Here is a 144,179-nt window from a genome sequence, read left to right on the forward strand (position 1 = left end):
GGAATTTTGTGGTTGATAAGTTCAATGGAGCGAGACTGTTCTTTTTGAGTGAAAGTTCGACACATGCTGAACTTGTTGCAATGGCTCAAGAAGATTATAACATGGATATGAACACCGAGTTTGGGAGTTAGCCTACTCATTACCAGAAGCAATGATCCAACGGATGGCTCCAGACACCCTCCTATTCATGTTACAAGTGATAGACAAGTTCGGAACTTGCTCGAGATAACTAAAACGCATGAAGTACGTCTTTGTGTATCAAGCCTTAGCAAGATGAGAACGGTTCCAAAGGAAGGGGATGAAGATGATGATGATATGGCTGAAGATGATGAAGGGGATGAAGCTGATAAAGGGGATGAAGAAGATGATGATATGGCTGAAGATGAAAATCATGATGGGGAGGAGGATGATGGGGAGGAGGATGGTGCGGTGGAGGATGTTGATATCCCTGTTGTTGCTGAAGCGGTTGATGATGTTGAGGGTTACAATGAGTATGGAAAGGTTAAAGATGAGGATGAGGAATAAAATGACGATATAGGTTTTGAAGATTTCAAAGGGACATATGGTAGTGAAGGAGGAAGATCGAATGCTAGCAAGATCAATGTCAACCAGAGTTTTGCTAGTAGGGATGCACTGGTTTCAGAGATGCGGTAGACAGCGGTGAGGCGTAAGTTCTCCTTCAGAATATACAAGTCAACGGAAACTCTCCTTGTGGCAACATGTCGTGTTAATGGTTGAGGCGTAAGTTCTCCTTCAGAATATACAAGCCAATTTTACGTACTTGATTCCTAAACCACACAGAGACCGTGGTCCCCTCCCCCCCTAGTCAGAATATGCATGTATCTATTAGTTCTAGCTTGTCTGATATGGTACAGTACAACACAAGGTGATGAAATATTACGGGATGGATGGTAGAGAAATACGCCAAGCTCTGGTTTCTGATCCCGAACCTGATCACTTCCTACTGTTTTCAGTGAGAAATTTCCCTCTCTCAGTTGACCACCTAATCCATCCAGATCGCCGTTGCTTTAGTGGTGATGGCTGCCGAGACGACATCTCCATGTCTGTCAGATTCTTTGAATAGATGACTTGTTTCAGCGTTAGATGTGATCAGATGAATTTGGCCAACAACATCCTGACCGGTCACCCCTAAAAGACTCGAGATTGGTCCCAGTTTTATTTTATGTGAAACTCAATAAGGCAGCTTTCCTGGAACCTCCTATTCTAGTGCTTTTGAACGATATTATTGCAAGGTAGCCAGCTTCTCTATTTTGTTTCAAATATTGTTTATGATCTTTTAGGCTTTGTCTTTCACAGTTAGGCACCCTTGATTTATTAACTATCCATAGAATTTCTACAAGAACGTGGTTCTAGTTAGAGTGTTGAGTCATCATAAATGGCCATCTTTTGAAGATCAAAGAATCCATAGTCAGTTAAGAAGAATCGTGCAAGGTAAAAGAACTCTTTCACAGCATATTTCACAACAAAGTTTATCGTCGCCAAAACTCGAATGTAACCTTTTTCTTTTAGTGTACTGGGTAAGCAACATTTCCTGTTCCCGTGATTGCGGAATCTGACCAAAAACTTATAGAACCGCAATGGGAAAGGTGAAGAGAAAGATTTCACATTTCAGACTATTCTGAATCGCTCGGTGAAGACTCTGCGGGAGTTCCCCTGAATCTGTTACAGATTTTGGAGAGCATGGGACTGATCGGAGAGGAAAGGGTTATCGATCCTATCCCTACTACTCATTCTAAAAAGGTTAAAAGGGACAAATCGTTCAAAAAGAAGAAGAAATTGGCTTCTAAAGCTGTTGATGCTGAGAAGGAGAAAGAGTTGTTTTCGGCTCCCAAGATCGAAAATTTGGTCCCTGATAAGTGGAAACCAACAGCGCCAGTCTTGAAATGGTCGAACAGAGGTGAGCTTCAAGGTTTTCAACACACCCAAATGCAAAGGAAGGAATTTCAGGTGAAATGCATTTGACATTAAAAACTAGCATTACGTGGAAGAGATGGAAGCTGAATAGCAATAGATCAGGACACCAATTTTAGGTTGGTAATTATGGCGGAAGATATATGGTGGTCGAACCAACCTTAACAAAAGTTGGACATATGAGAGATTCGAGAACCTTTGGACAGAAAGGGAAGGCAAGAGGTTGCGGAAGGTGTTGAGCGACAGGGCCAAGAGGTGAGGCAGCTATGAAAGAGTTATGTTGTGGCGCCTTAGAAATGGGGATTGGGAGATTATTTGATATTTTTTCCGATACCAAAGGAGGAGATCTGGTAATGAGAGGAGCTGATGTGAGGGACAGAAGGAGGAGAGGTTTGAGTTCTCTAGTACGGCGGGCAAAGGCAAGCAACAACGAAATACAAGGAGCAGCGAAGAGAGATGGCAAGGCAATATGAAAAAAACAGTAAAACATGTGATAGCTGACGAGTGACTATGGGAAAAGGAAAGTACCATCGAAAAGGCAAGAGGTAAGACATCAAAAGACAACAAGAGACAACAAAATGTGGAGGAAGACTGCTTCGCAGAAGCTTTCTTCACGGCCTGAGACCGGTGAAAATCATGAACCAGGATCAGGTGAGAAGTGGATAGTATATGAGGAAGCAAGGTGACACAATGTGTTTGAATGGAGGCGAAGAAAATAGGAGAAGAAGCTATGCTATATGCCGGCTTGAAAAGCATTGTTGGAAAAATATGAGGGGTAATACATCGAATTACCATATAGTTTAAGGGGAATTTGCCAAAACTAACCTACAACTTGATTTTAACCCCAAATATATACTCAAACTTGAATCAAATGCAAAACTAACTTAAAAGCCTTGTGAAATTACTGCCCAACCCCTTGTAACCAAACAAAAAAATAGAAGTCATTTTTACGAATATAGCCCCAGTAAGTCATCTGAGATGTTGGAAGTCGTCTGGACGACTTATTTGTAAGTCGTCTGGTACCTGTTTATCTTAAAAATAATTTATAAATTTTGTAAAAAATATTTTGATGAGTGAAAATTAAAAATCATGTAATTATAAACAGTTTTAAATGATATAAATTAAGATATGATAAAATTGATTTGTTTTCAAGATAGATGAGTGGAAGTAGTGAATCATGATATTCTTTGGTTTAGGGGTTTGGCAAACATATGTTGTAGTATTGTATGTATTTTTAAGGTTAGATTTTGGAAAGCTGAAATGTTTTTTCAAAAATTAATTTTCACCTATATATGTTTATTTCTGTGTATAGTAAACACTTTTCAAGTTTGATTTGATTTTATGAAGTGTTTAATTAGATAATTAAGTTTAGGGGTTATGTTTAGGGTGTGGACGACTTATATTTCAGTCGTCTAGTGAATAATTTTACCCAGGCGACTTATATTTCAGTCGTCCACATCGTACCGAACCTTTAATTTTACCAATGTACGTTTTAACCTAACCGGATCATTTACCGGACATACAAAAACTATTTTTTTTTCACTTTTTCACAACTTTACGAAACCCTAGTGTCGTTTCTCTCCAAAGGCGATTTCGAAGGCGATAAGACGAAAACCCTATCGTGATCGTGTTCCGTCGTTCTCTTCGCCGGTAATCTCTCCGATTACGACGAATCTCGTTTCTCCTTCATGCCGTAGAGTATTTCCGTAGTTTAAACTGACCATCCGCTTCGTTTTTTTCAGATCTGAAATCTCGTTTGCCAAAATCCGCCGCCGGTATGTTATTTCTCATGTCTTAAGGCGTTTACCCTAAAAATTGTAGTCTTGATTCTTCTTTTCCCTTCGATTTGCAGATCTGTAACCACTTGGGACCACATCTTCTCCGACCATATCTTCTCCGACAATATCTTCTCCGACTGTAAGTCATTCGTCTTTTTTTTAAAAGATGGTTTTTCTATTTATTCAGATATTCATGCTCAACAAGATTTTGAGATCTGACGATTGTTGTAGTCTTTTACTGAAAGACTACTCGGACGACTTCCAAGAAGTCTTCTACGATGTCTTACTCTCTGGACAACTTACATGTAAGTCATCCAGAGTGTAAGACTTCGTAGAAGACTTCCTGGAATGGAACCAAGTAGTCTTCTCACTTCCTGGAAGTCGTCTGAGTAGTCTTCTATAGTATTTAGAATAGTGCGCTGCCTATGTGTTTGAGATGGTTGTTTGTGATTGTTTGCAGGCCTTAAAATGGATTTACCAGAACTCCCGCCGAGGATGTTTACAGTAGGAGAAGAGCCCGCTGCAATCAGGAGCATTTCGTATCATTCTGATGACACGAAGTTGTTTAAAGCTCTATGTGATTGTCTCACAGCTGACGAATATGATGATCTGAAGGTGTCAAAGTTGGGAGTGTTCATCAAGTTCAAGGAGCTTGGCTTTGGTTGGACTTCAAGGCTGGTACATTTTATTCTCTGTTTCCAGATGGACATCAAGAAGAAGTTTGAGCTCTGGAGTCTTGTCGTTTCACAACCTGTGAGGTTTTCACTGATAGAGTTTGAACACCTCACTGGTCTGAACTGCGATTACATCAAGGACCTGGAAAATCCAAGGTGTGAGGTTACGAAGGAGGTGGCTGCTTTTTGGGAGAAGATGGGTGTTGATCTCGATACAGGGCCAAGTATTGAACAGATAACATAAGCATTTTACAGATGCGATGATTGGTCTCGGGATGATCGCAAGCGACTGGGATACCTTGCCCTCTACGCATGATACATTGAATGGAAAAAGTTCTCAATCGCTACACGGGCTAGTCTTGCAAGGCTAGTGATGGATTTAGAAAAATTTGAGAATTATCCATGGGGGAGAGTGGCGTTTAAGGTGCTGATGGATTCTCTGAAGGCAAAAGACTTGACGCAAACAGGTTACACTGTTGATGGGTTTATACATGTTATCCAGGGGTGGGCGTACTATGCTATGCCAGAATGGGGTGCTAATTATGGGTCTCCCGTACCAGACAGAACGTCTCCACTGTTGCTGGCTTACAAGGGTGGCCAAGGACGACGCAGATGTTTTAAGTCGGCTATCAACAGACAAGTACTTAATTTCACTCCCTAAGACTTCTCAGACGACTTAAATTTAAGTCGTCTGGAAAGTCTTCTGACAAAAAGACTTCTCAGACGACTTAACTTTAAGTCGTATGAGTGGTATTTTTGTTGGAAGACTTTCCAGACGACTTAACAAAAATACCACTCAGACGACTTAACTAAGTTTATATCTTTTATTTACTGCAGATTAACGTGAACAACTTTGTTCAAAAGGACCTTGATGAAATGTTTCCAGAATGGGACAGAGACGTAGAGGACCCTGCCGCGGATAACATAATTAAAGTCATGTTTAATAATCCTGGATGGAAGTGGACCATGGACTGCTGGACAGTCACCGGTACTCACAAGGTTGTGAAGATGGAAGTGAGTCCAGTGAAGAATGAAGTGAGTTCAGTGAAGACGGAAGCGACTACAGTGAAGTCAGAGAGTGTTGTGAAGGAAGAAAGTAGCAGACCTCGGAAGAAAGCTCGTAAAGGGTCTTATGTTTCTGCTGAGGCACCTGCAGCGGGTAGTGATGGCTTTGGGATGACGAAAGAGCAGATTGAAAGGGCCTTCAAGGACATATCTGATGCCATTAGTGATGGCTTTGGGACGTGCCTTAAGGAGATCAAGTTGCTGGGGGATAGGATGGGAGCTGTGGAGAAGATGATCACCAAAAAAGGGAGTTCATCTGATGATCTTCAACTTACAACCACTTCAAATCCACCAAAACCTGTGCACGAACCCGGTGTTAGTACCAAAACCTCTCCCAAAATTGCAGAGAAGAGAGTCACTTGGCAAAGTGTTAGGAAGAGTCAGAACTGATGTGCTTTGTTTCTTGTGTGCTTTGATGAACAATTGTATGCTTTGATTCTGAACATGTGTGCTTTGTTTCTAGTGTGCTTGGATCTTTGTTGTATGGATTTTGTTTCATGTGTGAATTTGATCTTTGGTTAATAGTTTATAAATACATTGTGAACTCGAAATTGCAGAGTGAAAGTGTGAATGGGGCGAAAGCATGACAGAATGAAGCCAAAGAACATAGTGTTACTACAGAACTGAGTTCCTCAACAGAGCTCTGTCTTGTGAAACCTGCAGACGACTTACCGAGTGATGAACCTAGCGTTCTTATATTGGACAAACAAGTATCCACTGCTTCAGATTTACTCTTGGAGGAAGCTAGAAGGTAGACAAAGAAGGAGACTGCTATGGTGAATCTCCGTGAAAAAAGTGAGCGAGAAAGGAAACTTGCTCCCACACAGCAAACTCCTTTTAAGGGAAACATCACTGCCAAACAGATCATTCCAAACAAAAAGGTTGGCCGAGGCTATGATCCTTTTGCACCCTATGACAAGAAGAAGTCGAAGGAGCTCACTGAATGGCTGGAACAAGATCCGTAAGTTGCTGGAATGTCCTATAAAACAGTTCTTGAAAAAAAATGATTGATTATTTACATTTTGTGTTTGCAGTTCTTATAAACTGCCTCTAAACAAAAACCACGTAGATGTCCAAGTCTGTTTTATCATGTCCTCCGAACCTCCTTAGAATGGCTGACCGGCCATGTTAGTCATATGTTATTTTCTTACTCTTATACGTAAGTCGTCTGGTAGTTCTTCTGACTTGTATTGTTTTATATGCAGCAAATGGATGCTTTTATTAATTTACTGAGGCAACGGTACCAAGACCATCCACAACATTTCAGGAGCGAGAGAATGTGCTTTCTTGATCATATATTTTCTCGGCAGTGGAGGGCCTCCTACCCTAATTTTAAGAGCGACAAGGGAGATGCCAACGGTTTAGGAAGAAGACTCCTAAGTGGGGTGTGGAATTATCATGCAGGCGAGATACCTTATTTTTGCCAATCTAAGAAGGTTTGGGGGGTGGATGTGGATGATATCTATCCACCTGTGAACTTCAAGAACCAGCATTGGTTTGCTATATGGATATCGATCCCTAGGAGGCACGTAGTCGTCTGGGACAGTATCATCAAACATATTAGCCCTGAAGAACTCGATGAGGTAATGGAGCCTTTTGTCACAATGGTCCCTTATCTGCTTGTTGAGTGTGCTATCTCTGTCGAACAAAAGGTTCAATACACATTGGAGCCATACACATATGAGAGACAAACCGTTGGAGTACCTCAGTGCCGAGCTGGTGATTGTGGCCCCTTCACTCTGAAGTACATTGAATGTCATGCTCTTGGGATGGAATTTCCGAAAGCGTTTTGTACTAGAAACGGGAAGACCATCAGGGAGAAGATGGCGTTGGATATATTTCAAGAGCTTCCTATGTGCCATGAATGGGAAACCAAGACAATGATGAGAACCTGGGAACATATGAGTAGATATTGGATGTGTTCTTTGTATTTGAACTTGAACTTGATGCTTTTGTGTACTGTTGTATGGTAGATTAGGCTACGTTAACAGGGTCAAGATAGGATGATGTTTTTTGTAACCTATCCTCATGCCAAACTGTAACCTATCCTCATACCAAACTAGAATTCCGTAGGAAATTAGTTTGGTAGTGCAGTAACCTTTCGGATAATGTAATGTTTGACTTGTCTTTTTAAATTGCATTGTCGTTGGACGACTAACCAGAAGGTCTTCTGGACGATTTACCACCACTTTCAACAAAAAGACTTCTCAGACGACTTAACTTTAAGTCGTCTGAGTGGTCTTTTTGTTGGAAGACTTCTCAGACGACTTAAAGTTAAGTCGTATGAGTGGTATTTTGTTGGAAGACTTCTCAGACGACTTAAAGTTAAGTCGTCTGGAAAGTCTTCCAACAAAAAGACTTCTCAGATGACTTAACTTTAAGGTCGTCTACAGAGAAGTTCATAAAACATAGAGTCTACAGAGAAGTTCATAAAACATAGAGTCTACAGAGAAGTTCATAAACATAGAGTCTACAGAGAAGTTCATAAACATAGAGTCTACAGATAGATAGATAGATTCGAAGACATGAGAGAATTCTAGTTAAGTCGGTGGACGACTAACCAGAAGGTCTTCTGGACGACTTACTTGAAGGTCTTCCACGTCAATTCTTACATTGTGGACGCTTATGGCCAGTTTCTTTGCAGACTGAGCACCTATAAACCATGTGTTGCTTCCGGAGTGTGCGTCCTCTCATCCTGGATAGCTCCAACCAAGATTGCCATCTTGATTTCTTCTGTCTCCCCGGACCACGCTTTACTTCCGGAGGAAAGCATGTGTGTGCCTCAACTTGTTGTCCAACACAAGGATATATATTCTCTGAGTATCTTGCAAGCAAAGTATCCTTTGAGTAGACCGGCCATACAAGTGTGGAGATATGCAAACCAGCTGCTGTTCCAGCTGCTATAGCATGAGAGCAAGGTATTTTCTCGACTTGATAGACACCACAATCACACTTTTGAAGTTCCAGATCAACATTACAGTCCCTATTGCCACCTTTCACAAAGAACTTCCATCCATCAATTTGTTGGACTCTCAGAGTATACGCGATCTCCTCTCGAACAGCAAGCAAGTGTTCAACACCCCGACTATGTTGAGTTGTAAGACTCAAAGCATCTCCTCTCCTTTTCCAATACCACCTTCCTAGCTTCTCCCTTATGAACTCCGGCAGGAACTGAATAGGAAATCCTCTTGCTCGCTTCAGTGCGGAATTAATTGATTCAGCGATATTGCTCGTTTTTAAGTTGTACTTGTCTCCCTGACAATGAACCCTTGACCATAGGCTCACATCGACATCCTCCAGATACTCAGCAAGATCCGGATTTGCACTCCGTATCTCATCCATGTACCGATCAAAATCGTAAAGTGTATGAGCATAAGCAGCACCTTTCACCAAGTACAAAAGATGCTTCCCTTTATACTTTTTGACAATATTCTCTTGAAGGTGATAATAACATATTCCTCGGGTTGCCCAAGGAAACACCTTTTCACACGCTTTTATAATGGAGGAGTGCCTGTCGGAGACTATCACCAGAGGATACGCATCAGATACACAACTCGCCAATTTTGTGAAAAATCATTCCCAAGATTCATCATTTTCACCATCTACAATCCCAAAAGTCAATGGAAATATCTGAAAATTACCGTCTTGTGCGGCTGCAACCAACATAGTACCCTCATACTTCCCACTTAGGTGAGTCCCATCCACCACAATGACCCTTCTCTGATACTTAAAACCTCTGATAGAAGCCCCAGAAGAGAGAAATAGATACTTAAATCTATTCAGAGAATCAAGTTCTATAGCAGTGATAGAATCCAGATTTGCTGCCTTGATTTGCTCCAAATATGAAGGCAGTCGCTCATACCCATCTTCCGCTGAACCTCTCACCATTTCTTGCGCATATAACAATGCTCTGTATGAAGTGGTGTAATCAAGTGTCATGACAAACATGTTTTTCATTGCATCTTTGATATGCTGCGGATTCAACCCATCAATGATTCCAACATGATCTATGAAAAGTCGACCAATGTACTTTGGAGTACAGTGTTTCCGCTGAGCGATTCTATCTGTTATGGAACATGTATGAGTTTCCACATACTTGGTTACCCAAAACGTTTTAGTTCCATGTTTCGCACTTGCTCTGACCTTCCATTGACAACCACTAACACGACAATTTGCCACAAAGAGAGTTTTCGTTGACTTGTATATTCTGAAGGAGAACCTACGCCTCACCGCTGTCAACCGCAACTCTGAAAGCAGTGCATCACTACTAGCAAAACTCTGGTTGACATAGATTCTGTCTGCAGATTATCCTTTTCCTTCACAACCATATGCCCCTTTATAATCTTCAAAACAGATTTCATCATCTTCTTCCTCATCCTCGTCTTTAACCTTTCTATACTCACTATAATCCTCAGCATCAGCGGCAACAGGGATGTCAGCATCCTCCTCCCCATCATGATCCTCAGCTTCATCCCCCTCCCCAGCTTCATCCCCCACATCAGCTTCATCCCTTTCCTCTGAAACCGTTCTCATCTTGCTAAAGCTTGATACACAAAGACGTACTTCATGCGTTTTAGTTATCTCGAGCAAGTTCTGAACTTGTCTATCACTTGTAACATGAATAGGAGGAAGGTCTGGAGCCATCTGTTGTAATGAGTAAGTTAACTCCACAGAATCTGTGTTCATGTCCAGGTTATCATCTTCTTAAGCCATTGCAACAAGATCAGCATGTGTCGAACCTTCACTCAAAAATAACATTCTCGCTCCTTTGAAATAATCAACCACAAAATTCCAACATCCATCTTTCAACAACCATTCTCCATACACAGCATGTAACTGACGCATCATCTGAAAAAGTCAAAATAAAACACATTAGCAAACATAGAACAAAGAAGACGAAAGTTTATTAAAGATCGACGCGGACGACTTCAATCTAAGTCTTCCAGACGACTAAAATATAAGTTGTCTGGTCAACGCAGAGGCTATTTTTGCAATTGACTTTGAAATCTGTTATCGGAGACGACTGAAAAATAAGTCGTCTACTTTTGTTTGGTTAAAAGAAAACCTCCAAAAAATCTAGACGACTTACATTTCAGTCGTCATAGGTTAGTTTTTCATTTGACTGGATTATTTCAGAAGTTTGACTTTCCTGGACGACTTACATTTCAGTCGTCTGGTGAAAAATTGAAATATCAATATTTTATTTAAACTCGACGACTTACAATTAAGTCGTCATAGGTTATTTTTGCAATTGAAAAATAAAACTTCAATATTTAATTATATATAGACGACTTACAATTCAGTCGTCCGTCCGACGACTTACAAGTAAGTCGTTCAGGATTTACGAGGTTTGACCAGAATCTCGGAATAAAATTCTAGACGACTTACATGTAAGTCGTCGGACGGACGACTGAATTGTAAGTCGTCTATATATAATTAAATATTGAAGTTTTATTTTTCAATTGCAAAACTAACCTATGACGACTTAATTGTAAGTCGTCGAGTTTAAATAAAATATTGATATTTCAATTTTTCACCAGACGACCGAAATGTAAGTCGTCCAGAAAAGTCAAACTTCTGAAATAATCCAGTCAAATGCAAAACTAACCTATGACGACTGAAATGTAAGTCGTCTAGGTTCTTTGGAGATTTTTTTGTAACCAAACAAAAGCAGACGACTTATATTTCAGCCGTTTCAGAAAACAGATTTCAAAGTCAATTGCAAAAATAACCTCTGCATTGACCAGACGACTTCCAGGTAAGTCGTCTACATCCAGACGACTTCCCAGGGAAGTCGTCTGGACGAACATATCTGAAAAAAAAAACTCAATTTCATACCTTAAATTGGTGAGATAACTCCCTTAGCACACATAAGGCTTCTCCAAGGACACAGAATCTCAAACGAAAGTGACCCACCCAAAATCGTTAGCTTTTATGACTCTATGAACCATAAAAAATGTAGAATCAAAATCTTGGGTTTTTTTAGCTGAATATGGAGAGAAAGTGGGAGACATGTTGTGTTTAGTTCATGAGAATGGAGAAAGAAGAAGGCTAAATCGATTTTGGGAGCATTAAGAGCTTCAAATTGGTTGTTCATGGTGGTTGGGGTATTGATGACAATGGCAATCTTGTAATTACTTGAAGATGATGAGGGTGAGAGAGTAAAAATGTCATTTTCGAAAAAAAAAGAAAAAAAAAATTTGATGTCATTTTCGTGAATTATATGAACTTGTGGTGTGAATAGGGCAAAACTAATTTCCAAAAAAAATGGAGGTTAGTTTTGTGTTTGACTTTGAGTTCTAGGTCAATTTTACAAAAACCCCATAGTTTAATCCGGATAATTAATATATTACCCAAATTATCAGAAAAAAAATAACTGAAACATAACCAACCTAAACATATTTTTTGTATTTTGTATTAGTTGGTTTCTAATTATGTTATCAGAATTGAATCAAATTAGGGATCATCAAACCAATTCAAATATATTTTTTTTTAAACAAATGGGTTCTAAATACCCTTACATAAACTACTCGATACATAAAATTAACAAACATCAAACTGAACAAAGTAGCCATTTACCTTACAAAATGCTTAGATTTTGAGACTACTAGCAATCATGAAAGGGGGAGGAAGGGGGGGGGGAAAGATGTTGAGTGATTGTGGAATACTGGAATTTTCTATTTTTGGACATGATGTCTTGGATAGGGAAAAGATCGGTCGCGCAAATGATGTTCGAGGTAGACTAGACCTAGCTTTATGGAACGAAGATTGGCATGAAGAATTGCTTCATTCAACAGTTCAGCATTTATGCAAGTGGTGACCGAATTATCGCCATGTGCTGGCTAATATTCTTGTCAAGCCAATTAGAGCCAAGAAAAAAAAAATTAAATTGATATAGATGGTTGGATAGCGGCGAGATTAGACAGGTGATACTCGAGGGATGAAACTGTCCAGATTTTCCGATGATGCAAATATTATGGCACATATCTTGTGTTTCCATAGAGAATTGAGCCAATGGAGACGAAAAATTATATAAACTCGGAAAAACACGTGGAGGAGCATAAAGAGAAGATTGAAGGCATGTATGCAAATGATGATTCACAACAGAGGATTTAGTGGCTGTTTACATGAATTATCTGAAGCTCTTAAGGTGGAAGAAATATTTTGGAAGCAAAATAGTAGAGTGCTTTGGCTACGAGAAAGAAACATAAAGTCAAAGTTTTTCCATGTAATTACTTAACAAAGACGGGCACGAAACACACTTGATGGATGATTCACGTAATATGTTGAGACAAAAGAGGGATTGGTAGCCATTGCAACTAGTTATTTCATAAATAGTTTTGATTACTGAGATCTAAAAGAGATTGATGAAGCATTAGAAAAATTTTCCTCAACTATCACAACTACGATTAACGAGGATCTTACATCCCCGGTTACCGAATGGGAAGTCAAAATTGCTCTGTTTGCGATGCATCTTGAAAAGGCCGATGGACCAGCTGGGATGACATCTCTTTTTTTTTGTCAGAAGTTATGGTATATTTAACTCGTAGAATTTTTTCTGATGGTATGCCTCTAGGAATCTCTGGTACATGGTCAACAATTTCCTTTTTGAGGTTATCATGGTTCAAGGGTTGAATGATACAAAAATTTGTCTCATCTCAAAGAAAGACAAGTCTACTTACATGGCATAATTTCGTCGAATCAACTTGTGAAATGTTAGTTACAAGATTGTATCCTAAGTCTTATGTCAAATATAAAGGAAAGTATTACGTGATCGTATATCAAAAATCCATTCATCCTTTTTTGCTAGAAGATCAATCACATACAATATATTGATTACACATGATATGTTTTATGCACTTAGATCAAATCAATGAGGAAGAAACAAGAAAATGACCATCAGACATAAGTAAAGCTAATTATGAAAGGAATGGATCAAAGCTGTTATGCAGAAGATGAGTTTTTTTGGCAACCTAGATTGACTGGATATGTGATGCATATATATGTTAAATGTAAGGTTCTTTTAAATGGTCAGCCCAGAGGTGATATTGTCCGTAAGAGGGGAATACGTCAAGGAGATATGTTGTCTCCTTTCATCTTTAATATATGCATGGAAGCACTTGGTGGTCTTCTTAATCATGAAAATCAAATGTTTATACCAACTTGGACTACCTACGAAGACACGATATTGAAGATTTAGAATTAAGCAGAGATCCTTATCCATAGATAATCTGGCATCTCTTGAAAGCTTGAAGTGATAAACGATTTAGTGTAATCAGCAGGGATCCCTTAGAGTTGTCTAGACATGCCTAGGTTGATGTCAAGCCTTATTTGAAGTGAATGCAACATCCATTGCGGAAATACAATCAAAACATCATCCAATAGCTACTCAAGCTGTAAGCTTTTAGTGCATATGTATGGTGGATGAGTTATGGACTCAAAAAGCAAAGTACGATGGTTGTGATTGGGTTTAAAAGACTCATTGGAAAACACTCAGCTTTTGGGCACAAATAATCAAAGGAGGCGAGTGTCTTCTCTACATATGGAGCTGGAAGCATTTTTATGGGCAATGGAAAATATCTTATAAATATTCAATATGTTAGTACATTGAAACGAATTGTAAAAATTTGATATTGATGATTGAAGAACCAATGGCATGGCTAAACTTCTCAACTAAACTGAATGAATTAGCAATTCTAAAAAAATGGTTTCAAGATTTCACGATTGATTACCTTGTTCTGGGACAATATAATTCAGCATATTCATTAGCTAAGACCCAAGATATTTTTATAGAAATATATAGTTTATTAATTATTCTATTTTGGTATGGGTTTATAGATTACATCTACTTTGACTAATGGAATAGTCATTTCATGTGAAAAAAATATAATGTAGATGCTTTTCGCTAAAGCCCCATCACCAATTGATTTTTTTCCAATGTCTCATGTGAACTAAAACTCAAAAAAGTATTAAAAAGAATATACCAGTGGGTCTCTGTAGTCACAATTATTTTCCTTTACACGCCTAAAGGTGGGAAAGTCGAAAACCAAAGATGCAGATTCCCTGGTCAACATTTGCTTGCTAAACTAAACATGTTAAAATCAATCAAGTTTTTTTTCTTTTTAAATATTTTCATTATTATCATTTTACTTTGATTAACTTATATTAATATCATTCCACTTTATTCTAACTAGATCTCGATCCACGCAACCGTGCAGATTTTTATTTTCATTTATTTTTATATAAACATTTTGTTTTCAATTATAAATTGGTATATATTATAATATATATGTGTATATCAATTTTTAAAACATAATAAGTTTACGGTATATTTTTTCCATTGAATAGATTGTTTCAAACTTTCACATGTATTTGTATATTCTTCTATATATATATTTTCATATTATTATTTCATTATTCAAATCGTAACTATATATATAAAGATTAGTAAAATATTGTTTTATTGTCATATTCAAAGATATTGTAACATTTCACAAATTTAGAAAGTTTTTAAAAAAATAAACTTTTAGCTTCATAGATTTATATTATCGAGTAAATAATTAAACATTTAGTTTTTGCTTAATTTTTAAAATAAACTATATAGTTTAAACTTTATTTTCATTGGTTTAAGGTAGTAAAGATTAATCATTGTTAGATAATATGATTTTTGTTATTTAAAAAAAATCTTTATAATTTTAAAAGTTAACATCGACAAATATTTAAATAATTAACATATGGAGGTATAGTATTACAACATTAAATTATGGTATAATATTACAACATTAAATTATATCTATTTAATTTATACTATCTATAAATTCAATGAATCAACTATTGTTTAAATCCAATTATTGATAGCCCAATAAAAATTTCTGGTAGGCCCAAAATTTAAATGATAAGATTAGAGATTAAATGTAACATGACTTTCTAGAAGTAGATGCATTAGGTCTATTTTTAAAAAAATCACACATGAATCTAAGTTGTGATTTCTGTTTTAATATATCAAAGAAATATCTAATTAAATATGAAAAAAATTATTAGCGTGTGAAAAGAGCAAAATGACATAGTGTACAAAGTTGAACTTGCAATCATGGAAAAAAACAAAAAAAATATATTGCAAATCTAAACGTTTGAATATGGGGCTTGTTGCAAGATTGACTTAAAACTCAAAGTTAAACCTAAAACTAACCCATGCTTTTTTTTTGGATTTTTCTTTTATCATATTCAGTCCACAAGTTCATATAATTCACGAAAATGCCATCAAATTTTTTTTTTTTCCGAAAATGACATTTTTACTCGCTCACCCTCATCATCTTCAAGTAATTACAAGATTGTCATTTTCATCAATACCCCAACCACCATGAACAACCAATTTGAAGCTCTTAATGCACATAAAATCGATTTACACTCTCTCTTTCTCACTTGTTATGAACTAAAAACAACATCTCTTTCACTTTGCCTCCATATTCATCCAAAAAACTCAAGCTTTTGATTCAAAATTTTTTTATGTTTAATAGAGCCATTCAAGCATACTATTCTTGCTGGGTTAGTTTCGTTTGAGATTCTGGGTGGTAGGAGAAGACTCTGTGTGCTAAGGAAGTCATCTCACTAGTTTAAGGTATGAAATTGGAATTTTTTCCAGATCTGTTCGTGTAGAAGACTTACCCGTAAGTAGTCTGGTTGTAGAAGACTTACGGGTAAGTCTTCTGGTCAAACGGTCGTCATCTTTGTTTGTTAAAAAAAAAATCTAGAGAATACCCTAAGTCGTCTAGGATAAATGAGTTAGTTTTGCATTTGACCGAATTGTGTCAGATATTTGACTTTTCCTGGACGACTTACCAGTAAGTCGTCTCCGGGGAAACAAAATTTCAATATTTTATTAAAGCTGGACGACTTATCTGTAAGTCGTCTCAGGTTACTTTTGCAATTGGAAAATAAAACTTAAATATTTAACTTTTCCCAGACGACTTACGCGGAAGTCGTCAAGTAAGACGACTTACTTGAAAGTCGTCCAGGATAAGCAAAGTCGTCCAGATTTATTTCCTAGATTCTGGTCAAACCTTGCTTATCTCGGACGACTTTCTCGTACGTCGTCTACCTGGACGACTTTCAAGTAAGTCGTCTGGGTAAAGTTAAATATTTAAGTTTCATTTTCGAATTGCAAACTAACCTGAGAAGACTTACAAATAAGTCGTCTAGCTTTAATAAAATATTAAAATTTTTGTTTTCCCGGAGACGACTTACTAGTAAGTCGTCCAGGAAAAGTCAAATATCTGACACAATTCGGTCAAATGCAAAACTAATCCGTTTAACACAAGTCGTCCAGGAAAAGTCAAATATCTGAAAAGTAAGTCGTCTAGTGTTTTTTTTTAACAAACAAAGCTGGACGACTTACTTGTAAGTCGTCCTATTTAAAATTCAATTGCAAAAATGACATGTTTGGATGACTTACTGGTAAGTCTTCCAGACAAGTTACTGGTATGTCGTCTGCGTCAATGTTTAGTAAACTTTCATTTTCTCTCTGTTTACTAATGTGTTTTATTTTGAAATTTTGTCGATGATGCGTCAGTTACAAGCAGTGTATGGAGAATGGTTGTTGAAAGATTGCCGTTGGGATTTTGTGGTTGATAATGTCAAAGGAGCGAGAATCATTTTTTGGGGGAAGGTTCGACACATGCTGAACTTCTTGCAATGGCTCAAGATGATTATAACTTGGACATGAGCACAGAATCTGTGGAGATAACCTATTCATTACCAGCAGAAATGATGCAGGCTCCAGACACCCCTCCTATTCATGTTACAAGTGATAGACAAGTTCGAAACTTGCTCGAGATAACCAAAACGCATGGAGTACGGCTTTGTGTATCAAGCCGTAGCAAGGTGGAAACGGTTTCAGAGTTAAGGGAAGAAGATGATGAAGCTGATGAAGCTGATAAATGTTTTGAAGATGAAGATGATGATTTGGAGGATGATGGGGAGGAGGATGATGGGGAGGAGGACGATGGGGAGGAGGATGCTGGAATCTCTATTGTTGCTGAAGCGGACGAGAATGGTGAGGATTACAGTGTTTATGGAAAGGTTGAAGATGAGGATGTGGAAGATGATGATATGTGTTTTGAAGATATCAAAAAGATTGAAGGAGGAAGATCGAATGGTAACAGTATCTATGTCAACCAGAGTTTTGTTAGCAAGGATGCACTGCTTTCAGAGCTGCGGTTGACAGCAGTGAGGTTTAGGTTCTCCTTCAGAATATACAAGTCAACGAAAATTCTCCGTGTGACAACATGTCCGGTTAGTGGTTGTCAATGGAAGGTCAGAGCGAGTGTGAAACATGGGACAAACACGTTTTGGGTAACAAAGTATGTGGAAAAACATACATGCTCAGTGGGAGACCGACTCGCTCAGCGGAGACACTGTACTCCGAAGTATGTTGGTAGGCTTTTCATTGATCGTGTTGGAATCATTGATGGGTTGAATCCGCCGCATATCACTGATGCAATGAAGAACATGTTTGGTATGACGCTTGATTACACCACTTCATACAGAGCACTTTTATATGCACAAACATTGGTGAGAGGATCAGCAGAAGATAGGTATTCGCGTCTGCCATCATATCTCGAGCAAATCTCCTTAGCAAATCCCGATACTATCACGGCTATATAACTTGATTCTATCAATAGATTTAAGTATCTATTTCTCTTTTTTGGAGTTTCTATCAAAGGTTTTAAGTATCAGAGAAGGGTCATTGTGGTGGATGGGACTCACCTAAGTGGGAAGTATGGAGGTGTTATGTTAGTTGCAGCCGCACAAGATGGGAATTTTTAGATATTTCCATTGGCTTTTGGGATCATAGATGCTGGAGATGAACCTTCTTGGGAATAGTTTTTCACAAAATTGGCTAGTTGTGTATCTGATGAGCAGCCTCTGGTGATAGTCTCCAACCGGCGCACGGCCATTAAAAGTGCGTGTGATAAGGTGTTTCCTTGGGCAACCCAAGGAATATGTTATTATCACTTTCAAGATAACATTGTCATAAAATATAAAGGGAAATATCTCTTGTACTTGGTGAAAGGTGATGCTTATGCTCATACTGTTTCAGATTTTGACCGGTACATGGCTGAGATACGGAGTGCAAACCCGGACCTTACAACGTATTTGGAGAATGCCGACGTCAGCCTATGGTCAAGGGTTTATTGTCAGGGGCACAGGTACAACATAAAGACAAGCAACATCGTTGAATCTATTAATTCCGCTCTGAAGCGAGCTAGAGGATTTCCGGTTCAGTTCCTGTTGGAGTTCATAAGGGAGAAGCTAGGAAAGTGGTTTTGGAAAAGGAGAGAAGATGCTTTGAGTCTCCCAACTCAACATAGTCGAGGTGTTGAATACTTGCTTGCTGTTCGATCGGAGATAGCGGATACGATGACGGTACAACCAATTGATGGATGGCGATTCTTTGTGAAAGGTGGCAAAATGGACTGTGTGGTTGATTTGGAACATGGAAAGTGTGATTGTGGTGTCTATGCAGTGGAGAAAATACTTTGCTCTCATGCTATAGCTGCTGGAACATCTGCTGGTTTGCATATCTCCACACTTGTATCTCCAGTGTACTCAAAGGATTTTCTGTTTGCAGGATACTCAGAGAATATATATCCTTGTGTTGGACAACAAGTTGAGGAACGCACATGCTTTCCTCCGGATGAAAAGAGTGGTCCGGGAAGACAAGGTTTATGAAAGGAGTGGTCCGGCAATCTTGGTTGGAGCTATCGAGGATGAGAGGACGCAAACCCCGGAAGCAACACAAGGTTTATAGATGCTCAAAATGCAAGGAAACTGACCATACGAAACCACAATGTAAGAAATGACGTGGACGACCTTCAAGTAAGTCGTCCAGAAGGTCGTCCAGTTAGTCGTCCAGAAGGTCGTCCAGTTAGTCGTCCAGGGTTTTTTCTTCCAGAAGACCTTCAAGTTAGTCGTCCAGTGTTTAGTCTTCCAGAAGACCTTCAAGTAAGTCATCCAGAAGGTCGTCCAGTTAGTCATCCAGAAGGTCGTCCAGTTAGTCGTCCAGGGTTTTTTCTTCCAGAAGACCTTCAAGTTAGTCGTCCAGTGTTTTGTCTTCAAGAAAACTTTCAATTAAGTCGTCCAGAAGGTCGTCCATAGTTTTTTCTTCCAGAAGACCTTCAAGTTAGTCGCCCAGTGTTTAGTCTTCTAGAAGACCTTCAATTAAGTCGTCCAGAAGGTCGTCCAGTTAGTCGTCTAGTGTTTTTTCTTCCAGGAGACCTTCAAGTTAGTCGTCCAGTGTTTAGTCTTCCAGAAGACCTTCAATTAAGTCGTCCAGAAGGTCGGCCAGTTAGTCGTCCATGGTTTAGTCTATTTATTGAAAATTTGTGTTATGAACTTATTTGTGTCAACTTCTTTGTCAAATTGCACTACCAAACAAATTTGAGATGGTTTTGCCCTTTATATTATCCGAAATATAGTTACAAAAGGTCACTGCTCAGAAGACTTTCCAGACTACTTATAGTTAAGTCGTCCAACATTCCAGACTATAGTTACAAAATAGGGATCAAGTTCAAATACACACATCAGCCTAATCTATCGTACAAAATAATCTAACGAAGCCTATTTATCACCCCTCATACGCACCCAAGTTGGCATCATTGTCCTTGTTTTCGAACTCATGCGCGTCCGGAAGCTCTTGAAATATATCCACCGCCATCTTATCCCTCATAGTCTTCCCGTTGGCCTTAGCAAAGTCTTTTTTACTAAACTCTATCCCAAGAGCATGACATTCAATGTACTTTACAGTGTACACGCCACAATCACCAGCTCTGGCCGGAGGTATATTGGTCGGTCTCTCATATGTGAATGGCTCCAGGCTGTATTGGGCACGTTGTTCGTCTGAGGAAGCGCACTCAACAAGCAGATAAGGGACCATGCAGAGAAAAGGCTCCATTACCACATCGAGTTCTTCTGGGGAGATACTGGAACAAATGCTGTCCCGGGCGACTATGTGCCTCTTAGGGATCGATATCCACATAGCAATCCAATGAGTGTCGTTGTAGTTCACTGGCGCATAGACATCATCAATATCCGTCCCCCAAACCTTGTTCGATTGGCAAAATGATGGTATAGTGCCTGCATAATAATTCCACGCCCCACCAGGGAGTCTTCTTCCTAAACCGTCCTGATCGGGCTCCGAGTCCTTAAAATCCTTGTAGTTGAATCTCCATAGCTGAGAAAAGAGATGATCAAGGAAGCACATTCTCTCGCTCCTGAAATGTTGTGGGTTAGCGTCGTATCTCTCCCTCAGCACATTAATCCAAGCATCAATATGCTGCATATAAAATAGGGTACAAGTCAGAAGATATCAGACGACTTACCAGACGACTTATTGGTAAGTCGTCTACAAAGAAAACTTATCAGTAAGTCATCTAAGTCATAGTAGAAGACTTACACAGTCCTCCAGCCACTCTAAGGAGGTTCGGAGGATTTGATACCACCAAGTTTGATGTAGCATACATCTTACTCCTATTAGACTTTGGTTTTCTACTTCCTTTTTCTAAAGTTAGGTTTGGTTTTCTATTTTCCTTATACGTTTAGGAGTCGGTAGTTTTCCTTAACCGACTAGGTATTTTATTTTCGTTATATATATGTGCCCTCTCGGCTTTGTGAGAGACACAACTTTGAATTATTGATTAATAAACTAGAGCTTTGGTGTTAACAAACTCTTGAATCCTTTACTTCCGGGCATTCTGTGAGAATTCAACGGCTTTAAGAAGGCTTAGCTAACGGGTATTCTCAGAATTCAACGTTACCTTCGCATTATCGGTTACTACGGATACTTCCGCTCCGTCAGGTTGGTATCAGAGCCTTTCAATTACAATTCCAATCGTGATTATCGATCTTAGGTCCAATGCCCCCTCGCCATCGAATGATTGGGTACAGATGCAGCAATTCTTGGAAGATTTTCAAGAAAACTTTCAAGATAACATGCGACGAACAATGGCTGAAGCAATTCAGCAAGGAGTGTAGGATGGAGTCCAAGCCGCCTGGGCAGCAAACGCAGCTAACGCCGACGCTCCTCGCGCTCAACAGCCTCAACGACAACAACGCCACAACAACAACCCTATCTTTGAAGAACAAGTCGACGATGCATGACGTTTTGGATAACCCCTTCGGCGATAACAACCAACAACGTCAACAACACCACCATCGCCAACATCGCAACGATGATGATTTTCGTTGGAATTCGGGTTTAAAGATAGATATCCCTGAGTTCCATGGAGGATCAAAACCAGAGGAGCTACTCGATTGGTTTGTCACGGTCGACGAAGTCATTGAGTTCAAAGACGTTCCAGAACAAAAACGAGTCCCGCTTGTCACTACGCGTTTTCGAGGGCACACCGCCTCTTGGTGGAGCCAAACTACGTTGTCACGAACTCGTCGTGGAAAGGAGAAAATCACTTCTTGGGAAAAGCTAAAAAAACATATGCGGAAAACGTTTATTCCGTATAATTTTGAACGCTTATTATTCCAAAAGTTCCATAACATCCGTCAAGGTTCACGCTCCGTGGAAGACTATTCTAACGAATTTTATCTGATGCTCACACGTGTGGATATTCATGATTCGGAAGATCAATTGGTGGTGCGTTATATTGCGGGTTTACGATCCCAGATACAGACCATGCTGCACCAGTTTGATCCTTGTTCTGTCTCCGAAGCTCGTCAAAGAGCCCTCCTCATAGAACAACAGTCACGATCAAACACTAGTCAATGGACAAACAACTCTCGTCCTCGCACCACCGCGACAAACGATGACACCAAGACAGCAACACATCGCGAGACTACTACCCCACGCAACAACAATCGACCGGCCAACACAACAGCAGCAGAGGCACGCCCGGCACGGCCGAATGCTCTTCGGTGATTTACATGTGGGGAACGTGGCCATATACAGACAGCATGTCCTCAGGGACGTCGCGGGTTACTTGCTTCTGATAAAGAGATTACAGGAGAACCAATTTATGATGACGAAGAAGAACAGATAGAGAATGTCGAAGAAGAGCAAGTCCCGGGTGATACCGGAACGTTTCTAATGCTCCGTCGAAACTGTTTAGCTCCAAAAACCAGTGAAGCCTGGCAGCGTACTTCGCTATTCAGTTCTACTTGCACGGTGAAAGGGAAAATATGTTGTTTTGTGATCGACTCAGGTTGCTCCGCCAACGTCGTATCAGAGGAAGCCGCGCGTAAGCTAGCACTCACAGCCGAAGCACACCCGCACCCATGCCGTCTCTTATGGATGCAAACAGGAGCAGAAGTCTATGTTTCTAAACGCACTCAAGTGCCCCTATCCATTGGATCCTTCTACAAAGAAACATTATACTGCGATATAGCTCCGATGGATGTGTCTCATATCATTCTCGGTCGTCCTTGGCAATATGATTGGGAAGTACTCCACAATGGCAAACTTAACACACATTCGTTTATGTTTCAAGGGCGCAAGATCACTTTGCTCCCTTCACCCGAGGTTGACATTACCGCGACTAAGGATAATCAACAAAACACGCCAAAACAGAACCTCCTAATCATCTCCAAATCTCAACTTGAGGACGAGCTGCGTGCTGCTTGTCCAATTTTTGCGTTGATCGCTGCCGATGCGAAAATTGCAACGACTAATGTCGTCCAGCGCGAATTTGAAACAATCATCACCGACTTCCATGATCTATTTCCAGAGGATTTACCCGCCGGATTACCTCGTCTAAGAGACATACAGCATCACATTGACCTTGTCCCGAATGTCGTCTTACCTAATCGGGCACATTATCGTATGAGTCTCGAAGAGCACGAAGAGTTACGACGTCAAGTAGAGGAACTATTACTTAAAGGTTACGTGCGTGAAAGTCTCAGCCCCTGTGCCGTCCCAGCACTATTAATCCCAAAGAAGGACAAAATGTGGCGTATGTGCGTCGACAGTCGGGTAATCAATAAGATCACAACATGTTACCGGTTTCCTATACCTCGTTTAGATGATCTGCTAGATCAGATAGGAAAAGCCACTATTTTTACTAAATTGGATCTGAAAAGTGGCTATCATCAGATTCGAATCCGCCCAGGGGATGAATGGAAAACAGCTTTCAAGACGCGCGAAGGGTTGTTCGAATGGCTCGTTATGCCTTTCGGGTTATCCAATCCTCCTAGCACATCCATGCGAATCATGAATCAAGCACTGCAACCATTTATTGGAAGATTTGTTGTGGTTTATTTTGACGACATTCTCATATTTAGCAATTCTCTTGACGAGCATCTGCTGCACTTACGGGATGTCTTACTAGTCCTTCGCCGGGAAAAGCTTTACATCGCCAAACACAAATGTGAGTTTGGCGTTTCCGAAGTTTTGTTTCTTGGCTACGTAGTGTCTGCTGCAGGCCTCCGCGTGGACCCTCAGAAGGTGGCTGCCGTGTCCTCATGGCCAGTTCCGACGACTATCACCGACGTTCGAAGCTTTCACGGGTTAGCGTCTTTCTATCGGCGGTTTGTGTATAACTTCAGCACAATCATGGCACCAATAACGGATTGCATGAAGAACACTACCTTCGTATGGACACCTGAGGCATCACAAGCGTTCGAGCTCATCAAACCTAAGTTAACAACTGCTCCTATACTAGTGCTTCCGAACTTTGATCTACCTTTTGAGCTTCATTGTGACGCTAGTAAACTAGGCGTTGGCGCGGTCTTAAGTCAACAGGGGCGCCCCGTTGCCTATTATAGTGAGAAGATGGCAGGAGCTAGAGCTCGTTACAGTACCTATGACGTGGAATTTTATGCGATCGTGCAAGCAATAAAGCATTGGCGCCATTACCTTGCTCATAAGGAGTTTGTTTTGTTTACCGATCACGTCGCGTTGAAATACCTGGATACACAGGATAAAATATCGTCGCGACATGCTTCATGGATTGCTTATCTTCAACAATTTACGTTTGTGATTAAGCACCAGTCGGGAAAACTAAATAAGGTTGCGGATGCTCTGAGCCGCAGGCACGCGTTAGTTGCAACTCTGCGGGTCAGTGTCCTTGGATTTGAATGCTTCGCGGAGTTATATGCAACGGATCCTTTCTTTGCAGCCGTGTGGACAGACCTTAACCAGAACGTACGCTCTGACTATTCGATTGTCGAGGGTTTCATCTTCAAAAACAACTGGTTGTGCGTCCCCGAGAGTAGCTTACGTTTGCAGATCATTAAAGAGTTACATGGTGAGGGCCATGTTGGTCGAGATCGGACACTTAAGCGTGTGACCGATTCTTATTTCTGGCCAACTTTACGGAGGGATGTGGAATGGTTCGTAGCTCGCTGCACGACTTGTCAACGGAGAAAGGGCCATGCGTCTAATGCTGGTTTATATCTCCCGTTGCCCATTCCGACAAAGCCTTAGAGCGATATCAGCATGGATTTCGTTCTCGGTCTACCTCGCACTCAACGCGGTAATGACTCAATTTTTGTTGTGGTTGATCGTTTTTCCAAGATGGTTCACTTTATTCCTTGTGAGAAGACAACAGATGCAGTCCAGGTCGCTCAGCTCTTCTTTCGCGAGATATATCGCTTGCATGGGCTTCCTACGTCCATTGTGTCTGATCAGGATTCCCGTTTCATTAGTCACTTCTGGCGTTCCTTGTGGAAGTTTTTCAAAACCAGCCTTGATATGAGTTCTGCTTATCATCCTCAAACAGATGGTCAGACTGAGGTCGTCAATAGAAGCTTAGGGAACATGTTACGTTGTCTTGTGGGTAAGAATTTACGGTCATGGGATACTGTCTTGTGTCAGGCTGAGTTCGCTCACAACCACGCTCACAAGAGAAGTCTCGGCTTCAGTCCGTTTAAAGTTGTGTATGGTGTTATCCCTCGAGGGCCGTTGGGATTGATGGTAACTCCACAACCCGGGGAATTTCATGGTCGCGCTGAGGAGTTGATCCGCGAGCTTCACAGTGTCCATGAACGCGCTCAAGATAATCTCGCAGGGACAGTGTTAAAGTATAAGCGAGATGCGGATTCTCGGCGACGAGAGGTTCATTTTCAGGTGGGTGATCACGTTTGGGCAGTCATGACTAAAGAGCGTTTTCCAACGGGACAGTATAATAAGCTCAAACCACGGAAGATTGGTCCGGTGGAGATCATCGAGAAGATCAACGCCAATGCATACCGGCTTCTTCTTCCTCCACATATTCAGACAGCGGATGTCTTCAACGTCAAGCATCTCTTCAAGTTTGAACCTGACGACGATTTGCTTTCAGGATTCGTGGACGAATCTCTCGTACGGGAGGGGACCTGATGTAGCATACATCTTACTCCTATTAGACTTTGGTTTTCTTTTTTCTTTTTCTAAAGTTAGGTTTGGTTTTCTATTTTCCTTATACGTTTAGGAGTCGATAGTTTCCTTAACCGACTAGGTCTTTTATTTTCGTTATATATATGTGCCCTCTCGGCTTTGTGAGAGACACACCTTTGAATTATTGATTAATAAACTAGAGCTTTGGTGTTAACAAACTCTTGAATCCTTACTTCCGGGCATTCTGTGAGAATTCAACGGCTTTAAGAAAGCTTAGCTAACGGGTATTCTCAGAATTCAACGTTACCTTCGCATTATCGGTTACTACGGATACTTCCGCTCTGTCAAAGTTCTACTTGTACGTGGTTTTTTATCGAGAGGTGTTCTATAATGACTGCAAACACAAAATGTTGAAAAGCAATCAGTTTTTGTAGACTAAAGCAAACTATTATGGGAAAAGCAAACACTTACAGACAAGTTTTCAACCAATCAGCGAGCTCCTTCAACTTCTTCTTATCAATTGTTGCAAAAGGATTATAGCCTGGATAAAGCTTTTTGTTTGGAATGATCACTTTGGCCGTGCTGTTTGCCGTATAAGGAGATTGCTGCGAGGCAGCAAGTTTCCTTGTTCGATCACTCTTTGCACGGCAAAGTGCCAAAGCAGCATCCCTCATTTCCAGATATCTAGCATCCTCCTTCTGTAAATCCGAAACAGTGGATTAATTTTTGTCCAATAGAACAAGGCTCGGTTCTGGAGCTTTATCTTTCGAGGAACTAGTATCTGCGGGCACATCTGGACCTTTATCCTCCGGCAAGCTCTTCCTTCCCGCGTTCGTCCCATTAACACTTTCACTCTGCAATATACAAGATGGGTTTATAAAATAATAACCAAAGATCAATTTCAAACAATAATAACCAATGACTTTGTCCAAAGATCCATTTCATACACTATAAACAAAGCACACATGTTCTGACATACAAGAAACAAAGAAAATAATACTTTTCAGTTTTTATTCTTAAGACTTTGTCTAGTCAATCTCTTGTTGGGAGAGGATTCGTTACTAACCCCGGGTTCGAGCGTCGGTTTATGTGGAGGGGTAGTGTTTTGAGCTGATGTCCCTTTCCGTTTTGTGGTGATACCAACCTTCTTCTCCACAGCTTCCACCCTTTCCGACAGATACTTGATCTCCTTAAGGCACGTCCCAAACCCTTCCCTCATGGCATCAACTATGTCCTTGAACATGGTTTTAATATCCTCTTTGGTCAACCCACCAACAGTCGTATGAACCTCTTCACTAGCCTCTGCAGCTGCGTCTTCACTAGCCACTGCAGCTGCCTCTTCACTAGCCTCTTTACGAGCTTTCTTCTGAGGTCTTGGACTATCTTCCTTCACTACCTTTTTCTTCGCTGGACTCACAACCACCGGCTTTGTATTGACCCAAGTACCGGTGACTTCCTAGCAATCCATGGTCCACTTCCACGTTTTCTTCACAAACATGAGTTTAATTATGTTCTCCGCGGGCGTGTCCTCAACATCAAACTCCCATTTTGGAAACATTTCACCAATGTCCTTCTGAACAAAGTTGATCACCCTAGTCTACAGTAAATAGAAGATATGAATTAGATATTTGACGGATTAAGAAAGATGGAAAGAAAAGTCTTCGCAGACGACTTATAATTAAGTCGTCTGGAAAGTCTTCCAGCTGGATGACTTAGTAGACGACTTATAATAAAGTCATTTGGAAAGTCCAGCTGGAAGACTTAGTAGAAGACTTATAATTAAGTAGTCTGGATAGTCTTCTCAGACGACTTAATTATAAGTCTTCTACTAAGTCGTCCAGCTGGAAGACTTTCCAGACGACTTAATTATAAGTCTTCTACTAAGTTGTCCAGTTGGAAGACTTATCAGACGACTTAATTATAAGTTTTCTGCGAAGTAGTCCAGATTGCAGTAAATACCTGACTGAGGATAGCCTCTTTAAAATGTCTGCGTCCTTTGCGACCCTTGTAAGCCAGCATCGGTGGAGACGGATTGTTTGGGAGAGGATTACCATAATTAGCACCCAATTCTGGCAGAGCTGTGTACACCCAGACCTGGAGAGCTTGCGCAAACCCATTAATAGTGTAACAACCCGAAATATCTTTGCCCTTCACAGAGTCCATCAGCACCTTAAACGCGACTCTCCCCCATGGATAATTTTCAAACCGTTCAAGCTCCATCACTAGCCTTGCCAGACTAACCCGTGTAGGGGTTGAATATTTTCTCCCTTCAATGTATCCAGTGAAGATGGCAAGGTACGCGAGCCGCTTGCGATCATCCCGAGACCACCTTTCGCATCTCTCAAATGCTACTATTATCTCCTGAGTAGATGGCCCATCTTCGACATGAACTCCCAACATCTCCCAGAAAGAAGTCAACTCCTTTGTAACAACACAGTGAGGTCTCTCAAGGTCCTCGATGTACTCGCAGTTTAGACTAGTGAGGTTTTCAAACTCTAACAGTGAAAACCTCACAGGTTCTGGACCAACAAGACTCCACAGCTCATACTTCTTCTTTATGTCCAGCTGGAAACCGAGCATGTAGTGAACCAGCCTTGAAGCCCAATCAAATCCCATCTCTTGGAACTTGATGAAAACTCCCAACTTTGACTCCTTCAGCTCTTTATATTCTTCATCATGAAGAGCTTTCTTTAAAGCAGTATGCAACGTCCAACAGGTATGATACGAAATGCTATCAACTGCGGGGGGCTTTTCCCTCTAATGTATGTATCCTACGGGGGAGTTCTGGTATATCCATTTATTTTGCCTGCAAAACAATCAAAGACAACCATCTCAAAATAATCAAAGACTTATAATTAAGTCGTCTGGCAAGTTTTTCAGCTGAAAGACTTATAATTAAGCCGTCTGGAAAGTCTTCCAGCTGGAAGACTTTGCAGACGACTTAATTATAAGTCTTCCAAGACTTCCAGCTGGAAGACTTTGTAGACGACTTAATTATAAGTCTTCCAAGACTTCCAGTAGAACATTTTAAAGCAGACCTGAAAATTCGGAGAAGATATAGTCGTCTTCGACATAGCGGTTATTTATCTGCAAAAATAGACGTGAACAAAAGAACGAGTGTATAAATTGATAGGGAACACGTTTTATGTTCATCTTTTCCCCAATCAATCACTCGACAGTAAGAGATATAACTTACCGGCGGTGGAGTTCAACGAGATGCCTCTGAGAGAATGTGCGCTAGGGTTTCCTCTCAGATCTTATATATAGGAAGCGGCTGTGAGAACGGTGGTGAGAACGGTGGTGAGAACGACAGTGATAACGGCGGAGAGATAACCGGCGGTGAGAACGATGGATTAGAGAGAATCAACGGAAATCGCCTTCGAAATCGCTTTCGAAATCACCTTTGAAAGAAACGGCGTTAGGGTTTTCTTAATTCGCGAAACAGTGAATAAAAAAAAACACCTTATATATGTCCGGTAAATAATCCGGTTAGGTTTAAAAGTACATTGAAAAATTAATGGTTCGGTCCGGTTTGGACGACTTACTAGTAAGTCGTCTGTTGAATACTGTACATCAGACGACTTACTAGTAAGTCGTCCCAGACCCTAAATTTAATCCCTAAACTAAATTGACTAAATTAACTAACTAACCAAGTTATAAAGCCGTAGTTATACTTAAATAATGTTTACTATACACAGAAATAAACACACTTAAGTAAATTTTAAAGTTTTCAAAAAAATATTTATGCATTCCAAAGTCTAACCCTAAGAACACATACAATACTACAACATATGTTGGCAAAACCTAAACCAAAGAATATCATGAGTTTACTTTCACTCATCTATGTTGAAAACAATTAACTTTTGTTATATCTTAATTTATATCTCTTAAAACATATGTTAATTACATGATTTCAATTTTTCACTTATCAAAATATTTTTTACAAAAATTTTAAATTATATCTAAGTAGAACTAGTCTAGACGACTTTCCAGTAAGTCGTCCAGACGACTTACGGGGGTTAGAAACGTAAAAAAAAATTTGGTTTTTTTTGTTTGTTCACAAGAGGCTGGTTGTAATTTCAATAGCCTTTCAGGTTACTTTTGCATTTGATTCAAGTTTGGGTTTACTTTTGCATTTGAAATCAAGTTGTGAGTCATATTTGGCAATTTTCCCTTGAATATGAAAAGTGATTTAGGTGCGAGATGATGTGAACCACACTTTAGGTTCTTTATTCAATATTACCTTTCTAACATACTTGAATTTTTCAATTTAATAATAATAAGAGAAGTATGTTCTAATTTTATATAAATTTCATTAATACACATGTGTTTCATACTGTTGATTTTGGTGTGGTTATAAAAATAATATTTTATATTAATATTCATTGTGATCTATCATTTTTAAAATTAATAGAAGTATATTTATCAATTTACTCTAATGCAAATTGGTATTTAAATAATAAGTAAATCATTTTTTATTTGTGATAAACTGAAAATTTGATTGATTTATTCTGTTATATGCTATGTTAGTGTTTTTGTCACCGCATTTTAAAGTATAATTAAAACAGTTCTATGATTGGTTGTATAATTTGGAGGAGTCGAACTTTTAAAAAAGAATTCTACAAATTCAATCTGGAAATCTAGTTATGACTAAACAAACTAAATAATCCACTTATTTACCCCAAAAAAAAAACTAAATAATCCACTCAAAATTTTAACAGATAAGATAAGAGATTCATATATATATATAAGGTAAAAGAAAAGTAAAACTTAGGAGACAACTAGTACAAAAGGTTGGAGAAAGCACTCATCATGAAAGTACAACATTTTGGTACATCTGACAATTCGTTTTGACTTCTATATGTATATGACCATGTTCAAAAATACGGCCGCAACCGCTTAATCGGCGCTTCAACTCTAATCGTCTCTTGACCGTGGCGTTTTGGGTCAAATCGTCCAAAAACTCTGGATCTTGAAATTTTTTATTTTTTCTAAGTTAGGAGTGCTAAATCATGTAACATGATGGGATTGGATGATATCTATGCAATAACATAAGTAAAACATTGTTGGGTATGAGTCTGACCCTCCCAAAATGCCCATAAGATAATTGTTCTAACACTTGATCACAACAAAGAGACTCGGCTCGTCGACTCGCGAGCTAGCGACCGGCTCGACTCTGGACTGCTTTTAGCTGATGAAGCAAGAACCGGAAGTAGTCGGCTCGATGACTCGAGTTAACGGCCCGACATCCCGGCCCAGTCGTCGAAGAGGCCCACTAGGTCAAGACGAATTAGGTCAACAAGGAACCATCTATAAAAGGAGGAAGAGAGGCAACTATTGAGGGATCCGCAAATTATTACACTCGCTTTCGGCTAGGTCTAGGGTTTTACATCTTGATTCTCGCTGAACCTGTACGGTCCGACGAACCAGCTTTCGCCGGACTAATTCCATCGTTCTTTTCCCCTTTTTGTAACACCATTTCAACTCTTTGATCTAATAAAACACGTCTTTGTCTTGACTCACCGACGAGAACTCGTCTCTCTCTCTCTTTACTAGTTTGTCGACAGATCTCGGTTAAAACAGTTGGCGCCCACCGTGGGGCAGACAAAGTAACGCCAGTAAAAAGATCATGGCTCGATCTGACTTTCCGTCCGACGAAGAGTCACCTACAACCGAAGGCGCCCCGACAGCGGCAGCCTTCGCAGATACCATACTCGAGAGGATGGCGCAGCAAGACGCCATTCAGAAGGCGACGAACGAGCAACTAGCCGCTATCCCCGCAATCTTAGCTCCCTTGGCCGGGAACTCAGCAGATCCTGCCACGACGGTTTGGAAACAGCTGTTTGACACCTATCGAACACCCGGCGTCGAGACCACGGCCAATACAAACGCCGTCTAGGCCCAAACACCCGGCGGTATAGATCTCGTAACTGTCCAGGAACTCGCTGAGCTTAAGCAGTCGTTCCTGGACATGAAAGACATGATGCTCGAAGGACCCACCTCGGCGCCGTTAATCGAACGTCTCCTCGCCGAAACCCTAAAAACCTCGTTCTCCCGGGGAATCACCGACGTACGGTACCGACCAGAAGAGAAAATCCGGCTTCCGACCTTCGCCGGAAAGGAAGACCCGACTGACCATATCACCGCTTTCAATATCGCGATGGGTCGAACTAACTTTTCCGATGAAGAAAGAGACGCTGGCTATTGTCGACTCTTCGTCGAGAGTCTTCAAGGACCAGCCCTCGGGTGGTTCACTGGATTGGAACGAGATTCCATCAACGATTTTCACGACCTGGTGGCCGCTTTCCTCAAGCAGTGCATCATGTTCACGAGACAAGGAGCTACCCTATCCGACCTGTGGAATCTATCTCAGGGAGCAAACCAGAGCCTCCGCGACTACATGGAAAAGTTCAAAGGTGTCGCTTCAAAGGTGCATGTCCCCGACAACATCGCCGTTGATGCGCTGATGAACACCCTCTACTTCAAGTCCCTGTTTCGCGAGGATCTCTACAGAAACCCCACCAAGTCGCTTCAGGATGCTATCGCCAGATCGAACATTTTCATCCGAATGGAAGAAGACACAGCAGCGATACTCAAGAAAATCAATGCGACCGCTAAACCGATAGCTCCAAAAGCTCCTAAGGCACGCCAAGAACCTCGACAGCACGCCACAGGAAACAAATCCAACCAGTAGAAAAACTTCTTCTATGTCGTCGAAGATAGAAACCCCTCGGGATCAACTGTCGTCGTGCGCGAGAAGCGTTGGAACGTCTGGAAAACGACGAGAAGTCGCAAACCCCATCGGCGCCTTCAACTTTGAATCCTGGCATGACCGAGCAAAACCTATGGTGCAGCTACCATAAGTCCAAAGCGCACGATACGAGGAATTGCAGGCATCTAGTTGATGACCTCTTCTCATCCTACGAAAACGGAACAGCAAACGTCGAGCTTCCCAAGCCTAGGCCAAACAACACCAAGAGCTGGAGAAAGAACAAAGAAAAGAAAGCTCAGAAGAATCAAGACAAGGCCGGAGCCTGACCCTGACGCGCCAAAGATGACAAACCAGAAGAGCAAGACGAAGATGAGGGCGAAGCACAAGTCGAAGAAGAGCAACCTCGTAATCGTCGACGTGTCCAAGTCATCCTCGCACGACCGAGTTCCTCCTCAAACGAGGAGGAGGAAAAAAAAGTCCGTGACTCGCACGCACACTCCAGCAAGCGACCAAGCGAAAATAGCGGACCAGAGGGGTCGTATGATTTGAGAAGCAAGCTCAGGCGAAAGTCGCAGACAATCGACTGCGTGCACAACTCTAAAGACGATCTTCGCTCAGTCATCGAAGAGTCCAGAGCTAAAAGAGTCGAAGACTCCAGTATCCGACCCTACCTAAAGCCCCGAGTCGTCGATCTCCACGATAAGCTCACCTCGAAATCTGAAGACCTCAGGATCAAGCTCAATCGACCCAAACGTTCCGACTTACGACGAAAGCTGAAAGAAACGAAAGTCAAGACCGGCGACAAACACGAGCCTATCGCCGAGTACTTGTCCAGCGATTTGAGGGTCCAATTACAGAGCAAACGAGTCGAGCGCGCTCCCTTCTTAAACATGATTATGGGAGGCTCGCCTCCTTGTGGCGACTCGGTCCGGTCGGTCAATGATCATCGACGACATATAGTAACCTCGAAGAAATGGCCATCGAAACCCAAGAATGATCCCCAGATCACTTTCTCACCCGACGATGCCATCAGTGTCCACCTACCTCATAATGACCCTGTACTCGTCGAAGTAGGAATCGTAAAGTGCGACGTCGCCATAGTCCTGATTGATACTGGCAGTTCAGTCGATCTGATCTTTTGAGATACACTCGATAAGATGGGAGTTGACCTGCGTGATATGAAGCCGTCGTCTCGCTCCCTCATAGGATTCAACGGAGCTTCTGAAACAATGATCGGGACAATCAAACTCCCAGTCTACGCATGCGGGGTAATGCGCACAGTCAAGTTCTCCGTCATCAGAACGAAGGCTCCATATAACGTGATCCTCGGGACCCCTTGGTTGCATTCGATGAAGGCAATATCAACAACCTATCATCAGTGCGTGAAGTTCCCAGCACCAAACGGTCAGGTGCAAACACTTCGAGGGGACCAGCAGGCCGCACGCGACCTACTGATTGCAACGGTGAGGATGCAACAATCGACTCCTCGCATCAACGCGATATCAAAACAGATTAAGCCCCAAAAGGACGAGATTCTAGAAGTCACACTTGAGGACTCTGGCCAAAGCAAAGTAGTTCGAGTCGGCGCATTCCTCTTCGAAGAAATGCAATGCGTGATCATCGACTTCCTGAAGCAAAACACATCGACCTTCGCTTGGACGACCTCAGACATGAAGGGAATATATCCCACCATAACGTCCCACGGGTTGAATGTCGATCCAACCATCAAGCCCATTCGCCAGAAAAGACGCAAGCTTGGCCCCGAATGAAGCAAGCCAGTCAACGAGGAAGTAGAGCGACTGTTCGCATCCGGTTCGATCGCAGAGGTGCGATATCCAGAATGGTTAGATAACCCAGTTTTCGTCAAGAAGAAAAACGGAAAATAGCGCGTCTGCGTCGATTTTACCGACCTAAACAAGGCATGCCCCAAAGACAGGTACCCGCTTCCGCATATCGATCGACGGGTCGAGTCGACTACTGGAAACGAGATCATGACTTTCATGGACGCCTTCTCAAGATACAATCAGATCATGATGCATCCAGACGATCGAGAGAAGACAACATTCGTCACAAAGTAATGCCGTTCGGCCTAAAGAACGCCGGCGTGACTTACCAACGACTCGTCAATCGAATGTTCGCCGATAAATTGGGGAACATGATGGAGGTCTACATCGACGACATGCTGGTTAAGTCACTCCGCACAGTCGACCACCTGAGCCATCTGTAGGAGTGCTTCAAGACGCTGAACGAGTACGGGATGAAACTCAACCCGGCAAAATGCACCTTCGGCGTTACTTCAGGCAAATTTTTGGGACCCAACGAGGAATCGAAGCAAATCCTAAGCAAATCACTGAAATACTCGACCTTCCCAGCCCAAAGAACAGCCGAGAAGTCCAGCTACTGACGGAGAGAATCGCAGCGTTAAACCGCTTAATCTCAAGATCTACGGACAAATACCTCCCCTTTTACGAGATATTGCGCGGGAACAAGCGTTTCGTCTGGGACGAAAAATGCGAAGAAGCATTCAGACAGCTCAAGCAATATCTAATGTGTCCTCCCGTGCTTTCCAAACCAGAAGCCGGTGATACACTCTCTCTCTATATTGTAGTGTCGTCTATCGCGGTCAGCAGCGTCCTCATCCGAGAAGATCGAGGCGAGCAGAAACCCATCTTTTACAAAAGCACGCGAATGTCCGACCCAGAGACTCGATACCCCACCCTTGAGCAAATGGCTCTTGCCGTTATCACATCAGCAAGAAAGCTACGTCCTTACTTCCAATCACACGATTGAAGTACTGACAAATCAGCCCCTGTGCACCGTATGCAAAATACCAATCAGTTCAGACGGTTATCGAAGTGGGCTATCGAGCTCAGTGAGCACGACATCGTGTTCAAAAATCGAACGGCAGCAAAATCTCAATTCCTCGCCGATTTCCTAATCGAGCTCGCGCCGGAGCTAGAACAAGACCTGGTCCATCAAAGTCAAAGCTGGATACTCCATGTCGACGGATCGTCAACAAACAAAGGATCGGGAGCAGGAGTCCAGTTGCAATCACCGATAGGAGAATTAATCAGACAGTCGTTCAGTTTTGGCTTCACCGCTTCGAACAATGAGCGGAATACGAGTCATTGATCGCAGGACTGTGACTCGCTAAGGCGGTCAAACCAAAGCGGCTCAGTGCATACTGTGACTCGCAACTCGTTACCAGTCAGTTTAGTGGCGACTACGATGCCCGCAACGAACAAATGGACGCGTACCTTAAAGTCGTTCAGAGGATTCACAAAAGTCCCCAGAGGCGAGAACGTGTGCGCCGACGCTCTCGCTGCCTTAGGCAGCAGGCTGCACGATCAAGTGAAATGAATCATTCCCATCCACAAGATCGACAAACCAAGCATCGAGCTCCCACCTAGCGAAACGACCATCGTAGCGCCCATAACCGAAGCTGTCCCCATGGATGAAGACCCCGCAGCGGAACAAACTGAAGCCGCCGACTGGAGGATTGAATTCATGTACTATCTTGTCGATGGAAAGCTACCTCCCGAGAAATGGATTGCGAGACGACTTAAAACACGGAGTGCCCACTACATCGTCTTAGATGGAGAGCTCCATCGATGGACCGCGACCAAAGTACTCTTGAAGTGCATCCACGGCGAGGAAACAAACCTTGTCATGGCCGAAATGCATGAAGGCGCCGCAGGAAATCACTCTAGAGGACGAGCACTCTCCCTGAAAGTCAAAAGCCTCGGCTTTTACTGGCCAACAATGAACGCAGACTGCGAAGCCTACGCTCAACGATGCGACCAATGCTAGCGACACGCCTCGACCCTATGCCGAGCTCTCGACCAATACTACGAACGATGACAGCGCCATACCCTTTCATGCGGTGGGGGATGGACATAATCGGCCCTATGCCGAGCTCTCGACAAAAGCGCTTCGTCCTAGTCTTAACTGATTACTTCACAAAGTGGATCGAGGCGGAAGCTTTTGCCAACGTAACAGAAAAATAAGTACAACGGTTCGTATGGAAAGACATCATCTGTCGCCACGGCCTGCCTTACGAAATAGTGACTGAGAACGGCTCTCAATTCATATCAAACAAGTTTCGAGAATTTTGCGAAAGATGGAGAATCCGACTCAACAAATCGAGCCCGCGGTACCCGCCGAGCAACAGTCATGCCGAGGCGTCCAACAAAATCATAATCGACGGATTAAAGAAACGCCTCGACTTGAAAAAAGGATGCTGGGCCGATGAACTCGACGGTGTTCTTTGGTCGCATAGAACGACTCCTCGAGGAGCGACAAAATCGTCTCCTTTCTCAATGGCCGACGGAGTCGAAGCTATGGTTCCCGCTGAAGTGAAAGTAACCAGCCTACGTCGATCAAAAATACCACAGAACATTGAGCTCAACAGTGACATGCTGCTCGACGCATTGGACGCCATCGAAGAGCGACACGATCAAGCTCTGCTCCGCATCCAGAATTATCAACATCAGATCGAGAACTACTACAACAAGAAGGTCAGGTATCGACCTCTCGAGTTGGGCGATATAGTACTCCGCAAAGTGTTCGAAAACACCAAGGAGTTGAACGCAGGCAAGCTGGGGACTTACTGGGAAGGACCATATAAAATCGCCCAAGTCATCAAACAGGGAGTCTACCGATTCGAGACGTCGACCGGTGAACCAGTTCCCATAGCACGGAACTTCATGCATCTCCGAAGATATTACTCTGTAGAAGATATCGAACAGTCGCGTATTACTCACCGTCGATATTACTTGGTCAAACCTCAAAATCAACGGTGAATGACATTCAGTAACTTTCACCCGCAAAAAAAAAAAAAAAGAGTAATATCTTGAATGTGCATCCAATGCCACTTTCGCTCACCAAAAAAAAACGGGTGAATGTGCATCCACTGCCACTTTCGCTCACCAAAATGGAACTACAAATGGCTTGATCCTCTCCTGGAGGTACGTAGGCAGCCTTAACCGGTCCAGCTATAACCAAAAAACAAAACAAATCTTCTCAATGAGAGGGAGTACGAAATTGTTTTTGCGATGCTTACGCACGAGCATGACTCCGTCTCTCGAACTAACGTACTAGCACTCGCACCCACTAGCGAGCATGTCCTGTTCAGACACGTGCTCGGGGGATTTTCGGTCCTGTCACGGCTTCAGCCGATACGATCGAGACTATAGCTTTCAACCGTCTTATATTCCTTTAAAGCCGGGTTTGGCCAACCGAGTACTCTAGGATTACTTAAAGATCGACTGAGAATCGTTGTCGCTCGAAAAACAGACGATTTTCTTCGGAGTCGAAAGTTTAAACGTTTCGATGACTCGAACTGTCGGCACAACGCGTCTAAGTTCGATAAACCATCTGATCAATCTTCAGGTTTACTTTGAAATACTGACCACATCGCCAGATCAAAATCGTTAAAATTTAAAGTCTGAGACAAAAATCGACGACTCATCAAAAACCCTTTTGGCAGTTCCGAGTCCGAGAAACCTCGTTTCGCAGCTAAGGCAAACTTCGTTTAAAAAAAATATATATACAAAGGCTTACTAAAAGTTCAAACGAGAAACGAAGCCGCAAAATCAAACCAAAGGGGTTTAGAGTTACAACAACGAAAGCCTCGCAGAGCTGAAAGCGAAAGTCTAAAGAAAACAACAACAACACATAAGATCAGTCTTCAGCGCGATCAAGGTCTTCTCCGATGACTTGAGCTCCGAGCGGATTAGAGGCACCTCCGGTCCCATCTGTTTTCAAATCAGGCGGGTTCTTAACTCCATCAACGTTTCCTTGTTCCATGGCCTAAGACTCCTCGAGATCCTCCTCTGTTCCTTGTGGATTACTCGCGGGAACCTGTTCATTTGACTTATCCCCACCATCTTCCCCAGCTGTAGAATCAGAAAGTTCGACCAGATCTTCAGGGTCCAATCCTGTCCCATCCTCCCCCAGAGGAAGATTCGGATTCACATCGCTAAGTATCGGAGTTGATTGCTCAGATCTTCAGGGTCCAATCCTGTCCCATCCTCTGTTCCTTGTGGTTGACTGCGACTGGAGCCGGGCTCAGAGCGACTGGAGCAGTCGTCGGTTCAGAAGCGTCTTCGGTACTTTCGATCCCGCTGACGTCGCCTCATTCTTGAACGGAAGACCCCTCGAGGTCTCTTTCCGCCGGTTCGTTCGATCTATCGATCGCATGATCACCCTGAGAACTCATGGGAGTTTGGAGAATGGTTGCGGTTCCAGCATCGATCAGATTTGTTTTTGACCCGTACGGGTCGATCGCTGCCAATACGTTCTCGTTCAAGAAAGGAGACGGAAGATGAATTGGAGATAAGCAGAGAAACTCTTCGGGGATCCCGCCAACAGTTAAGCGATTAGCCTCTTCTTCGAACTATTTCTCCTGCTCAGCAAAAAAGTCGATCGTCTCCTGCGGAATATCAATCCCACTTTCCTTAAGCGCTTCGAAACATTTCTTCGTTCCAAAGGCTTGGCTCTGCAAGGATCTCGCCGTCTCAAAGTCGCCGCGACGCTTCTTGAGGTCTCGAATCTTGGTAAAACGCTGATTGCATTTTACGATCATAGCTGTTTGAACGCGGACTCGCTCATGCGTAACCTCATAACTCCGAGAGTCCCTCAGCCGGTTGACTTCCTTCAGATGCCTTAAGGCCATTGCGACCTTCTCCTTCTCCCGAGCAGCATTTTCTTCCTCCAGAGCAGCCTTCTCTCGCTCGAGTCCTCTGATCTTCTCGCCAGCAGTCTTGAACTTGCCCTTCAGTTCCCCGAACTACTCCGCAAACTTCTCCTTCTGAGCCTTCTTCTCTTTGAGTAACCGACTCTGCTCCGCTGCAGCCTTATCAATTGTCGCCTCAAATTCGCTTGTTTTACGGTTGAGAGCTGTGTCCTTCACTCGCACGAGCTTTTCAGCTTGCTTCAGCTTGGAGATAGTCACTTTAAGAGTCATGTCGTACAACTTGACGACTTAATTCATGCTTCCGTCGCTCTGCAAAAACAAAGGAAAAAGTCAGAACTTGAAGTGAAGAGAAGGCAAGACAAGGAAAGTAATCCTTACTATAATCTTAGTCCTCGCTGCGTCGACGTTGGCATCTTTGAAGAGGAGGTCTTTAACCGGCGGCATATCTTTTGAGCCACCTCGAATTTGGCGAACTAGTTCAGCACACTCAGTCGGGGCATAAGCGAGCAGTGTGTCGCCATCATACTTAAACTCCACATGGTCCGGGAATTTTATTCGACCTCCCCTCGAGGCCAAACCGCTGCTCCACATCTTTGTCGTGACAAGGTTTCTTCCTTCTCCCCAACAGAACATTCGAGGAGTCGTCCAATTCAACGCTAGTCTGAGTTGCGACATCACGATTAGAGCTATCAAGAGCAACGAGCTCTCGACCCTCCACATCTCCGCTAGGCTCCGATCGCTCCTCGACGGACTTCTTCCTCTTTTTCTTCTCTTTCTTCGTCTTCTTCTTCGGGGACTCATCGGATCCAGTCCCAGTCTGAGTCTCGATTGAAGCAGATGGACCAGGGGCAGACCTCTTCTTCCTATTACCATCGGTCACTGACGGTTCGGCAGTCTCTCGATCGGAAGACTCTCGCGCAAGGTCTTCCCTCGAGGAGTCGACATTAACCGGGCCTACAGCCGGCGCCGGCGGGATTACGAGAGAAAGGGGCCCAGATGAAGTCATCTCATCAGGAGTCGCAGAAGGCGTCTTCTTCGCTCCGCTCAGTTTTTTCTTGATTAACGCACTTAAGTCCAGAAGATCTTTCATTTCTCTAGCTGCGTTGATCACCTTCTGCTTGGCGCGAGTGAAAATGGAGAACCGCCGCTTGTTGCCGGTAATCAAAGGTAGTAGGTCAGATCTCCAGTCTCCAGCGAAAGACCGACGAGTCAGATCTAGATAAATCTCTCGAGCAAACAGATGCAAGCAAAGAAAAATATATAAAACGCGTTAAAGGACTTACTCTTCGATATCCTATCAACGGCTCGTCGAATCCTCTCGACGGTGATATCCTTCCAACTCACTTGAGTGAGCGACGCGAGAGCACGAGCGCTAGCTATAAAGTCTTCGGGATAGGAGGCTGTATCCGGGTGGTCAACTGCAGCCAAGCGCAAAACCATCAGAAAGAAAAGAAAAGGGGGTTATCGATAAACTATCAACAATACTCTACCAAGTTCACGATTCCATAAAAATCGAAAGGAATCGCCGGGCAGCTCTTCGAAGGCGAAACTGTCAGACTTGACGTAAAAGTAGAAGCGCTGCCAGTTATTCGTCATGTTGGGATGATCGACGATCACGTTGTAGTTAGGCCTCATCTGGATCGAGTACAACCCATCCCCCATCGACTTAAGGTACGTCAACTCTTCGAACGTTTGCATGCTCATCGACATATTGATCTCTGCTGCCGTCACCATCAAGGCCACTGAGAAACGGAGCGAACCGTTTAAGAACTGGCTTATCGCTGCGTCGCGATGTCTCGCATAGGATTTGACGAGTCAAGGAATCGGAAACCAGAGTTTGGTCTCGTTCTGAAAGTATGACTCGTATACGCATTGAAATCCCACCAAAGGGAACCACAGTCTATGGGCTTTCCTCGGAATCAGAAAAGTTACTCCGGCTCCTCCGCACGCTCTCAGCAAAATCTTCACGCTGCTAGGAGTCGAACGAGTTCTCTCAACGTTCTCCCACGATTGTCCCTCCATGATCGGAGGACGTAACAGCTCCCGCGCCAACGCTGGGAGATCTTCGAAAATCCCTTCAGGATGGTAGCAGCACGGAACAAAATCAGGAGGAGGGATCTCTCCGTCACTCGCTCCACCTCGATCATCTCTCGCACAATCTTGCGCTACCGACTCAACGACTACCTTTTCCTTGCGAATCAGATGCACTGACTCAGCAACCAGGACCCGCTGAGGCATATCCATATTCGTTGTGTCCATCATGGCTTCGCGGTGAATTGTCTCGAAATCAGAAGGGGAGTTCGACTGACGACTCGCGCAGGACTCGATTCAGTCGGCCTCGCCACCGCTTTCCCTTTCTGTTCTCTGGAAAGCCTACCGCCCAACGACATTCTCGTAATCTAAGACTAAGAAGCTAGAGAGAGAAGCAGAGACAAAGAGAGAAAAAATACCTGAGTCGGATGAAGAATGAAGAAAATGAGAGGCGAGAGGAGTATTTATAAGAGGGGAAGCACCTCACGCTCCGAGGCGTCACCATTAGACTTAGATGGGCCTAGATGGGCCCATTTAGGCGCGTGAAGTTCACCACGTCTCGCGATGGTTTGACTTCTCGAGGTAAACTAAGACCGGTTTAGATTGAGAATGGCGGTCATGACCGAAACCAAAGAAAACCGTCAATTCGGACCAAACCGACGAGATCACGAATCGCAAGCAAGCTGCTTGCATAGTCAAGGAGTCGGCGAGATCGCGAGTCCAGAACAATTGTCTTGCAAACCCTACTTCCAAATTCGCTGAGTCGGCTATGCTACTCACCAGCGAACTGGGGGGACTTACCGTTGGGTATGGGCCTAACCCTCCCAAAAGGCCAACAAGATAATTGTCCTAACACCTGATCACAACAAAGAGGCTCGGCTCGTCGACTCGCGAGCTAGCGACCAGCTCGACTCTGGACTGCTTTTAGCCGACGAAGCAAGAACCGGAAGTCGTCGGCTCGATGACTCGAGTTAACGGCCCGACATCCCAGCCCAGTCGTCGAAGAGGCCCACTAGGTCAAGACGAATTAGGTCAACAAGGAACCATCTATAAAACGAGGAAGAGAGGCAACGATTGAGGGATCCGAAAATTATTACACTCGCTTTCGGCTAGGTCTAGGGTTTTACATCTTGATTCTCGCCGAACTTGTACGGTCCGACGAACCAGCTTTCGCCGGACTAATTCCATCTTTCTTTTCCCCTTTTTGTAACACCACTTCGACTCTTTGATCTAATAAAGCATGTCTTTGTCTTGACCCACCGACGAGAACTCATCTCTCTCTCTTTACTAGTTTGTCGACAGATCTCGATTCAAACAAACATGAGTAAAATAGTAAGAATCGTGGAGAAAAAAGTCTGGAAACAAAATTAGGGTTCTTGGCCGACAGGGTGGTATGAAGAAGATGAGGATATTTCGGTAATTTGTATTAATTAATGACAAGTGCCGCTATTTAAAACAAGTGAAAACATGCTTCATAAGAGAATTGAACCCGATATTTCTTGCCGTAACAAATGTCTCACCTACTACCGGCGCATGTTGTTTCTTTGTGTAATATTCACATGTATTAATATATATACAGTAGAACCTCTATAAATTAATACTCGATAAATTAATAATCTCTATAAATTAATAAATTTCGTTGGTCCCAACTTGGACCGGTTCAAAATTTGACACAAATAATAAGATAATATTTTTTTTAGAAATTCTATGTAAATATATGGTCTCATTAAAATTATAAATTAATAATATATATGTATACATATTTTATATAAGTAAGAACCTATTATTACATTGTTTGTTTTATATTCACAATAGAATTATCTTTATATTTTTCTTAACATTTAATATATTTTTGATGAGATTTAGTAATATTATATCTAAAATCACATTTAAATTATATGCAATATATATTATGTACACCAAATAATATAATAAATTAATATAAATATTAAATTTCAAAAAAATAACAATAAATGTCTATACACTAAAATGTTTAAATTCTAAGTGAAAAAGTGAAAGACTATTCCGCAACAAGTTGTAAAGGTGCAATTTGTCATACAGATGAAAATAAATTGAACCCGGTCCGTAATCAAGTCTACTACTTTCCAAGAACCATTATCTTGATATCTCGATCTTGATCGAGTTTCTTCTGGAAACTGTTCCCTCAGAGGATTTCATGACTTAATGCATCAGGCCCTCAGCTTACATGATTTAAAATATCTAGTGATTCTCATAAATTGTTTTAAAGGACGTTCTTATTTTCTAGATGAACTGATATGTTGTTTCTTCAAATGATCGCATCTAAGGCAATTAATACATATGGTTTCTTCAACGGACATGTCGTTTTGGTCGTCTTGAGATTCTTGTCACGTTTCAACGATAAAATTTTCTGGTCGGAAGAGTTTTTATGTTCATAAGAAATTTCAATATATTTTGACCAAATTAACAAGAAATTTCAATGTAAAAAATAAATGATAAAATCTCAACAATGCCGACTTTATCAAGAAATTTTCAGTGATGTGATTAGATATTTAACATGTACTAGCAAACAAAAATTAAAGACTTTGCAACTTTTCATAAAATTCGTAAGCTGTAGTTACAAAAGTCAACTTTAAGCCCCTAAAGTTTCCTCAGTTTTATTCTTTTTATTTTTTCAATGCTCAGTTTTATTATAAATAAATAGAGAAGAAAACACTTTCGTCCTCTACCAATATTTGTTTTCGATTTCTCTCACTAATCACTCTCAACATGTCAGGGACTTTATCATGCTCTGCCACCGATCTGGCCGTCTTGCTAGGCCCTAATGCCACGGCGGCTGCTGATTACATATGTGGCCAACTTGGCACCGTGAACAGCAAATTCACCGACGTCGCTTTTGCCGTAGACAACACGTATCTCCTCTTCTCAGCCTACCTCGTCTTCTCTATGCAACTTGGCTTCGCTATGCTCTGCGCCGGCTCGGTTAGAGCCAAGAACACGATGAACATCATGCTGACAAACGTCCTTGATGCTGCAGCCGGAGGTCTCTTTTATTATCTATTCGGTTACGCTTTTGCGTTCGGATCTCCCTCAAACGGTTTCATCGGTAAACAAAACTTCGGTCTCAAAGACTTTCCCACGGCCACCAATGATTACTCCGTTTTCCTCTACCAATGGGCCTTCGCTATAGCGGCAGCTGGAATCACCAGCGGCTCGATCGCTGAACGGACTCAGTTCGTAGCTTACTTAATCTACTCTTCTTTCTTAACCGGATTTGTGTACCCGGTCGTCTCTCACTGGTTCTGGTCACCTGACGGTTGGGCCAGTCCGTTCCGTACCGAAGGTGATTTGCTTTTTAGCACCGGAGCAATCGATTTCGCTGGCTCTGGAGTTGTCCATATGGTCGGAGGTATCGCTGGACTCTGGGGTGCGTTAATCGAAGGTCCAAGACTTGGCCGGTTTGATAACGGTGGCCGAGCAATTGCTCTGCGAGGACACTCTGCTTCACTTGTCGTCCTGGGAACGTTCCTCCTATGGTTTGGATGGTATGGATTCAACCCTGGTTCTTTTAACAAGATCCTTGTGACGTACGAATCAGGCTCCATGAACGGCCAGTGGAGCGCGGTAGGACGGACTGCTGTCACGACCACTTTAGCTGGCTGCACTGCTGCACTCACAACCCTTTTTGGGAAACGTCTTCTCTCTGGACACTGGAACGTTACTGATGTGTGCAACGGCCTCCTTGGAGGGTTTGCAGCAATAACCGGTGGATGCTCGGTAGTAGAGCCCTGGGCGGCCATCATCTGTGGGTTCTTGGCGGCCCTTGTCCTCCTTGGCTGCAACAAGCTCGCGGAAAGGCTCAGATATGATGACCCACTTGAAGCAGCGCAGCTACATGGGGGGTGCGGCGCGTGGGGACTGATATTCACAGCGCTCTTTGCTGAGGAAAAGTACTTGAACCAGATTTATGGTGCAAAGCCCGGAAGGCCGCACGGTTTGTTCATGGGCGGTGGAGGGAAACTTCTTGGGGCTCAGCTCATTCAAATAGTAGTGATCACAGGTTGGGTAAGTGCAACCATGGGAACGCTTTTCTTCATCCTCAAGAAAATGAAACTGTTGCGTATATCCGCGGAGGATGAGATGGCCGGTATGGATATGACCCGGCATGGTGGCTTTGCTTACATGTACTTTGATGATGATGAGTGTCACAAGGCCATCCAGTTAAGGAAAGTTCAGCCTAGATCTCCTTCACCTTCTGGTGTTACTACCACTCCTGTTTGATTTAGTATTTTATTTTTGTGGGTTGTGATGATTATTATCTTTGCTCATTTGTGTTCTCTCTTGAGTTTTGGACGTTTTATGCCGTTTTTCATAATTTACGATAGTAATTGGTAACGTGAGTTATGTTAAAAGCAAAGTTAGGACATCATTTAAGTGTACGTTAACTAGAGTTTCTTGATCCGAATCGTCTTCACCGTTCTAAATTTGGGCATTTAATATCTGCCCATGGGAGTAGCTAAAGCCTAAAGCAAACTTTAGGCCATCTTTATCCCAAGTTTCTAAAGAGGTTTTATAAAGAAAAGATACTGGTGGACCCTACAATTCAGTTAAAAATCGGTAACAAAAGTAACTAAATAAGGATCGATTTTTATTGGTTTTATGTACTGTTCACGGACCCCATTGACACGTAGCGGCCCGTGATTAGTACTTTTTAAATTTTTTTTTTTTCGGATAAGAAAAAAACAAAAAAAGAAAAATTTAAAAAACTCTAAAACTCACTTTAGCGATAATCATGCTCCTATACCGAATTTTGCTCCCATCAGAAGTATATTCTTTTTTAGAAATTGTGCAATTTCATAAAAGTTACATGAACCATTTACTAGATGTCTAGAAGCATTCCATGTGTAAGATTCAACTACCCTTTCTCCTTCCCTTACATGTCACGCTTATAGTTTATTTTTATAATCATGTTAAAATTTCATACCATTTTGAATTATACAATGTTTTTAGCTACTTATTTAAGCGAAATAACAAACATATAACAACCCAATACTGAAGACAATAAACGAGGAGGAGAGCATCACGGAGACCGGATGCATGAGAAGTATAACTCCAAGAATTTCAAGCCTGACGCATATAGTTTTTTATTTTTTTTTGATAATCTAGGTATCCGGACCTTAGTCCGACTATCCCACCGCGTCCAACCGGAACTGGAGGATCCTGGCGGCCAAACGGAAACCATGTTAAATCCGCTGTGACCGGGACTCGAACTCGTGATGGCGGACACCTCAGCTGAGGTTCCTATACCACCAGACTACGAGGCCCACAATATAGTTAATTAATATTTATTGAAACAATTCCATAGCTTACATCACTCATTGGACTTTTTTTAGATGTTGCAAGTTGTTATTACAAACTCCAAACAACCGATCACGAATCACAATACGCAATGTTTTATGATTTCAAGAATTATATATAAAAGAAGATTGTTCTTCTTTTTTTTTTTTTTGAAAAAAGATCGTTCTATTTTTCAGAATATTTTATTAACTCAACAACTTTGTAGATTCGTACCTTGTTTACCGCACCTCAAGATTCAGAGTATCATTTTTTATTATACTAACTAACAAGAATCGCACAAAGAGATCACAAATTGCTCGTATCAGTGATCCTTTTGTCTGTATCATTAAATGGTGAATCTCCATGCATATATGAAAATGTTAGGGTCTTTCCAAAAAGATTTGAAGGATGAGGCCACATTTCCTCGAAGTTGGAAATTTCAAAATAGATTTTTTTTCTAAGCAAGTAACGTTAAAATTAATAGATAGAATCAATAACAATGCTTTGGTTCATAATTTTATAATGTTCGATGTTTTTTTTTTTTTTTTTTTTTTTTTTTTTTTTGACAGCAAACGGCTCTTCTATTACTCAAACTTGAAGTGGTCTGGGAAGCCAGACCGGAATAGAACAACCAATAAAACATAATGATCTATGAAAAGAACGTGCATTTCTAGCAAGCGCATCGGCAATCTCATTCTGCGTCCTCGGAATATAGGTAATCTTGAAGTCTGAAAAACACAACCGAAGAGTTTGAATGTTTTCAAGCTCAGTTGAGAAGTTGGGCCAATCTTGTGGCTGTTCCATCATTGCTATCAGATCCTTGCAGTCCGTCCCAAACTCTTGACAAGTCGAGTGTTGTATCATGCTCTCCATTGCCCACTTTAAAGCTTCCAGTTCCGAGTGTAACGATGTCTCCCTCCTCCGTAAGTTCCTTGACCCCATGAGTTGTATCTTCCCCATTGCATCCTTCCAGACCCATCATATTCCACTAAATTGAGCTGTGGAAGTCCATGAACCATCCACCGTGCAGATATTACCCAAGCTTAAGACTTGTGGTTCTTCAATAGTCTGTACATTTGGCAGAACCGGCACCGAGTCTCTTGCATTGTACCTAGCTTAGCACTCACTCTCTGCATACCTGACTAGCTCCAATGGATCTCTGTTTATGCCTCTAAACAACTTATCATTCCTAGCTTTCCAGATAAACCAAATTATCCAAGGATAAGGGTCTCTGTCCTCTTCTGGTTCCAGAATATCATTCTTCCTCCAAAAAAGGAAGTCCATATTAGCGTAAATACTCGATACAGGAAAGATTCCAGAGCTCGAAGGTGTTTGTGATAACTCCCATGCTTGTAAGGCCGGTGGACACTCAAAGATAGCATGAGTAACAGTCTCTTCTGGCGCTCCACATCTTGGGCAGTAATTGTCACATCTCATGTTGCGTCGTACCAGATTTCTTGTTAAGGCTATCTGTCCAGATATTAGTTGCCATATAAGATGACAGATCTTTTGTGGCGCGTTCACCTTCCAAGCAAAGGCTTGAAGTTTTATGATGCTCGGCTGTAGAACTTCTAACTCCTCTTCATCTTTCATCAAGTTTGTCGCAACCCAATATCCCGATTTGACAGTATATTGTCCAGTCTTTGTGTAACTCCAGCAAAATGTATCACATCGATGAGTACGACTAATGGCCAAACTCTGAATCATCGGGATGTCTTCTTGAGCTATATATTGCTCCAGTAATCGAGTGTCCCACTCTTTGGTGACAGAATTAATAAGGCTGCTTACAATCATCTTAGGATTCACTGCTGGAGCTCGGGCACTCGCCGGCCTAGCTGGCATCGTAGGGATCCAAGGATCTTCCCACACATTAATTTCGTACCCTGAGTGCACCTTACTTCTAATTCCCAGAAGCAATAACTTCCTCGCGGCAGATATACTTGTCCATACATAAGATGGAGTATCTACAGTGCCCATTCGTAACGGCGAACTGAGACGGTAATATCTTCCTCGGAGAACTCTCGCTACTAGTGAATCCGGAAATTGCACAAGCCGCCATAGCTGCTTAGCTAGAAGAGCTAGATTAAATTCATGGATCATACGGAAACCAATTCCTCCCTCTTCTCTAGGCGCACACATCTTTTCCCATTTTGCCCAGTGAACTCCTCTTTTCGGAGGATTCGAGCTCCACCAGAACTGTGCAATGGCACTTGCTAGGTTCTGACATATCTCCAAAGGAAGCAGGAATCTGGACATAACATAGGTTGGGACAGCTAGTAATATCGATTTAATCAAAACCTCCTTCCCACCCTTAGATAACCATCTACCAGTCCAGCCATTCACTCTATGTAGGAGCTTCTCCTTGAGGAAGGCAAATAATTTGCACTTTGAACCACTAATATCCTCTGGGATTCCTAGATATGATCCCATCCCACCTTCATTTTGTATACCAAGAGTGTCCTTTATCTGCTGTCTAACATTCGCTGGGACCCTTTTACCAAAGAGTAATGAGGATTTGTCAAAGTTAATGCGTTGACCTGATGCTTTCTCATATTTCCTTACTACTTTCATAACTTCTTCACATTCACGGGGCTCCGCCTTACAGAAGAAAAGGCTATCATCAGCAAAGAGAAGGTGGGATACCGAGGGACAAGCGCGAGCAGCTCTCATCCCCGTTATCTTCCCTTGATTATCTGCTTCATTAAGAAGGCTAACGAGCGCTTCCGTGCATAGAATAAATATGAAAGGAGATAAAGGATCTCCTTGTCGTAAACCTCTCCCTGGGACTATGTTTCCCCTTGGTTCACCATTCATGAGGACTTTATACTTGACCGAAGTAATGCAACGCATAATCCAGTCAATCCACATCTCGGAAAAGCCCATCTTTCGCATGACTGCATCAATGAATGACCATTCCATCCTATCATATGCTTTACTCATATCAGTCTTTATAGCCATCCGTTTAACCCTTCCTCCCGGCTTAGTTCTCAAAGCATGGAACATCTCCTGAGCTATCATGATATTATCTGTGATCTTTCTACCCGCAACAAAGGCTGACTGGGTCTCTGATATTCTCTGTGGGAGAACCTTCTTCAATCTTTGGCATAAGTCCTTAGATATTATCTTGTAGCTGACATTACATAGACTAATAGGTCTAAATTTTGTCATCTCATTCGGCTTTGTCGTCTTAGGGATTAAACAAATATTCATATCATTAAGGCCCTGTGCCATTGTTCCGTCAAAAAGGAATTGATTAACCATACGAGTTAATTCATCTTTGACAATATCCCAGAACTTTTGATAAAAGAGAGCTGTCATTCCATTTGGTCTTGGGGCTTTTTCCGGATGCATAGCGAATAATGCTAATTTTACTTCCCATTCAGTTACAGAGGCTGTAAGGTCTGCATTTATTGATCCTGTGATCGTTGTTGGAACCTCTGATAGTGCCTTAGCTATATCCTCTGGGTCAAAGGATTCAAATATTTGCCAAAAATAACTAGTAGCAATGGCTACTAGCCCCTCCTCATCCTCCACTATATTTCCATTCTCATCTAGGAGTTGCGTTATCCTATTCCTTGCTCTTCTTTGCTTCACCAACGCATGAAAATATTTTGAATTCCGATCGCCCTCTCTTAACCAAAGAACCATACTTTTCTGTCTCCAAAACATCTCTTCTGCCTTAAGAGCAGCAGATAGTTCCTTCAGAGCTTCAGATATTTCCTCTGTAATAGCATCATCATCCAAATACAGTCCCTCCACCTTCTCCTTTAGCTCCTCGACTTGCTTTGCCAAATTCACATTGTTTTGTCTCCTCCATTGACTATGTGCTTTCCTACAGCTAGCAATATGCTCCATTATATTCGCATCTGGAGGCAAATCCTCTGACTTCCAACCTTCCAAAATGACATTCCTTAGTTCCTCATTATCCAGCCACCGCTTATCAAATTTAAATTTTTTCTTTTTCCTGACTGGCTTTGTGAGAATATCCGCAAGGATCGGACGATGATCCGATCCCCACAGCCTAAGGTACTTCGTCGTGGTGTGAGGGAACTTTTCATGCCAATCCTCATCACCCACTGCTCTATCCAATCTGCATCTAACAGTTACTCCTCTTGATCTTTTCCCCACCCATGAAAGCTTATTCCCAGTAAATGGAAATTCCAGCATTCCACAGTGGCTTAACATCTGCTTGAAAGGTAAGAAAGAGCTATCAGATCGCTTTCTCCCTCCCTCTTTCTCGCTGTGATCCGTTATTTCGTTAAAATCACCTATCATGAACCAATGTCCATTTCGTGTCGTTGAGAAACGCGTAAGACGTTCCCATACTTCTTCCCTACGTTCTAAAACATGGTCTCCATAAACAAACGTCATAAAGACTTTTATTCCATCAATGACTGCTTCAATGTCAATCATTCTGTTATTCGAAAATAAAACATTAACTTGAAAATCATCCATAAACAAAAGAGCTAAACCTCCGCTAAGACCAAGTGGCTCAACGGTAAACAAATGATCAAATCCTAAGTCGGCCTGTATGTTTTGCAACAATGGCCTCCTGTTCTTCGTCTCAGAAAGAAACACAAGTCCTGGGTGATGCTTCCGACACAGCTCCGTAAGGCGTCGAACTGTGAGGTCGTTTCCAATCCCTCGACAGTTCCAACTGAGTGTCCTCATTGATAACGGTGGGATGAGTTTTTGAACCTCATCGAACCATCACCTTTGGACCCGTTTGACTCTTTTCGTGAACCTGACCGGTATCAGCCCGCCTTGTCAACTCTCTCTGATGCAAGTGAACCAGACCGAGCCGTTCTTTTACTTGGAGAGCCCCGACGGAGGATCTCAAACTTACGACTTGAACTACCCAACGGTGCACTTCTCCTGATGTCGAGTCTCTTGTGCTTCGCCTTCTTTTTCTCATCACCATTAGCACGCCCAGCGTTCAATAACGCGTCTCCTTCCATCTCCATGAGCTCATCGCCCAATAGATCATCCTCATTAGCATCCGTATCCATTAAGCCGCTGTCCTGTTGATCGACAAGGCCAATATCACTTAAAGCTCCGATAATCTGATCATCGACGGGGCTTTTTGCTTGTGGAGAAAACGTGAGAAGCCTTGCATCTGGAACTTCGTCAACCCTGCCCCGAACTGTCACATTTTCTGAAGATCTCACTCGTGACGGAGTGACAATTGCACTAGCCAGCTTCCTAGTACCAGATGTGTCCTCTTTATTTTCCTCCCTACTCGAGAGATCATTACCGGAGATCAAAGGATCGTGAGATCCCGCGCCTAAGAAATGTTCATATGGAACAATCTCGTTCCTCTTGTTAGCCACCCCATTACCATTCTGCTCAGAATCTGTTGCATTATTGAGTTTTGGTTTAACTCGCCACGACCGTCCATCATTGCGATCATACGGCCCCGTACGAGCACGTCCACCACCATACATGTCGCTCCTCTTGAACTCATCTTTGCGCCTGATGATCCTACCCGCATGACTTCTTTCACTTCGATCCTTCCCCCATGACCGGGAGTAGTTGTTGTTACTCTCGCCTATCCTATTACGCATATCCGGTCTGGCCTCATACTCCTGCGAATTGCGAGTATACATCTCCCTTTTCATCAGCGAAGACTGATGATAGTTACGGTCATTACCTTGAGTATCACGAGCACTTTGTCGAACAGGTAACTGCACGCGAGTGAAAACATCTGATCGCTCCAGTGAGGGTTGTAGGGCCTCGATGGAGGGACAATACCCTTTCTCATGTGAGAGCATACCACAAATGGAGCAATGCTTGAAGAGCTTATCATACTTAATCTCTATCGTGACCTCATCTCCTTCATATTCAACCTTTCGGGAAAACTTCAAAGGCCGTCGTGTGTCAACATCAATAAGCATTCGTCCTTCCGTAAGCTCAATAGTATCAACATAACCAATTCGACGACCTATATTCTTGAGGTTCGTGTCTGTCCACAGATGGAGAGGGAATCCGATCAACTGAACCCAAAAAGGGATGATCCACGGGTAGTCGTCATGGACGATTGGCTCCCAACGAACCAGCACAAACATACAAAAGTTATAATGGAATGGCCCCTTCGCCATGACGTAGTTAAGATCCTCCACGTTCGAAAAATTAAACAAAAACTTCCCATTCCCTAAGTCATTAGCCGTGATTCTCTCTGCCAGGCCCCATTGTGCAGGCATCGTCTGAAGTAGCTTCTCGACGTTCTGCTTCTTCTGGTTTAGAACCTTCCCGATCAAGGTCAAGCCAAGCTCCTTGATGACAAAAGAATCGTCTCGATCCACCAACTTGATTGGCGCATCATCATCTTCATATGAGATCCCCTTGCCTTTGATATCCGCATGATGCGACGACTTCATGCGAAACGATGACCCCATGTTACCGTCTCTACGGTCTTGGTCGGAGGCTCAGCAAGGACTGAGTGTTGAATTATCACCACTTGAGATCTCAGCAAAGGCTGAGATTTATCAGAAGAACCACCAAAAGACTGATCGTATGGTAGAGATCGTTCAAACACACCAAAGAGTATGCTGACGTATACGATCAGAGATGAAGGTGTGTTTCTTGGGGAATACGTCAATAACCTTCCTCTTCCGTTGCTGCGAATCCAAATAGGCCACAAGAAGTGTGGATAGTCTCCCTTGTGCCGGAGAAGAAGCTGTCGGGAACGTGTTGGAACTGGATCGCCGTCGAGATCAATCAGATCTGGAAATCGCAATCTCTGTCGCTGGAAGCCCTAGCGCCTATTTCTTATGTTCGATGTTATTGCATGGCAATAATGTGTAAGATGATGTACATGGTTATAATGGTTTGTGATAATTGATATCTAAGTCTTCATTATCAATTATGTGCTTTTTAGATTATTTTTTCTTCCAATTTTTTTTTATAATTTGTGATAATTGATATCTAACTGTTCATTATCAATTATGTCCTTTTTAGATTTTTTCTTTCAAAAACTTATAATTACTATTTATGGCATTCAGTAGATTTAGGAATTAAGAATGTGTGGTATGACATCAAAAACAAAATAATTGACCATTTAGATATATATATATATCCCCTATATATTAAAAGAGAAGCATTTGCAATAAATGTGTTCACACCCATATTGACATGTGTCAGTTTCACAATCATTTTTAACTTTAGAATGTTTACGTGTCAGCCTCACAGTCATTTAGCAATTAATGTGTTCACAGACTAATTTTTTTAATCAACTTATTTTTAATTTCTGCATTTTTAACATTTGTATTAGCGAATTGAAATTTTCTTCGGGCCAACACTGAATAATATCATTGTTGAAAGAAATAAATTACAAAATCATTAAGATTCACATCAACTAAAATACCGGAATGAAAATGTTTTTAGAAATTAAAAGTTTTGTATCATGCAGAACTTGGCCATGGTTGAGGTTTATGCATAGGAAAACAACAAATAATGGTGATTGCTTATGAATTAAGGAAACTGAGGTGAAAAACGCCACATACAAAGTTGGATCTTTAGTTAAACCACATATTATTTTTCTTTACAGAGTTTTTATATCAAACAAATAATTAGAAACATAATCAGATGGATAGAAAAAAATAAAAAATCAGAAAAGCTTAAAACAAAAAAAAATCGCAAAATCAATTTAAAAAAACAGAATTCATGTACCATGTGAAGAGATCAAATAATTTTCGACGCAAATCTAACCTATTTCACTCTATTGTATCGTTTTTTAATTATATTTACCAAAAAGAATTTATACGAAAGTACATGTTATTGGTTATAGACGACATCAACTTTGGAACATGCCTAACAATATTAACACGACATCCAAACATTTTTATTGGTATTCTTAGGCCTGGCTGGTTCAAACGCAGCGGTTGCGGTTGCGGGAGTTTGCGGATACGGGTGGTTACGGTTTCTAGTGGTTTTTAGAGATTTATACGACTGGTTCTGCAGTTAGAAATTTGTGCATTTGCGGGATACTTATGAGTAGTTAACTACCAAATGCATCAGCGGTTAAATAATATTAACAATATTTACATTTTATATAATTATAAAAATATCAAAAACATAATAAACAAAAAATTATATTTTGAAATTTATAGTTTAAAATTTTTTAAAATTATAGAAAATATTTTTATTTTCGAATTTTATAATATTAATTAAAATATAATAGATATATTTTGGTATTTTTATAATTCCAATTTAAAATTTTTATTGAATGTTTTTATTTTTGTATTTATATTGTTTTTTAAAAAAAGAAAAAAATTATCCTCTTGCAACCGCAAACGCTAGCTAGAACCAGCTTTTGAAATTGAGCGATTGTTGCAAAACGCCAACAACCGCTACTGACCGCAAAAGCTGCATTTTCGGGTGGTAGCGGAGAAACCAGTCATACCCTTAAAGTATGGTCCACTAATTATGTATGTAAAATAAACTCAGCATTTTGTCTTTCATTTGTTTATTTTTCTTTACATTAGAAGAAGAAAGTAAGTCTGTCTAAAATATTTGGATCTGAAAAACCAAACGGAACTTGATTTGAAAGTTATACTAAACGCAAACTAATAATGGTTAAGTACTCAAATGGATCTAAAAGTTTAATATCTGGATAACCAGATCCGAATCCGATCTAAACTGAAATATTTTGGATACCGAAAATATCTAAAATACAATTATATAGTAAAATATATTAATAATTTTAAATTATATATCTATTGGATATTCGATAATATGAAAATATCTAAAATGACAAAACATGTTCAAAAGACGGAAAATATATAGTTTTCTTCATCTAAATATTTAAGCTGAACTATTGTTTATGTAAATTTAAGTATTTAGTCTTACATTATTCAAAAAAAAATTCATTATTCAAATTTTTATGTTTTATATTATTTTTATTTTTGAATTTTGAGGATTAAGTATATTTGGATTTTTGTTAAAATTTATTACATAATTAAAATGGAAACACAATCTCGAACCCGAACCGAACCTTCAATGATTCGAACCAAATCTACACCAAATTCAAACTGAAATTTGTAAATATCCAAATCATATTTAAATTTATAACTCTAAAAATCAGAAATCCGAATAGGTCAACTGAATCCGAACGGATATCTGAATGTACGTCCCTTTGGAAAGCTATATGACAAATATCTTAATACAGCGTAAAATAAATAATTTAATCAATTATTTCACTCCGCGCATGGCGCGGATTACTACCTAGTATATATATATTGATGTGGTTTGTGATATATTTGTTCATATAATTGTGTTAAAAGAAAAAGGTAAGCCCGGTTTTTTCTGTAATACACATCGTAAAGCAAAACAAAAATTTAGTCTATAAATTATTACATTACAAACCATTTCTATAGCTGATACTTAAAATTCATATATTGTTTAGCCTTCGTTAAACTTCGTTTTATTTTTGATGTCCTGCAATCTGGAAACTTTGACTATGTACATTAATGAAGTCGTTGAAAGATTATTTTCAACTGTTGAAAAAATAAAAGAAAAAACAATGGGGCTGTTGTTGAATGGTGAGTGGGATTCAACGGGTTGAATATTTTCAACCGTTGAAGAAACAAAAAGTGGGATCACTTCTAACATGTATTTTTTCTATTGGATTGTGTAGTCTAGAGATTTTTTTCTTATTTCAATTATTAAACAACAATTATTTATAACTAAATTTATTTTAATAATTTAGTTTTTAAATGAAAGTTCGTAATTTGTTTCCACTCTATTAAAAGAGACTTGGTTCATTATTTGATTTCGGCACAAAACATTTTTCTTCTATTTCTACTATAATTTTTTATTATTATACCCTTAAACTCTTTGATTATATCCTTAACTAATTTCTTTTCTAAAATGGATCTTAACAATAGCTCTTCTAATACCCAAAAATCTAAAACCTACACTACGTATTTAATAGTGATCAAAAGTTTTATCTGGGGAAGAGAGGATGATGTGGGCAACCATATCTTTAGAACATAACGATGTAAAAAGATTCTAATAGGTAAAGATGAAATTTATTGATGAATAAGATTGAATACAATAAGAGAAACGAGATCCAATGTTACAAATGAGATCGGTAAGAGAAAAGACTTAAAGCAAAGTGAAATGAGGTCGATGTGTGTGTTAAGCTCTCTCTAGAGTTTTCTCTACCGCCTTCCTTGTTTCTGACGATCTCCTTTTATAATCGATCGATCTCGGATTTTTCTCAACTTCCCCGCGATCTTCGGCTCTTCAAATCGATCCGGATTCGCTAGCATGGATTGGACTTTTTCGTAGGTCGCACGACCCGACTCATCCAGGCCCAACCAAAGTGTTCACCGAAATTGGGTCCAACATTTGTCCCCCAATCTCTTATCTTCGGACAAGTAGGAAAGTGATGATTTACTTGAATCCAAATTTCGTATGTTACTTCGCGCGTCTTTTCGGTTTTTAGGTGTAATGGCTATGTGCGCCGCCTTAGGGTGAATCATTAATTTTCTTGATTCTAGCGAAAAAGCCGTTAGGGTTTGTGATGGCCTATAAATACCCGAAAACGCTCCTCCGCTGTCTTAATCTTCTTCTTTCTCTATCTTTTTTTTTTGTTATTAACGACTTTCAATTACCGAGCTTTGCTGAGATGGCTCCATCGTTTTCCTACCCTCTCCGGACGACAAGTCTGATCGGCTCGAGGAGCTCTACACGGTTCATGGCGTCAATAGGGCCGTTGTTCTCGACTTGGGTTCTACGTCTGAGTGTCCGGAAGCTATTCGGGATGGATACTGCGGGCGTATCTCTCTTTCTTTGAGACCTGCGGTCTTTTCTTCCCAATCCCGGAGCCTGTCCTCGATATATTAACGGAATTGGGTTTGTCGCTTACTCAGATATGCCCTAATTTCTTGAGACTTCTTCTGGCATTCCTGGTCAAGGCTCGTGAGGAGGGTCTGTCGTTTGGCCTTGATGAGCTTCATCACATGTGTCTGATAAAGCGAAACAACCAGAGTCCTGGGACTTTTCGTCAAATCATACATGGCGTCCCGTATCGTGATCAAAACTGGCGGGAGGAGTTTTTCGTCTTCAAAGTCGACCAAGCATCTGTGGGAAATTTCGATTTCTCAAAGCTTCCTCGCTACCGGGCTGAGGACATAGGTGAGTTCCTTGTCCTCTGGTGCTTTTGCTTATTTCGCATATGTTGATAGTTCTTGACTGATTTTTTTTGTCGTTTTTGCTCGTTCTTGTTCATTCGGGCAAATCTTCGATGTCCGACGAGCTTCGAGGTTTAATCAGAGCTCTTAGGAGAGGTCGCTGGGATTGGTCGTCTTCTGACCAGTCTCGAATTTGAGCTGCTTTCTTGATGGCGGGTGCATTGGGCATTGCCCCGGCGATCGCATGCACCTTTTCGGATGAAGCGGAGCGTTCTCAGGAAGATGTAGATGCTCCCTCTAGCCATCTACCTACTTCTGATAAGTTTAAGAGGCAGCTCACGAGAAGGTCGTCGTTTCGTACCTCTAGATCGGTGTCGACGGGCAAGGTCGCTAGCGGGCTACCTCCAATCCCAATCCCGGATTCAGATGATGAGGGTGCCCCCGTAGGGTGGTGATTCCCTGTCTCCTTGAGTCCTGGCTTACAGGAGGATTCTGTTGCTGCAAGCCGCAAGCGGCGTCGGTCGTCGAAGGCAGTTATGCCTGAGTCCTCTCGTTCTGAACGAGAATCGAAAGGATGGAGGCTCGTTTTTTACGGCAATGGTCCCTTATCTATGGGCCGAGGCGATCTCGTTTCTCTTGCTTGTCGTACGAGGTCTATGGATTGTCACCTTCCGTCTCTCGCTTCTCTCGGTGAGGAGGGGGCTTATGCCAAAGTAGTCGTCGCGAGCTCCAAGTTTCGTTTTGTTGATCTATATGTATTTTAATTGGAGGCATTAAGGCACTAACTTCGAGGTTTCTCCTTTCCAGGTTACAAAAGCTTTTAATGAGTTTGTTGTGACGATGGAGGATCGCATACATGCCCTTCGTAGCGAGAGCGAAGTGGAGAAAGGAAAAGCTAAGGTCTAGAGGCTTTCAGAGGAGCTTCGGATGGCCAAAGAAGAAGCTAGGAAGAAAACTGGAGAGGCGATGCTCTTGAAGGATGAATGGAAGAGGGCTCCCAAGGAAAGGGGGATCTTTGAGACCGAGGTTGCTGCACTCAGGTCCACGGTTGTGGAGCTCGAAGCCAATCGTGATCGAGATATCCATAGGGGTTCTTGCGCTGCTCGTCGTGAGATCGCTAATGGCTTCCAGGAGGTTCTATCTTCCTTGGAGAAGAGGTGGGTTGAGAAGAAGAAGGAAGTGTCTGCTGAGATCCAACTCCACTAGGTGGTTGCCAACCTTGATCTACTGGACGAAATCAAGGATGAGAGGCTGGTTGTAGATGATGAGATCGTTCGTTTGAAGGAGATAAAGAAAGATTGTTAGGCCGTTGCTAGTTTGGCTGCTATTCCGGACTGGTTGGTCGCGGGTCTCGATCTTCTTCAAGTTTGCGAAGACTCGGCCGCCGATGATCAGGCTGCAACTTCATCTGCTGACGAAGAGGCTAGCTCTTAGGTGGTTTTTGTTTTTATTGTTTCTGTTTCGGACTCGTGTGATCCTTGCTGTTTTATCTTTGATTTCGAATTCTTGAATGGATAATTACGGATTTCGGAATATCTTCTTTTCTGATTTTTCTAGATTTTATTCCTTCTTCCTGTTGAGATCCTGTGGTGCCATCGTCTTTATAAAGTTTGTTTTGTTTCGTACTGTTTTCACGTTTTGAACAAGGATTTCTCTTTTCCTTTCTTGATATGTCATCGAAAAGAATGAATTCCCATGAATCCGAAAGGATACGAAGCCGAAATGGGAGTGTCGGCGCGGAAAAAATTCGTTCTGGTGATGTGAGCGAAGCGCTCACAGAAGTTCTTCGCGAGGAGCCCCGACTTCCCGATGCTCCCGTTAGTGGAGAAGGGAAGGATCTTGGAGGGAGAAAGGTGGTGGTTCGTACAAACTCAAACAGTCCAAATGGCTCGGAAGGACGAGATCGTCCTCCGAAGAAGGCAAAAGTGACTGGTACCGATCATCGTCCCGGTGTCTCGGGTGACAGTACTGTTGCGAAGCCGTTCCAATGGCAATTCTCTCATTCCAAGGATTTTCCGAGTACGGAAGATCCGAATAGGGTTGCTCATCTGGTCAGGCATTTCAAACCGGTCGGGTGCCCTCTCCCTTCTCTTCAAAATATGACAGAGCGTGATGCCTACGTTAAGATGGTTGTCGTTCATGCTAAGGTCAGTGATACGCCCTATACTGAAGGATCACTCTAAGGTTGGTGGATTGGATAAGCCTTGAACCGAATGAGCTAGAAAGCACAAACGATTAAGGGACGTGGATCGAATGATGACACAAGAGGTGCAGAAAGTCGCTTGATACTACCAACTTCTAAGCCCGAAGATATGACACACTCCGACGACTCAGAAGATAAGATGTTTGATGAAGAAAAAATGATTCAACAAATGATGTGCCCCAGTCCATGGATCAGTACATGGAACCAGCTCAGCATGGAGATCAGGACGTTCTGAACAATTCAACCGAGGTTCGCCCATCCGACCGTACCAATCAGACTAACCGAGCCATGTACCGGATCGACCCGCGTACGTCTAGAATGGAGTTTCGGCTGGAACCACGACCAGACAACTGAACTGACAGTACCCGAGCTCGTCTTTCCCGACCATCTTGACATTCTAAGGACAATAGTCGAGCCAGACTTAGCTTGGGTCGTGAAGAACCCAAAGACAGACATGTATTCTCACCCGGCGGACCATCCGAACAGTCCCGCGTGTGTCCTTCTCCTTATCACCGTGCACCCATCTGGTTCGGATGAACCTGGATAGTAGCTGAAGGGTCATCCTTGACCAATATGCACGGAAGACTGAGTCTTTGACTCATTTATTATTTCTAGTCAATATTTCTATTTCCTATGTATTATTTTCCGTGTTCTTAATTATTTCTCTTTGACTACAAAAACTGTATATATGTAGTCTCATTCTATGAATAAAATAAGTCTAAGTTTGAGTTTATTTTCGTTTTCTTCTTTTCTCTGAGTGAGAGAGAGAGAGAGTTCTTTAGCTAGTTCATTGGTGTGAACGGGCTTGTTGATTTGGTGGTCAGCCAACTCATCTTTGTGTGTTGTTTGGTGGTTAGCCAATACACTACATTATTTCTTAGGTGGTTAGCCTTAGATTGTGGGTATATCAAGAGCCATTTGCCTTCTCGGATCATATCCAACACCCATCTAAAGTGATCCTTCAATTTAGGGCGTATCAGTCGGCTTTCTAGTATTTATGATATTGACTTCTCGATTCGTTTTCTTCGTATTGACTCGTCGTGTTCCAAGCTATGGAGGCTAATAACGAGTTTGCGGCAACTTTGGAAAAGTGTCTGCAGGATGTTCCTCGTTCCGACGAGCTCTATGAGATTAAGAAGGTCGTCCGAGAGCTAAAGCACAGTTTGAAGATGGCTCAGGATCGAGAGCGTGCTAACGTTGCTCAGCTGGCTGCTGCCGAAAAGTTAGGGAATCATGCTGCTTCACTTAAGGCTCGTTTACGAGTCGTGAGTAACGAGAGGAAATCGGCTCTTGAGCAAGTTTTGTTTTTTGAAGGCGAAGATCGTGTCTTCTGCGAGTAAATACGCCGATGATCTCCGCCGTGCGACTTTCAACGCTAAGAAGGCCTTGGCCGATAATTACTTAGATGTGTTGATATCTTTGAAGGAGAAGTGGGAGAAAAAGAAGGCCGCAGCTGATTGTGAAGCTCGACTTAAAGAAGTTATGGCTAGTATCGATCTTCTGAAGGAGATAATGAACAATAACCTACTGGCTTTGGACGAGTTGTTGCATCTTCGAGCGAAAGAGGTCGAGCTCGGGTCCGAACTTGATGTGATGACGGTGTCAGATTTCTCTGTTGGGAAGCTAGATCTTCCCCAAATCTCGGAGGATTTACCGGAGGAGTTCTTTGCGAAAGTTCCCTCTGAGATGAATGAGCCAAGTGACGAGGCGAAGCGCGCGGGTGGTCAGTTTGAGGACGGAGAATTCGACGCCGAAGAGTAGTTTTAAGGATTCGCGTTTTGGTTTTGTTTTTTCCTTCTGTTTCTGTTGCATTATTATTTCAATAAAGAAAAGGAACTGCGAGTTCTTGAGTTTTCTCTTTATTTGTTTTTTTTGGGCCGATCTTTTGAGGCCATAGGTCGAGTTGTTGCAGATACTTTATCGACGCATGTTTGGTGTAACAAAAAATTTTGTTAGTGAGCTTTGCCGCTTTCTGGCGGGACTGACTGTGCCTGAAGATTTGATCAAGGTCTCGGTTTGCAGCTAGTTGTTTTGATTTTTTGAGGTGGCGCATTTTTAGATACGAGATATCTAATGAATATGATGTGCTATGAACCAAACTGGGATTTTTATTTAAAGTGTTGATATGGTACAAATTTGGGAAAAAGATGGTCGCCTGACTTTTAGTTCGAGGTCGATGGCGTTGTGCTGGCGTACTCCGAGTATTGACCGGATTGGGTGGCGATATACATCTTTTGAACTTTATAGTTGGTGGGCGACTAAACTCGTGTCGTGAGTTGCCTACGTACCCTCGACGAGGGATCAAGTCATAACTTAGTTCGATTGTTTCCTCTAGAGGTAGGGTCATTTATTCGGTTGTTCGTGTACGTGTGTACGCTTATTTGGGGTATTGAGTGTTGATTAGGAATGTGGTTCGATATCTTTAAAGCTTGCGAGGTAGCAAGTTCTGGAGCTTTTCTGACTTCCTTTGATAGTATCAATCCCTTTTGGGGTTGTGAACTTCAGGTATTGGCGATAGGTTGAGGGAACTGTCTTCATGCTGTACAGCCAAGGTCTTCCAAGGATTACGTTGAACGGGGCTTGGCGATCTATTACGTTGAACTCGACAATTTTTCTGACTTCTCCGGCAGTTACGGCAAGCTCGATTGACCCGAGGGAGTAAATGGTTTCTCCTGCGAATCCGGTTAGTGGGGTTCGTTCTTACTTGAGGAGGGATTTGATGAATCCCATCCTCTTGAACGCGTCATAGAAGAGGACGTTGGCTGAGCTTCCCGTGTCGATCATGACTGATATCACTCAAATTACCCTAAGGAGTGATTTATACTCTCTCAAATAAGAGGTTGAGTTGTAGTACTTAGGGATCGAATCCACAGAGAGCTAGGGTACACAATTGACTAGAAATCAAGATTAAGCTAGGCAAACAGTTTATAAAGCAGTAAATAAATGAAAGCAAGGTGAACAAAGTATTTGTTCGATTGATTGATTGAGGTTGTAACAATTAGGAGAAATAGCTAGACCTAGGGATTTATCAATCAAGAGGTTCGATACTACAATCAAGGATACTAAGGGTTCTATAGATTCAATTCTAGAACTAGATTTTAATAAGTAGCAATCCAACTTTCGCATGCAATTGCTAATCAGCTGTCTAAGTCCTGTGTTCCTGCTTTCGCGTGCGAACCAGGAGCGAGCGTCGATCGATGTACAGAACCAATCTCAGCCTCAACGATCATATATTCCATCTTTTCTATATAGCCCGGATCCTCATCCTTCTCTACAGCATGTTCTACTAACGAGACTTCATGTACAGAACCAATCTCAGCCTCAACGATCTTGTCACTATCCATTGCAGCTGATTTTATCCTGTGCGTATCCAGATTTTTGGAACTCTTTCTAGACATCAAGTTCTCAATCAGTCTCTTAGCTTTCTCTAGGGTCCTTGTCTCAAAGTTTCCTTCGCTTGCAGCGTCCAACATCATATTATATCGCACATCAATACACTTGCTGAACTTCTTCAACAACTAAGTCTCCGTAAAACCATGATGTGGACAGTCCCTTAGGTATCTCCTAAACCTCTCCCAAGAGCTTTTGAAAGCTTCCGTAGGTCCCTGACAGAATGTCCAAATTTTATCTCTCATCTCTTCAGCCCTTGCATCATCTAAAAATTCAGTCATAAACACAGTCCTGACATCATTCCATGTAGTGAGAGATCCTGGGGGTAGGCTTCTCAGACAATTTTTAGCATTCCTAGAGAGAGAATATTTGAACAGCTTGCAGAAGATGTAGTCTTTGGTTGCTGCATCCTTCTGGATGCAAGACACAAAGTCTTCGAGTGTCTCAATATGGTCCAGAGGATTTTCATCAGGAAGACCACAATAAGGGTGCTGACCCACATGAGAGAAGTGTGTGGCGTGTATTTGAAATCCCTGGATTTCTAGAGGTCGAATTGCAGACCTGTTGGTGTAGAACTGACTAGGCCTGGTCAAATCTACTAACGATCTCTGAAGAGGAACTTTAGCATCCTCGGTGGCAGCAGATGGCTCAAGGATTGCAGTCCCTTGTCCATCTATCCTCTGACCTTCTGCATCACACAAATGACCTCCAGGGTCATGCAGGTCTCCATTCTCATCCATTTGTAGCACAAGTGTCGCGACCATGTCTGTTCGCAGATTGGTATCGATCGATGTTCGAGTTGAACTGTCGATCGACGTAGTAGAGATGGTGTCGATCGACGTAGTAGAGGTGGTGTCGTTCGACGTAGTAGAGGCAGTGTCGATCGATGATGTGCGTTTTCTTCGCGGATCGAGCGTTCCAAACGTGCTGGGTTTGAGAAGAAAAGTAATCCCTCGTTGCTGCTTCTGGTACTGATAGGCATGTACTTGAAAGACAAGAAATTTTTTTATGTAAGTAACAATGACAGTAAATAAAACCTAGACTAAACGTACAAATAAAGTCTATTGGCGATCAAAGCTCCCCGGCAATGGTGCCAAATTTGATATCACTCAAATTACCCTAAGGAGTGATTTATACTCTCTCAAATAAGAGGTTGAGTTGTAGTACTTAGGGATCGAATCCACCGAGAGCTAGGGCACACAATAGACTAGAAATCAAGAAAAAGCTAGGCAAACAGTTTATAAAGCAGAAAATAAATGAAAGCAAGGTGAACAAAGTATTTGTTCGATTGATTGATCGAGGTTGTAAACAATTAGTAGAAATAGCTAGACCTAGGGATTTATCAATCAAGAGGTTCAATACTACAATCAAGGATACTAAGGGTTTTATAGATTCGATTCTAGAACTAGATTTTAATAAGTAGCAATCCAGGTTTCGCATGTAATTGCTAATCAGCTGTCTAAGTCCTGTGTTCCGGCTTTTGCGTTCGAACCAGGAGCGAGCGTCGATCGATGCTATGGCCACAGCGTCGATCGATGCTATGACTAGAGTGTCGATCTATGATTCTTTAGACAAGCGTTATCGCACAGATAAATAATGTTCAATTAGCTCTAGACCAACTCTCGTATGCGCCTAGATAACTAATCCACTCAGGTTCGGGTTCCGTTATTCAATTGCACTTTCGTGCCTCTCAATTATCCTACGATTCTAGGTTCAAACAAACAGTCACCCTATCGTGCTTTTCTAACTATTCCAGATCCTAGTATTACAAGCTACCATGGTGTAGAAATCAGTAAACAAACCCTAGCAATCCTAACAGATTATCAATATGACATTAAACTCATGGAATCCCTAAACCTAACAGGATGAATTACTCAGACATGCAAACTGTGACACAAAACGTAGTCTGAATAATAGATAGATAAATCAATGGTAAAACCAATGGAGTTCCAATCAATCTCTGAAGGAGAATTGATCTTCTCTCCAACCCTAAAACAAGAATAATGAATAATAGAGAGCGTAGCCGTCAACAGTGGCTTAGAAATAACATAAATAGGGTTTCAGATCGTCCAAGGGTATTCTGATAATTTGTGGTTGCTTCTGGGCTTCAGTCGGTCATAAAATATGCTCAGGCCACGTTCTGGCATCACTGTTGATCGATGGCAAGGGTGCACCGTTGATCGACAGTCCTTCATCTCCTCGACATCTTCCTTTCGCGAGGCAGACTGACCACTCTTCAGTAAAATAGGCATAACTTCTGCTACAGGATGCTGATTGACCTTAAACTGGCGGCATTGGAAATCTAACTCAAAACTATATCTTGTGTCAACATATGGGCTCAATCTAATGGTGGGAAGGTCTCCATCCATAGCTAGACATCTGACGCGTCCGTGCAGCTTTGCACTCAAAAGGCTCCAAAAGACACCAAAATCACCACATTCCTCCAAATTGTCCCTGAACCTGTAAATACTCTACATAGACTCTATATCCTAGTAAATATATATTAAAACACCTATATAACATAGCTAATAATGGGTGATATCCATGGTATATCAACTCCCCCAGACTTACCCTTTTGCTTGTCCTCAAGCAAAACAGACGGACAGTCTCTCTGAAAGAGGTTTGAAAACAGCAGGGACTCACATGATTTTAAACTTAGAATCATCACCTCTACAATATTGCAATCCACATCTAAGAAGTCATAATCACAAAAGTACATTATACCATATCTTAGCTTAGCAACAAAATTCACCTGTCCAACAACTTAGCAAATCCTATCTGACATTCTCCTCTACCAACCTCATTTCTTAACATAAATAAAAGTGCAGGCTTTACCTTGGGAGTATCGATCACAGGATGCAAGAATTTTCAAACAAGTATCTGGATCTGCTGGTAAAAGTTAGTTCCTATCTTTTCTCTCTACTAATTTTTCTCTTTAGTCAAAGTCTGCTTATATTGCAAGATCATTGACCAAGATTGGACATGTTTCCATGAATCAAGCCTTAATGGTGGTTGCCACCAAGTCCTGTTCACCTCTTTTTGACCTATATCCAAGAATTCATGTGAATCGAACCTTGATGATTGCCGCCACCAAGTCCCGTTCAAAATCTTTTTGTTGGAATCCTTATGAAGCAAGCCTTAATGGTTGTAGCCACCAAGTTCTGTTCGGATTCCACCTAACTAACACCTATTATATATATATATATATATATATTTTCTTTCTTTTTCTTTTTTCTTTCTCTTTTCGATTTTTTAAAATAAATATTACTACTTATAAATCTAGGGTCGAAATAGAGAGAGAAAATGTGATAAATCTACACAAGGCTTTACCTTCCAGACTTGTTTGAAGAATCTGATCCCATGTATACCAAGCCCCAAGACAAGCAGTTGTGTCAGGTTAAGTGTTGGAGGTCAGTTTTCGTTCCTTCAAACAATCTCAGCAAGTGTGAATAGTTGACAGGTTGATCCACTTTAGTATCTTTAGTACTATCTCCAATCAGTAAGTCTAGAATGGTGCTAAAGAGTGGTTAGATAACAAGTAAAAATCTAATAAGTTCATTATCCCCTTCTTGACTCAATAAAAATCTTTTGAAAACATTTTGATAAGACTCATAAACACACTAATATCAGTAAACCTCCCCCCAGACTTAAATTACACTGTCCTTAGTATATATCTAGTCGGAGTTATGGTAATAAATAAATCATAAGTACTTAATTTAACAAGTTAAAACGATATACCTGACCGTATTAAGTGTCGATCGATGGAAAGGAGTTACCATCAGTCGCTGCAGGTAATGTACTGTCGATCGATATCGACGTGCTCTCATCGATCGATATGCTGGGCAATCGTCTATTCGGATCTTTTTTTCATTTTTTTATTTTTTTTATTTTTTTTCAGATAGCCTACTAAAACACAATGTTAGTAGAACCTCCCCCAGACTTAAACAACACTATCTCTAGTGGTTATACAGTCTAAGATCGGTGGGAAAATAAATCATAAGGACAATATTTAACAAGAAAAAACAGTATATATGACTTTGATGTGAGTGTTGACCAAAACAGTTAAGTGGCGATCAATACTCTGGAAGCTCTATCGATCGACACAGTTAAGTGGCGATCGATCAATGCTAGTGATGCTCTGTCGATCGATGCTGCGCAGCCATCGTCGATCCTCGTGGAAACTCGTCTTCCTTAGAGTGTTTTTTTTGACCTTAATCAGTAGCAATTTAAACTAAACTGAAAGAAATTACCTAATAGTGGGTTGCCTCCCACTCAGCGCTTTTAGTCATTTAGCTTGACTTTGGAGATGTGATTTAGTCCGGATGAGGATGTATACTTGCTCCAAAACAAGTCTCAGTGTCTCTCTTCCTCATTTTGTTGATGCAGTTGAGAAAAGCTCTTGCAGAAACTTCTCCTTTTTCACTCAGCTCTAGATCACATAGCACTCTAACCTTGGTAAAAGGTTCAGAACCTCCTCTGCAGCGCACTCTATACTCAAGACTTCCCTCTTGACATTGCAAAGGGATTAGTGACAGGGTATCTGCATCTACATTCTTTTTCTTTTTCTTCTTTCTATTCTTGGTTCTTCTCCCAGACTTAGACTTTTCAGTCTCGGGCTGTTCTGAAATTCGAAGGGTGTCGACCGATGCTGAAGGCTTCATGTCGATCGATTCTGAAGACTGAGAGTTGTCCGATGCTGAAGTTCTAATGTCGACCGAATCTGATTCTGGTACTGCGTGCTCGCGATTGAAATCAGCTGTAGGTCCTGGATCTTCAAACATCTCTATGCATGAAATAAGCTCCTCACTTTTCTTCTTTTCCATGGGATCATAGAAGACAGCTTCATCAACATTAGTCAAACACATCTTACTTCTCTTAAGATTACAAGCTGCCCCTACTGTAGCCATGAAGGCTCTTCCAAAAAGGAGTGGAGATGTCTTGCCTGATTTGATATCCATAGCATGAAAATCCAAAGGGATAATGCATTCCCCTATCTCCACCTTAACATTCTTGATCATGCCTGCTGAGTTTACTCGGGAGCTATCTACGAAAGTGAAACTATCTTTAGAAGGTTCCATCTTTAGTCCTAATAGCTCAGCAGTGTCTATGGCCATGATGCTGACTGCAGATCCAGTATCGCATAGGGCCTTTGGTAAATGGTGGCTATGTATAGAGCACGGAATCATGAACTTTCCAGGATCTTGTTCCTTCTTCAGTGTCCTCTTGGGTTTATGGCTGACCTTGTTGAATAGGAGCTCAATATCCTTATCAGTCTCTCTGCTCTCGCTGAAAAAAATTACCAAGTCTATACTTATGATCGAAAGACATATCCTTAGGAACCCTCTTCACCCTCTTGTGAAATCCTTCAGGTTCCTCTTTGTTAACTTCTCTCCTGCGGTGTTTGGGGATATGGGGTTTCCTAGATTTCACTCTCTTCTCAACTGGAATTTCTTCTTCCGCTGCCTGCCTTTCCATGGCAGGTTCATATCCGTCTGTTTGGTGTCGATCGATACCTGGTAGATGTCGTTGATCGACACTCTCAAGGAAAGAGGTTTCAGCTAGGGTTGATTGATCTTGCTCAGGTGCTTCTACAGATTGCTGACTTATCTTCTCTGTTGTCTTCAAGCAAACAGATGTCTGAGATGGATTTCGAGTTTCCTTCAATCGGTGTGCATCAAGATCTGGTAAATGTACTCGAAATGGTATTGGCGGTTGTCGATCGCTGCTCTTCTGTTGTTGTAGATCGATGTTCCCATGTTGTTGTCGATCGATTACATTGTGTTGTTGTCCACCGATGTTGTCCCTTTTAACTCGAGCTAGGGTGGGAGGATGCGGGTGTCGAGCAGCAAAAACTGAGTGGCTCTGAATTTTAATAGTTTTGCCTGATCCCAAAAGTGGCGTCGATCGATGCTCGGTTGATGATATCGATCGGTGCTCAGCTATTGATGTCGATCGATGCTTAGTTGTTGGTGTCGGTCAACACCAGTACGAGCTGCCTATGGACATGCAGCTTTTGACTAGGAAAGCATCTTCTTCCGGCTTTTCCTGCTCGAGCACTTCCCCAAAGTCATCATCTGAGATGGCATTAACCTGGTGCCTTTCAGTTTCCATAGCTTTTCCTTTAACCAGAGCTTCTTGCTTCTTCACAGCTTCTGCAGTCTGAGAAACCTGGGCATCTAGCATCATGACATGGGCCTCTAAGGTTTCTATTTTTCCATTCAGCTCTTTGTAGAGAACATCCAACCTCAGATTTAAGTATGCACTTGTCTTCTGCCGAATTTTCAGGACCTTCTCTATCATAGATTCCATCTTTTCTATATAGCCCTGATCCTCATCCTTCTCTACAGCATGTTCTACTAACGAGACTTCATGTACAAACCAATCTCAGCCTCAACGATCTTGTCAATATCCATTGCAGCTGATTTTATCCTGTGCATATCCAAATTTTTGGAACTCTTGCTAGACATCAAGTTCTCAATCAGAGTCTCAGCCAATTTTTAGCATTCCCAGAGGGAGAATATTTGAACAGCTTACAGAAGATGTAGTCTTTGGTTGCTACATCCTTCTGGATGCCAGACACAAAGTCTTCGAGTGTCTCAATATGGTCCAGAGGATTTTCATCAGGAAGACCACGATAAGGGTGCTGACCCACATGAGAGAAGTGTGTGGGGTGTATTTCAAATCCCTGGATTTCTAGAGTTCGAATCGCAGACCTGTTGGTGTAGAACTGACTAGGCCTGGTCAAATCTGCTCACGATCTCTAAAGAGGAACTTTAGCATCCTCGGTGGCAGCAGATGGCTCAAGGATTGCAGTCCCTTGTTCATCTATCCTCTGACCTGCTGCATTACACAGATGACCTCCAGGGTCATGCAGGCCTCTATTCTCATCCCTCTGTAGCACAAGTGTCGCGACCATGTCTGTTCGTGAATTGGTATCGATCGATGTTCCAGTTGAACTGTCGATCATTGCTCTGTCACAAGTGTCGATCGACGTAGTAGAGATGGTGTCGATCGACGTAGTAGAGGTGATGTCGATCGACGTAGTAGAGGTAGTGTCGATCGATGATGTGCGTTTCTCTTTGCGGATCGAGCGTTCCAAACGTGCTGGGTCTGAGAAGAAAAGTAATTCCTCCTTGCTGCTTCTTGTACTGATAGGCATGTACCTGAAAGACAAGAAATTTTTTTATGTAAGTAACTATGACAGTAAATAAAACCTAGACTAACCTACAAATCAAGTCTATTGGCGATCAAAACTCCCCGGCAACGCCGCCAAATTTGATATCACTCAAATTACCATAAGGAGTGATTTATACTCTCTCAAATAAGACTAGGGCACACAATAGACTAGAAATCAAGATTAAGCTAGGCAAACAATTTATAAAGCAGTAAATAAATGAAATCAAGGTGAACAAAGTATTTGTTCGATTGATTGATTGAGGTTGTAAACAATTAGTAGAAATAGCTAGACCTAGGGATTTATCAATCAAGAGGTTCGATACTACAATCAAGGATACTAAGGGTTTTATATATTCAATTCTAGAACTAGATTTTAATAAGTAGCAATCCAGCTTTCGCATGCAATTGCTAATCAGCTGTCTAAGTCCTATGTTCGTGCTTTCGCGTTCGAACCAGGAGCGAGCATCGATCGATGCTATGGCCAGAGCGTCGATCGATGCTATTACCAGAGTGTCGTTCGATGCTTCTTTAGACAAGCGTTATCGCACAGATCAATAATGTTCAATTAGCTCTAGACCAACTCTCGTATGTGCCTAGATAACTAATGTTGGGGTCAAAATCGGTCACGACGGAATCAATGTCTGAAAGGCCGTAAAAATCGGCATGATTGTTTTTACGAAAAAATAAATTTTAGAAAAAGATTTATTTTTACTAAGAATCTTGTGGATTAAACACATTCACGAAAAATAGGAGAAAGACGCGAACGAGGTTGCCGCGTAGCAACAAGCGCAAAAGTTGGTCGCTACGTAGCGACCGAGCTCTCACCAAAGATCGGTCGCTACGTAGCAACCGAGCTCTCACCGAAGCTCGGTCGCTACGTAGCGACCGAGCAAGTACATGGCTCGGTCGTTACGTAGCGACCGAGACGTGTACGAGCTCGGTCGCTACATAGCGACCGAGCTCTCACCAAAGCTCGGTCGCTACGTAGCAACCGAGCTCTCACCGAAGCTCGGTCGCTACGTAGCGACCAAGCTCTCCCCGAAGCTCGGTCGCTACGTAGCGACCTAGCGACAGAGCTTCGGGGAGAGCTCGATCGCTACGTAGCGACCGAGCCGTGTACGTGCGACCGAGATCTCACCAAAGCTCGGTCGCTACGTAGTGACCGAGCTCTCACCAAACCTCGGTCGCTACGTAGCGACCGAGCACGTACACGGCTCGGTCGCTACGTAGCGACCGAGCTCTCACCGAAGCTCGGTCGCTTTGTAGCGACCGAGCACCTACACGGCTCGGTCACTACGTAGCGACCGATCTCTCCCCGAAGCTCGGTCGCTACGTAGCGACCGAGCACGCACACGACTCGGTCGCTACGTAGCGACTGTGCTTTCTTAAAAATCGATACGACACAGTTTATGCTTGGTTCGCAAGGAATGATAAATGTCAAGTTTCCGCGGATAAAGACGAAGTATTCGAAGATAATTAGAAAGATCGGGAAAAACGGAATATGTCCATTTTTAAGTTGTGACGGCTTAAGGGCAGAAGAGGAAAAAGCGTAAACCGACCTAGGAGCGAGTATATAAGGAGTCCTAGGCGAGAGGCACGGGGGACAACTTTTTAGACTCAGAACTCTCGGCACTTAGAAACTCTGAGGCATTATTCTCGACATGCTCTGTTTCCATGACTGGCACCCGATTACCAGACGAACGTGCACAAGCAGTTCGATCTCTTGGTTCACTCTTGAACTACGTTCGGCTTGATCCTCGAAAGGGGTACGTAGGCAGCCTTTCATAAGGTTCAGTCCGAAATCAATCAAAAACCTTTTCTGTATTTTCTTCGTCTTTTGTTATCGAGCTGCGAGTCAACTAGGTTTGAGATTTTAGGCCGCTAGAACTAGGTAACTCGCTGACAGCCTTTGCGGCCAAAGCTTTTACGATCTCTTGTAATGATCGCAACGCTCTCACGCGGACTCGAAATAAGATCTACTGTTTTCTCTAAACTCGTTTGTTATCTTTTCATGATTTCCACATATATTTGGTCACTTGCCGTTGGCTCTCACAGAGATCCGGGACCTCTGGGAAATTAGGGTTTTCCTAGTTTCCTAATTTAAACGTATATCGACAGTGTGAATTTCGGTTCCCATAGTTTGGCGCTAGAAGGAGGGGGGGGGTGTGACGGATTACTCTAACTCATAGCCGCAAAACGCATGATCAAAACAATGTCTGGAAATACGAAAGACAAAATAGTAGTTTGCAATAACGCTGGTAAGGCAACTCCAGCCGCCACTGTGCCTACGGCGAACGCTTAGGCAAACACCACAGTTCTTGAGAAAATCGAAAACCTAGCCGCGACTCTTCGCCACAGGAAGTGCAACGAAACGAGCTCGCGATTTCTCTGTCTAAACGTAAAGGGAAACGATAAATTTTATCAAACCCCCTAAGTTTGGCTCATTACCGAACTAAAGAAGTCTCAACGCATAAGGGTTTTACAAAAACACGTTTTCCGAAAGCTTTTCGGAAAAGTAAAACTTGCTCTCCCCTAAACCGCAGAAAAACCCTAGGTTAATCGCGGAAAAAGGAAGCACATCGAATCGGGTACATAGCTCGCCGCTGTACTTCTTCCGAATATCTTTCGGAAAAAAACCCTAGATTAATCGTTGAAAATGGAAGCACAGCAAATCGGTTACAAAACCCCCACGGCTGTACTTCTTCAAAATAACTTTCAGAGAAACGAAGTTGATTTCTATAGAATCACTCGAAACCTAAAACGGCTGACGAAGACTAAAAAAAAAGCAAAACGGGAGATTGTATCCCCACCGCTAAAATGTTTTCTGAAGCTTAAGATTTCGTAAGAATTCAAGTATCACTTTCATAGTAATAAACTCTGCGAGTTGTCGCTGTTTGTCACCCAAATCTTACTTCAAAAAAAAAAAAAAAAACTGCTCGAAACTTCCACGGATCAATCCCACGGATAAGAGAAAAACTTCTGACTAAGTTTGGTTGCAATAATTAGCCTCGTCACAGCTCTCGTACAGCGAAAACTTGAAAACCTCTTTGCGGAACAAATCTCCTAAAAATTATGCTCGACAACATCTTGCGAAATAACCTTCGCAAGAATTAAGCTCGACAACATTTTACGAAACAACTTTCGTAAAATTAAAATTGATAACATTTTGCGGAATAACTGTCATAAAATTGACTGAGCAAGACACTCGGTCGGTCGCTACCTATTGAGCGACCAAGACACTCGGTCGGTCGCTACCTATTGAGCGACCAAGACACTCGGTCGGTCGCTACGTATTAAGCGACCTAGCTATTCGGTCGGTCGCTACATATTGAGCAACCTAGCCATTCGGTCGGTCGCTACGTATTGACGACCAAGCCACTCGGTCGGTCGCTACATATTGAGCGACCTAATCACTCGGTTGGTCGCTACGTTGCAACCAACCCGCGATAGAGTCGATCGATATTATTTTTTCGGAAAAACTTTCGCAACATATGACAACCTTTGAAAATCTAACAACGATCGTAGAAAAAGAATATCGGATAAGGAAAGAGATGGAGCGAAATCCGAGAATCAAAATTCGCCCAACCGCCTGTTTCCATGGTCACACCATCCGTCCTCTCGCGCCTTGATCTGTGGCCAAAACTTCATCACCTGGCGAGTCTTACTGATCATCCTTGGCATCTCTCGATCGTCCCTGGCTATTCCTAAACGAGATGCCTATTCATTTTCGTAAATCCAATGATACTAATATTGAAACATGGATCACAAAAACCGCAATATTGGCAGCAGTCAAAACGCGGCCAGGAAAGCAGAGAAGTGCATGAAAAGTTAATATTCTTGCTATTCGAAGTGGGCAGACAGACACAAAAAGAGAAGGGAAAATGAGCTAGCAAAACTGAGAAGTGACCAAACTGCATCTTCGAGAGAACTAAGGTATTTGCGACTTGAAATTTTTGAAATCAGACTTGGAGTTTTCGTAGGAAATTACTAAGAAATAAAAATGCTTTTGAGACTGCCATAGAACTTTAGGGAACGTAAAACCTAGGTGGATAGTCTAGCGAACTAAGTCTTAGGTGATTTTTCCTGTCTCGATATATTGTCCCATAATTGTTTGTCTAGATCTTGCAAACCGATATAAACTCTCCGAAATCGAGAAACGATCGCCACACATATCAAGCTCGCTTCCTAAGGAGAGAGAAAACTAGAGACATGAACGTCGTCTGAAAACCGATTCGTTTCTGGCAATTTTCTTGGAACCGACATATTCCAAGTCTTCAACCTGGAAACAACCAAATCACAGTCCAAGCGTCGTCTTCAAACCGACTCGGACTGTCGATCATTCTATTCCTCGAGAAAAGAGGGACGGAGTAGGTGGGTATACTATACTCGTATACTCCCATACTTCAAAACCATATTCAAACAATGTGATGTCTCGTCAAGATCAAGAAAACGCTTTCGACAAAGAAAACTCTCGAAGAAATATGCGGAAAAATATTCATACAATGCGATGTCTCGTCAAGATCATCCTAAAAGCAAACGACAATCTGAGATTCGTCTAAACGATAGGAACTGATCCAAACCATGTTGGAAAAATTCTCAAAGACTATACAGCATCTATCATCACAATCATTCGTTTAGAAAACCTCTGCCAAACTTCAGAATGAAAGTCGATGATTTGCTGAAGTCATAAAGATCTTTTCCGATTTGATAAAACGAGTTTCGTATAAGAATCATTATACGAGAATTCTTCAGGCATCAAAGCATCACTCTAATTTTCCGTTGAAGCAACCGACTCACGGAAAAACATCAAAAACATTTGCGACAAAGCAAAATCAAGAACAAAAGTGACAGAAAATACGACAAAGGGAACACGTCCTCCCCGCTCGTCGACTAAGTCTATCGCTGGTTAACTGATTCATTCAAGAAACCTGCAAAAACGTTTCGCGACTAGATCTCGGTGAAATAACCTTTGGTAAAACTTCATGATTGACTCAGAGAGACTTTCACCGAAGAATAAAAACAAAAGCGAAAACGTTTTTCAAAAATCTGCGGAAACATCGTTATTTTGACATCTCCAAATGTCGCGTCAATTTAATAAATTCGTAAAAACCGGTCGCCCGTTACTTACGCAAAAAATCCTTCGTATAATCAGATCATGTCATACGAAATAACTTTCGAAAGTAAACGTAACAGGTTTTACGAAAAAGTACTTTCCTTATAGCAAAAAACCAAGCTGTATGATCCGACATTGGACGACCAATATAAACTTTACTTCCTCGCACCACGATCTGAAAGGTCTCATTCTTTAGCCCCGCGACTCACTGGCATCCGCTCTCATTCCGCTTGGTCACGTCCGAGCAGGAAATCACCCCGCAACTGACTCCGTACGAGCTCTGTATCGAGCTTCTTAGGCTTTATCTCCCTCAGAAACAAAGGAAACAACTTCATACGAATAAAGGAAACATTATACGAAACTTTCATCGTATAAATTAACCCTAAAGTGGAAAAACGTTTTCTACCACCATGGGCATACTCGGACTATCAATCTCGATAAACGCCATTCGTCCCTCGCCCAATTACGCCTTTCCTTCGAAGCCGAACTAGGTTACAGAATCCCCTTTAAGGACGATTCTAACCGACTTGACCTTATTGACAGCACCAAAGTGTCATAGTCTAATTCTTTGGCAACAACGTCCTTGGCTATAAAGTTGAGGACAGACTTCATGCAAAGCCAAAACAATTGAGCGACCACCGCTCCAATAACTTGACGGCTAAACGGTAATCTGGAATTTGTCTTGAAACGCCAAGTAACGATTACACAAACAATTATCGTACCACCCAAAAACGGGAATCATACGGTAAATTTGTCATAACAAAACTCAGTCCTAACAACCAAACAGTTAACGAAAAGGTTCCACTTGTCAAAAATCGACCAAGTTCCATATACTACGATTCACTTTATGCCCGCTGTGTTTTACTCGTAAAATGCGGCATGTAAGGAAAATTCGAAACAGAGCTCCTATAGCTATACGGAACATCCTCAAATAGACACGAAAGAAATTTTAGAAGGCCAACACCACACAAAGCACAGTATAGGAGGATGCCTCTTTCCGGGGACAAATTAACGCGACCCCTTGGTCCTAACTCCTCGATCGCAAATCAAATCCAAACAGGAACAACAATTCTGGCTGCAAACATCCGTAGTCAAACCAGAATGTTTCCCAAACGCAGGGCTAAGACTAATTCCTTGCAACATCGCGAAACATCTTCAAGCCCGCGAACATTTCAAGCACGAAACGCAGCATACGAAAGAATAACAAATCTTCAGCATCGTGAGACGTCGCAGACGCTGAAGATTCGTTCTTCGACGAAATTTTCTTCCTCGATAAAAACACTTTCTTGGAAGACCAGACAGTCATATGCACTAACATCTTCTCAATACATATCCTTCGCGAAGACTCGAAACGGTAATTTTAACCATTAAGTTTGTTGCTGATCACAACAAACTCCTAACGTCCTAAACAGACTTAGCCATCTCCTAGAGATGACTCTCGTACATCCAACACAAGGATAATAGCGCTATAAAAGAAACCCAAAATTTTTGGTCAGCACTTCCAGGAGGCTTAAAAATTGTCCTTGGAGAGATGCTCGGTTCCAACCATACAAGTCGTATAAGCCGAGAACCTATCGCGGACTTTAAATCGGTATGGAATCAGGATGAAACTGAAACGGGATACATAAGTCGAATTAGTCATCGCACCCTCTAAAACCAGGAGTAAACCTAGGTCTTGCCCTAAACCCAGCGCACTGGTCTCTAACATCTCTAGGCATAGTATCAAAAACCTTGATACGAGATCCCAAAATTTGTCTCTTTGCCAATATTCGAGCGTCTTCAGAAATCCGGCAAGTTTACACACTGCGGAAAACTCTCAAAATAGATCACGGATATAGCAGTTCACACATAGTTAGATTACGAGATGACAACTCGTTGTCTTCCTTCTACACCCATATAAAATGCCATCGGCAGCAACACGCCTGATAACCTCTACATAAAAACCAGACCGTAAAGGTCTCGCTGGAAAACTAGTCATACAAACCTTAACTCGAAGACGAACTACGAAAGGCTTGATCCCTTCAACAAGGGCACGTAGGCATAAGGCGCAGCCCCAATCTTATCGCGTTCTACTTTTAGAGCGAGAAGACCACTTACCACAGACCTTTTCGACCATAAATTCCGCCTAACTCACCTAACTTGCCTAACTTTCCAAGCCACTTGCTAGAACCTCACGCTTGAAGCTCATGGTTCTAACAAGCTGGGGGGCTAACTGTTGGGGTCAAAATCGGTCACGACGGAATCAATGTCTGAAAGTCTGTAAAAATCGGCATGAACGTTTTTACAAAAAATAAATCCTAGAAAAATATTTATTTTTACGAAGAATCTTGCGGAGAAAACACATTCACGAAATATAGGAGAAAGACGCGAACGAGGTTGCCGTGTAGCAACCAGCGCAAAAGCTAGTCGCTACGTAGCGACCGAGCTCTCACCAAAGCTCGGTCGCTACACGGCTCGGTCGCTACACGGCTTGGTCGCTACGTAGCGACCGAGCTCTCATCGAAGCTCGGTCGCTACGTAGCGACCGAGCACGTACATGGCTCAGTTGCTACGTAGCGACCGAGCAGGCACACGACTCGGTCGATACGACACGAATCCATGCATTCTCGTCTACTCTTTAATGCTATCTCCCGAAGACCGTAGCCAACCCATTTCTTCTTTCTCGTCATTTGAAGTCATCAATCAAACTTTACGATAAAAACCGCGGAAAGTTCGTTTTTATCGAAAGAAGCCGTAATAAACGTTTCGAGTCAAACAACGGCCCAAAGAGACCTAAGACGTGACTCGAAACCCACTTACGATTTCTTAACCAAAAGCCCATAAACCGTAGGACGGTTTACGCTTGGTTCGCAAGGAAAGATAAATGTCAAGTTTCCGCGTATAAATACGAAGTATTCGAAGATAATTAGAAAGATCGGGAAAAATGGAATATCTCCATTTTTAAGTTATGACGGCTTAAGGGCAGAAGAGGAAAAAGCGTAAACCGACCTATTAGCGAGTATATAAGGAGTCCTAGGCGAGAGGCACGGGGGACAACTTTTTAGACTTAGAACTCTCGGCACTTAGAAACGCTGAGGCATTATTCTCGACATGCTCTGTTTCCATGACTGGCACCCGATTACCAGATGAACGTGCACAAGCTGTTCGATCTCTTGGTTCACTCTTGAACTACGTTCGGCTTGATCCTCGAAAGGGGTACGTAGGGAGCCTTTCATAAGGTTCAGTCCGAAATCAATCAAAAACCTTTTCTGTATTTTCTTCGTCCTTTGTTATCGAGCTGCGAGTCAACTAGGTTTGAGCTTTTAGGCCGCTAGAACTAGGTAAATTTTTGACAGCCTTTGCGGCCAAAGCTTTTATGATCTCTTGTAATGATCGCAACGCTCTCACGCGGACTCGAAATAAGATCTACTGTTTTCTCTAAACTCGTTTGTTATCTTTTCATGATTTCCGCATATATTTGATCACTTGCCGTTGGCTCTCGCAGAGATCCGGGACCTCTGGGAAATTAGGGTTTTCCTAGTTTCCTAATTTAAACGTAAATCGACAGTGCGAATTTCAGTTTCCACAACTAATCCACTCAGGGTTCGGGTTCCGTTATTCAATTGCACTTTAAGCTCATGGAATCAATAAACCTAACATGATGAATTACTCAGACATGCAAACAGTAACACAAAACATAGTCTGAATAATAGATAGATAAATCAATGGTAAAACCAATGGAGTTCCAATTAATCTCTGAAGGAGAATTGATCTTCTCCAAGAATAATGAATAATAGAGAGCGTAGCCGTCAACAGTGGCTTAGAAATAACATAAATAGGGTTTAGGTCGTCCAAGGGTATTCTGGTAATTTGTGGTTGCTTCTGGGCTTCAGTCGGTCATAAAATATGCTCAGACCACGTTCTGGCATCACTGTCGATCGATGGCAAGGGTGTACCGTTGATCGACAGTCCTTCATCTCCTCGACAGCTTTCTCTCGCGAGGTAGACTGACCACTCTTCAGTACAACGGGCATAACTTCTGCGACAGGATGCTGATTGACCTTAAAACGGCAGCATTGGAAAGATAACTCAAAGGTATATCTTGTGTCAAAATATGGGCTCAATCTAACAGTGGGAAGGTCTCCATCCATAGCTACTCAAAAGGCTCCAAAAGATACCAAAATCACTACATTCCTCCAAATCGTCCCTGAACCTGTAAATACTCTAAATAGACTCTATATCCTAGTAAATATATATTAAAACATCTATATGCCATGGCTAATAATGGGTGAAATCCATGGTATATCAATGACCTGAGATAGTTTACAGCTGCCGACGTCGAGTCGTATTACGAGGGCGTCGTCGTCTGGTTTGTCGAGATATGCAGTTTCGTTCTCGTCGAATGTTATTTCATAGTCGGGGCCTGATAGGGGCTCTCTGATTCCTACGTTGTTCTCGGCTCTTCGTTGGTATGCTTTGATCGAGTTAACTGGGTTGTAGAATTTAGAAACTCCGTATATGAAGCCGATTCGTCTTTTGTTTTTGTCGTAAGCGAAGAAGTTCTATTCTTTGGTCGGTGCTAGTTGGTAGTGTTTCTGTCCCCCATACAGGTCGCGATTGAGCATTCGCATGCTGTATTTTTTTTCTGAGTTTGTGGGGCGATCAGTCTCTCTAGGCGTTCCTGGATTTTGGTCATCTTATGCTTTCGCTTGAGGTTTGGGATTTTCCTGAAGTGAGTTCTCGTATTTGGATTGTATTGGGGAGGGGGGGCTCCGTCGAGGGCTTCTAAGTTTCGGAATACTACCGCGTGATCTCACTCAAATTACCATAAGGAGTGAATTACTCTCTCAAATAAGAGGTTCAGGTATAGTATTCCTCCAGATCCCAGGCAGGACACCGGCCTCCGGGTCTCCGCTACGAGACACCCCGGATCCCCGCTAAGAAGTATTCCGCGTTCGGTTCCAGGGACCACCCCCTTCCTCCGGGAAAAGGAAAACTTCAGATAAGATCGGGAAAAACGGAATATCTCCATTTTTAAGTTATGACGGCTTAAGGGCAGAAGAGGAAAAAGCGTAAACCGACCTAGTAGCGAGTATAGAAGGAGTCCTAGGCGAGAGGCACGGGGGACAACTTTTTAGACTTAGAACTCTCGGCACTTAGAAACGCTGAGGCATTATTCTCGACAAGCTCTGTTTCCATGACTGGCACCCGATTACCAGATGAACGTGCACAAGCTGTTCGATCTCTTGGTTCACTCTTGAACTACGTTCGGCTTGATCCTCGAAAGGGGTACGTAGGGAGCCTTTCATAAGGTTCAGTCCGAAATCAATCAAAAACCTTTTCTGTATTTTCTTCGTCTTTTGTTATCGAGCTGCGAGTCAACTAGGTTTGAGCTTTTAGGCCGCTAGAACTAGGTAACTTGCTGACAGCCTTTGCGGCCAAAGCTTTTATGATCTCTTGTAATGATCGCAACGCTCTCACGCGGACTCGAAATAAGATCTACTGTTTTCTCTAAACTTGTTTGTTATCTTTTCATGATTTCCGCATATATTTGATCACTTGCCGTTGGCTCTCGCAGAGATCCGGGACCTCTGGGAAATTAGGGTTTTCCTAGTTTCCTAATTTAAACGTAAATCGACAGTACGAATTTCAGTTTCCACAACTAATCCACTCAGGGTTCGGGTTCCGTTATTCAATTGCACTTTAAGCTCATAGAATCAATAAACCTAACAGGATGAATTACTCAGACATGCAAACAGTAACACAAAACATAATCTGAATAATAGATAGATAAATCAATGGTAAAACCAATGGAGTTCCAATTAATCTCTGAAGGAGAATTGATTTTCTCCAAGAATAATGAATAATAGAGAGCGTAGCCGTCAACAGTGGCTTAGAAATAACATAAATAGGGTTTCAGGTCGTCCAAGGGTATTCTGGTAATTTGTAGTTGCTTCTGGGCTTCAGTCGGTCATAAAATATGCTCAGACCACGTTCTGGCATCACTGTCGATCGATGGCAAGGGTGCACCGTCGATCGACAGTCCTTCATCTCCTCGACAGCTTTCTCTCGCGAGGCAGACTGACCACTCTTCAGTACAACGGGCATAACTTCTGCGACAGGATGCTGATTGACCTTAAAACGGCAGCATTGGAAAGATAACTCAAAGGTATATCTTGTGTCAAAATATGGGCTCAATCTAACAGTGGGTAGGTCTCCATCCATAGCTACTTAAAAGGCTCCAAAAGATACCAAAATCACTACATTCCTCCAAATCGTCCCTGAACCTGTAAATACTCTTAATAGACTCTATATCCTAGTAAATATATATTAAAACATCTATATGCCATGGCTAATAATGGGTGAAATCCATGGTATATCAATGACCTGAGATAGTTTACAGCCGCCGACGTCGAGTCGTATTACGAGGGCGTCGTCGTCTGGTTTGTCGAGATATGCAGTTTCGTTCTCGTCGAATGTTATTTCATAGTCGGGGCCTGATAGGGGCTCTCTGATTCCTACGTTGTTCTCGGCTCTTCGTTGGTATGCTTTGATCGAGTTAACTGGGTTGTAGAATTTAGAAACTCCGTATATGAAGTCGATTCGTCTTTTGTTTTTGTCGTAAGCGAAGAAGTTCTATTCTTTGGTCGGTGCTAGTTGGTAGTGTTTCTGTCCCCCATACAGGTCGCGATTGAGCATTCGCATGCTGTATTTTTTTTCTGAGTTTGTGGGGCGATCGGTCTCTCTAGGCGTTCCCGGATTTTGGTCATCTTATGCTTTCGCTTGAGGTTTGGGATTTTCCTGAAGTGAGTTCTCGTATTTGGATTGTATTGGGGAGGGGGGGCTCCGTCGAGGGCTTCTAAGTTTCGGATTACTACCGCGTGATCTCACTCAAATTACCATAAGGAGTGAATTACTCTCTCAAATAAGAGGTTCAGGTATAGTATTCCTCCAGATCCCAGGCAGGACACCGGCCTCCGGGTCTCCGCTACGAGACACCCCGGATCCCCGCTAAGAAGTATTCCGCGTTCGGTTCCAGGGACCACCCCCTTCCTCCGGGAAAAGGAAAACTTCAGATAAGATCGGGAAAAACGGAATATCTCCATTTTTAAGTTATGACGGCTTAAGGGCAGAAGAGGAAAAAGCGTAAACCGACCTAGTAGCGAGTATAGAAGGAGTCCTAGGCGAGAGGCACGGGGGACAACTTTTTAGACTTTGAACTCTCGGCACTTAGAAACGCTGAGGCATTATTCTCGACATGCTCTGTTTCCATGACTGGCACCCGATTACCAGATGAACGTGCACAAGCTGTTCGATCTCTTGGTTCACTCTTGAACTACGTTCGGCTTGATCCTCGAAAGGGGTACGTAGGGAGCCTTTCATAAGGTTCAGTCCGAAATCAATCAAAAACCTTTTCTGTATTTTCTTCGTCTTTTGTTATCGAGCTGCGAGTCAAATAGGTATGAGCTTTTAGGCCGCTAGAACTAGGTAACTTGCTGACAGCCTTTGCGGCCAAAGCTTTTATGATCTCTTGTAATGATCGCAACGCTCTCACGCGGACTCGAAATAAGATCTACTGTTTTCTCTAAACTTGTTTGTTATCTTTTCATGATTTCCGCATATATTTGATCACTTGCCGTTGGCTCTCGCAGAGATCCGGGACCTCTGGGAAATTAGGGTTTTCCTAGTTTCCTAATTTAAACGTAAATCGACAGTGCGAATTTCAGTTTCCACAACTAATCCACTCAGGGTTCGGGTTCCGTTATTCAATTGCACTTTAAGCTCATGGAATCAATAAACCTAACAGGATGAATTACTCAGACATGCAAACAGTAACACAAAACATAATCTGAATAATAGATAGATAAATCAATGGTAAAACCAATGGAGTTCCAATTAATCTCTGAAGGAGAATTGATCTTCTCCAAGAATAATGAATAATAGAGAGCGTAGCCGTCAACAGTGGCTTAGAAATAACATAAATAGGGTTTCAGGTCGTCCAAGGGTATTCTGGTAATTTGTGGTTGCTTCTGGGCTTCAGTCGGTCATAAAATATGCTCAGACCACGTTCTGGCATCACTGTCGATCGATGGCAAGGGTGCACCATCGATCGACAGTCCTTCATCTCCTCGACAGCTTTCTCTCGCGAGGCAGACTGACCACTCTTCAGTACAACGGGCATAACTTCTGCGACAGGATGCTGATTGACCTTAAAACGGCAGCATTGGAAAGATAACTCAAAGGTATATCTTGTGTCAAAATATGGGCTCAATCTAACAGTGGGTAGGTCTCCATCCATAGCTACTTAAAAGGCTCCAAAAGATACCAAAATCACTACATTCCTCCAAATCGTCCCTGAACCTGTAAATACTCTTAATAGACTCTATATCCTAGTAAATATATATTAAAACATCTATATGCCATGGCTAATAATGGGTGAAATCCATGGTATATCAATGACCTGAGATAGTTTACAGCCGCCGACGTCGAGTCGTATTACGAGGGTGTCGTCGTCTGGTTTGTCGAGATATGCAGTTTCGTTCTCGTCGAATGTTATTTCATAGTCGGGGCCTGATAGGGGCTCTCTGATTCCTACGTTGTTCTCGGCTCTTCGTTGGTATGCTTTGATCGAGTTAACTGGGTTGTAGAATTTAGAAACTCCGTATATGAAGTCGATTCGTCTTTTGTTTTTGTCGTAAGCGAAGAAGTTCTATTCTTTGGTCGGTGCTAGTTGGTAGTGTTTCTGTCCCCCATACAGGTCGCGATTGAGCATTCGCATGCTGTATTTTTTTTCTGAGTTTGTGGGGCGATCGGTCTCTCTAGGCGTTCCCGGATTTTGGTCATCTTATGCTTTCGCTTGAGGTTTGGGATTTTCCTGAAGTGAGTTCTCGTATTTGGATTGTATTGGGGAGGGGGGGCTCCGTCGAGGGCTTCTAAGTTTCGGATTACTACCGCGTGATCTCACTCAAATTACCATAAGGAGTGAATTACTCTCTCAAATAAGAGGTTCAGGTATAGTATTCCTCCAGATCCCAGGCAGGACACCGGCCTCCGGGTCTCCGCTACGAGACATCCCGGATCCCCGCTAAGAAGTATTCCGCGTTCGGTTCCAGGGACCACCCCCTTCCTCCGGGAAAAGGAAAACTTCAGATAAGATCGGGAAAAACGGAATATCTCCATTTTTAAGTTATGACGGCTTAAGGGCAGAAGAGGAAAAAGCGTAAACCGACCTAGTAGCGAGTATAGAAGGAGTCCTAGGCGAGAGGCACGGGGGACAACTTTTTAGACTTAGAACTCTCGGCACTTAGAAACGCTGAGGCATTATTCTCGACATGCTCTGTTTCCATGACTGGCACCCGATTACCAGATGAACGTGCACAAGCTGTTCGATCTCTTGGTTCACTCTTGAACTACGTTCGGCTTGATCCTCGAAAGGGGTACGTAGGGAGCCTTTCATAAGGTTCAGTCCGAAATCAATCAAAAACCTTTTCTGTATTTTCTTCGTCTTTTGTTATCGAGCTGCGAGTCAAATAGGTTTGAGCTTTTAGGCCGCTAGAACTAGGTAACTTGCTGACAGCCTTTGCGGCCAAAGCTTTTATGATCTCTTGTAATGATCGCAACGCTCTCACGCGGACTCGAAATAAGATCTACTGTTTTCTCTAAACTTGTTTGTTATCTTTTCATGATTTCCGCATATATTTGATCACTTGCCGTTGGCTCTCGCAGAGATCCGGGACCTCTGGGAAATTAGGGTTTTCGTAGTTTCCTAATTTAAACGTAAATCGACAGTGCGAATTTCAGTTTCCACAACTAATCCACTCAGGGTTCGGGTTCCGTTATTCAATTGCACTTTAAGCTCATGGAATCAATAAACTAACAGGATGAATTACTCAGACATGCAAACAGTAACACAAAACATAATCTGAATAATAGATAGATAAATCAATGGTAAAACCAATGGAGTTCCAATTAATCTCTGAAGGAGAATTGATCTTCTCCAAGAATAATGAATAATAGAGAGCGTAGCCGTCAACAGTGGCTTAGAAATAACATAAATAGGGTTTCAGGTCGTCCAAGGGTATTCTGGTAATTTGTGGTTGCTTCTGGGCTTCAGTCGGTCATAAAATATGCTCAGACCACGTTCTGGCATCACTGTCGATCGATGGCAAGGGTGCACCGTCGATCGACAGTCCTTCATCTCCTCGACAGCTTTCTCTCGCGAGGCAGACTGACCACTCTTCAGTACAACGGGCATAACTTCTGCGACAGGATGCTGATTGACCTTAAAACGGCAGCATTGGAAAGATAACTCAAAGGTATATCTTGTGTCAAAATATGGGCTCAATCTAACAGTGGGTAGGTCTCCATCCATAGCTACTTAAAAGGCTCCAAAAGATACCAAAATCACTACATTCCTCCAAATCGTCCCTGAACCTGTAAATACTCTAAATAGACTCTATATCCTAGTAAATATATATTAAAACATCTATATGCCATGGCTAATAATGGGTGAAATCCATGGTATATCAATGACCTGAGATAGTTTACAGCCGCCGACGTCGAGTCGTATTACGAGGGCGTCGTCGTCTGGTTTGTCGAGATATGCAGTTTCGTTCTCGTCGAATGTTATTTCATAGTCGGGGCCTGATAGGGGCTCTCTGATTCCTACGTTGTTCTCGGCTCTTCGTTGGTATGCTTTGATCGAGTTAACTGAGTTGTAGAATTTAGAAACTCCGTATATGAAGTCGATTCGTCTTTTGTTTTTATCGTAAGCGAAGAAGTTCTATTCTTTGGTCGGTGCTAGTTGGTAGTGTTTCTGTCCCCCATACAGGTCGCGATTGAGCATTCGCATGCTGTATTTTTTTTCTGAGTTTGTGGGGCGATCGGTCTCTCTAGGCGTTCCCGGATTTTGGTCATCTTATGCTTTCGCTTGAGGTTTGGGATTTTCCTGAAGTGAGTTCTCGTATTTGGATTGTATTGGGGAGGGGGGGCTCCGTCGAGGGCTTCTAAGTTTCAGATTACTACCGCGTGATCTCACTCAAATTACCATAAGGAGTGAATTACTCTCTCAAATAAGAGGTTCAGGTATAGTATTCCTCCAGATCCCAGGCAGGACACCGGCCTCCGGGTCTCCGCTACGAGACACCCCGGATCCCCGCTAAGAAGTATTCCGCGTTCGGTTCCAGGGACCACCCCCTTCCTCCGGGAAAAGGAAAACTTCAGATAAGGAGAACCTTTCATATTTCCGAATATGGAAGAGTTTAACCTACTCCAAGCGGCTAAGGCCCGCCATAAGACGACTATATAAAGGGAACCTAAACCCTAAACCAAGGGATCGACACTTCAAGACTTAGATGCCAGAGCTAAACGACTAGAATTAGGGTTCTTACTAAAATAATTGTAATCCTAGTTTGTCTACTCAATAAAACGTCTCTTCAAGTCTTTATCTCTACTATATCTCTCAAAATCAATACAAATACCAGCTTTGTCCATCATTCCGTAGTACTCACAAATATCCTACATAAAAATCCCCTAATAGTTTGGCGCTAGAAGGAGGGGAGTAATCTAAACTAAGTGTTAATGGCGGTGGATAAGCAGAACGAGCTGCCCGAAGCTACCAAAAGAGAAGCCGAACTCCAGAGGCAACTCGATGGTCTGCGAAGTCAAGTAACCGAGCTGCATAAAACTCGAGAGGAGACTAATTCCGATCTCTCCTCGGAAGTCCAGAGCTTGAAGGAGAAGCTCAACGAACACTCCAAGCAACTAGAGCAGAGCGCCGAGAAGCTGAGCCAGCTCGAATCAGAGAATCTGAACCTCCGAGACGAGAACCAAGCCCTCAACACAGCAAGTAACAAGAAGCGTCGGTTCCGGGCTCAGATCCGGCCCATGCCGACTCTAGAAACACCTAACTCTTGAACGGGTGTGAATCTCCCACCTACGGCGCCGTAAGAAGACGCATCAACGCGCGTAAAGGTTAAGGATGCTCAGACCTACGACGTAGAAGACAGCAAATCTGAGCCGAAACCCGATAAAGAAGCACCCGAGGGAGCAATAAAAGCGGAGTCTCTTATGGTCGCTTACCTGGAGCAGATGTTCTCCAAGAGGCTCGATGCCATGCAGTCCATCGTAGAGAGGATTCCAGGGGTAGCTCCCCCATCCGGAAGAGCAACCCCGACTCTTATGCCGACACTCCTTTCACGGATGAGATCACCTTGATCGAAATGCCTAGGAAATTCCCCTTCCCCAACATAAAGGCGTATGACGGTACTACCAATCCAGACGATCACGTCGCCCAATACAGACAAAGGATGCTCGCCGTAGCACTCCCAAAGGAGTCGCGTGAAGCTACCATGTGCAAAGGATTCGGCTTAACCCTGACCCGACCCGCTTTGCAATGGTACATCAACCTACCCTCCAGGTCCATAGCCTCCTTTGCGATTCTCAGCGATAAGTTCGTGGAACAATTCGCCAGCAGCAGGGACCTGGAGAAAGCAGCAGGGACCTGGAGAAAACCTCTGATGGCCTCTACGAAATCCTCCAACACCGGGTGGAACCCCTGTGAGGCTACATAGCCCGCTTCAATCAAGAAAAAGTGGCTATTCCCGAGTGCAGCATCCCCACTGCCATCTCTGCCTTCAAGAGAGGCATGCTTCCCGACGAGGACCTCTATAAGGAATTAACCAAATATCAGTGGAAAACCATGGAAGACGTCCTGTCCCGAGCTTGGGCGCTGGTAAAATGGGAGGAAGATGTCGCCAGTCGAGCTAAGGCGCAGCAAAAGCAAGATCCCAAGGCGATCAGATCAGACCGAACCGAGCGAGATGAGAAACCCTCTCAAAGACCAGCCAGGGACTCCGGGAATCGAAACCAGGGCATATACCAGAACCCGCTGATCAAGAAGGCAGAAGGGATGGCAGTGTCCACGTGGCCAGACATCTCTCACCTCTCCGTCTCAAGGCCGAAGCTGATTAATGTTCTGAGGCAGATGGGCCAACAGGTCAAGTGGCCTCAGAAGATGAAAGCACCCGATTCTTTCCGGAACCCTGGTCGCTGGTGCGACTTCCACCGAGACCACGGTCACAAAACGGAGGACTGCGTCGCACTGAAGATCGAGGTCAAAGAGTTGCTTAAGAAAGGACACCTCAGGGAGTTCTTTTCCAAGAAGGCCAAGAGCCATCTAAGCAAAGAGACAACGGGAAAGCCCACTGAAGCTGCTCCAGTCTCACCACCTCGACAGGACCGAGTGATACATGTCATATCGGGAGGTTCGGAGATCAGCGGAATAAGCCACGCAGCCCCGAAGAAGAGCACTTGGAACGCCAAGCACGGCCTAGAGGCAGCCAAGCCGAAACGCCTACTCCTGGATACGGACGAAATAAGTTTCACGGCCAAGGAGCAGGAAAAGATTCTCACCCCACATCATGATGCCCTGGTCATATCGCTCACTGTAGCGAACTGCCTGGAGAAAAGGATATTGGTAGATAATAGAAGCTCCGTCAACATCATCTTCCAGGCCGCATACAAGGATCTGGGGATGGAGGAAAGCGCTCTAACTCGGAGGATAACCCCACTCATAGGGTTCAGCGGAGAAGTCAAGCAGACCGCCGGAGAGGTGACCCTCCCGGTGTACGCTGAAGGGATCAACATGTCAACCAAGTTCCTTGTTGTTGACTGCGATTCATCCTACAATATGATCCTCGGGTGGCCTTGGATCCACGGCATGGGAGCCGTCCCTTCGACTCTTCACCAGATGGTTGATAGACCATGGATTTGACCCACTTTCACACATGGTTTATAGGTGTTTTTACTACTAATTATTATATTATAGAGTCTATTTATTATATTATAAGATCATGAGTGATTTGGAGATAAGTGATGATTTTGGAGCATTTTGGAGATATTTAGAGCAAGCACCCGAGATGACCATCGAGCTCGACCATCGGTCGATACTAAGGGGAAATATCGATCGATGTTCACATTAGAACATCGATCGACAGCAAAGCGCGTAGAAAGCTCGTTTGGTCACAGCCGACTTCAAGCCCAAGTCTTCACTAATTTACAAGATTACCCCTAACGAGTTTTAACCTAATTATATAAGCTTTGCTACCATGTTAGAGGCAAAAGTGTGCTTTCTTGTGTTTCTTGTTTTACTATTATCAGCAAAAGGTTTTTAGGATTTTGATAGATTGGAGAGAAGATTCAAAGTTATATTTGTGATTGGAACTCCATTAATATCTATTTACTATTCTAATGAAGTTTTCTTACCTAATTGCTCTTATGAATTGCTTGGCCATGTCTGAGTAGTTCCATTGTTAGATTTTAGGGATTAAATAGGTTATGAGGGATTAGCCCCAACTATAGATTGCTGAGTTGTGATAATAATCATTAGGATTGTCGTTAATGCCTGATTCTATATTAGCTACAGACTTGCCCTAGGATTGTTAGATAAAAGCGATAGCTTCATTCTCATCCTGAAACCATTCTAATTGAGCTAAGATTCTTGCTAGAGTAAGGCGAGAGCTGATCTAGTGAGCTTAGTTAGTATCATTCAACCCGCGCATAAAGCTTAACTAGAAGTGCGTCAATCGATATCCATACTAGATAATCGATGGACAAAGTGAAAGGTGTATCGATCGATATCCCTATAGGATAATTGATCGACACTTGCTATTGATCGAACACTCTTGTTTGGGTCATTAGATCTAGTTAATAGACAACTCCAGAAACTCGAGAGCTGATTGACTTGTTGCTTAGTAGTTGAGCTCTACATTATCATGCATGCAACTCATTAGGCATCTATAGTATTATAATTCTAAGTTTCCTGAATAAAAACCCTAAGTCTAGCTATTTCCTTTTAAGCTCCAAAACCTCAACCAATCAATCGAGCAATTACTTGCTCAACAAAACTGCAATTTTACATTTTAATCATTAAACCATCTTACTTAACAAATACTATTAGATTTATTAGGTTCCCTAGCTCCTTGTGGATTCGATCCCTAAGTACTGCAATTGAACCTCTTATTTGAGAGAGTAAATTCACTCTTTAGGGTAATTTGAGTGATATCAAATTTGACGCCATTGCCGGGGAGCTTTGATCGCCTATTAGATTTAATTTTGTTAAGTTTCTGACATAAAATGTTTTCTTGGTTTTCAGGTACATGCCCAGCAGTACCAGATGGTAGAGAATTTTTGTGTACAAGCGATCCGTGCTCAGCTCTACGGAATGATAGGAGGAAGGAGACATGTCGTTGAGTGTATTCTCCTGCTTCGATAGATTATAAACCAGGAGATCCCGCTCTTAGGATACTGCCATATGGGTATGAGCCAGTATATGTCGTCGGTGCCTTAGTAGCAGCAGGGGAGATTGGTCTTTAGGCGGGGCCGCCTACCGATAGTGAAGATCCCAGGGTCTTGTTGATCTATGTCGATGGTTCATAGGATTTAGGTTCGGTCTCTGGGTGCCTCCTGATCTGTAGTTGATGGTTCCGACCATTAGGGGCGGTCCCTGAGCGTCTAGGTGTTGAACCGTGGAAGGTGTTTGGGTTTATAACTGCATCCTTCAGTGGGGATTGCCTACGTACCCTTCAGTGAGGGATTAAGCCGTTCATAGTTCATGTATATGGAGGCACAGAGCCTAGATGGCGCGGAGCCTGATGGAGGCACATAGCCTGATGGAGGCGCGTAGCCCTAAAAGCACGAGGCTCTAGTGGGCAAATGGCCTAATGGGTGTGTAGCCTTGGGAGCACGTAGCTCTGTAGTTGGTAGGAACAGATGGTAGACCTGTCAATATGCTGCAGTGAGCATGATGTGTCGAGGTGCTTCAGTGAGCAAGGAGGGACCCTGCTGATGAGCTGGAGATCGTGGCCTGAGCCAGTAAGTAGAATTGTAGACGTGCTGCAGGGAGCATATATCTTCATCTGGTTGATACGAATCGTCGGGATCAGTCTATCATGGGCATGTCGAAGAAGAAGGTCTTCTAGGTATGGAACCTTGCCTTGGCGGCTGTGGAATTGTCAGCTCTGTTCAAGGACGTCTTGGACCCCTTTCTTTAGGTTTAGAAACCTATATTTATGGTGGAGGCCGTTCCTCTCTCTTAGGATTTGGAAATATTCATTATATCTTTAGATAATAGAATATTTTCCTTTTTCTTAAGGGAGGTCATATGTATTGGAATACTTCCTCTTTCTCTCGGATTTAGGGAGATTCCTTCGTGTCCAAGCTGGTACCTTATTAAAGAAAGATTTCCATTTATCCTAAGGTAGGATAAATCACTCCGCCTGGAAGCCAGAGGCAGGACCCAGACCCGGGGGCAGGAACCTGGAAACCGGATGGGGGAACCCGGGACCTGGAGGCAGGAACCTGGAAGCCGGAAGCTAGAGTAATCTCTTCATAGAATATTTTCCCCCAACAGTTTGCCCCTTATTTTCTGGTTTCATGTTTGAAGGCAGGAAATAACATGGTTTTTTTCATAGGACTTCGTGAGTTGCACCGTTGTATCAAGTTCCTCGTCGAGTTTGGAGTAGGACGTCGGCTCGTAGCCTGGACCATCAAAATTTCTTGTCGGTAATGCTCAGATGTACTTGCGCTCGGCGTGAAAGAATTTGCAGCCTGATAGGAGATGTATGACCTGGAGAATGGACAAAAATCCTTGACTTGCTTCAATGGGCATGTGTTTGGTCTCTTGTTGTACCCTTGATTCCGATGACCTCAAGTGGATAATCAGAAAGAACCACCATGTAGGACCAAGTAAATGCTCTAAAGGTGGACATCACTGTCGCGTAGGATCAAGTTGAGCCTATAACACTTTCTTCTTTTCCTTTATAAGGATGAGACATTGCCCCCATGGGGGGATTGGTTGGAGTTGGCCGAAGGTTTGATGGAGAATCCGAGAACATCCGCATAGAGGATGATGCTTCTGCTCATACCCCAGATGCTTATGCTGCTCATGTAGCTATACTCGGCCTTAGTTCAGGCAGGACTTCAGTTTGCACTTCTTGAGGCCCTCTGGTTCCATGAATCGTGTGGAGGAGTGTATGGGTCAGGAACCAGGAATACTTAGAGGGAGAATCTTGGCGAGGCTAAGGATTAGGGGGATGAGGAGGTTTAATAAGACCCGGAGGCCAAAACTGAGGATCCTTATGCTTGATCCTGCTGGCCTTGCTTGCTCCTCTTGAGCTTGCAAAAGATGTAATGGACTTTCATTCAGGTCTTCGTGCTGGTCTCCTTATTGCGTTTAGCATACTTGATGCTCCTTGAAGTTTTGATATTGTAGTTGTAGCTGCTTGCCTCGTCTCGGGATTGTACCTTGACTTTTGGCAGTGGGGACGTTCAGCATATTCGTCTTGGTACTTTGAGATAACCTAGTTGAGTCTTGGTACCGGAGTAGAATTCTTGGACATGTTGATTGTGGTGAGCAGTAGTGTCCATGCCGAATAGAGAAGGTGGAACCGCTAGTTGAACTCTGCCATTGATTCTTGGCTACTCTAAACTATGTAGTATTGCAATCTGCCCCCGAAGGTAGGCTACAATCAATGCTAGGATGGCCTTGTGTCGTGCTTTCTTGGAACCTGGAGGATCCTAGGCATGTTTTCCCAGAATATGAAGATTTAGAGATACATCCTTCTGAAACTCATGGCTCGTGGATTCGATTCTTCATAAATCGGAGGTTGTATGGACTTTTTGTCCAGGAACCCGGAGACTGGATGGACTTTCGTCTTGGAACCCGGAGGCTGGAAGAACTTTTGTCCAGGGACCCGGAGACTGGATGGATTTTCGTCCTAGAACCCGGAGGCTGGATGAACTTTTGTCCAGGGACCCGGAGGCTGTAGGATGAATCCCTTCTTCAAACCCAGAGGTTTTAGGATGTAACCCTTTTGGACCCGGAGGTCCTAAGGTGTTATGTCGAGCTCTGCCCCAGTGAGTAAGCTGCTCTTAATCGTGTGCGACATTGCACTCTTAATCGTAAGTAGGCCACTATCAACATCTGTTTATAAGTTCCTAAACTTTCAAACGAGTATCGTTTCCACCTCTCTTAGGTAGGTTTCTATCGATATGAATTCCCCTACGAAGGATCTATGGACCTTCGTTTCTGGCCCGGAGGCCGTTTATAACCCGGAGGTGTTTTATGAACCCGGAGGTCGTTTTGAACCCGGAGGTCACTTGGGAACCCGGAGGTTCCTTCTGGACCCGAAGGTCATTTTGAACCTGGAGGTCGTTTGGGAACCCGAAGGTTCCTTCTGGACCCAGAGGTCGTATGAACCCGAAGGTCATTTTGAACCCAGAGGTTGTTTGGGAACCCGGAGGTTCCTTCTGTACCCGAAGGTCGTTTTGAACCCGAAGGTCTCTTTTGGACGTGGAGGTCGTTTTGAACCCGGAGGTTTCTCTAGACCCAGAGGTCGTTTTGAACCCGGGGTTATATAAAAACGTGGAGGTTTACCTTTTCCAAGCCCTAATATCTTTTCAGGACCCGGAGACTGCATGGGCACCCGAAGGTTCTTAATAACCTGGGGGTTCTGATCTAAGAACCCTGAGGTTACCTTAAGACCCGTGGTTCGTAAGAACCCGAAATATTTGGTTTTGCAGGGACCGTACTCCGCCTTCCTAGGCAGGACAACTCCCGGTACCTGTTCGGATTTCGCATTATGCCGCTCGGAAGCTGGCCACTATCGAGTTCCTATGCTGTATTATACTTCTGCAGGAAGTCACTGACAGGCTTAGAGGGTGCTGGTGTGGGTGTTATGACCCAAGTGCTAGGCTTCGCTGCTTTCCACGTGTGGAGAAGCAGGGTTTTAATTGCTCCTTGTATTTCACAGTACTTTTACAATAATTATACCATGTGTTCCCCGTATTGTGTAGCACGTAGCGTTTTAATACATGTACTTTTCACAATGGTACTCTAGGGACCCCGATGCGCCTTAGGCTGCACAGGGGTTTTAGGTAGTTTCGACAACATACTCAGGCTTGCGCAGACCCATTCCTGCTTTATGTCTCATACCCATTATCGCTCCGTGTACAAACTCTGAGTTTGAATACAGTACTTTTGTGTTTGTATTTAATAGGCTCCCTGCCTGAGAGTAACCAAGTAAGCTCCTCAGGCAGTACCTTACATTATATGTAATATGCTCCCTGCCTGAGAGTAGCGTGTAAGCTCCTCAGGCAATACTTTGCATTATATGTAATATGATCCCTGCCTGAGGGTAAGCGTGTAAGCTCCTCAGGCAGTACCTTGAATTATACGTTCGTATCCCTCATGGGAGTAGGCTCTTGAGCAGGAGTACTATATTTGACTGTGTTGGGGTCGAAAACGGTTACGACGAGGTTAACGTCCAAAACCCACAGAATACAAGTATGTATTTCCGCAACAAATCATGCTCGGTCAAGAAAACGTTGCAACGTATGTTCCCGAGATAAAGCTTCGTTCGAATTCTATTTAGATCAAACATAAGCCATCGGAAACATACCCAGACCAGCGACGGATAGGTCTGAGTATGATGATCAGAACACGGACGAACCAAGCTTGGTCAGTACGCAACTACCGCACATGCACGCTGTCCGGTCGCTACGTAGCGACCGAGCTTGAGCTAATATCGGTCGCTACGTAGCGACTAAGCGTCCGTTACGCTCGGTCGCTACGTATCGACCAAGCTCGAGCCAAGCTCGGTCGCTACGTAGCGACCGAGCGTCCTTCCCGCTCGGTCGCTACATTGCGACAGACCTCGAGCCAAACTCAGTCGTTACGAAGCGACCGAGCGTCCGTCCCGCTCGGTCGAGCCAAGCTCGAGCCAAGCTCGAGCCAAGCTCGGTCTCTACGTAGTGACCGAGCGTCCAGACGGACGCTTGGTAGCGACCGAGCTCGAGCCACGCTCGGTAGTTACGTAGCGACCGAGCTCTTCCGAAACATCGATACGACATTTGTCCATGCATTCTCGTCTACCCTTCGATGCTATCTCCCGAAGACCGTAGCGAACCCATTTCATGTTTCCCGCCATTCTAAGTCGTCGATCAAACTTTACGGTAAAAACCGCGGAAAGTTCGTTCTTTATCGAAAGAAGCCGTAATAAACGCTTCGAGTCAGAAGACCGCCCAAAGGGACCTAAGACATCACTCGAGGCCCAACTTACGATTTCTTAACCGACAGCCTGTAAGTCGCATGACGGTTTACGCTTGGTTCGCAAGGAAAGATAAATGTCAAGTTTCCGCGGATAAATACGAAATTTTGAAGATAATTACGAAGATCGGAAAAAATGGAATATCTCCATTTTTATGCTATGATGGCTTAAGGGCAGAAGAGAAAAAGCGTAAACCGACCTAGGAGCCAGTGTATAAGGAGTCCTAGGCGAGAGGCATGAGGAGAGACTTTTTTCGGAGCAAACTTAGCACTTAGAGCGATTTAATTAGGCATATTTCCGTTTTTGTTATTTCGATCTGTGACTCAATTAGGTTTAGCCGTCTTAGGGTTTCTAGAACTAGGAATCTTGCCGACAGCTCTCGAGCCCAGGCATATACCTTGTTGTAACGCTCAAACACGGATTCGGAATAAGATTTATTTTGCTCTCTTTTTACGATTTTTTTACTTTGTCGTTGATATCTCGTGTTCTGATTGCTTAGCGTGTGGTATTAACAGATCTCCGGGACCTCTGGGAAATTAGGGTTTTCCTAGTTTTCTAATTTAAACGGAAATCGACTGTGCAAATTTCGGTTCCCATAGTTTGGCGCTAGAAGGAGGGGGGGGGTACGGATCAATCTAACTCTCAACCACATCACGCTCAACCGGACATGTCAACTGACGATGCGGATAACATGCAGACTCCTCTTAACGGAAGCAGTGGCACTGATCTCCACACTCCCACAGCGGACGTATCCGCGGCCAACGCACCAGCCAACGCCGCGGCGCTCGAGGAGTTTAAAAATATGTTCGCCACCTACGAAAAAAGGTCGGAAGAACAGGACAGGCTCGTGAGCACCTTGACCAAACAGGTTGAAACCTTAACGGCAAGGACCAGTGGGAAAAGACTCGACTTCGCTACCCCACTCGATAGGCCTGGAGCCGCGCGGGAACAACCTTCGGGTCAAAACCCTAGCGAAAAATCTCCCAACGAAAAGGGGAACCCTGAAAGTCCTCCGCCTCCCGCGAAAGATTCAGAGGATAACGAAGTCGAGCACGTCGACCTGGATCCTAGCGATGTCTCCAACGATACCTATGAGGACGTCGACAGACATCCAAGAAGGACCAGAAGCCGATCTGCTCGGGAAAGCTCTCCGTTCGACAAACCGATGACGGAAGAAGAGGAAGTCCTCTATTGGAACGAACAAGAAGAGCTGGCTGAAAAGCAAACCGAGCTAACTTGCAGTAAACGCCGACAGGCTCGGAAATCTGATGGCGAGACGTCGGATATCCGCGATCTTCGCGACTATATCACCAAGACAGAAGCAGAAGTAAGAGCCGTGAAATCCCAAATCCATCACGCTACCAGCGCTGTACCCGAGATCGACAGGCATCTCAGATATGAGGGTATCCGATCCGGAAAAAATCAAAGTACCAAAGTATGATGGTACGACCGATCCGAAGGCGCACCTTCAGGGTTTCCACATCATGATGGGAAGAGCGAGACTGAAGGACGGCGAAAAAGACGCCGGCTACTGCCGCCTGTTCGTCGAGACTCTGGAAGGAGCAGCCCTCGAATGGTTCGCACGCCTTAAGCGAAACTCTATCGGGAATTTCCGACAGCTCGCATCTGAATTTCTCAAGCAATACTCTATGTTCATAGATAGAGAAACTTCCGATGTCGATCTCTGGAGTCCGTCCCAAAGGGAAGACGACCCCCTCCACGAGTTCATCAGCCGATTCGAGCTGGTAATTGTGGGAACCGAAATTCGCACTGTCGATCTCCGATTAAATTAGGAAAGTAGGAGAACCCTAGTTTCCCAGAGGTCCTGGATATCTGCTAATACCACACGGTAAGCAATCAGAACACGAGATAACAACGATAAATTATATGAAATCGTATAAAGAGAGCAAAGAGAAGTCTTATTCCGAATTTGCGTATGAGCGTTTACAACAAGGTATAAGCCTGGGCTCGAGAGCTGTCGGCGAGATTCCTAGTTCTAACAACCCTAAGACGGCAAAACCTAATTGAGTCGCAGCTCGAATAACAAAAATGGAAAGTTGCCTAATTGCCTTAGGTGCTAAGTTTGCTCTGAGAAAAATCCCCATTATGCCTCTCGCCTAGGACTCCTTATATACTGGCTCCTAGGTCAGTTTACGCTTTTCCTCTTCTGCCCTTAAGCCGTCATAGCATAAAAATGGAGATATTCCATTTTTTCCGATCTTCGTAATTATCTTCAAAATTTCGTATTTATCCGTGGAAACTTGACATTTATCTTTCATTGCGAACCAAGCGTAAACCGTCATGTGGCTTTCGGGCTGTTGGTTAAAAAATCGTAAGTTGGGCCTCGAGTCATGTCTTAGGTCCCTTTGGGCCGTCTTCTGACTCGAAGCGTTTATTACGGCTTCTTTCGATAAAGAACGAACTTTCCGCGGTTTTTACCGTAAAGTTTGATCTATGACTTAGAATGGCGGGAAACATGAAATGGGTTCTCTACGGTCTTCGGGAGATAGCATCGAAGGATAGACGATAATGCATGGACTAATGTCGTATCGACGTTTTGCTCGAGCTCGGTCGCTATGTAGCGACCGAGCGGAACGGACGCTCGGTCGCTACGTAGCGACCGAGCGGAACACGCGTTGGGTCGTTGCGTAGTGACCTTTTTCGAGCTCTTGTCCGATGTCTCGTGTTTCCTCCGTAAAGCTTTTCGTAAGAAAGAATCTATTTCAAAAATGTATTTGTCGAAGAAAGTTCTCATTTTCTTCTTCGGACGTTTTGAATGTTAACTTTGTCGTAACCGTTTTTGACCCCAACAGTTAGCCTCCCATCTCGTTAGAGTCGAGACTCTAGCGCGCGGTTTGACGATTTTTGCAAAGTTAGGCGTATTTGGACGAAGTTTACTTTAAACTCCGCGGAAGAAAATTCTTGAGAATGTATATATTAAAAATATAAAATCCTGAGCCCATATTCTATAAGTAGTGAGCTCTTGTCAGTCATTTGCTTCACACCTTCACTTCTTCAAAACCTCCAAAACCTCTCTAGCTCCAAATCTTTTGCCTCCAACATGTCTTCTTCCCACGGTGACAAGAGAAGTTCCGATGTTAAGATGGGCGAGGCCACCTCTCTGGCTCCGATTCCGACTTCTCCGCTCGAAGCGCCGGCTTGCGTTGCTGGCCATCTCTCCTTTCGAGAGAGACTAGTTCGTCGCCAAGCCGAGAAGGAACAGGTTCGAGCTGGCGCCGAGTACCCAACCTCTTCTGCACTGGCCATTGCTCCGGGTCACGGGACTGAGGTCGTAACTCCGCGAGACGCGGGAACTCTCGCAGGCTCGGGAATTCCGGAAGCTTCGGCTCTAACTGCTGGGTCGTCCACGACTCCGATTCTCGTCGAGGATAAGGAGAGAGCTGCTGACTATATGCCTCCTCCTCCGGCCAGGAAAGAGATCGTTCTAGCGCTGCGCGCTCCTACTGTTGTTCCGGTTGCTCAGCCTAAGGGCCGGAAGAGGAAATTTACCAAGGGCGGTGACGGGGAATCTTCGCAGCAAGGAGGCTCGAGCATAGCGTCGGGCCTTCGCGAAAAAGGTTTGTCACTCACTTAATCTCTTGATTGCTATATATTTTTCTAAAAGACAAAAAATCCCTAACTTTCTTCTCGTTTCTTAGTTTATGTCGTTGATCGATGGGATGATCAGCAAGTGCGGTTCTGAGACCAGTCGTCTTGCCGGGGAGTTGTTAGAGCTGCAGGGTAGATGGTCTGAAACCGAGGCCATGCTGACGGCTGTTAAGGATTCTCACTCCGTGAAAGTGTCGAAACTCGAGGTCGCGATAGGGGAGCTCGAGAGGGACCTCGGGAAGACGGCGAGTTCACTGCTTAAGGAGAAGAAAGCCAGGAAGGCCAAATCTTCGGAGGTACGTCGGCTTCAGCGTCAGATCTAGGGCGAGGCAAGATTAGCAAGCCGCGGGATCCGAGAGGCCACAGACGCTCTCCGCTCTGAGTTTCAGGCTCGCTTGGCGAAGATCTCTGCCTTTTTGGGCTCCCTCGAGTGCATCCGGAACAGGGATTTAGCCTTGGCGACGATTTAGGGCGGGGTGGCCGTAGTTCAGTCGTTCCAGAGTGAGACTCCTCCGACCTTAGAGGCCGAAGAGGCCCGACTGTCCGGCTGCAAGGGAGATTTGGCAGTCGTGGATGGAGATTTCGATCTCATCCTAGCTGACCTGAAATCCGCGTGCTTTTTTCCGACGTGTTCTGAAGGCTCGGAGGGGAAAGATCCGGTGCTCGGAGAAAGCGACGGGTGAAGAGGGAGCGTGAGTTCTGAGGATGAATTTGGTTAGATCTCTTGCGAGAGATTTTTTTCTATGTTTGATGTTTCGGGCTTAAATGGCCTTATTTCATATTTCAGGACTGGCTGTATGTTGCTTTGAATCCCTGCCGCTCTGCGGCTTTCTTTATATGATAAGATGATCGAGTTGCATTTTTCATAAGTTTACGTATGGCGTGGAAGGAGGATGATGAGTTGTCGTCTCATATCCTTCTTCGATGTGAAATTTTTTGTTCGAGATCCGTTCCGAGAGTTTTTCCGCGAGATATAGACTTTGCGGGATATGTGAAGATATCGAATATAAACATAGAGGCATGGTTTTGGGATCTCGTATCTTTTGGATATCATGCCTTGAGATGTTAGAGATCAATGCGCTGGGTTTAGGGCAAGACCTAGGTTTACTTTCGGTTTTAAGATTTTATGCGGTGACTAGCCGGCTATCGATTTATCTGTCGCGATTTTAACCTGATTCGTACCGATTTAAAGTCCGCGATAGGTTCTCGGCTTATATGACTTGTTAGATATGAATCGAGCATCTCTCCGGAGACAATTTTTAAGCCAACCGGAAGTGTTGGACCAAAATTTCGGGTTTCTTTTATAGCGCTATTATATTTGTGTCGGATGTACGAGAGTCATCTTCGTGAGATGGCTATGTCTGTTTAGGACGTTTGAGAGTTCGATGTAATCAGCACCGGACTTGGCGGCAGATGCCGTCATTTAGAGTTTTTGCGCAAAATATGTGTTAAAATATTCATTTTTTGACGGAGTGTCCGTTTTCGTCGTTCGGAAGAAGTAACTCTCGAGGCATCTCTCGCGACGTCTCGCGATGCCAAAGGGTGCTTCTCCGTAATGGCTGATTTATTTCCGAATATCGAAAATGTTTTGCGGATAAAAAATAATTTGCTTGGTTAAGATATGTCGGAAACATAGAAGGTGTGGTCGGATGTTTTCGAATTTGAGAGTATACGAGTATAAGTATCCAGTCCCCCCCCCCTTTTTAATGAGGGGGGACAGCTGAATTTGCCTTTCGACAAACTGCCAACGTACTCCTTATGGAGATCAAGCCGTCTCGTAGTTCGGTCATTGCGAGTTGGTTTGTTTAGTGATAGTATTTTTTGAGATGCATCGCGTTCCCGGTCCTTGAAATTTTTATGCCTTACATGTTAGCTATTTCGTAGGAGCCCGGTCGGACGACTTTTTCGATTTTATAGGGTCCTTCCCAGTTTGCTCCAAGTTTTCACGCGTTTCGTTCAGCGGTGTTTTGGAAGACTTTGCGAAGGACCAGATCTCCTTGATTAAATCTGCGATTCCGTACGTTGAAATTGTAGTACTTTGCGGCTGCGTGTTGGTAATTTTGGATTTGGATGAGCGCTCGATCTCGGTGCTCGTTAATGAGATCGAGATCATCCAGGAGCATGGAGTTATTGAGCTCCTCTCGTTCAGGAAGTAATCATCTTCGAACACTGGGGAACTCTACTTCTGCGGGAATCATGCATTCCGCTCCGCACACCAGAGCGAAAGGGATTTCTCCCGTTGCTCGCCTTGGGATGGTACGGTGGGACCAGAGGGCTCCCTCGAGTTCGTCGGCCCACCTACCTTTTTTGGCCTCTAGGCGTTTCTTCAGTCCGTCGAGAATGGTTTTATTAATCGTTTCAGCTTGTCCGTTACACTGCGGATACCTGGGCGTCGACTTGTTAAGTCGTATCTTCCATTTTTCGCAGAACGCCTCGAATCGGGTGGAGATAAACTGAGATCCGTTATCGGTTACGATCTCGTAAGGAACTCCATGCCTACAGATGATGTTTCTCTATACGAAACTTTCGACTTGGACATCTTTTATACTCGCGTACGAATCTGCCTCTACCCATTTTGAAAAGAAATCGGTGAGGACTAAAAGAAAACGCTTTTGCTTTGAATTATAAAGGGGTCCAACAATATCCATGGCCCAGCGCATAAAGGGGTAGGGCGATGTGATGGAGGAGAGAACTTTGGCTGGTTGTTGGATGGTTGGGGCATGCCTCTGGCATTTTTCGCATTTTCGTGCGAACTTTTTGCAATCTCCCATCATCGTTGTCCAGTAGTATCCATGGCGTTTGATTTTCACTGCCAGCGATCTTCCACCGGAAAGGTTGCCGCAGGACCCAGAATGTACTTCTTCCATCACTTTTCTTGCTTTTTACCTTTCCAGGCACGCCATGAGTGGTCCGGAGAATCTACATTTGTAAATTTCGTCGTCCACTGTTACGTAACGCGCGGCCTGTGTTCGGACTTTGCGGGCTGCCCATTTCTCGGTGGGCAGGTGTCCGTTGATAATGTAGTTTCAAATTGTCTGCAGCCATGGGGTATCGCAGCCGTAATCAGATTGCTCCGATTGCGGTTGTATCATAACTTCTTCTTCGTCATCTTGACCTTCTATGAGGTTGACGACGATTGGTGGTCCGATGCTCGGATGTTTGATAAACTCGACCGGAATTACCCTTTTAAGTCCTGGGTCAGAACTTGATGCTAAGGCCGCGAGAGCATCTGCCTGGACGTTTTCGGAACGGGGAATTCGCGTAAGGGCAAAACAGTCAAACTCTTGAGCTAGTTTTTGGACCAGTTTGAGGTACGCGTCCATCCGTTCGTCCCGGGCTTCATACTCTCCACTGAACTGACTTGCCACTAACTGGGAGTCGCAGTAAGCGTGAATTTTTCTTATCTTCAAGCCGTGAGAAAAACGCAGCCCTGCGATGAGTGCTTCGTATTCGGCCTCGTTGTTTGAGGCGTGGAATTCCAGCCTGAATGATTGCTCTAAGATCTCGCTCGTCGGAGATGTGAGACGAATTCCGATGCCTATTCCTAGCTTGGACGAGGATCCGTCGACGTGGAGGAGCCAAGTGGATCCTCGTTGGTTATGGTCTCTGTCGGTAGTTCGACCAAGAAGTCTGCAAGCACTTGTGATTTTGCGCTTGTTCTTGGTCGGTACTTGATATCGTATTCACCCATTTCGACCGCCCATTTGGCTAACCGGCCCGATTGACTCGGGCTATGCAGAATCGTCCGTAGGGGAAAAGTCGTGAGGACGATGATCGTGTGGGATTGGAAATATGGTCTTAGTTTTCGGGCCGACGTTACGACCGCATGCTAATTTTTCCATTGGCGGGTACCTAGATTCGGCATCCAGCAAGGTTTTGCTTATATAGAAAATAGGTTTATGTTCGCCGCGTTCTTCCCTGATCAGCACGCCGCTCACAGCTGTTGCCGATACAGCGATGTACAAGAACAAAGGTTCCCCCTCCATGGGTTTTGCGAGGACTGGAGGGGAAGCTAAATACCGCTTCAGCTGTTGGAAAGCGTTTTCGCATTCTTCCGACCATTAAAATTTTTTATTTCCCCGTAAGACATCGTAGAAGGGCAGGCACTTGTCCGTTGATCGTGAAATAAATCGGCTAAGTGCCGCGACCCTACCGGTCAGCGTTTGGACTTCCCGCTTATTCTTCGGTGAAGCCATCTCGATCAGTGCGTTGATCTGTTTTGGATTAGCTTCGATGCCGCGGAATGTGACTTGGTAGCCGAGGAATTCCCCTGATGCCACTGCAAACCTGCATTTTGTCGGGTTTAGCTTCATGTTATGGGAATTTAGCTGCGCAAAACATTCCTCGAGATGTGAAACGTTATCCTTTGCTTGGAGGGATTTGATGAGCATGTCGTCGATATAAACCTCCATCGTTTTACCGAGTTGTTTGAAGAACATACGGTAAAACGAGTCGTTGGTAAGTTGCGCCATCATTTTTGAGGCCGAAGGGCATTTACCTTGTAGCAATAGGTTCCGCGATCAGTAATGAACGCAGTCTTCTCGCGATCGTCAGAGTTCATCCTAATTTGATTATAACTTGAGAAGACTTCCATGAAAGACAGAAGTTCGTTACCCGCCGTTGCTTCTACTAATCGATCGATATGCGGCAGAGGGAAACTATCTTTTGGACAGACCTTGTTTAGGTCGGTATAATCCATGCAAACTCGCCATTTCCCATTTTTCTTTTTAACTACTACAGGGTTAGCGAGCCAGTCTGGATACCTCACTTCCGTTATTGACCCGACTTTAAGCAATTTTCCGACATCTTCGTTTACCGCGGAAGCCCGTTCGGGTCCTAGCTGCCGCCTTTTTTGTTTGACGGGTTTGAAGGTCGGATCGATATTTAATTCGTTACACGTTATGTTAATGTCGATCCCTGGCATATCTTCCGCGGCCCATGCGAAAGTATTGAGGTTCTTTTTTAGACAGGTTATGAGCTCTGTCCTCAAAGGCTCGCGAAGATTGGCTCTGATCTCGACGCATCATTCCGGAGATGCTACGAGACTGCCAGAAGAGTTCGCGTTTTTCCTCTAGGGCCGTGATGTTACGAGACTGCCAGAAGAGTTCCGCCGAATCTTGACTTCGCGAATCCTTGTTCGAGACCTTTTTCTCCGCTTTTCTAGGAGTGGTCTTGAGGTCTGGTCTTTTTCGTTTTTGTTCTGCGGCGTAACACACCTGTGATACTCTTGGGTGTCCCCATATTACCTCGACTCCGTTAGGGGTTGGGAACTTGAGGCAAAGATGGCACGTTGATGGGATGGCACGCATGGTGTTCGACCATGGTGTTCCCATGATAACGTTGTAAGATGCGGGACGGTCAACGACTAGAAACTCTGTGACTCTTGTCAAGGTTCCGGCTTTGACCGCGAGATTAATCGATCCGTAGGCCACGGTAGTTTCTCCCGAAAGTTCCAGTAGTGGGCTAGGGTATTTCACGATTTCGGATTGATCGATCCCCATTTTTTCGAGAGTATCCTTGAAGATGATATCGGCTGAACTTCCGGTGTCGATTAGCACCCTAGCGACGTATATATCTCGGATCGTTAGCTCTATAACAAGGAGATCGTTTCGAGGTTTGGCTCGATCGACCGTTGCTCCCCCCTAGAACGAGATGTCATTCGCGCACGTCGAGTCTTGCATTTCGTTCCTGGTCGTTGAGTGGGCTTTTGTGGGTTAGATTGTTCCGTAGAGCCCTCTCCTTCTAGCGCCAAACTGTGGGAACCGAAATCCTCACTGTCGATTTCCGATTAAATTAGGAAAGTAGGAGAACCCTAGTTTCCCAGAGGTCCTGGATATCTGCTAATACCACACGGTAAGGAATCAGAACACGAGATAACAACGATAAATTATATGAAATCGTAAAAAGAGAGCAAAGAGAAGTCTTATTCCGAATTTGCGTATGAGCGTTTACAACAAGGTATAAGACTGGGCTCGAGAGCTGTCAGCGAGATTCCTAGTTCTAACAACCCTAAGACGGCTAAACCTAATTGAGTCGCAGCTCGAATAACAAAAACAGAAAGTTGCCTAATTGCCCTAAGTGGTAAGTTTGCTCTAAGAAAAATCCCCTTTATGCCTCTCGCCTAGGACTCCTTATATACTGGCTCCTAGGTCGGTTTACGCTTTTCCTCTTCTGCCCTTAAGCCGTCATAGCATAAAAATGGAGATATTCCATTTTTTCCGATCTTCGTAATTATCTTCAAAATTTCGTATTTATCCGTGAAAACTTGACATTTATCTTTCCTTGCGAACCAAGCGTAAACCGTCATGCGGCTTACGGGATGTTGGTTAAGAAATCGTAAGTTGGACTTCGAGTCATGTCTTAGGTCCCTTTGGGCCGTCTTCTGACTCGAAGCGTTTATTACGGCTTCTTTCGATAAAGAACGAACTTTCTGCGGTTTTTACCGTAAAGTTTGATCGATGACTTAGAATGGCGGGAAACATGAAATGGGTTCGCTACGGTCTTCGGGAGATAGCATCGAAGGATAGATGAGAATGCATGGACTAATGTCGCATCGTCATTTCGCTCGAGCTCGGTCGCTACGTAGCGACCGAGCGGAACACGCGTTTGGTTGTTTTGAATGTTAACTCTGATGTCTCGTTGCTCATTTTCTTCTTCGGACGTTTTGAATGTTAACTTCGTCGTAACCGTTTTTGACCCCAACAGTATTGTCCAGGGTCAGCGGGATAAGCGACAAGGTGGCCATTGATGCGCTCAGAAAGACGCTCTGGTACAAGTCGAAATTCAGAAAATGGATAACCCTCGACAAAACGCGGAAGATCCAGGACGCCCTCCATAAGGCGATGGACTACATCATAATCGAGGAAGAAACGAAAGTCTTATCGCAAAAACATAAGTCGGCAAGACCATCCTCGAAAGATGTAGATCCAAAAACGAAGAAGAGGAACTCTCGTAACGACAAGTATGTCCATCACGAGGGGGAAGATCTCCAAGGAGCGCACAATTACGCAATCAGTTCGGACCAGGGCCAAGCCACGGGTAATACGTGGACTCGCAATCAAGGATATCACGAAAACACCTTCTGCGAGTTCCACCAGTCCCGAGGACAATCCACGACTAACTGCAAAGTCTTGGGAGCAAGGCTGGCCGCGAAGCTACTAGCTGGAGAGCTCTCGGAAGTGACCAGTGTGAAAGATCTCATCCTCGAGACCGATCGCCCCCCGAAGACGGACAGAAATCCGCCCGCGGAGATATCTCCTCAAAGAAACCAATCCGGGGATAAACGCGGCAGAAGGCCGGACGACAAGGGGAACGATAACAATCGTCGCAGAGTCAACATGATCTTTGGAGGATCGCAATTCTGCAACGAAACGGTTTCATCCATCAAGGCTTACCAGCGGAAGGCGGAGTCGAGCGCAAACTGGCCTACATGGTCTCTTACCCGAGATGGTCAAAATTGCTCAATCACCTTCACGAAGGAGGAAGCTGGCGGGATCGACCAACCTCACTGCGATCCGCTCGTCATAGATCTCGTCATACGAGATCTGGAAGTCGGAAGAGTACTCATTGACACGGGAAGCACGGTCAATGTAATCTTCCGCGACACTCTCAATCGGATGAGCATCAAACTTGGAGAAGTAACTCCAACGCCGAAACCGCTCATGGGTTTTTCAGGAGAAGTATCGATGACCCTCGGGTCAATCCAGCTGCCAGTCATGGCGAAGGAGATCACGATAATCGCCGAATTCGCGGTTGTCGATCATCCTGCCATCTACAACGTGATCATGGGAACCTCATGGATCAACGCCATGCAAGCTGTTCCATCGACATACCACCTAGGTGTCAAATTCCCTACCCCAAATGGAGTCGCAGCTATCTGGGGATGTCAGAAACAGTCGCGACTATGCTTCCTCGCGGAGCACAAGTTAAGGCAAATGACGACTTCTGCAACGGAAAATCGCAAGCGCACGAAGATAGATCAATCTTCGGCCAAAACGCTTCAAGGAAAGACGATTTAACATCGTCTGCTGACGCAAACGCTTCGGACGTCGAAACTCAACACGAGTCCGAAGGCGACGCTACAACTCAACCGGAACATCCGGAAGAGAACACTGACCCAGCCACGGTCATCACGATCAGGGCGGTTAGCAGGGCGACAACTGCCGAGTAAAAACGCTCGCGGCATAAAACAGATTTATGAGATGGCTTGATCCTCGAAAGAGGTACGTAGGCAGCTCGTCGAAAAACGAGTTCAGCTATCCCCCTCTCTAAAAAAGGGGGGGAGTGGGTGCGTATACTCGTATACTCCCACATAAGAAAAGACGCGTTATTGTAATCGAGTTTTTAGAGATTAAAAAAAAAAAAAAAATCTCTCTTTACAATATGCATTGCTCCTTTTTAATTAAAACGCTTACGCTTCAATAAACGCAAAAGTCTCAGGACACGCCTAGAAAATCTTCGAACGCTAAGACTCTTGTCAGCGGCCTCATCCTGCCCAAAATCGGAAAATAATCTTTCTTCAGCACCGAAAATATTTCGTATAGTCTTCGAAACAACCGCGAGACGTCGCCAAGTTAAAATTCGAGATGATGCGAACAAATTGTCCGACCACGACCACAAAAACCTTACACCCCGTTGGTCGATTGGCCCCGACGAACGCGTCAGCAGTCTTAAACAAACGCAACTGGATCACTCTTTTGATCTTCGGACGTCCAACACAAGGATGAAAGCGCGCTACAAAAAAAAATCAGAAATTTTGGTCTAGCACTTCCAGTTGGCTTAAAAATTGTCTCTGGAAAGATGCTCGATTCATACCATACAAGTCATATAAGCCGAGAACCTATCGCGGACTTTAAATCGGTACGAATCAGGTAGAAATCGCAACAGAAAAATCGATAGGCGGCTAGTCACCGTACAAACCTTAAAACCGAGAGTAAACCTAGGTCTTGCCCTAAACCCAACGCATTGGTCTCAGACATCTCAAGACATGATATCTAAACGATACGAGATCCTAAACCATGTCTCTCCGTTCACATCTCAAACTTTACGGTAAAAACCGCGGTAGCGACCGAGCTCTTTCGAAACATCGATACGACATTAGTCCATGCATTCTCGTCTACCCTTCGATGCTATCTCCCAAAGACCGTAGCGAACCCATTTCATGTTTCCCGCCATTCTAAGTCATCGATCAAACTTTACGGTAAAAACCGCAGAAAGTTCGTTCTTTATCGAAAGAAGCCGTAATAAACGCTTCGAGTCAGAAGACGGCCCAAAGGGACCTAAGACATGACTCGAGGCCCAACTTACGATTTCTTAACCAACAGCCCGTAAGCCGCATGACGGTTTACGCTTGGTTCGCAAGTAAAGATAAATGTCAAGTTTCCGCGGATAAATACGAAATTTTGAAGATAATTACTAAGATCGGAAAAATAGAATATCTCCATTTTTATGCTATGACGGCTTAAGGGCAGAAGAGGAAAAGCATAAACCAACCTAGGAGCCAGTATATAAGGAGTCCTAGGCGAGAGGCATGAGGAGATACTTTTTTCGAAGCAAACTTAGCACTTAGAGCGATTTAGGAATATTTCCGTTTTTGTTATTTCGAGCTGCGACTCAATTAGGTTTAGTCGTCTTAGGGTTGCTAGAACTAGGAATCTCGCCGACAGCTCTCGAGCCCAGGCTTATACCTTGTTGTAACGCTCAAAAACGGATTCGGAATAAGATCTATTTTGCTCTCTTTTTACGATTACTGTACTTTGTCGTTGATATCTCGTGTTCTGATTGCTTAGCTTGTGGTATTAACAGATCTCCGGGACCCCTGGGAAATTAGGGTTTTCCTAGTTTCCTAATTTAAACGGAAATCGACAGTACGAATTTTGGTTCCCACTGACTGTATACTATGACTTGGCTAGCCCATTCCTGCGATTGTCAAATATTTTCCATGCGTCATATATGTGGGTTTTCCACTTATGCGCAAGATCATAGGATCTAGTTATCCCTTTTATTGATCTGGAGGCAGGGATGGATGCAGGGGTCGGAGCCGGAGCTTCTCTCAACAGGAACCTGGAGGCCGGTGTCCTACCCGGGGCCTGGATGATTTTTCCGAACCAGTTTGCCTCTTATTTCTCGATTTCGTCCTCGAACTCGGGGAATAACCTGTGCACTCAAGTCAACCAGAGTTGCTCATTCTCAGCAGGCTTCCCCTGGACAGGACATCGCTCCAGTAATCTTTCTTTCCCAGGTTCTTCTTAGGTCTGTACCGTGTTCGGACCTGGAGGAGAACAAATTTCCCCGAGACAGACCGGGGCCTAGTAGATGTTTCCAGGTTTAAGGGGCTCGTGGCCTGAAATAGTTCTTTCTGGTTGGCGCGAAACCTGATGGAGAAACGCTCGATGCTTCAGTGGGCATCAACACCGGTTTGTCGGTGGCAGGTCCTTTGGGCTTGGCGCGAATAAGACGTCGCTCTAAAGTCTCCTTTTATGGGTTCTTTTAAGGCATGGGCCATGTTTGAACCTGGAGGAGAGTCGATTTCCCCGGGATAGACATGGGTCTAATGGATATTCCCAGGCTTGTGGCTTGTTTAGGTCGATTGACCTAGGGAGATTCAGGATCCTGGCCTTGCATGTCGATGGATGGCAAGACTCATAGGTTTGGCTGGTGAAGATCACTTGTATCAGTTGAAATCAGCTGTAGGTGATCTGTAGCCCCGGTCGGAAGTAGTAAATCTTGATCTTGGATTCGCATTGCAGTGATAAGCGAGATCTGTATTCCTGGCGCAGGATCTCGGGAGCGCATAGTCACATAATGATGTGCCGCAGTCCACAGATCATTACATGGAACCAGCTCAGCATGGAGTTCAGGACGTTCTGAACATTTCAACCGAGGTTCATGTTTTTCACCATACCAGACTTGACTTGGATCATGCCAGACTTGAGAAAGATCATGCCAGACATGAGAAAGATCATGCCAGACTTGACTTGGATCATGCCAGACTTGACGTGGATCATGCCAGACTTGACTTGGGTGGTGAAGAAACCAAAGACGGACATGCATTCTCATCCGGCGGACCATCCGGACAGTCCCGCAAGCGTCCTTATCGTTACCCCGTGCATCCATCTGGTTTGGATTAACCTGGACATTATCTGAAGGGCCATCTTTGACCAATCTGCATGGAAGGCTGAGTCTTTGACTCATTAATTCAGATCTGGTCAAATTTGTATTTTCTATGCATTGTTTTCCCACATTTTCTTTAATTGTCTTTGACTACAAAACACTATAAATATGTAGTTCCTTTGATGAATAAAAGAAGTTCAGTTTTGGTTGTTTATTTTGTATCTTCTCTGAGTGAGAGAGAGAGTTCTTTAGCTAGTTCATTGGTGTGAACCGGCTTGTTGATTTGGTGGTAAGCCAATTCATCTTTGTGTGTTGTTTGGTGGTTAGCCAACACATTCATTCTTTCTTTGGTGGTTAGCCTTAGATCGTGGGTATATCAAGAGTTATTCCGCATCTCTTGACGATCCTTTCAATCCATCTCAGTTCTAGAAGTGTCGTTTGCCTTCTCGGATCATATCCAACACCCAGCTAAAGTGATCCTCCCTATCTTAGGGTTCTTCTGTTGGTATCAGAGCCACTTTGGCTGGTTTGTTTTCATTATTCTTTTCATCTTCTCATCTCTTCATCATTTTCTTATTTCTTTTTGGATCTGGGCTGTTCCTTTACTCCCTTGTGATCGCCTATTATAAAAAAAAAAAAAAATTGGCTTGAATCACTTCTGAAGAGAAAGCCGGGGGGAGTGGTGGAAGAGAAACCCTGCTGGCTGAAGAGAAATCCAGCCTTAGGACAGTTAAGGCGGATCCATATTAAAAAAAAATCTCTTCATCTTACCTTCTCTTTTCTTTTTCTCATAAAAGTTTGTTTTGGGTTTTGATTGCTGAATTTTGACTGCCTATCATCCTTTGAACCAGTGAAAGAACTCTGAGTGACCATCTAAAAATCGTGAGCTAAACACTTTGAGAGTGTGAGGATTTTTATTTGCTAACTTTGTTAAGTGTTTCAGGATGTTTGGACTTCTCAAGAAATCAAAACCACTACAAGATGATGTCTACTTTCCTTTTAAAACTGTTGTTGAAAAGAAGCAATTGATTTTTGACAAGAGACAGTTTGCTTCTAATGAATTTGATTTTGTGCAGAAACAAAGAAAGAGACAAAACAGGTCCAATGATGAGAAGCGGATCAGGAGTGGTGATTGTCCCTTCTCCAAAGCCAAGAGAAGCAACCGTGATGTGTCTGATCAGAACGAGCTTCAGGCTTATGCCAGCTTGGAAAAGATGTTGCATAAGGCGATTCATGTTGTCCGACAACTCAAAAAGAAGGGAAACACCAACACTTCTTCTGCACCAAAACAACAAAGTAATTCTTCTTCTCCTTCAAATTCTGATTTGAAAACTAATGTGTTGTCTTCTGATAAAAGCAAGGCTGTGAAAACCACAAGCAACGCTCTTTCTACCAGGTGCTTCAAATGCCATAGGATCGGTCATTATGCCAACAAGTGCAAAAAACAAAAATCGTTGGTGACTTTGGAGAAAATTGAAACCGAGCCAGAAAAGGAAGACCCTTTACCAATTTTCGATGACTATGCACATGAACCGAAGGAAGGATCAGGTGGAGAGCAAAACTGTGATCATAAAGAAGGATCTTCTTCCATTCACAAACCGGACCGAACTCAAGGTGAGCAACTTTCTGATTATGGTTCTTTTGCTTATAATCCTTTTCCTTTTAATGTTTCAGATTTGAGGACAAATCTTTTTGAAGAGGAAGGGAATGATGTGCCGCAGTCCACAGATCATTACATGGAACCAGCTCAGCATGGAGTTCAAGACGTTCTGAACATTTCAACCGAGGTTCATGTTTTTCACCGTACCAGACTTGACTTGGATCATGCCAGACTTGAGAAGATCATGCTAGACTTGAGAAAGATCATGCCAGTCTTGAGAAAGATCATGCCAGACTTGACTTGGATCATGCCAGACTTGACGTGGATCATGCCAGACTTGACTTGGGTGGTGAAGAAACCGAAGACGGACATGCATTCTCATCCGGGGGACCATCCGGACAGTCCCGCAAGCGTCCTTATCGTTACCCCGTGCATCCATCTGGTTCGGATGAACCTAGACATTATCTGAAGGGCCATCTTTGACCAATCTGCATGGAAGACTGAGTCTTTGACTCATTAATTCAGATCTGGTCAAATTTGTATTTTCTATGCATTGTTTTCCCACATTTTCTTTAATTGTCTTTGACTACAAAACACTATAAATATGTAGTTCCTTTGATGAATAAAAGAAGTTCAGTTTTGGTTGTTTATTTTGTATCTTCTCTGAGTGAGAGAGAGAGAGTTCTTTAGCTAGTTCATTGGTGTGAACCGGCTTGTTGATTTGGTGGTCAGCCAATTCATCTTTGTGTGTTGTTTGGTGGTTAGCCAACACATTCATTCTTTCTTTGGTGGTTAGCCTTAGATCGTGGGTATATCAAGAGTTATTCCGCATCTCTTGACGATCCTTTCAATCCATCTCAGTTCCAGAAGTGTCGTTTTCCTTCTCGGATCATATCCAACACCCAGCTAAAGTGCTATCTTAGGGTTCTTCACATAATTCCATGGATCCGAATGGGACATGACCGGGGCGAGGAAACAAATTATCGACTTACTTCTTGCTTATGTGCCCCCATGATTGGATATTGGCTGGAGAATGATCTTCTGAAGAACATACGCCCTGACTCTAGGATGGAGAAGTTTCGTACTAGGTAGTAGTCGAGTGAAGACCGCGATTATTCTCATTCCTTCTTCGGGAGGAAAGAGACCCTTTATTGAGGCATGGAGGCCGATTCTTTGTCGTACTACCCTGAGGTATCGACGTACATCGTGTAGGAACTCGTAGTCCCTGATGAGTGCTTCATGTCCTGATCCTGTTGGACCCGTAGATTTATCCTTGGGAACCTGAAGGGTTCGAGGAATCAGTGTCTGACACGGGAGGATCCATAGATATTGCGCCCGGAGGTGAATATTTGTTTTGCAGTCTCGAACCCAGAGTCTTTATTGACTAAATACAACATCGCACTCTGTCCTCCGGAGATGGACCACTCTCGATGTCGATTGAATGTGAGCAGTTTGTTGAGATTGTGCATGTTGCTTCTGTGGACCCGTTCGAAATGCCTTCAAGATCTATAGGACAGCTTTGTGGTAATAGAACTTTGGTGGGACGTGTGCTCCTGAAGATTATCGGGAATATCTTCCTCAAGCCCAGAGCTTCTTAGATATAACCTCTTGAAATATGGAGGTCGTGGGATTCACCCTGTTGGAGCCCGGAAGTTCTGGCATATATCCTACTAAAACCCGGAGGCGTAGGATTTATCCTCTTCGAATCCGGCGGTTATAGGGGAAGCAACAATACTTATTTGTCCTTGAGCTTGGATAGCAGGGGCTGACACGATCTTAGACGGTTTGAGTCGAAATTGACCCAGAGGCAGGAATGGACAGGTTCTGGAGCCGGACCCGTTGTTTGGATAGCAGGTGTTGACCCGACTAAGAATGCTTCGTCGCATGGATTAGCGTCTTCTATTGCCTACTAGGACGTAGTTAATCCATTCCTGCTGTTGATCTTCCATACATATTACTTCGCTCCGATTTCTTGGATCTCCTTCTGGCTGCTCTCTGCTCCCACTTGGGTGAGCCACTCTCAGCGTTTATGATGTCATTTAATGATGCGTCCAAGCTGTTCTCTGGCCCCGCTTGGGCGAGCCACTCGCAGCATTTTCTGGACGTCACTCCTTTGCCATGGGCATGTTGATGGGATATGTTGATGTGTGTTGCCCCTTGGGTTAACGCTTAGCTCATTTGCCCATGCTTTCCTCGTGGTCGTGTCTTCCTCAGAGGTATATTAGGGTACATTGCCAGGAAAAGCGGTATTAAGGTGGCCGGAACCTGGGATCCGGAACCTGGAAGCTGGGATCCGGAACCTGGAAGCTGAAACCCGGAACCCAGAGGTTTGGCTTTTTCTTTTAAAAGAATAGTAGCGGGAACATGTGTTCTCCGGCTCCTTTTTCTCCCATTTGCTCCAAATGAGTAGAGGGTATGAAGACCAGCACTCCTTGATGTAGTATTAGCATTTTCCCTGGCTCCTTTGCAGGAGGTAGAGCAGGAGTGTTCCCGGCGCTTGGGCAGGGTTCCTTTCGTGGAACGACTCCAATGGAATTTGATGAGTATTCAAAGGCGTTCTATCCACTTAGCTGTCAGGCTTATCTAGGATTCCGCTAGCACTTGGATTCTAGAACCTAAAGAGAGAGGTGGTTCTCTAGTTACCTCTTAGTGGTTGTCTGGTATGCCTGCAGTAGTTCTAGGAACTCCTCTTCTGGCTCCTCCAGCTTTTGGAGTTTGTCAAAGTTGTAAACTCGGCCGGAAGATGTTGTGCCCTGCTTGAGGACCTCTTATCTTTCTCATACGTGGCGGGTTGTGAGCCTGGATGCATTCATGGTGTCTAGGGCTTAGATTGTTGCTACTGGATTGTCCATTGATATTGATGTTGGTGATGACTACTCACGTCAGGCCCAAAGATTGTGGAGGCTTGATATATAGTTAAGACCCGGAACCAGCAGGAACCAATGATTGTAGAGGTCGGCTTTGAGGTTGGGACCCGGAACCGGCAGGAACCAACGACTGTAGAGATATGACTTGTGGTTTAGGCCTGGGACCAGCAAGAACCAAAGACTGTAGAGATCTGACTTGTGGTTTAGGCCCGGGACCAGCAGGGACTAGCAGGAACTAGTAGGTAATTCCTGTACTGGATCTTGCTACTGATGTTAGCCTGGTGCTATCCTTCCTTGGAGAGGTGTTTCCAGCTGGGTGAACCATGGATCTGGTGAGAAGAAGTTGTTTCTTGCCCCAGGTGGCTGGGGTTGAGAGATTTCGCAGGAATAGATGTAATGTTTCTTCTGCCTATCACATTATCATGTAGTTTAAAACTGCCCCTCCTTCTAGCGCCAAAATGTTAGGGAATTTTTGTGTACAAACGATTCGTGCTCAGCTCTACGGAATGATAGGAGGAAGGAGACATGTCGTTGAGTGTATTCTCTTGCTTCGATAGTTGATAAACCAGGAGATCCCGCTCTTAGGATACTGGCATATGGATATGGGCCAGTATATGTCGTCGGTGCCTTAGTAGCAGCAGGGGAGATTGGTCGTGAGGCGGGGGCCGCCTACCGATAGTGAAGATCCCAGGGTCTTCTTGATCTATGATCGATGGTTCCGAGGAATTAGGTTCGGTCCTTGGGTGCCTCCTGATCTGTAGTTGAAGGTTCCGACCATTAGGGGCGGTCCCTGAGCGTCTAGGTGTGGAACCGTGGAAGGTGTTTGGGTTTATAGCTGCATCCTTCAGTAGGGATTGCCTATGTACCCTTCAGTGAGGGATCAAGCCGTTCGTAGTTTATGTATATGGAGGCACGGAGCCTAGATGGCGCGGAGCCTGATGGAGGTACGTAGCCTGATGGAGGCGCGTAGCCTTGGGAGCACGGGACTCTAGTGGGCATATGGCCTAATGGGCGCGTACCCTTGGGAGCACGTAGCTCTGTAGTTGGTAGGAGTCATCTTTTATAGGGGGCACATGGCCGGAACAGATGGTAGACTTGTCAATATGTTGCAGTGAGCATGATGTGTCGAGGTGCTTCAGTGAGCATGGAGGGACCCTGCTGATGAGCTGGAGATCGTGGCCTGAGCCAGTAAGTAAAATTGTAGACGTGCTGCAGGGAGCATATATCTTCATTTGGTTGATACTAATCGCCGGGATCAGTCTATCATGGGCATGTCGAAGAAGAAGGTCTTCTAGGTATTGAACCTTGCCTTGGCGGCTCTGGAATTGTCAGCTCTGTTCAAGGACGTCTTGGACCCCTTTCTTTAGGTTTAGAACTCTATATTTATAGTGGAGGTCATGCCTCTCTCTTAGGATTTGGAAATATTCATTATATCTTTAGATAATAGAATATTTCCTTTTTTTCTTAAGGGAGGTCATATGTATTGGAATACTTCCTCTTTCTCTCGGATTTAGGGAGATTACTTCTTGTCCAAGCTGGTACCTTATTAAAGGAAGATTTCCATTTATCCTAAGGCAGGATAAATCACTCGGCCTGGAACCCGAGGGCAGGGACCCAGACCCGGGGGCAGGAACCTGGAAGCCGGAGGGGGGAACCCGGGACCTGGAGGCAAGAACCTGGAAGCTAGAAGCTGGAGTAATCTCTTCATGGAATATTTTTCCCCAACACCAGAAGCAACAAGGAAACTCAACTTCTATTCTAACCAGATCCTGCAAGCTTGGAGCTTTCAATCCGCAAAGAAGCGTGTTCCTCATCGATCGACAACAACGCTTGTTCGTCGCTCGATTTTTGTCAACCACCGTCGACCCAGACACTAGTCTCGTCGACCGATACTCGCTCACCACAAGTCGACCGAAGACACTCATCTCCCGTCGACCGGCATCTTCCATCCGACATTGATCAATACTTCAGTCCGAATATCGATCGATACTGAGCCGCGAGACATGGTTGCGACTTTGATTCGTGTACGTGATGAGAGAGGAGACCTGTATGACAAGGAGGGTCATCTGCGTAATGCAACAGGTCAGAGGATAGATGCTCAGGGGGCTGCAATCCCTGAGTCCGATACTGATGCTACAGGCGCTACTCTACCTGTAGATGAGGCCGCTCGACCTAGAACATTGGCTGACTACAACCGTCCGATCAGTTCTACACCAACAGATCAGCCATTCGACCTCCAACTATTCAGAGGGATTTTGAGTTGAAGCCGCAGTACTACCCACTCGTGTGACAGACACCCTACTATGGGTTATCTCACGAGCATCCTATGGACCATCAGGAGAGGTTCGAGGATCTTATATCTGCGATTAAAGTCAAGGGAGTCTCTGAAGACTACCTCCTATGCAAGCTCTTCAAGTACTCACTTGCTGGAGATGCTTCGCATTGGCTTAAGCAGTTACCACCAGGATCTCTCACATCCTGGAGCGACATCAAGAATGAATTCTTATGCAACTTCTTTGATGAAGCACGTGCTGAAGACTTGAGGAGCAAGATTGCTACATTCACTCAGGAGCCTGCAGAATCATTTAGAAGCTCCTGGATCAGATTCAAGTCTTACCAGAGAGACTGTCCACACAATGGATTCAATGAAGTACAACTGCTCAGTACTTTATACAGAGGCATCGCGGTGCAGTACCAGATGGCTCTTGATGCTTCCAGTAATGGGAACTTCAACACCAGGAATCCAGAGGAGGCGGTGAAGGTCTTTGAAAACCTAACATCTAGCAGCAGCACCAAGAACACTGACTTTGAGAGGAAGAGATCTGCCCCCATCCTTGGGAATGAACAGATGGATGAAGTGAAGGCAAAGCTTGGCATTGTTCACAAGCTTCTCAGGAAGCAGGTCTGCTTGGTTGAAGATGCAGAGGCTGTAGACGTAGAGGGTAGAGCAGAGGAAGCAGAAGTGAACTTCATCAGTGGAACTGAATTCCAAGGTTCTAGAAACCAGGGTGGAAACAAAAACTCCTATGGAAATAGGGGCAATTTCAACCAGAGTTCGCAGCACCAGAAACCCTACATCAACAACTACATCAATAACTGGGGTTATGGAAGCTCCTACTACCATAAGCCACCACCACCAACTCAAGAGAGCAAGATTGAAGAGATACTTGATAGAGTTCTTGAGGGACAGCAGCGCATGACAGTGGACTTCAATGGGAAGATTGATTCTGTCTACACCAACCTGAACACAAAATTTGAGACTATGAGCACTCATGTGAAGTAGCTGGAGATGCAGGTTGTTCAGACATGAGAAGCTGTTAAGAGGCAAGGAGCCTTGACAAGAGGGGTAGAAGATGATGTCATAAAGCACCACGTGAATGCCATCATTGGGGATGATTTCTGGCAAGTGGTGAAGGAAGAGAAGCTGCAAGAAGGAGATTTCAAAGTAGAGAGTCTGATGAGTTTCGGCGGATCGCATTGGTGTCGATCGACGCCAAGCCACGAACATCGGTCGACAGAAGTCATCCAAAACCGATCGACATCCTCTCCTGGACATCGATCGACAACACCTACGGAGTCAACCGCATCTTGCAATGTCGTGAGGATCATGACTCGTGAGGATCAAAAGACCCACATCCGCCCAGCCCTGTCTACGTAAAAATCATTCTACATTCTGACCCCGTCATCGATCGACATCAGGAGACCGCCATCGATCGACAACCTCCAGCGCCCATCGATCGACGAGCACCTATTACGTACAGAGTGCAGATGCCGCAGATAGATGTTGCATGTCTTAATGCACTAAGGCCCAAACCCAAACCTTCAGAAAACCCACCAGAGGCCGTCAGGACACCTCCAGAAGATGAAACAGATTCTATGGAGGTTGATAGGGTTCCTACGGGAAGAACCCTAAGGAAAAGAAAGGAAAAATTGGAGAAACATCTGAAGATGGGGGCTAATGAAAAGGAAAAGGAAAGTTTTCGAAAAAGAGTCTTCAGGATTCCTCTAGATAAGCCATTCGAGGAGGCTTATTTTGCCCACAGATTGTGGATGTTCTTCAGAGAAACAAGAGAGACAGAAGAAGACATTTGGAGAATGTTCTGTGAAGCTAGAGAAAAGATGAGGAAGAGGGTTACATTGAAGAAGAAGAGTGATCCTGGGCAATTTACAATACCATCCACGGTGAAGGGTATTGAATTCCCATATGCCTTGTGCGACACATGAGCACCAGTAAGCATCCTACCTAGGGTTATGGCAGATCATCTAGGTCTGTAAGTGGACCCTTCCAAGGAGTTATTCACTTTTGTGGATTGTTCTCAGAGGAACTCAGGAAGGATTGTGAGAGACCTAGAGGTGCAGATTGGTAATGCTCTAGTCCCAGTTGATTCTCATGTCTTGGACATCAAGCTGAACTGGAACTCTTCTCTATTACTTGGAGAGCCTTCTTGTCAATAGTAGGAGCAGTATGCAACTGGCAAACCAACCAGTTGTGCCTAACACTGATAGATCCTCATGTCCACTACAACCCTATTCCAGTCAAGAAGCCACATACGACCTCCTGAAGAATCAATGATCCAGGAATCATTGCAGCATGCCACTTTGGAGCCAAATACGAGACAGAATACTCGGCGTCGATCGAAACTCCCACTGTAAAGTCGATCGACAGTGCCCAGCAGATATTGACCGACGCAGCAGAAGAAGAATCGGTCGACAGTAGTCAAAGAGAATGAGAAAACGATTACTACAATCCCACTATGGCAAAAATCGACCGACGCAGCAGAAGAAGAATCGATAGACTGCTCCATCATTCCTCTTGGAAAAAGAAGTCGCCATCGATCGACAGGAACGGTTCAACATTGATCGACACTCAACTTCATCAACCAAACCGCCTTCGAGCATCGACCGACATCTCCTACTACCCATCGATCGACACTAACGTCGACTATGCCCGAGACGGAGATTACTCAATTGGAAGTTGGGCAGATTGGTGTAGCCACGAGTAGAGACATTGGAGAGCTGAGTGAGTCTGACGAGGGAGAGCCAGACTTGAGCAGAGAAGAGCCAGACTTGAGCAGAGAAGAGCCAGACTTGAGAAGAGAAGAGCCAGACTTGAGAAGAGAAGAGCCAGACTTGAGAAGAGAAGAACCAGACTTGAGCAGAGAAGAACCAGATGAGCTAGCCAGCTTGTGGAGTGGACCAGTAACTAGATCAAGGCTGAGGGCACAAGAGGAGAGGCTCCAGGAGATAGCCAAATTCGTGGGTCTTGGATCAAGACAAGGAGATCAAAATAAACCAGCCTGTTGGTTTAATTTAATTACTTTGTAAGGGCTTCGGTTATTGGGCTTTCATTTAATTTAAACCAAAGACAATTAGGATTTTAAAATAAACCAATTTCAATTGGATTAGGATTAGAATTAGAATTAAACCATCCTGGTTTACTTCTAGGGTTTCTGTTTGTCGATTTCTTTAAGAGCATGGGGGGAGGCAGCTTGGTTTTCTCAACTTTCAATCTAAGAATTATTCAGTCAACTTTGTTGTCTTGTCTCTAGCTTTCTCTGTTCAGCTCAAGAACATTGATCTCACTTAAAGGAAGGAATTCCTGTGAATCCCATCTTAGACAATACAAGGTGATCTTGTGTCTTTGAGTAGCAAACCATCTCTGTCGCCATTCCATAGCTTCAGAGAGACGTCCATAGTCCAGCAGAGTGCTAGTAGCCTCCAAGGACATCCCTATTTCGTTCCCCTTCAAGTGATCCAGGAGCAGAAGCCATACCCAGGCTGCACCAAGATACCACTTCAAGTGATCTAACTACTGACGAATTTGGTATTTTCAGGGACCCAGATGGCTACGCAAGAGCAATCGATGGACGTGCACTGCACGTATCTCAAGAGGATATTGCAGACATCCTTTAGACGGCTAATGGAGCAGACAACCTCTTCGTGCAACAACACAACTTTCCAGAACACCAGCAGAAGGTTACAAAGGAGTTCTATGACATAGCTGGTGGCATAGATAAACGCTTCAAATAGAGGTCTCATCATCCTACTCGACCATCGATCGACGTTGACGTCTCAACATCGGTCGACAAACTTCCTGAATTTGGCAGAAGACCTTTTGATCTTTTCGATACTAGGAAATTCTACTAGGAAGAGAAAGATGAGTATGAAATCTACAGAGATGATCAGGGATACGCCAGTGATGTAGATGGACACACCATTCGTGGAGAAACGCTCGATGCTTCAGTGGGCATCAACACCGGTTTGTCGGTGGCAGGTCCTTTGGGCTTGGCGCGAATAAGACGTCGCTCTAAAGTCTCCTTTTATGGGTTCTTTTAAGGCATGGGCCATGTTTGAACCTGGAGGAGAGTCGATTTCCCCGGGATAGACATGGGTCTAATGGATATTCCCAGGCTTGTGGCTTGTTTAGGTCGATTGACCTAGGGAGATTCAGGATCCTGGCCTTGCATGTCGATGGATGGCAAGACTCATAGGTTTGGCTGGTGAAGATCACTTGTATCAGTTGAAATCTGCTGTAGGTGATCTGTAGCCCCGGTCGGAAGTAGTAAATCTTGATCTTGGATTCGCATTGCAGTGATAAGCGAGATCTGTATTCCTGGCGCAGGATCTCGGGAGCGCATAGTCACATAATGATGTGCCGCAGTCCACAGATTATTACATGGAACCAGCTCAGCATGGAGTTCAGGACGTTCTGAACATTTCAACCGAGGTTCATGTTTTTCACCATACCAGACTTGACTTGGATCATGCCAGACTTGAGAAAGATCATGCCAGACATGAGAAAGATCATGCCAGACTTGACTTGGATCATGCCAGACTTGACGTGGATCATGCCAGACTTGACTTGGGTGGTGAAGAAACCAAAGACGGACATGCATTCTCATCCGGCGGACCATCCGGACAGTCCCGCAAGCGTCCTTATCGTTACCCCGTGCATCCATCTGGTTTGGATTAACCTGGACATTATCTGAAGGGCCATCTTTGACCAATCTGCATGGAAGGCTGAGTCTTTGACTCATTAATTCAGATCTGGTCAAATTTGTATTTTCTATGCATTGTTTTCCCACATTTTCTTTAATTGTCTTTGACTACAAAACACTATAAATATGTAGTTCCTTTGATGAATAAAAGAAGTTCAGTTTTGGTTGTTTATTTTGTATCTTCTCTGAGTGAGAGAAAGAGTTCTTTAGCTAGTTCATTGGTGTGAACCGGCTTGTTGATTTGGTGGTAAGCCAATTCATCTTTGTGTGTTGTTTGGTGGTTAGCCAACACATTCATTCTTTCTTTGGTGGTTAGCCTTAGATCGTGGGTATATCAAGAGTTATTCCGCATCTCTTGACGATCCTTTCAATCCATCTCAGTTCTAGAAGTGTCGTTTGCCTTCTCGGATCATATCCAACACCCAGCTAAAGTGATCCTCCCTATCTTAGGGTTCTTCTGTTGGTATCAGAGCCACTTTGGCTGGTTTGTTTTCATTATTCTTTTCATCTTCTCATCTCTTCATCATTTTCTTATTTCTTTTTGGATCCGGGCTGTTCCTTTACTCCCTTGTGATCGCCTATTATAAAAAAAAAAAAAAAAATTGGCTTGAATCACTTCTGAAGAGAAAGCCGGGGGGAGTGGTGGAAGAGAAACCCTGCTGGCTGAAGAGAAATCCAGCCTTAGGACAGTTAAGGCGGATCCATATTAAAAAAAAAAATCTCTTCATCTTACCTTCTCTTTTCTTTTTCTCATAAAAGTTTGTTTTGGGTTTTGATTGCTGAATTTTGACTGCCTATCATCCTTTGAACCAGTGAAAGAACTCTGAGTGACCATCTAAAAATCGTGAGCTAAACACTTTGAGAGTGTGAGGATTTTTATTTGCTAACTTTGTTAAGTGTTTCAGGATGTTTGGACTTCTCAAGAAATCAAAACCACTACAAGATGATGTCTACTTTCCTTTTAAAACTGTTGTTGAAAAGAAGCAATTGATTTTTGACAAGAGACAGTTTGCTTCTAATGAATTTGATTTTGTGCAGAAACAAAGAAAGAGACAAAACAGGTCCAATGATGAGAAGCGGATCAGGAGTGGTGATTGTCCCTTCTCCAAAGCCAAGAGAAGCAACCGTGATGTGTCTGATCAGAACGAGCTTCAGGCTTATGCCAGCTTGGAAAAGATGTTGCATAAGGCGATTCATGTTGTCCGACAACTCAAAAAGAAGGGAAACACCAACACTTCTTCTGCACCAAAACAACAAAGTAATTCTTCTTCTCCTTCAAATTCTGATTTGAAAACTAATGTGTTGTCTTCTGATAAAAGCAAGGCTGTGAAAACCACAAGCAACGCTCTTTCTACCAGGTGCTTCAAATGCCATAGGATCGGTCATTATGCCAACAAGTGCAAAAAACAGAAATCGTTGGTGACTTTGGAGAAAATTGAAACCGAGCCAGAAAAGGAAGACCCTTTACCAATTTTCGATGACTATGCACATGAACCGAAGGAAGGATCAGGTGGATAGCAAAACTGTGATCATAAAGAAGGATCTTCTTCCATTCACAAACCGGACCGAACTCAAGGTGAGCAACTTTCTGATTATGGTTCTTTTGCTTATAATCCTTTTCCTTTTAATGTTTCAGATTTGAGGACAAATCTTTTTGAAGAGGAAGGGAATGATGTGCCGCAGTCCACAGATCATTACATGGAACCAGCTCAGCATGGAGTTCAAGACGTTCTGAACATTTCAACCGAGGTTCATGTTTTTCACCGTACCAGACTTGACTTGGATCATGCCAGACTTGAGAAGATCATGCTAGACTTGAGAAAGATCATGCCAGACTTGAGAAAGATCATGCCAGACTTGACTTGGATCATGCCAGACTTGACGTGGATCATGCCAGACTTGACTTGGGTGGTGAAGAAACCGAAGACGGACATGCATTTTCATCCGGCGGACCATCCGGACAGTCCCGCAAGCGTCCTTATCGTTACCCCGTGCATCCATCTGGTTCGGATGAACCTAGACATTATCTGAAGGGCCATCTTTGACCAATCTGCATGGAAGACTGAGTCTTTGACTCATTAATTCAGATCTGGTCAAATTAGTATTTTCTATGCATTGTTTTCCCACATTTTCTTTAATTGTCTTTGACTACAAAACACTATAAATATGTAGTTCCTTTGATGAATAAAAGAAGTTCAGTTTTGGTTGTTTATTTTGTATCTTCTCTGAGTGAGAGAGAGAGAGTTCGTTAGCTAGTTCATTGGTGTGAACCGGCTTGTTGATTTGGTGGTCAGCCAATTCATCTTTGTGTGTTGTTTGGTGGTTAGCCAACACATTCATTCTTTCTTTGGTGGTTAGCCTTAGATCGTGGGTATATCAAGAGTTATTCCGCATCTCTTGACGATCCTTTCAATCCATCTCAGTTCCAGAAGTGTCGTTTTCCTTCTCGGATCATATCCAACACCCAGCTAAAGTGCTATCTTAGGGTTCTTCACATAATTCCATGGATCCGAATGGGACATGACCGGGGCGAGGAAACAAATTATCGACTTACTTCTTGCTTATGTGCCCCCATGATTGGATATTGGCTGGAGAATGATCTTCTGAAGAACATACGCCCTTACTCTAGGATGGAGAAGTTTCGTACTAGGTAGTAGTCGAGTGAAGACCGCGATTATTCTCATTCCTTCTTCGGGAGGAAAGAGACCCTTTATTGAGGCATGGAGGCCGATTCTTTGTCGTACTACCCTGAGGTATCGACGTACATCGTGTAGGAACTCGTAGTCCCTGATGAGTGCTTCATGTCCTGATCCTGTTGGACCCGTAGATTTATCCTTGGGAACCTGAAGGGTTCGAGGAATCAGTGTCTGACACGGGAGGATCCATAGATATTGCGCCCGGAGGTGAATATTTGTTTTGCAGTCTCGAACCCAGAGTCTTTATTGACTAAATACAACATCGCACTCTGTCCTCCGGAGATGGACCACTCTCGATGTCGATTGAATGTGAGCAGTTTGTTGAGATTGTGCATGTTGCTTCTGTGGACCCGTTCGAAATGCCTTCAAGATCTATAGGACAGCTTTGTGGTAATAGAACTTTGGTGGGACGTGTGCTCCTGAAGATTATCGGGAATATCTTCCTCAAGCCCAGAGCTTCTTAGATATAACCTCTTGAAATATGGAGGTCGTGGGATTCACCCTGTTGGAGCCCGGAAGTTCTGGCATATATCCTACTAAAACCCGGAGGCGTAGGATTTATCCTCTTCGAATCCGGCGGTTATAGGGGAAGCAACATACTTATTTGTCCTTGAGCTTGGATAGCAGGGGCTGACAAGATCTTAGACGGTTTGAGTCGAAATTGACCCAGAGGCAGGAATGGACAGGTTCTGGAGCCGGACCTGTTGTTTGGATAGCAGGTGTTGACCCGACTAAGAATGCTTCGTCGCATGGATTAGCGTCTTCTATTGCCTACTAGGACGTAGTTAATCCATTCCTGCTGTTGATCTTCCATACATATTACTTCGCTCCGATTTCTTGGATCTCCTTCTGGCTGCTCTCTGCTCCCACTTGGGTGAGCCACTCTCAGCGTTTATGATGTCATTTAATGATGCGTCCAAGCTGTTCTCTGGCCCCGCTTGGGCGAGCCACTCGCAGCATTTTCTGGACGTCACTCCTTTGCCATGGGCATGTTGATGGGATATGTTGATGTGTGTTGCCCCTTGGGTTAACGCTTAGCTCATTTGCCCATGCTTTCCTCGTGGTCGTGTCTTCCTCAGAGGTATATTAGGGTACATTGCCAGGAAAAGCGGTATTAAGGTGGCCGGAACCTGGGATCCGGAACCTGGAAGCTGGGATCCGGAACCTGGAAGCTGAAACCCGGAACCCAGAGGTTTGGCTTTTTCTTTTAAAAGAATAGTAGCGGGAACATGTGTTCTCCGGCTCCTTTTTCTCCCATTTGCTCCAAATGAGTAGAGGGTATGAAGACCAGCACTCCTTGATGTAGTATTAGCATTTTCCCTGGCTCCTTTGCAGGAGGTAGAGCAGGAGTGTTCCCGGCGCTTGGGCAGGGTTCCTTTCGTGGAACGACTCCAATGGAATTTGATGAGTATTCAAAGGCGTTCTATCCACTTAGCTGTCAGGCTTATCTAGGATTCCGCTAGCACTTGGATTCTAGAACCTAAAGAGAGAGGTGGTTCTCTAGTTACCTCTTAGTGGTTGTCTAGTATGCCTGCAGTAGTTCTAGGAACTCCTCTTCTGGCTCCTCCAGCTTTTGGAGTTTGTCAAAGTTGTAAACTCGGCCGGAAGATGTTGTGCCCTGCTTGAGGACCTCTTATCTTTCTCATACGTGGCGGGTTGTGAGCCTGGATGCATTCATGGTGTCTAGGGCTTAGATTGTTGCTACTGGATTGTCCATTGATATTGATGTTGGTGATGACTACTCACGTCAGGCCCAAAGATTGTGGAGGCTTGATATATAGTTAAGACCCGGAACCAGCAGGAACCAATGATTGTAGAGGTCGGCTTTGAGGTTGGGACCCGGAACCGGCAGGAACCAACGACTGTAGAGATATGACTTGTGGTTTAGGCCTGGGACCAGCAAGAACCAAAGACTGTAGAGATCTGACTTGTGGTTTAGGCCCGGGACCAGCAGGGACTAGCAGGAACTAGTAGGTAATTCCTGTACTGGATCTTTCTACTGATGTTAGCCTGGTGCTATCCTTCCTTGGAGAGGTGTTTCCAGCAGGGTGAACCATGGATCTGGTGAGAAGAAGTTGTTTCTTGCCCCAGGTGGCTGGGGTTGAGAGATTTCGCAGGAATAGATGTAATGTTTCTTCTGCCTATCACATTATCATGTAGTTTAAAACTGCCCCTCCTTCTAGCGCCAAAATGTTAGGGAATTTTTGTGTACAAACGATCCGTGCTCAGCTCTACGGAATGATAGGAGGAAGGAGACATGTCGTTGAGTGTATTCTCTTGCTTCGATAGTTGATAAACCAGGAGATCCCGCTCTTAGGATACTGGCATATGGATATGGGCCAGTATATGTCGTCGGTGCCTTAGTAGCAGCAGGGGAGATTGGTCGTGAGGCGGGGGCCGCCTACCGATAGTGAAGATCCCAGGGTCTTCTTGACCTATGATCGATGGTTCCGAGGAATTAGGTTCGGTCCTTGGGTGCCTCCTGATCTGTAGTTGAAGGTTCCGACCATTAGGGGCGGTCCCTGAGCGTCTAGGTGTGGAACCGTGGAAGGTGTTTGGGTTTATAGCTGCATCCTTCAGTAGGGATTGCCTATGTACCCTTCAGTGAGGGATCAAGCCGTTCGTAGTTTATGTATATGGAGGCACGGAGCCTAGATGGCGCGGAGCCTGATGGAGGTACGTAGCCTGATGGAGGCGCGTAGCCTTGGGAGCACGGGACTCTAGTGGGCATATGGCCTAATGGGCGCGTACCCTTGGGAGCACGTAGCTCTGTAGTTGGTAGGAGTCATCTTTTATAGGGGGCACATGGCCGGAACAGATGGTAGACTTGTCAATATGTTGCAGTGAGCATGATGTGTCGAGGTGCTTCAGTGAGCATGGAGGGACCCTGCTGATGAGCTGGAGATCGTGACCTGAGCCAGTAAGTAAAATTGTAGACGTGCTGCAGGGAGCATATATCTTCATCTGGTTGATACTAATCGCCGGGATCAGTCTATCATGGGCATGTCGAAGAAGAAGGTCTTCTAGGTATTGAACCTTGCCTTGGCGGCTCTGGAATTGTCAGCTCTGTTCAAGGACGTCTTGGACCCCTTTCTTTAGGTTTAGAACTCTATATTTATAGTGGAGGTCATGCCTCTCTCTTAGGATTTGGAAATATTCATTATATCTTTAGATAATAGAATATTTCCTTTTTTTCTTAAGGGAGGTCATATGTATTGGAATACTTCCTCTTTCTCTCGGATTTAGGGAGATTACTTCTTGTCCAAGCTGGTACCTTATTAAAGGAAGATTCCCATTTATCCTAAGGCAGGATAAATCACTCGGCCTGGAACCCGAGGGCAGGGACCCAGACCCGGGGGCAGGAACCTGGAAGCCGGAGGGGGGAACCCGGGACCTGGAGGCAAGAACCTAGAAGCTAGAAGCTGGAGTAATCTCTTCATGGAATATTTTTCCCCAACACCAGAAGCAACAAGGAAACTCAACTTCTATTCTAACCAGATCCTGCAAGCTTGGAGCTTTCAATCCGCAAAGAAGCGTGTTCGTCATCGATCGACAACAACGCTTGTTCGTCGCTCGATTTTTGTCAACCACCGTCGACCCAGACACTAGTCTCGTCGACCGATACTCGCTCACCACAAGTCGACCGAAGACACTCATCTCCCGTCGACCGGCATCTTCCATCCGACATTGATCAATACTTCAGTCCGAATATCGATCGATACTGAGCCGCGAGACATGGTTGCGACTTTGATTCGTGTACGTGATGAGAGAGGAGACCTGTATGACAAGGAGGGTCATCTGCGTAATGCAACAGGTCAGAGGATAGATGCTCAGGGGGCTGCAATCCCTGAGTCCGATACTGATGCTACAGGCGCTACTCTACCTGTAGATGAGGCCGCTCGACCTAGAACATTGGCTGACTACAACCGTCCAGATCAGTTCTACACCAACAGATCAGCCATTCGACCTCCAACTATTCAGAGGGATTTTGAGTTGAAGCCGCAGTACTACCCACTCGTGTGACAGACACCCTACTATGGGTTATCTCACGAGCATCCTATGGACCATCAGGAGAGGTTCGAGGATCTTATATCTGCGATTAAAGTCAAGGGAGTCTCTGAAGACTACCTCCTATGCAAGCTCTTCAAGTACTCACTTGCTGGAGATGCTTCGCATTGGCTTAAGCAGTTACCACCAGGATCTCTCACATCCTGGAGCGACATCAAGAATGAATTCTTATGCAACTTCTTTGATGAAGCACGTGCTGAAGACTTGAGGAGCAAGATTGCTACATTCACTCAGGAGCCTGCAGAATCATTTAGAAGCTCCTGGATCAGATTCAAGTCTTACCAGAGAGACTGTCCACACAATGGATTCAATGAAGTACAACTGCTCAGTACTTTATACAGAGGCATCGCGGTGCAGTACCAGATGGCTCTTGATGCTTCCAGTAATGGGAACTTCAACACCAGGAATCCAGAGGAGGCGGTGAAGGTCTTTGAAAACCTAACATCTAGCAGCAGCACCAAGAACACTGACTTTGAGAGGAAGAGATCTGCCCCCATCCTTGGGAATTAACAGATGGATGAAGTGAAGGCAAAGCTTGGCATTGTTCACAAGCTTCTCAGGAAGCAGGTCTGCTTGGTTGAAGATGCAGAGGCTGTAGACGTAGAGGGTAGAGCAGAGGAAGCAGAAGTGAACTTCATCAGTGGAACTGAATTCCAAGGTTCTAGAAACCAGGGTGGAAACAAAAACTCCTATGGAAATAGGGGCAATTTCAACCAGAGTTCGCAGCACCAGAAACCCTACATCAACAACTACATCAATAACTGGGGTTATGGAAGCTCCTACTACCATAAGCCACCACCACCAACTCAAGAGAGCAAGATTGAAGAGATACTTGATAGAGTTCTTGAGGGACAGCAGCGCATGACAGTGGACTTCAATGGGAAGATTGATTCTGTCTACACCAACCTGAACACAAAATTTGAGACTATGAGCACTCATGTGAAGTAGCTGGAGATGCAGGTTGTTCAGACATGAGAAGCTGTTAAGAGGCAAGGAGCCTTGACAAGAGGGGTAGAAGATGATGTCATAAAGCACCACGTGAATGCCATCATTGGGGATGATTTCTGGCAAGTGGTGAAGGAAGAGAAGCTGCAAGAAGGAGATTTCAAAGTAGAGAGTCTGATGAGTTTCGGCGGATCGCATTGGTGTCGATCGACGCCAAGCCACGAACATCGGTCGACAGAAGTCATCCAAAACCGATCGACATCCTCTCCTGGACATCGATCGACAACACCTACGGAGTCAACCGCATCTTGCAATGTCGTGAGGATCATGACTCGTGAGGATCAAAAGACCCACATCCGCCCAGCCCTGTCTACGTAAAAATCATTCTACATTCTGACCCCGTCATCGATCGACATCAGGAGACCGCCATCGATCGACAACCTCCAGCGCCCATCGATCGACGAGCACCTATTACGTACAGAGTGCAGATGCCGCAGATAGATGTTGCATGTCTTAATGCACTAAGGCCCAAACCCAAACCTTCAGAAAACCCACCAGAGGCCGTCAGGACACCTCCAGAAGATGAAACAGATTCTATGGAGGTTGATAGGGTTCCTACGGGAAGAACCCTAAGGAAAAGAAAGGAAAAATTGGAGAAACATCTGAAGATGGGGGCTAATGAAAAGGAAAAGGAAAGTTTTCGAAAAAGAGTCTTCAGGATTCCTCTAGATAAGCCATTCGAGGAGGCTTATTTTGCCCACAGATTGTGGATGTTCTTCAGAGAAACAAGAGAGACAGAAGAAGACATTTGGAGAATGTTCTGTGAAGCTAGAGAAAAGATGAGGAAGAGGGTTACATTGAAGAAGAAGAGTGATCCTGGGCAATTTACAATACCATCCACGGTGAAGGGTATTGAATTCCCATATGCCTTGTGCGACACATGAGCACCAGTAAGCATCCTACCTAGGGTTATGGCAGATCATCTAGGTCTGTAAGTGGACCCTTCCAAGGAGTTATTCACTTTTGTGGATTGTTCTCAGAGGAACTCAGGAGGGATTGTGAGAGACCTAGAGGTGCAGATTGGTAATGCTCTAGTCCCAGTTGATTCTCATGTCTTGGACATCAAGCTGAACTGGAACTCTTCTCTATTACTTGGAGAGCCTTCTTGTCAATAGTAGGAGCAGTATGCAACTGGCAAACCAACCAGTTGTGCCTAACACTGATAGATCCTCATGTCCACTACAACCCTATTCCAGTCAAGAAGCCACATACGACCTCCTGAAGAATCAATGATCCAGGAATCATTGCAGCATGCCACTTTGGAGCCAAATACGAGACAGAATACTCGGCGTCGATCGAAACTCCCACTGTAAAGTCGATCGACAGTGCCCAGCAGAAATTGACCGACGCAGCAGAAGAAGAATCGGTCGACAGTAGTCAAAGAGAATGAGAAAACGATTACTACAATCCCACTATGGCAGAAATCGACCGACGCAGCAGAAGAAGAATCGATAGACTGCTCCATCATTCCTCTTGGAAAAAGAAGTCGCCATCGATCGACAGGAACGGTTCAACATTGATCGACACTCAACTTCATCAACCAAACCGCCTTCGAGCATCGACCGACATCTCCTACTACCCATCGATCGACACTAACGTCGACTATGCCCGAGACGGAGATTACTCAATTGGAAGTTGGGCAGATTGGTGTAGCCACGAGTAGAGACATTGGAGAGCTGAGTGAGTCTGACGAGGGAGAGCCAGACTTGAGCAGAGAAGAGCCAGACTTGAGCAGAGAAGAGCCAGACTTGAGAAGAGAAGAGCCAGACTTGAGAAGAGAAGAACCAGACTTGAGCAGAGAAGAACCAGATGAGCTAGCCAGCTTGTGGAGTGGACCAGTAACTAGATCAAGGCTGAGGGCACAAGAGGAGAGGCTCCAGGAGATAGCCAAATTCGTGGGTCTTGGATCAAGACAAGGAGATCAAAATAAACCAGCCTGTTGGTTTAATTTAATTACTTTGTAAGGGCTTCGGTTATTGGGCTTTCATTTAATTTAAACCAAAGACAATTAGGATTTTAAAATAAACCAATTTCAATTGGATTAGGATTAGAATTAGAATTAAACCATCCTGGTTTACTTCTAGGGTTTCTGTTTGTCGATTTCTTTAAGAGCATGGGGGGAGGCAGCTTGGTTTTCTCAACTTTCAATCTAAGAATTATTCAGTCAACTTTGTTGTCTTGTCTCTAGCTTTCTCTGTTCAGCTCAAGAACATTGATCTCACTTAAAGGAAGGAATTCCTGTGAATCCCATCTTAGACAATACAAGGTGATCTTGTGTCTTTGAGTAGCAAACCATCTCTGTCGCCATTCCATAGCTTCAGAGAGACGTCCATAGTCCAGCAGAGTGCTAGTAGCCTCCAAGGACATCCCTATTTCGTTCCCCTTCAAGTGATCCAGGAGCAGAAGCCATACCCAGGCTGCACCAAGATACCACTTCAAGTGATCTAACTACTGACGAATTTGGTATTTTCAGGGACCCAGATGGCTACGCAAGAGCAATCGATGGACGTGCACTGCACGTATCTCAAGAGGATATTGCAGACATCCTTTAGACGGCTAATGGAGCAGACAACCTCTTCGTGCAACAACACAACTTTCCAGAACACCAGCAGAAGGTTACAAAGGAGTTCTATGACATAGCTGGTGGCATAGATAAACGCTTCAAATAGAGGTCTCATCATCCTACTCGACCATCGATCGACGTTGACGTCTCAACATCGGTCGACAAACTTCCTGAATTTGGCAGAAGACCTTTTGATCTTTTCGATACTAGGAAATTCTACTAGGAAGAGAAAGATGAGTATGAAATCTACAGAGATGATCAGGGATACGCCAGTGATGTAGATGGACACACCATTCGTGTTCACAACAAAGATATCAGAAGACTTCTGGAAAGAGCTTCGAGAGATGACCAAAACTATATATGTCTTCTAGAACATGCTAGCTCATTCACTCAAACCAAGCTAGTACCAGAGATCTACACCAAGGACGAGATCAATGAGATGTTCTATGGATTCTGCGGCGAACAAGAGAAGAACAAAGAAGACTTCCAGATGAAGCTTGATGGAGTCTACTATCCATTGAATGATAGTATCAATTGGCTAATTACGTGCATGGAAGAGATGAGGCAAGACATAGCCAGAATTCAGCGTGCGATCAACATTTCTCGGCCTACATCGATCGACAGACGTCGACAAGCATCGATCGACAGTCACTTACCAGCATCAATCGACAACCGTTTACCAGCATTGGTCGATGACAATCCACCACACTCACAGATGATGAAGTTACAACCAGATTTTCGAACCAGGGAAGAGATATATCAGTTGGTAGAAGAGATCAACAGAGCTCTGGAAACTACATAAGAGAGGCTTGATAGGAGATGTGATGACATCTATTTCTCAATGGATCTTAGCATTAGTGCTTTGACTTCAAAAAAGAAGCTATTCAAGGGGAATTAGTGGAGATTCAGAGTTACATTGCCCGTCGACCAGAAGCATCAACATCGATCGACAGATGCAACAATAAATTAACCGACATTCACAGACAGACATCGGTCGACGAAGCTTCAAACCGAGGGAGGCTAGTACAAAAGGTGACATCAGATATGTCTGATACACACAACGCTGGAGAGGATATCTCAGCTGACACATACGCCACAGTTATGAGACATCAGTTCAATCTTGAGAGTCTTGGAGATAAATTGCAGAAGATAGAAGATGCAACTACAATAATGAAGGACAAATGGCGCAGAGGAGATGAAGCAATGCGAGACTTCACTGGTACATGGTTCAACAAGCGCAAAGAAGAGATGGAGACTTGTTTCCCAACAAGTGTCAGCTTTCAACATCACTAGCCCAAATCACCTCCAAACTCAAGCTAAATGACTATAAGAAAGCGCTGAGTGGGAGGCAACCCACTATTAGGTAATATTTATTTGGTTTTTATTAATCTACTATTTATGTTGGTTTTTACTTATTGCAGGTCATTATATATATATATAAAAAAAGAGATCCGAGTAGAAGATTGTCGTGAGTATCGACGGACGAGACAGTGTCGTCATCGATCGACAGAGCATCACCTGCCGCGACCGATATCAACATCCTTGCATCGGTCGACAATCATTCCGGTCTGGTATATCGTTCTTACTTGTTACATTAAGTACTTATTATTTAATTATCACCATAACTCCGACTAATTTTACACTGGGGACAGTGTAGTTTAAGTCTGCGGGGAGGTTTACTGATATTAGTTTATTTATGAATTTTAAAAATATTTTCAAACATAAAGTTTTTATTGAGTCAAGAAGGGGATAATGAACTTATTAGATTTTTGCTTGTTATCTTACCACTCTTTAGCACCATTCTAGACTTACTGATTGCAGATAGTACTAAAGATACTAAAGTGGATCAACCTGTCAACTATGTTACACTTGCTGAGATTGTTTGAAGGAACCAAAGCTGACCTCAAACACTAAAACTTGACACAACTGCTTGTCTTGGGGCTTGGTATACATGGGATCAGATTCTTCAAACAAGTCTGGAAGGTAAAGCCTTGTGTAGATAGATTTATCACCCTCTCTCTCTATTTTCGAAATATAGATATTAAAAACAATATATATTTATATATATACATATCTATTATAGATTTATTAGGAAGGGATTCGAACAGGACTTGGTGGCTACAACCATTAAGGCTTCCTTCAAAAGAATTCTATAGGTAAAAGATTAGAACAGGACTTGATTACTACAACCATTAAGGCTTGCTTTACAAATAATCCTAGGATATAGGTCAAAAAGAAGTGAACAAGACTTGGAGGCAACCACCATTAAGGCTTGATTCATGGAAGCCTGTCCAATCTTGGTCAATGATCTTGCAAATATAAGCAGACTTTGACTAAGAGAGAAAATTAGTAGATATAGAGGAAAGAAACTAATGTTTACCTGCAGGTCCAGATACTAGTTTGAAAATCCTTGCATCCTGTGATCAATACTCCCAAGGTAAAGCCTACACTTTTATTTATGCTAAGAAATGAGGTTGGTAGAGGGGAATGTCATACAAGATTTGCTAAGTTGTTAGCTAGATAAATTTGGTTGCTAAGCTAGGATATGGTATAATGTCCTTCTGTGATTAAGACTTCTTAGATGTGGATTGCAATATTGTAGAGGTGATGATTCTAAGTTTAAAATTGTGTGAGTCCCTCCTGTTTTCAAACTTCTTTAAGAGAGACTGCCTGTTTCATGGATTTTATAGACCATGGATTTGACCCACTTTCACTCATGGTTTATAGGTGTTTTTACTACAAATTATTATATTATAGAGGCTATTTATTATATTTATAAGATTAGGAGTGATTTGGAGATAAGTGATGATTTTGGAACTTTTTAGAGATATTTGGAGCAAGCACCCGAGATGACCATCGAGCTCGACCATCGGTCGATACTAAGGGAGAAATATCGATCGATGTTCACATCAGAACATCGATCGACAGGGAAGCGCGCAGAAAGCTCATTTGGTCACAGCCGACATCAATCCCAAGTCTTCACCAATTTACTAGATTACCCCTGACGATTTTTTAACCTAATTATATAAACTTTGCCACCATGTTAGAGGCAAAAGTGTGTTTTCTTGTGTTTCTTGTTTTACTATTATCAGCAAAAAGGGTTTTAGGATTTTGATAGATTGGAGAGAAGATCCAAAGTTATATTTGTGATTGGAACTCCATTAATATCTATTTACTATTCTAATGAAGTTTTCTTAGCTAATTCATGTTATGAATTGCTTGGCCATGTCTGAGTAGTTCCATTGTTAGATTTTAGGGTTTAAATAGGTTATCAGGGATTAGCTCCAACTATATATTGATGAGTTGTGATAATAATCATTAGGATTGTCATTAATGCCTGATTCTAGGTTAGCTACCTAGAACTTGCCCTAGGATTGTTAGATAAAAGTGATAGCTTCATTCTCATCCTGAAACCATTCTAATTGAGCTAAGATTCTTGCTAAAGTAAGGCGAGAGCTGATCTAGTGAGCTTAGTGAGCATCATTCAACCCGCGCATAAAGCTTAACTAGAAGCGCGTCGATCGATTTCCATATTGGATAATCGATCGACGGAGTGAAAGGTGTATCGATCGATATCCCTAGAGGATAATCGATCAACATTTCCTATTGATCGAACACTCTTGTTTGGGTCATTAGATCTAGTTAATAGACAAGTCCAGAAACGCGAGAGCTGATTGACTTGTTGCTTAGTAGTTGAGCTCTACATTATCATGCATGCAACTCATTAGGCATCTGTAGGATTATAATTCCAAGTTTCCTGAATAAAAACCTTAAGTCTAACTATTTCCTTTTAAGCACCAAAACCTCAACCAATCAAGCGAGCAATTACTTGCTCAACAAAACTGCAATTTTACATTTTAATCATTAAACCATCCTACTTAATAAATCCCATTAGATTTATTAGGTTCCCTAGCTCCTTGTGGATTCGATCTCTAAGTACTGCAATTGAACCTCTTATTTGAGAGAGTAAATTCACTCTTTACGGTAATTTGAGTGATATCATTGGTGAAATTCCCTACGACCTGAAGCATAAGGGCAATCAGAGGGGATCATGGACAGGGCATGAACCATTGAACGGTTCATGGAGAGGACACAACCGTTCATCTAAACTGTCTGACTGATCGATCTCAACCTTGGATCAATCCGATCATGCGACTAAACGGTCTAAGAGACTTAGGTTGAGGATGTAATGACCTAGCCATGGCCTAGACTCCATCATTTTATACACGCCTTTCACATTAGAACAACCAGAGAGGGTAGAAACATATGTGGTAACAAGTAAACAAGAGATAGAAAGGATATAACCGGCGGTTTGGCCTTAGATCCGATTGTCTAAGCCAATGGCTCGATGGTTACATCACTGGCCATGGACCTGTTCTCTAGTGTCTTAGAACCCTTCTCCAAGACTTTCTATTTGTTTCTGGTATCCAACGTGATCGCCTATCTCCTTCCCACACGATCTCTTCTCGCCGGAAAGTATAAACCACCGCAAATGGCCTCGTTTTGGTCGATCTCTCTCTCTCTAACTGTTTCTCTCTCTGTCTGATCTTTGTCTCTGTTTTTCCCTAAGGAAAGGATAGCCAAAATCGACCAGGAGACCTTGTATTTATAGAGAAATGAATCGGCAACCATCTTGGCGAACGGGTGCGACTTGTTAGCCGACAGGTGCAACTTGTTCCCCTTGCATCTTTTCGCCTATAATCGCCCCCAACGGTCCCTTTCCCAGTCGGACATGAGTCTGATCCCATTGTCCAAGCCCTTAGGCTGATCGCAAGTACCCATGGTCCCTCACCGGGCTAACCGGCCTTGTAACCGCTCGGACTCACCCAACTGACCGGATACGTTAACACTCTGTCCAGCTGAGTTGAGCTGACTCCCAGCTGTCCCAGTTGAGTGAGCTAGTTGTCCAGCTAGATGGAGCTGAATTACTTCACTTGAGCTACCGTTTCACTTGTTCCAGCTGATCGATCTTCGAGCTAGCTTCGCCCAGCTACTCAATTACTCGTCCAGCTCCATTTACTTATCTTTCCCATGATTTGATTAAGTCCCAACCTTCTGCTGAACTTAACCTTACGTTTTAGGCCATGTTCTGCTTGCCTTGATGTCCTAGGACCGGCTGGTGCGTCTCCTCAGATCATGGCCCATCCCATCGATCCTATCTAGGAACGGGGATGCTACATCTTCTTTGTGTTGGGGTCAAAATCGGTTACGACGAAATCAAAGTCAGAAACTTCCCGTCAAATGTCTTCTTTGTAAAAGACAGACAAAATTCAAAAGAATGGAGAAGTGAGAAAACCTAAAATCAAGTTCGTAACAATTCCACAAAGGATTCACACAATAAGTCTAGAAATGTTACTCAAGGCCTCAGACAACGGATCCCGGACAGAAAAACACCCATCGTCTAACTCCTCGAAGGGGCGAGCTGGACCGGATGCACCAACCAACTCACCCTTCGGCGAGTTGGATCAACCAGTCTGCCTTCGTCCCGTACTCGTAGCTCCCCCCCCTTCGGGATTGGATCAAACCCGCTCTTGTTTCATCTTGATCGGAGTCAGCGTTTGAACTTTACGATTTAAAAACCGCAAGAATTCGGATTGATCGTATAAAATGGCAACGGTTAGCTGAACACCTCGAATTGCCAACGCTATACGAGGAATCTGAATGTTCTTCAGAATCGACGTTGTTTTGAAAGCTCGCTTTTTATAAAATCATAAAAACGCCTAAGTCGGAAAACGGCCCAAAAGGGTCCAAAACGCGGCTAAGAGCCCACTTACGATTTTATACGAAATCAAACTCAATCGTTATGACGGTTTCCACAGTCTTAGGTTGCTAGAACTAGGGATCTCGCTGTGGGAAACGAAATTCACATTATCAATTTTCCGTAAAATAAGGAAAGATAGGAAACCCTAATATTCCTAGAGGTCCCGGATTGTCTGCGTAAACACACGAAAAACGAAAGAGACAGAGATATCAGAATATCGAAAATAAATTGCACAGTGGCGTATTAATTATTGATAAAAGGACAAGGTTACAGGATTTTCGAGAAACAAGACGGACAGAGTTTCGCTAGCCAAGTTGATATCAGAACAAGAACGAAAAGAGTTTAAGTAAAATCGAGCCGTCTAAATTCTAAATTTTCCTAAGCTAGCAGAGTTTTTCTAGGTTTAGGTCTCCCTTCGCGCCCTTGGCCTTAACTCCCCTTATATATGCCTTCTAAGTCGGTTCCCGCTTCCTTTTTTGCACCTAGGTCGAGTTCATCTCTTCGCGGAAATATTCCTTTTCTTCTCGATCTTCATCATTATCTTGGAAACTTGACACTTATCTTCCGATTTCGTGAGATTTATCTTCTTCCGCAAGTAAAGATAGACCGTCATAGCAATGTTGGGCTTGATTTCGTTACGAAATCGTAAGTGGGCCCTTAGCCGTGTTTTAGGCCTCTTTGGGCTGTTTTCTAACTTAAGCGTTTTTACGATTTGTTTGAAAGAACGTTTCTTGATGCGACGTCGATTTTCCGAGTAGGTTCACACTTCTCGTATATATAGACAAGTGTGGTGTTAAGTTAACCGTCGTCTTTTATACGATAACTGTGAACTTTATTCGGGAAAACGAGTTTTTGCGGCTCTTATTGTAAAGCTCTATTGGTAACTCCGATCGATACGAAACTAGGGATTGATCCGTCGAGGCTCGGTGAAAGGCATGAGGTCAGGTCCATGGCAAGAGGAGTTGGACGGTATGTTAAAATCCCGACGAGTGATGGCGTTAATCGGAATCTGCGGCTAAAATTGATTTTTCTCGAGAAGTTTTTTCTGATTATTTTAATGCGGAAAATTCCTTCTACTTTTGTTTCTTCTATAAGTATAGAGCTTCTCTTCTTCATTCTTTCCACATTCTCTCAACTTTCCAAATTCCCTTTGCACTCTCTCTTAGAAATTTCTCTCCACCAGGATGTCTTCTTCAAGCAACTTTCAGAAGAGTTGTGATGTCGAGATGATCAATGTGGGAACCGAAATTCGCACTATCGATTTCCGTTTAAATTAGGTAAGTTAGAAAAACCCTAATTTCTCAGAGGTCCCAAATATCTGCTAAACCATGCGCCAAGCAATCAGAACACAAAATAAAGATGAGAAAAATAAGAAATCGTAAAAAGAGAGCAAAAAGAAATCTTATTCCGAATTTGCGTATGAGCGTTACAACAACGTAGAAGCCTTGGCTACGAGAGCTTTCGACGAGATTCCTAGTTCTAATAACCTAAGACTGCAAAACCTAGTTGAGTCGCAGCTCGAGATAACAAAAATAGAAAGTTGCGTAAATGATCTATGTGGTAAGTTTGCCCTGAAAAAGTTCTCCCCTTGTGTCTCTCGCCTAGAACTCCTTATATACTCCCTCCAAGGTCGGTTTGAGCTTTCCTCTTTTACCCTTAAGCCGTCATAACTCGAAAATAGAGATATTCCATTTTTCTCTATCTTCATGATTATCCGCGGAAACTTAACATTTATCTGCGGAAATTTGACATTAACTTTTCTTGCGGACTAAGTATAAACCGCCATAGTATCTATGGGCTTTTTCCTTAAAAAAATCGTAAGTGGGTCTCTATTCTCATTTTAGACCAATTTGGGCCAGCTTTCGACTCGAAACGTTTATTACGATTTTAATCGATAAAGGTAAACTTTTCACAATTTTTATCGTAAAGTTTAAGTGATAACTCCAATCGATGGGAGTGAGAAATGATATGGCTGCGGTACATAGGAGCTAGCATTAAGGAGCAGACGAGAATGCATGTATTTGGGTCGTACCCGTTGATCGACGTTTGAGACAGTTCGGTCACTACGTAGCGACCTGATCCGCGCTGGATCGGTTGCTATGTAGCGACCGAACGAATGGCTTGGTCGGTCGCTACTTAGCGACCGACTCGTTTGCGGGTCGGTCACTACGTAGCGATCGACTCGTTTGCGGGTCGGTCGTTATGTGGCGACCTTGTTTGGACCCTTTTCCAATGTTTTACGAACGTGTTCTTGGACTATGGGAGTTTTTTCTCGATGGATCAACAGAGATTAGTGCAAGAATTCACCGCAAGGGTTAATGCCGATTTTTACAGATATTTGGATGTTAACTTCGCCGTCTCCGTTTTTGACCCCAACTGTTAGCCCCCCAGCCCGTTAGAATTGTTGATTACGATGAGATTCTAGCGTGCGGTTTGGCGATTTGGGCAAGATAGGCGTATCCGGACGAAGTTTATACCCAAGAATCTGTGGACAAATAGTAACTTTTAATGCCTATAAGAAGGGAGGTAACTTTCCTCACAATTTTCACTCACTTATTTTCATAAGAAGTTTCTTGAGAAATTTTTTTCCTTTCCTTCTCCTTCTCTTTTTTTCTTTAAGTTTAAAAGATGTCTAGCAGAAAAATACTTTGAAAAGAGGTACCTCCCGTGGTTCTTCGTCCGAGGGTGTTCACGATGACGATTTTCTTGTCCCGAAGGCTGAGTCCTTGCCTCACTCTATAGATCCTGCCGATGGGGAGGCGTATTGGATAGCGAGATATGGTTCGATAACTCCCCCCAGCGAGAAGTCATTTCCTTTCATCAGCCAGCGTTTGGTAGAAAAAAGCGTGCCGAGCAGAAGCACCGGTGAATTTCTCAAGGCAGTTCGGGCGTTCTGTCAGATTTCGGATGCGGTAGAGTTTCGAATTCCTTGTTAAGGGGAAAGTGCTGATAATCCCCCGGAGGGTTACTTTACCTGCTACGAGTCGTTCTTGGTGTGCTGTCGTCTGTGGTTTCCGATCCCTGAAATCATAGTCCATGTGTTGGACCGCTTCGAGGTATCGATAAGCTAGCTGAATCCCACCAGTTTTCAGTATCTCATTGGCGTCGTGATCTTGAGCTATGAGCATGGCATATCCCTTACCACCGACCACTTTGAAGCGATCTTTAGGCTGCAACTTGTCTCGAAACCGCACCTCTGCCGGTTGGTCCCTCGGAAATACATGACGGTGATTAAGGGGCTTATTTCCAACTCTAACTCGTGGACGTAGTTCTTCTTCTTTGTTCGTATAAATGCTGTGTCCGTCGAAGAAAATTGTATTCCACTGTTCTGGAGCAAGCCGAATGACAGTCCCTTCATCATCCCGCTCTACCCATTCCCCGAAGACGTGATCGAAATGAGGGATCTCCTCAGGAATTGTCCATTTTTCTGGACCTTCTTTACGCCCAGGAGAGTTCACAAGGCGTTGAGACTTGTGCATCCCGATCTTGGAGTGGGCGTAGAAGCGGATAATGATTCCGAGTCCGATGATCCTGCTCCTTGCGATGTTCCCACGGAGGAGACGAACGTGAGGTCCTTTAAGGGTAAAGGCATCGGTCTTTGTGATATAGAGTTTTCCGTAGATGACTCTATTCTTCCAGGATGGGATCCAGACCTTGCTTATGGTGACGCTAGTGGTTCAAGCGAGGTAACTATTCTGGATTTTGACGAGTTCTTTGCCGGCTTAGCCTCGAGTTTCGATCCTCCTTCGTCCAAGGACGAATTGGGAAGGTCCAAGGTAGTCGCGGAAGGATCACGCATAATCAACGGGGTTAGTCCCTTTCTTCTTTAGGAACTTTGCGGATAGAATCATGCGCTTCTCTTTTTCTTCACGTTGGTCAATTTTGCAGGGCCTGAACATGCTTGGCTCAGCCCTTGAAACGAGCCACAGGGAGGCCATGGTTTACCGCTTCGAGGCAGAGAAAGCGGAAAAGGACCTTGCGCGTATACAAAACAAAATTCGAGAGCGAGATTCGAAGCTTGCCAAGGATCACGACAAGGCCGTCCGTCGAGCGGAAAGGAGAGGTAGGAGAGAGGTGGTCGAGGTGATGAGAAACCATTTTTCTCAGTTCAAGACCGAGTATGGAAACCTTAAGGAGGCTTATTCCCTGGTGGGCGATTTTCGCGAGTGTCGCGGTTCGGTTGGTGCCCTCTGGAAGACGCAGGCAAACGACTTTGTTTTGAAGGATGAGATGGAACTCATGAAAGGTGGCATGAATGATTATGCTCATGCTGAGGCGCTTATTTCCCTGATCGATGGGAGGATTCTGGGATTCTGGGATCCTATTCTGGTTTCTCCTGATACGGAGGAGGTCGCGACTGAGGCTACTGGTTATGATGAGGAAGTGGATTGTCCCGCGGATGCATTCGGAGCTTCCATGTCCGAGGGTTTCAACTTTGATCTGTGGGGATCGAAGTTAGAATTTGACGGGAAGAGGTTTCCCCCTATCTTGTGTTTATGGCCGAGTGTAACTTTTATTATCTGTATCTGGCGAGTGTGGCCTTTATGTTGAGACTTTGTGTGGGCCTGTTTGGCCGCTTCGTTTTTATCAGGACTGGCCGTTGGTGGCTTCGAATCCCTACCATTTTGCGGTTTTGACAATTTATCGAACTACTTTTTTCTGAATATGTCTGAAATAAATATGAGTTGTCGTTTCATATTTAGTTCTAGCGAGACTTTCAATCTGTTGGTTTGCTCGAGATGTGAATTTTCGTAAAGTTACTTATTTATTTTTACGATGTTTCATGAACGTTAAGATATGGACGGAGAGACATGTTTTAAGATCTCGTATCATTTTTTAGATATCATGTCTTGAGATGTTAGCGACCATTGTGCTGGGATTAGGGCAAGACCTAGGTTTACTTTCGGTTTTAAGGTTTCTGCGGTGACTAGCCGGCTATCGAGCCGGCTATCGATTTTCCTGTTGCGATATCAACCTAATTCATACCGATTTAAAGTCCGCGATAGGTTCTCGGCTTATGCGACTTGTATGGAATGAATCGTGCATCTCTTCAGAGACAATTTTTAAGCCAACTGGAAGTGCTTGACCAAAATTTTGGATTTTTTATATAGCGCGCTTTTATCCTTGTGTCGGATGTTTGAGGATCAGAATTATCAGGGTGCGTTTGTTTAGGACGGCTGATGTGTTCGTCGGGGCCAATCGACAAGCAGGATGTAAATATTCGTTAAAATTTTATTGTCGCGTTTGGGCAGTTGTTCGTATAGTTTCGATTCTAACTTTGGCGACGTCTCGCTGTTACTTCGAAGGCTATAAATTCGTTTTAAGTTCTGAAAGGTTTGCGAATGTTTTGCGACTTGGACCAGATACGGCCGTTGACAAGAATTTAATGTTTGTAGAGATTTTTGAGTAGCTGAAGCGTAAGAGTTCATAAAGTGCGTATTGTAGTAAAAGTTTTAAAAAACTCGAGTACAATAATGCATGTTTTAAAACGTGGGAGTATACGAGTATACGTACCCACTCCCCCCCCCCCCCCCCCCCGCTTTTTAGAGAGGGGGATAGCTGAACTCGTCTTTCGACGAGCTACCTTTGTACCCCTTTCTAGGATCAACCCATCTCGTAGTTCTATTTTATGCCGCGAGTGTTTCTACTCGGCGGTTGGTTCTGTGTTGACCGCCTTAATCGTGGTGACTGTGGCAGGATCAATGTATTTGTCCGGGTTTTTCTTTTTCGGTTGAGTGACAGCGTTGACTTTGGAATCAGGCTGAATTTCGATATCCGAGGCGTTTGCTCCAGCAGACGATGTCTGGTCGTCTTTCTTTGAAGTGTTTTCGGCCGAAGGCTGAGTTAATTTCGTGCTTTGCGCCTTATCATCGCGGTGGTTGTGATTTGTCTTAACATATGCTCTGCGAGAAAGCAAAGTCGCGACTGTTTCTGACAACCCTAGATGGCAGCAACCCCGCTCTGGGTCAGAAATTTGATGCCCAGGTGATATGTAGACGGAACGGCTTTCATGGCGCTCAGCCATGGGGTTCCCATGATCATATTATACATGGCAGGATGATCGACCACCGCGAAGTCGATGATCTTGTGACTTCCTTGGCCATGACTGGTAGCCGATTGATCCGAGAGTCATTGACGTTTCGCCTGAAAAACCCGTCAATGGTGTTGGTATTGGAGTAATTTCCCCGAGTTCGATGTTCATCCTCTTGAGAGTGTCACGGAAGACAACATTAACCGTGCTCCCTGTGTCAATGAGGACTCTTGCGACTTC

The 144,179-nt window shown here is 43.6% G+C and overlaps 8 protein-coding genes across 8 annotated transcripts; 6 read left to right on the forward strand and 2 right to left on the reverse strand.

Annotated features, from left to right (window-relative positions):
• The first annotated feature begins 4,757 nt into the window (after positions 1-4,757).
• Positions 4,758-7,610, forward strand: LOC125591649. Its single transcript, XM_048766211.1, has 2 exons — positions 4,758-5,024; positions 5,222-7,610. The coding sequence occupies exons 1-2, from the start codon at positions 4,758-4,760 to the stop codon at positions 5,837-5,839; spliced, it is 885 nt and encodes a 294-aa protein (XP_048622168.1). The 3' UTR covers positions 5,840-7,610.
• A 294-nt stretch (positions 7,611-7,904) lies between these two features.
• LOC125591841 lies at positions 7,905-8,791 on the reverse strand. Its single transcript, XM_048766709.1, has 3 exons — positions 8,428-8,791; positions 8,035-8,102; positions 7,905-7,919 (listed from the first exon to the last, which is right to left on the reverse strand). Exons 1-3 carry the CDS (start codon positions 8,789-8,791, stop codon positions 7,905-7,907), a joined length of 447 nt encoding a protein of 148 aa, XP_048622666.1.
• Positions 8,792-21,362: 12,571 nt separating this feature from the next.
• LOC125591842 lies at positions 21,363-24,878 on the forward strand. Its single transcript, XM_048766710.1, has 2 exons — positions 21,363-22,343; positions 22,407-24,878. Exons 1-2 carry the CDS (start codon positions 21,363-21,365, stop codon positions 24,876-24,878), a joined length of 3,453 nt encoding a protein of 1,150 aa, XP_048622667.1.
• Positions 24,879-31,740: 6,862 nt separating this feature from the next.
• On the forward strand, positions 31,741-32,463 carry LOC106412605. The gene has a single exon (XM_013853524.1). The coding sequence runs from the start codon at positions 31,741-31,743 to the stop codon at positions 32,461-32,463; it is 723 nt and encodes a 240-aa protein (XP_013708978.1).
• Positions 32,464-33,638: 1,175 nt separating this feature from the next.
• Positions 33,639-34,250, forward strand: LOC106412608. The gene has a single exon (XM_013853526.1). It carries the CDS (start codon positions 33,639-33,641, stop codon positions 34,248-34,250), a length of 612 nt encoding a protein of 203 aa, XP_013708980.1.
• Positions 34,251-43,883: 9,633 nt separating this feature from the next.
• On the forward strand, positions 43,884-45,583 carry LOC106412609 (ammonium transporter 1 member 1-like). The gene has a single exon (XM_022708456.2). The coding sequence runs from the start codon at positions 43,958-43,960 to the stop codon at positions 45,467-45,469; it is 1,512 nt and encodes a 503-aa protein (XP_022564177.1). The 5' UTR covers positions 43,884-43,957; the 3' UTR covers positions 45,470-45,583.
• Positions 45,584-47,113: 1,530 nt separating this feature from the next.
• LOC125591843 lies at positions 47,114-47,485 on the reverse strand. The gene has a single exon (XM_048766711.1). It carries the CDS (start codon positions 47,483-47,485, stop codon positions 47,114-47,116), a length of 372 nt encoding a protein of 123 aa, XP_048622668.1.
• Positions 47,486-88,221: 40,736 nt separating this feature from the next.
• LOC106350253 lies at positions 88,222-89,295 on the forward strand. Its single transcript, XM_048766712.1, has one exon. The coding sequence runs from the start codon at positions 88,222-88,224 to the stop codon at positions 89,293-89,295; it is 1,074 nt and encodes a 357-aa protein (XP_048622669.1).
• The last annotated feature ends 54,884 nt before the right edge of the window (positions 89,296-144,179 follow it).

This window comes from Brassica napus, chromosome C8 (assembly GCF_020379485.1).
Source record: "Brassica napus cultivar Da-Ae chromosome C8, Da-Ae, whole genome shotgun sequence".
Classification (NCBI taxonomy): Eukaryota; Viridiplantae; Streptophyta; class Magnoliopsida; order Brassicales; family Brassicaceae; genus Brassica; species Brassica napus.

Coding starts and splice junctions, on each gene's coding strand:
- LOC106412605 (XM_013853524.1), top strand. CDS start 31,741: ATGAAAGACATGATGCTCGAAGGACCCACCTCGGCGCCGTTAATCGAA.
- LOC125591843 (XM_048766711.1), bottom strand. CDS start 47,485: ATGGGGAAGATACAACTCATGGGGTCAAGGAACTTACGGAGGAGGGAG.
- LOC106412609 (XM_022708456.2), top strand. CDS start 43,958: ATGTCAGGGACTTTATCATGCTCTGCCACCGATCTGGCCGTCTTGCTA.
- LOC125591841 (XM_048766709.1), bottom strand. CDS start 8,791: ATGGATGAGATACGGAGTGCAAATCCGGATCTTGCTGAGTATCTGGAG. Junction 8,103..8,427: donor GAAAGGTGGCAATAGGGACT/GTAATGTTGATC, acceptor CATGGTTTATAG/GTGCTCAGTCTGCAAAGAAA.
- LOC106350253 (XM_048766712.1), top strand. CDS start 88,222: ATGGAAGACGTCCTGTCCCGAGCTTGGGCGCTGGTAAAATGGGAGGAA.
- LOC106412608 (XM_013853526.1), top strand. CDS start 33,639: ATGGGAGTTGACCTGCGTGATATGAAGCCGTCGTCTCGCTCCCTCATA.
- LOC125591842 (XM_048766710.1), top strand. CDS start 21,363: ATGCCCCCTCGCCATCGAATGATTGGGTACAGATGCAGCAATTCTTGG. Junction 22,344..22,406: donor CCAACACAACAGCAGCAGAG/GCACGCCCGGCA, acceptor GGCCATATACAG/ACAGCATGTCCTCAGGGACG.
- LOC125591649 (XM_048766211.1), top strand. CDS start 4,758: ATGGATTTAGAAAAATTTGAGAATTATCCATGGGGGAGAGTGGCGTTT. Junction 5,025..5,221: donor AGTCGGCTATCAACAGACAA/GTACTTAATTTC, acceptor TATTTACTGCAG/ATTAACGTGAACAACTTTGT.